The sequence below is a fragment of the Sturnira hondurensis genome, unplaced genomic scaffold (genome assembly GCF_014824575.4).
Source record: "Sturnira hondurensis isolate 20B ecotype Veracruz unplaced genomic scaffold, ASM1482457v3 Scaffold0024498, whole genome shotgun sequence".
Classification (NCBI taxonomy): domain Eukaryota; kingdom Metazoa; phylum Chordata; class Mammalia; order Chiroptera; family Phyllostomidae; genus Sturnira; species Sturnira hondurensis.
This window is the reverse complement of record NW_028097129.1, coordinates 1-104,545: the sequence shown is the minus strand read 5'-3', so window position 1 is coordinate 104,545 and position 104,545 is coordinate 1. Positions and strand designations below refer to the sequence as shown.

The window sequence follows — 104,545 nt, the reverse complement described above, 5'->3', positions numbered from 1 at the left end:
TTTTTTTTTTCTTGACCATTTGCTTGGAAAATTTGTTTCCAGCCTTTCACTTTGAGTCTGTGATGGTCTTTTGTCCTGAGGTGGATCTCTTGTAGGCAGCATATGTGTGGGTCATGCTTTCTTATCCATTCAGCTATTCTATGTCTTTTGATTGGAGCATTTAATCCATTTACATTTAAGGTTATTATTGATAGGTACTTATTCATTGCTATTTTTCTACCAGAGTTCCTCTCTGTCTCTCTCTTTTCCTTCCTTTCCTTAAAGCAGTCCTTTTAGTATTTCTTGTAGAGCTGGTTTGGTGGAGGCATATTCTTTTAGACTTCTTTTTTCATGGAAGCTCTTTTTGCCTTCAATCTTAATTGAGAGCCTTCCAGGGTAAAGTAGCGTTGGTCGTAGGCCTCTGGTTCTCATTACTTGAAATATTTCTTGCCATTGTCTTCTTGCTTGGAGTGTTTCCATTGAGAAGTCAGTAGCTAACCTTATTGGAGCTCCCTTGTATGTTACTTCCCTTTTCTTCCTTGCTGCCTTTAGGATTCTCTCTTTGTCTTGGGATTTTGCCATTTTCATGGTGATGTGTCTTGAAGTGGGCCTCTTTGGGTTCCTCTTGAATGAGACTTTCTGTGATTCCTGGATCTGTGTAACATTTTCTCTCATCAAATTAGGAAAACTTCCCATCATTACTCTTTCAAATAAGTTTTCTATCCCTTGTTCTTCTTCTTCTCCTTTTGGTATTCCTATTATTCGGATATTATTACGTTTCATATTATCTTGCATTTCTCTTAGTCCCTCTTCATTCTTTTTGAGCTCCTTTTCCCTTTCTTGCTCTTTCTGGGAGATTCTTTCTACTGTGTCCTTCAATTCGCTTATCCGATCTTTTGCCTCATCAATCCTGCTTTCCATTCCTTCTACCGTGTTCTATAGTTCCGAAGTTGTATTCTCATTTCCTCTTGTCTTTTGCTTATAGTTTCTATTTCCTTTTTCATGTTGATATAGTTTGCAGAGAGCTCATTGTAGCTCCCCTCTAGTTTCTGGTAGGTCCCCTCTAGTTTCTGGTATCTCATTGTGAGCTATTTGAATTTCCTGATAACTAGTGCTTTGAATTCAATATCTGATAGCTGACTTGCCTCTCTTTCATCTGACATTATTTCTGAGACTTCCACCTTTTCTTTCATTTGGGCATTGTTTCTTTGTCTTCCCATTGCTTATGAGACTCTTCTTGTTAGATTCAGCTTCTTAAATTGATCTGTTCTGACTCCCTAGGTTTATGGTGTGAACTTCTGTGGTGGAATACCTGTGAAATTCAGTGGTGCAGTCTCCTGCAAGTATCTTGATGTTCTCCACTTCCACCTACTCCTTTCTTTGTGTGTGTGGTCAGCTGGAGGGGGAGGCAAAATGGTTTATGACAGCAGGAAAGTTCTTTATCATATTTACAGTCACAGCCAGTATAGAAGAGATAGAAGATCTTTAGGCTCTATATAGTGTTAAGTGTAATCTTCAACCCAATTTGCCACTTTTAAGAAAGGATAGACCAAAGATAATTCTCTTGTTCGGGAGGGAAGGCTTGTGAGTTGTATCTAGAAAGCAGTGAGGTTGCGGGTGGTCATATTTTGAGGTAAGGTGAGAGTAAAAATAGTAAATAAATGTAGTGTGTTAGCAAGTAGAGTTAATCACTACAGTAATAGAATTCAGGAACCTGTAAATTGGGCTAAGACCCGAGAGATGTGTTGTGAAGTATTTACAGTGGTATAGAAAGCAACAAACGTACTACAAACAACAAACACACACAAAAAAGGCAAGAGAAGTGAGGAAAAAGCAATAAGTTTGGGGTGAAAGGAAGAAGGACTAAAACAGGAAAAAAGAAAGGAGAGGAACAGAATACTGAAAGATACAGCAACAATAAAATTAAAAAAATATATAAAATTACTGAAGAAAGTTTTAAAAAAGGGTAAAAAAAACAAAAAGAAACTCCTTCCTTGTTGGTTTCAAATTGTCCAATCCGATTTTTCTGGTTTTGGCAGGACCCCTCTGTGGGCTGGGTTGTAGACCCAGGGGCACTCTCGGCCGCCAGCTAGGCTACCAGACTGGGGTTCGGGTGCCCGCCCACCCGACAGGCTGCCTGAGTCCCATGGGATCTGGTACTGGTCCTTCCCAGTCCTGTGGCTGGGTGAGAAGCAAGTCAAGCTGCCTTCACAGGAGAATACCTCAGTCCACTTTCCAGTAAAAACCTCTCCAGAAAGCCTGCCTCTCAGCCCAGCCCAATCCCCAACCTGACTGGTTAGGACAATCCTCCTCTCAAATTTCCTGGGCCGATAGGCTGGTGGTCTGACGACCACAAAGATCGCAACTGAACATGGCCCCCTGTTTTTGCCACCCTCCCTGCACACCTAGGCAGACAGGTCTCTGCCACCCATCCCCGCCTAGATGGTGAGGGAGGGAGCCAGCTCTTCCAAGGACCCCACAGCAGGCCCAATGCTCCACTGGGTGCTGGGCTCCCCATGAGTCCTCCATGGCACTGGCCACAGACGGAAGCCTCTACACCCCTAATGCAGCGGCAGCAGCGACTGCGAGGTCTTTACGCGCCGGCCAATGGCTGCTGCTGGCCTGACCGCCTCTGTCCTTACTCGCGTCCCTGAGACCCCAAGGACCTTTAGCTGTGTGGTTCGTCACTATCTCTGGTCTCTTATTTTCATAAATGCTGGGGAATTGTTGTTTGGGGAATTGATTGCGCTGTTCTCTAGTAAATCTGCCAGGATTTTCTCCCAGGGGTACGAGAACTGGAGTCGCTCTGTCCTACTCCGCCGCCATTTTCCCACAAATAAGGATTAAAACAAGGGGGCACCCAAGGGTTACTAGGACCCAAACTTGTAAATTCAGTCCATTGAAAAATGTTGCAAATGCAAGGGAACATTAAGGGTAATAGGTCTGGTTACACTTCAATCCTTGAGAGAATTAGCATAGACTTCAGGAAGTTACTTTGAAGATATGCAGCAAGGGCTTCCTGCCTGAATTCAGGGTGAGAGAATTTTAGCAAGAGCAAGTCACAAAGTAGTCTAGGTATAATGCAGGCCTGATTTCCCACAGGACAACTTCTTCACGGGTTTGGTCCTGTGTGCTGACTTGCCCCCACTGGTTTTGCACGTGGATCCTGGGCTATATTTCCACGTCTTGAGAAGTGGTTCCCTACAGTCCACCACATCTAACTTACAGGCCGACCCAAGCAACCCTCCTATGCTGCTCACAGTGGCTTTTCCATATGAAGGGCTAGGCTAGGTGCAGGCTTCAGACTTTCTTCAATCTGCTCAAACAGTAGCTAAGCCCAGCCCCTACACCTCTCATTGAGTGGCCCCATGCTCAGCACTAGCAGCAGCCATCTGTAGATCACTGTATAGCTTGTGCCAAGGGGACCCAGACTGAACACAGGTGGAGGCTGACCTTGCTTTCCACCACCTAGGATAGGCCAGAGCCTGCGCACCCAGTGGACAGTTACAGACTATGTCAGAGTATCACCCAACCACCTCCCTGGTTGCTGGCCAGTGGTCACAGCCAGTCTTACCAGCTGTCTGGACTGGGTAAATCCCTCCCACTTACTTATTGACAGCAATCAAGACTCATCTACAATAGGAGGGAGTACTCAGCCCAAAGAGAGGGAGTACCTCAAGTACACAGCTTGGGTGATAGGAGAGGCTGTGCCACTGGACTCTACAGTACACCTACTACATTCAGCCATGCTACCAAGGCAGGGAGTCATAGTAGCTCTACCTAATACACAGAAACGAACACAGGTAGGATGCCAAAATGAGGAGACAAAAAAATATGGCCCAAGTGAAAGAACAGAACAAAACTCCAGAAAAGAACTAAACAGAATGGAGATAAGTAATCTATCATGCTGAGTTCAAAATGCTGGTTATAAGGCTGCTCAAAGAACTCAGCATAAAAAGGCATAAAAAAGATCCAGGCAGAAATGAAGGATATACTAACTGAAATGAAGAACAATTTATAGGGAATCAAGAATGGAGTGGATGAAGTCAAGAATCAGATCAATGATTTGGAACCTAAGGAAGAAAAAGGTATCTAATTACTATAGCAAGAAGAAAAAAGAACCCCCAAACTGAGGATAGTGTAAGAAACCTTTGGGGCCCTGGCTGGTGTAGCTCAGTGGATTGAACTCGGGCCTGAGAACCAGAGGATCACAGCTCGATTCCCAGTCAGGGCACATGCCTGGGTTGCAGGCCGGTTCCCTGCAGGCCAGCAGGGAACGCACAAAAGGCAACCATACATTGATGTTTCTCTCCCTCTCTCCTTCCCCTCTAAAGATAAATAAATAAATTTAAAAAAAAAGAAACCTTTGGGACAACATGAAATGTTGCAACATTTGCATCATAAGGTGCCAGAAGGAGAAGAGCAAGAGCAAGAAATTGGAAATCTATTTGAAAAAGTAGTAAAAAAAAAAACTTCTCTAATTTGGTGAAGGAAATAGACATACAAGTCCAAGAAGCACACAGAATTCTAAACAAGATGGATGTAAACAGGACCACACCAAGACACATCATAATTAAAATGGCACAGGTTAACAATAGAGAATCCTAAAAGCATCAATGATAAAGCAAATAATTACCTACTAAGGAGTCCCATAAGACTGTCAGCTGATTTCTCAAAATAAACTGCAGGCTAAAAGGGATTGGCAAGCAGTATTGAAAGTATTGAAAAGCAGGGACCTATAAGATACATTACTCTGTTCCACAAAGCTATCATTTAGAATTGAAGGGCAGATTAACTGCTTCCCAGGCAAGATAAAGCTAAAGGAGTTCATCATCATTACGCCATTATTATATGAAATGTTAAAGGGAATTATTTAATACAAATAAGTTGAAAACTATGAATGTTAAAATGAAATTAAATACCTAATGATCAATAATTGAATCTAAAAATCAAACTAAGCAAACAAACAGAATAGAAACAATCATAGATATGGTGAACATTGGGATCATGGGCAGTGGGGATGGGAGTCTGGGGGAATAGGGAAAAAGGTAAAGGGATTAAAAAGTACAAATTGGTAGCTAAGGAATAGGCAGAGGGTTGTTAAGAACTTATATGCATGATCCATGGCATGAACAAAGGAAGGGTGATCACCAGACAGGAGTGGGGGGTGCTGGGTGGAGTAGGGCAAAGGGGGAAAAATTGGGACAACTGTAATAGCAAAATCAATAAATATAATAATTAAAATTTAAAAAAGATGAAGACATAATTGAAGTTGGCAGACGGTTGTGAGGCCATTTTATTGTCCCACTTTCGTAGGTCTGAACGTTTCCATAATTAAAAAGTTAACCACAACAGCAAAAAAAAAAACTAATTCTGGAGACTTTATGGCTGCAGGCCAGACACCTATGCCTCGGGAATGGCTGGTCTTCACACACCCTTTACAGGAGAAATTCTCACGTCCCTTTTCTCCCCTCAGGATTTCTCAGCAGGAAACTCGGTTTCCACCTTTGTAAACCAGACTCCGAAGAGACGCTTTTCCAAAGTGCAGGGGATGTGGATAGCTGTGCACACTCAGGGAACATTCTTTCACCGGAAGACTTCAGCCTGGAGCTGCCATGTGACTCTAGCTCTCCCCACCTCCAGCTCACAGAGCTTGAGGCTGGAGGGCCGGGCCAGTTGGGCCTAGTTTTCCGGTTCCCAGCTAGTCTTCTCCCAGCACTGCCGGCGAGGGGCGGGCAGTGGGGCGGCGGGGCGGGACGGTGGGACGGCCCACCCTTTGTCGTTTCCTCCTTTAGCCTTCCCAAGTACCCGGCTCATCCTCCTCCCGTCCCAGCGGTTTCAGCTTTCGGCTTTCCACCTCTAGTGAGGGGTCCGGTAAGCGCACTACTGCGCTCGCCTTGGGCGGGGGCCCAGGAGGGGTACGAGGAGTGTGCAGCCCAAAGGGGAGCCCCGGGCGCTTGAGGGAGGTCAAGGATAGGGGAAGTGTCGGAGCTGCATCGGGAACGGGTTTGTGCAGGAGATGGAGTAAACGTTGGGTGGGAAGAGCTCCCAGGGGACCCTGGGGCAGGGTGGGGGCACACCCGGGGGTCCCAGGCTTGAGGAGCGTGGATAATAATGTAAACCACGGGAGCGGGGATCCAGTGCCCACAACCCAGGGTTGTGGGAGCTCAGAGTAGGGACACGTGGCTGAGAGGTACTCAATAGATAGGTAAACCGGGCAGATAGGAAGGACCTTGGCGCCTGGGAAAGGAGCCAAATTGGGGCCAGAGCCTGGTTAGGTGAGGCGCTGGATGGGGTACCTAGCACGGGAGGGACACCAGGACCCAAGGCGGGAGCGTTGCCTGCGGGGTGTGGGGGCGGGGTCGTGCTGGAGAGGGGTCCAGCAGCGCGGAGGTGGTGGCAGGTCCTGTTCCGAGGTTTGGTCCCCCACGTTGTACACCTCACTCATCTGGTGTCTGGGCCTACTCGTCCTGCTCCCCATGCAAATTCTCCAGCTTCCTCCCCAGCTGGTCGGAAACATCTCTGGTGCGTCCAGCAATGCATTTTTTAGTGGATCCTCTAGGTGATTCTGAGGCTGCAGTAGTTTAAGTACCACTCATCTAAAACATTGGAGCTTTGGGCGGTTTGAACTAAGGATTGGGACCAGCCAAATGTCCTGTGATGCAAATGAATTATTCCTTGTAATCTTCACAAATCTTATGAAGTAGGTGCTATTATCTCCATTTAACAGGTGAGTCAATGGAAGCACAGAAATTTAGCTTCACCAAGGACACACATCTCCGAAAGGGTGAAACAGAGATTCCAATCCTTGGTGCAGGCTGCAAAGCTCTCCCACTGAACCAGGTAATCTGTAAAGCCCAGAGAACTGAGGCCTCACAGCTGCGTGAGCCACCCCCATATCCCAGAGTTTTGAGGAATGGCTCTGCCTCCCACCAGTCCCAGAGCACTGGGGTGCCCAATTATCTGGGAGCCAAGGCTGGCTTGCTGTGCCCCTAGTATCCTCTCGGGTGAGACAATGTCACAGTCCTTGGTCTGATCCCAACAGATTTACTGTGAGGCATCTAGAGCAGTGATCTTGCAAACTTTATCTGACTGGGAGTTCCCCTGCAGATAGGGAGGAGGAGGGTGGGCGCTGGCTGGTTTTCTTTTGCTACTTTCATGTCCACCTGTGTACCTGTCATTGCTGAGTTCTCCCCTCTGCTTTTCCCGAATCTGTAAATCCTGTTGAAAAAGTTTTACCAGCAGCTGAGTGGAGTAAGCCCACCATCTCATTCCTTGCCTGAAACTGAGATCAGTTGTCAAGGATGACAAGAGAAGGCAAAAAAATGACTTATACTGAAAATAAGGATGGAAAGAGATACACATTTTATTAAATTAAAAATAAAAAACACCATCTAGCCCTGGCTGGTGTGGCTAATTTGGTTGGAGCATCTTCTGGTAAACCAAAAGCTCACAGGTTCGACTCCTGGTCAGGGCACATGCCTGTGTTAGGTGTTGGGGCACCTGTGAGAACAGCCTATCGATGTTTCTCTCACATTGGTCTTTCCCTCCCTCTCTCTTTCCTTTCCTTGTCTCTCTAAAATCAATAAGCATATCCTCAGGTGAGAATAAAAAGAGCCCAGCATTTAGACACAGTGTGTGAGAACACGTGTGTGTTCATGTGTAGTTTGGAAGGATATACAATAAACTGAAAATTAGTAATTTTGGAGCAGTAAAATTGTCAGTGATTTAAACTTCTGTACTTATACCTTTTTGTATTGTCTAAATTATTTTTATGACTGTGTTGCTTTTGTAATAAAAAGCAAGTTATTTTTATTTTGGAAAGTTTTGATTATCCTTCAAGAGTAGAATAGATGAATGAATTGTCATATTTACACAGTAATATATTTTATATAACAAAAAATAAAAATAGGTTCAACAATATGGCTGAATCTCACAAATATAATGTCAAGTGAAAGAAACAAGATGTGTAAAGAAAGTATGGAGTGTGATATTTGTGGTCCAAACTGCAGAGTATGCAAAACACTGCTATATTATTTAGGGGTATAGTCATTGTATTAAGGTATAAATCACATATCATAACATTTATCCTTTAAAAATGTATAATTCGCACTGGCTGGTGTGTCTCAGTGGATTGAGTGCCAGACTGCAGAGCAGAGGGTCGCTGGTTCGATTCCCAGTCAGGAGATGTGCCTGGGTCGCAGGCCAGGTTCCCCAGTGTGGGGAGCACAAGAGGCAACCCTACACTGATGTTTCTCTCTCTGTCTTTCTCCCTCCCTGCCCCTCTAAAAACAAATAAATAAAATCTTTTAAAAAGTGTATAATTCAATATAGCAGAAGATACATGTTCACAAGAAGATTTTCACATGAATATTTATAGTATTATTTATAATGGCCAAAAAGTGAAAACAACCCATATGTCCATTGCTTAATAAATGGATGAACAAAATGTGGTCTATGCATAAAATGAAATATTATTTGCACAATAAGAGGAACGAAGTACTGATTCATAGAACAACATGGTTAAACTTGAAAAACATTATGCCAAGTTGTATCTTAATGTGGTTTTGATTTACATTTTCCTAACAACTGATAGTGAGCATTTCATAATGTGTTCATTGGCCATTGTTTATCTTAGGAGATATATATATTCAATTATTTTGCCAATATTTATTTATTTTAATTTTTCCCAAATATATTTTACTGATTATGTTATTACAGTTGTTCCATTTCCCCCTTTCATTCCCCTCCACCTTGCACACCCTCTCCCTCCCACATTCCCCTCCTTTAGTTCATGTCCATGTGGCTTAAGTTCTTTAGCTTTTGCATTTCCCATACTATTCTTGCCCTCCCCTTGTCTATTTTCTACCTGTCATCTATGCTACTTATTCTCTGTACCTTTCCCCCCTTTCCTCCTCCCACTCCCCTGTTGCTAACCCTCCATGTGATCTCCATCTGTGGTTCTGTTCCTGTTCTAGTTGTTTCCTTAGTTTGTTTTTATTTTAGGTGTGGGTGTTACTAATTATGAATTTGCTGTCATTTCAGTATACATGTTTTTTATCTTCTTTTTCTTAGATAAGTCCCTTTCACATTTCGTAAAATAAGGGCTTGGTGATGATGAACTCCTTCAACTTGATCTTATCTGAGAAGCACTTTATCTTCCCTCCCATTCTAAATGATAGCTTTGCTGCATAGAGCAATCTTGGGTGTAGGTCCTTGTCTTTCATGACTTGGAATACTTTCTAGCCTCTTCTTGCCTGTAAGGTCTCTTTTGAGAAATCAGCTGACAGTCTGATGGGAACTCCTTTGTAGGTTACTCTCTTCTTATCTCTTGCTGCTTCTAGGATTCTCTCCTTCATTTTTGTCTTGGCTAATGTAATTATGATGTGCTTGGTGTATTCCTCTTTAGGTCCAACTTCTTTGGGATTCTCTGAGCTTCCTGGACTTCCTGGAAGTCTATTTTCTTTGCAAGAATGGGGAAGTTCACTTTTATTATTTGTTCAAATAAGTTTTCCACTTGTTGCTCTCCCTCTTTCCCTTCTGGTACCCCTATAATTTGGATGTTGGAATGTTTAAAGATGTCCTGGAAGTTTCTAAGCCTCTCCTCATTTTTTGGAATTCTTGTTTCTTCATTCTTTTTTGTTTGGTTGTTTCTTGCTTCCTCTGGTCCATTTCATTGATTTGAGACCCAGTTTCCTTCCCATCACTATTGGTTCCCTGTGCATTTCCCTTCATTTCACTTAGTGTAGCCTTCATTTGTTCATCTAATTTGTGACTAAAATCAACCAGTTGTGTGAGCATCCTCATCAGCAGTGTTTTGAACTGTAGATCTGGTAGGTTGGCTATCTCTTTGTGGCTTAGAAGTATTGGCTCTGGGGCTTTGAACTGTTTTTCTGCTTGAGCCATAATGTTTTGGTCTGTTCACACCTGTTATGTATGAGGGGAGGAGCCTTAGGTGTTTACCAGGGCGGCACAACCCAACTTGCTGGGTTGTGACACTGCATGCGGGGGCGGGGTCAGAGAGGGAAAAAGAATGGCGCTTTGCTCCACTCTCTGTTGCACCTCAGCCTCTTTCACCACTTCCCCCAAGCAAATTGGGCCTTTCTGATGCTGATTCCCGGGTGGGTGGGCTTGTATGTGTTCTAGAACCCCGTGTGTTTCTCCAACGAAATTTCCTGTGAGGGTGGAAGTCTCTCCCTGCACCTCAACTCCCACAAGTGTTTTCACTCAGTGTTTTGAGGCTTTATTTCCTAGCGGCACTAGGACCCTGGGTTGGGTGATCTATCTCCATCTTCAGTTACTGCATGAGAATGTGGGACTGTGGGAAGTCTGCAAGGTCAGCCAGCCACTTTTCACATGGTGCCCCACTTCTCAATCACCGCCTCACTGGGTCTGCCCATTGCCACCCCACGCCTGGGGTCTGCCAGCCACCACCTGGGTGCCCAGGGTCTGCCCGATGCCTCGTTGAGCGCCCGTTGCCGCCTTGCGCACCCTGGGTGCCTTGCGCTCCAGTGTCACCGCTACCTGTGCTGCGAGCGACCCTTCTCTACTCAGCTGCCCAACTGGGCCCTGCCTACTGGTCAGGATGAATGTGTCTATTTTAACTCCTTGGTTGTCGGACTTCCATACAGTTTAATTTTCTTTGTTTTGGTTGTTACATTGTTTCTGAATTGTTGTCCTTATTTTGTTTGTTCAAGGAGGCACAGTGTGTCTACCTATGCCTCCATCTTGGTTGGAAGTCCTATTTTGCCAATTTTTAAATTGTATTTATTGTTGAGTTGTTATGTGCTTTTTATAGATTCTATATACTAGATCCTTGTCAGATATATGATTGGCAAATAATCTTTCTTATTCTGTGGGTTGTTTTTTCACTTTTTTGATAATGTCCTTTGAAATACAAAACTTTTAAGTTTTGGTTGTTTGTATTTTAGATATATCTAAGAAACTACAACCCAATACAAAAAATTGTGAAAATTTATATTTATATTTTCAAAGAGTTGTATAGTTCTAGCTCTTAGGTTTAGGTCTTTGATCTATTCTGAATTAGTTATTGTATATGGTTTGAGGTAGGGGTCTACATTTTTTTCTTTTGCATGTACATATCTAGTTGTCTGTTTGTTGAAGAGGCTATTCTTTTCCCATTGAATGGTCTTGTATTGTTGCTGAAAATCAATTGACTCTAAGTGCATGGGTTTATGGACTCTCAATTCTATTTTCTTCTTTTGTATTTCTGTTCTTATACCAGAACCATACTGTTTTGATTACTATAGCTTCATACTTACCATATTTTGCTGTGTATAGTGAGCAGTTTTTTGGTCAAATTTTTGAGGGAAAAATAAGGATGCACATTATACATGGGTAGTACTAATTCTGTATCTATATAAATTGTTTTTAATTTTTAATGTATGCTTATGTGTTAAAAGTGTAATTCTAGAAATTAATAATGATAACTCTGCAAAACAATACCCTGGAATATAATAAACGAGTTTGTTTCTAAATATAAATAAATAAATAATTGAATTTAAAAATTACAATGAAGATTTTTTTCCTGAAAGTTTGGGCCAAAAACGTAGGTGCACATTATACACAAGAGTGTATTATACATGGCAAAATATGGTAAGTTTTGAAATAATGAAGTTTTTGTTCTCCAACTTTGTTCTGTTTTTCTAAGATTGTTTAGGATTCTGGATCACTTATATTTCCATATATATATATTTTAGGTTCGCCTTGTCATTTCTCCAAAAAAAAGCCATCAGAATTTTAATAGGGATTGCATTGAATCTGTATATCAATTTCAGGAGTATTGCAATCTTAAGAATATTGTCTTCCAATTTATGAACACAGAGTACCTTTCCATGTATAAGGTTTATAAATTATTCTTTCAACAATATATTTTGTTTTTAGGGTAAAAGTTTTGCAGTATCTTATAATTTTTTATTGAATATTTTGTTCCTTTTAGTGCTTTTGCCGATGCAGTTGTTTTCTTAGCTTAATTTTTTGTATATTGCCAATATATAGACATAAAACTTGAGGGGTTTTGTAATGATCTTTATATCCTACAATCTTGCTGAACTTACTAGCTGCAATAACTGTCTTGTGTGTGCGTATGTATTCCTTAGGGCTTTTTATGTACAAGATCATGTCTGTAAATGTAGTTTTATTTCTTCCTTTCCCATTTGGATACCTTGCCTTTTATTTCATTTTCTTACTGAACTATGCTGGCTAGAACCTCAAGTACAACGTTTAATACAAGTGGCAAAGACAGGTATCCTTGTCTTGTTCCTAATCATAGGGGGAGTACTTTTAATCTTTCACCATTGAGTATGTTAACTGGATTTCTCATAGACGTCTTTCACCAGGTTGAGATACTTTCTCTTCCTAGTTTTTTAGTGTTTATATCATGAAAGAGTATTTGATATTGCCAATGCCTTTTCTAAGTCTATTGAGCTGATCATGTTTTCCCACCCATTATTCTATTAATATGGTGTATTATATTGATTGGTTTTCATGTATTGAACTAACCTTGTATTCCTGGGATAAATTCCAGTCGGTCATGTTGTATAACCTCTTTAATATGTCATTGCATTCAGATGGTTAGTGTTTTGTTGAAGATATTTATATCTAGATTCATAGATGTGTTGGTCTGTATTTTTCTTCCTCAGGTTTTCTTTGTCTGATTTTAGTATCAGGGTAATACTAGCCTCATAGAACAAGTTGGGAAGTGCTCCCTCCTGCTGTACTTTTTTGGGAGAGTTTGTGAAGGATTAGTCTTAAATCTTCAGATTTGGTAGACTTTGCCAGTGAAGCCATCTGATCTTGGGCTTTTCTTCATAAGAATATTTTTATTACTAATTCAAGTTTTTCAATGTTATAGGTCTATTAAAAATTTAAAATTTCTTGAGTTAGTTTTGTTTGTGTGTTTCTAAGAATTTGTCCATTTCATCTAGGTTTTCTAATTTGTTGATGTAGTTATTCATAGTATTTCCTCATAATCATTTTTATATTTGTAAATTTAGAAGTAGTGGACCCTCTTAAGTATTTGAATCTTATCTTTTTATTTCTTTGTCAGTTTAGGTAAAGTTTTGTCAATTTTGCCAATTTTTCCAAAGATCCAACTTTTGGTTTTGTTGATTTTCTCTACTGTTTTCTATTCCCTATTCCACTTATCACTACCACCACTCTTATCTTTATTACTTCCTGCCCTCTAATTTTTTGTTTGTTCTTTGTCATGATTTTGAAAGTGGGAAATTAAGTTGAGCTCTTCTTTTCTAATATTGGCATTTTACAGCTATAGATTTCTTTCTAAGCGCTGAGTTCACAGACCCCAGGAGTTTGGGTATGCTGTGTTTTCATTTTTATTCAACTCAAATATTTTTCTGATTTCTCTTATGATATTTTTCTTTGACCCATTAATTATTTAAGACATATTGATTAAAACATTTGTGGATATCCTACACTTACATTTGTTATTTATTTCTCATTTCAGTCCATTGTAATTAGAGAACATACTTTGTATGATTTAAATCCTTTCAAATTTGAGACTTTTTTTAAAAAGTGACACTTTTATCTTTTAAAAAAGATATTATTTATTTACTTTTAGAGAGGGGAAAAGGGAGAGAAAGAGGGAGAGAAACATCAACGTGTGGTTGCCTCGAGCACACCCTACAGGGGACCTGGTCTGCAACCCAGGCATATTCCCTGGCTGGGACTCGAACCGGTGACCCTTTGGTTCTCAGGCTGTTACACAGTCCAGTAAGCCACACCAGCCAGGGCTTGTTTTTTTTTTTTTTCCCCTCTCTGATATAGGGTCTGTCTTGGAGAATGTTTCATGTACATTTATAAGAATGTATATTCTGCTGTTACTGGGTAGAGTGTTCCATAGATGTCTGTTTGATCTAATTAGCTTAGGGAATTTTTCAAGTCATTCATTTTCTTACAGGTTTTCTTTCTAATTGTTCTATTTATTATTGAAAGTGGGGTATTGAAGTCTGCAGCTATTGTTAGTTGAATTGTCTTTTTCTACCTTCAATTCTGCCAGGTTTTTCTTCATGTATTTTATGGCTATGTTGTTAGGTGTATATATACTTATAATTGCTATGTCTTCTTGGTATGTTGAACCTTTAATCATTTCCATATGTCTTTCTTTTTAATGACAGTTTTGTCCTAGTATCTCTTTTGCCTGATATTAGTAAAGCACTCCAGCTCTTTGGTTATTGTTTTCATGGTATATCTTTTTTTCTTTTTCTGTTTTTCATAGCTCTTAAAATCCTTTTACTTTCAACCCATCCACTTATGTTAATGTAATTACTTATAAGATAGGATTTATAAGTCCCATAATGCCATTTGTTTTCCGCATCTTATGTTTTTTTCTGTTCTTTAACCCCCATTACTGTCTTCTGTTGAATTAGATGTATATTTATCCAATGTATCATTTATCTAGTATATCATTTTTATTCTTTTGTCCTTTTAAATATATATATTCATATATTTATATAAATATATATTCATATAGTTATACAAATATATATTTATAATTCATATATTTATATAAATATATATATGTAATGTTCTTAGTGGTTGCTGTTAGGATTATAATTAGCACCTTAATTAATTCTAACTCAAATTAATACCAACTTAATTTCACTAGTATATAAAACTTTGCTCCTGTTCACCTCTCTATACTTTCCCTTTGTGCTCTTATGGTCATATAAATAGCACCATTATACATTATGTGCCCATTAACAGTTATTTTTATTACTGTGTTATGCTGTTGTTTTTAATTCAAATATGAGAAAAAAGTTAGTAACAAAAATGCATTTATATGGTTTTTATATTTACCTATGTAGTACCTGTATATTGCTCTTTATTTCTTTATGTGGATTTGAAGTACTGTCTAGATCCTTTTATTTCAACCTGAGAGATACCCTTTGCTGTGTTAATGACATATTCTCTCAGTTTTTGTTTGTCCAGGAATCTCTTAATTTCTCCTTCATATTTGAAGTATATTTTTGCTGCTTATAGAACTCTTATTTGACAGTATTGTTCTTTGAGCACTTCGTGTATATCCTCTCATTGCCGTGGCCTCCATGTTTCTCATGAATAAAAGAGCCATTAACCTTAGTTAGGATTCCAGGTATATGATGAGTTATTTTTCCTTGCTTTAAGAATTCTGTCTTTGTCTTTGCCTTTGCCTTCTGACAGTTTGATAATGATGTGTCTTAGTGTGGACCTGTTTAAAATTTATCCTACTTAAAATTTGTTGAGGGCTTGAATGTGTAAATTTTAAAGTCAGATTTGGGAAGCTTTTGCCCATTATGTTTTCAGATATTCTTTTGGACCCGATTACTCTCATCTCCTTTTTTAAGACTCCCATTACATGTATATGGATATGTTGATGGTATCTTACAGGTCTGAGAACTTGTTCATTTTCCTTTTTGTTCTTTTGATTGGATAATCTCTGTTGATTTATTTTTCAGTTAAAAAACTCTTTATTCTCTTTGTGCAGAACAGCTGTTGAGGTCCTCTAGGGAATTTTACATTTTAGCTATTCTATTTTACAAATCCAGAATTTTTATTTGGTTCTTTTAAAAATAAATTTTTATTGATATTCTCTATTTGGTTAAACTTCATTTTCATACTTTAGTTTTTTATAATTGGTTCCTCAAGTTCTTTAAACATTTAAAATAGCTTATTTAAAGTTTTTGCCTAGTTAGTCATTGGGCTTCCTCAGGGATAATTTTTATTACTAGCTTTTTTTCCCAGTATATGGGCCATAATTTAATGTTTCTTTGCATATCTTTTTTTAAAGTTGAAAACTGGACATTTAAAGTTATATAATGTGACAACTGGGCAAATCAAGATTCTCCCATCTTAGGGTTTTTTGTTATTGCTGCTTGTTGTAATTGTTATTTGTTTAGTGACCTTTCGGAACTAATTTTTTAGTCTGTATTCTTCATTGTATGTGGTCACTGAAATCTCTGCTCAGTGGTCAGGTAACAGCTGGTTAGAGATTTCCTTGAATACCATGCTCAGAACCAGTAAGCCTACTAGTCTGCCAAGTGGTTCTGTGTGCATTTTGAGGCACATCTTTTACATTCAGTCAGGTAGTTACAACTATGCCTTAACCTTCACTTTCTCCCTGTTCAGAGCCCACAAATTAGCTAGGGATGAGAGAGCTTAGGGCCTTCTCAGGCATTTCCTGTATATGTGTTCAGTTTAATGTGGGTGGCCTTCTAGATTCCCAGACATATGTAGGAACTTTAAAAAGCCTGTATAGGTATCTCATTCCCTAGCTTTTCCTTTTAGGTTTTTCATTAGTGTTTTTTAAATTTTTTATTATTTATCCTTAGAGGGGAAGGGAAGGAGAGAGGGAGAGAAACATCAATGTATGGTTGCCTCTTGCGCGTCCCCTACTGGGAACTGGCCTGCAACCCAGCCATGTGCCCTGACTGGGAATAGAACGGTTCACAGGCCCGTGCTCAATCCACTGAGCCACACCAGCCAGGGCTTGGGTAATTGTTATTTATCCCAATTATTATTTACTGTTTCAGGAAGCCACAAAGTGCCTATAATTGTTTTCAACAAATATTCCAAATGGAAAAACCTTTTTACACTAAGCGACCTATAAGTCAGGTGAAACTATAGACTGTCTGCAGGTAGATCTGTTGAACAACAGAACAGATCTAATAATGAAAATTATTTTGGAATGAGGCTTTGAAAAAGTTCTCCAGGGGTGTCCAACCATTTGGCATCTCTAGGCCACACTGGAAGAAGAGTTGTCTTGGACCACACATTAGAATATATTATGACACATAATCACAAAAAAATCTCATAATGTTTTAAGTAAATTTATGATTTTATGTTGGGCCTCATTCATAGCCATCCTGGGCTGCTTGCAGCCCATGGCCCACAAGTTGGACACCCCCAGCTTCTGTTCCTTCTGGTTTTTAAGGTGGCTGCAGAGGGAAAGAGCAGAGGATGGGACTAAGGCAAGTTGAAACATTTTGAACATTATAGTGTTGCTGTTCTCGTGTTCGCTTCGGCAGCACATATACTAAAATTGGAACGATACAGAGAAGATTAGCATGGCCCCTGCGCAAGGATGACACGCTGTTCTTCCTGGGACTCAGCATTTTCCCTCAAATAAATCTGTGTTGCTGCAAGTCTTTGATTTCCAGAATTTTGAGAAAGTTTATTCTAAAAATTTTCTGTTGCTTTTTTTAATTGGAAAAATATTTAGTTTATTTTAAGACTCCTATTTTCTAAATAACAAACCAAGTCACAAAAAACCCCCTGACTTTGCTATATAAAAATTGAGAAATCACTCTGTCAAAAATAGCAAATTAACAAAGAAGCAACCAGTGAGATGAGAAAATATCTGTGGCAAATATTACAAACTAGGGGTTCATATCCTGAACATATAAAGGGTTCCTAGAAACATAGAAGGAAAATCTTAAGTTCTTAAAAGCTTGAAGAAAACAACCATAGATATTTTTGTTCATATTTCTTTCAAGCAGATAGTGGAAAAAATAATGAGATATTCCCCTTCACTGGTGATCAAAGAAGTATAAATTGAAATAAGATGTTATTTTGACTAAATACTTAGAAAACATAGAATAAATTAAGTGACAAAAAGGCTTTGCTAGAATAAGAGCATTCATATATAGTGTATATTGGTACAGGTTTTCTGGATCAGTTTGGTCATATATATTGAAAATGTCCAAAAAGTTCACAGCTTTTTAGTTGGTTATTTCCATTACAGAAAATTATACCATAAAAATTATCATGTGAACAAATTTTCAGTCTAATGTTATTTATGATGAATAATCCTAATTCCAATGATAAGAAAATGTTTATATAATCTAGTCAACCACTGAGTAGTCCCCCAACCAGCAAGGCCAGCATCACCAGACACATTGTTAGAAATTCACGTTCCTGGTTCTACCCGACACCATTTTACTCAGGAACTCTGGATGAATCCACCAGTCATGGAATCTTTAAGATAAGTTTGATGCATTCAAAAAGCTTGAGAATCACTGATGTAATGAAGTATTTTACAGACATTCAAAGTGTTTTCAAAAAACATTTAACATCAAAAAATTCTTAAAATGTAATTTTAAGTGAATAAAGCAAGAATAAAAATCATTCCTATTTAATATGATCATGGGAATTATGTATAACATGATTTCCATTTTGTAAATACATATGAGTATTTACTTCTAAAACAAAATCTTCATGTATATGTACTCACATATGTACCCACACATATATATACTAGCAGAAGAAATTGCTATTCTCAATATATCAGAGAAGGGGACTTTGAATTATTTCCTTTTTGCCACTTTTTGTATTTTCCAAATTCTCTTCTATGAAGATAAATTATTTTTATTAGTAGTAAAAGGTCTTGACCACCAACACTTTCACATGTATATGTAATTCTCAAAGCTCCAAGTTTCCTGCAATTTGAAATGTGTACTACCCTTTCATGATGACATTGATTTATTGCAAAGAGAGACGCCCTTCTTCAATAGCAAATGGTGTTTTATTGTCCAAAAACCAGTAAGATGTGGTACTTGGGTTGACCAAGCCACAGGCAGGATGTGGCTGCCAGAACAGAGCCCTCTCTGAGCAAGGAGCCACATCCTCCTCCCATGAGTTCTTTTTTTAGCTGATGGCAACTCCCAGGATTCTGACGTTAACCAAAGTTCACATCTTCTTTGTATTGCTATTTTACACCTATGCTTTATCAGCAATTTTGACAATAATTTTAGTAAGGGTATAGAAATAATGAAACATCAGAAATTGGAAATTTCAAATAACCTGGTTCATTTAGCCAAAAAGCTCTAGTGGGGGGGGGGGGGCGGGGCAGACCAAGAAAAAAGTGATAAACAACAATTTTCTGTTGCTTTTTTGAAGGAGAGAATTTTCATGGGTCCTTATATCACTGGTTTTGCTGGTCCCAGTTCATATATTTGAATGCTCTGTTCTGTATATGTATTTTTCTCAAATGTGTGCATATTAAATTTAAAAGTTTGTAAATTGGGGTTGTAGGAGACCATGTGGAGTAGTCACCAAATGAAGGGCTGTGGACTGACCAGAATAATGCCAGCCTCTGTTAGACAGAAGGGCCTGAGGACTTATAGTTATCAGCCCCACTGAGGGTCAAAAACTCTGTCCTGACATCCCTGTTGCTTTGTGTCTCCAGGTTAAGGCTACGAGGAGCTCAGCTGTGCTTGCATGGATGGGACAAAGACCCGACAGCGGAGGCCAGGGGAGGTAGGGTTGCCATTTACCCTCAACCCAGGAGGACTCCCTGCAGCCTCAGAAGATGAACCTCGGAGTATCCCTGAGAGCCAGAAGGTGGCCACTAAACCACTGAGGACTGAGCTCAGTAGGGAGACTGCTTTAGCCATTGGCTTTCAGGTGACAGTGCCCTTCATGTTTGCTGGCCTGGGACTGTCTGGGGCTGGCATACTTTTGAACTATTTCCAGGTAAGGGGGAACTGAATGTGGATGATGGTGGTGGGGGCACTGTACAATTTCACCCTAAAGTACAGGTGGCAAACACAAGGCCTGCAGGCTGAATCCGGCCCTCCACCTTGTTTTATCCGGCCCAGCACCTTGTTTCTACCTGGCAGCAGCACCGAGCTCCTTGCCCTTATTTAAGGAGTAGTTACAGTCTCCTAAAATTTATACAGTCCTAAAATTTCATTTGGCCCTTTGAAGGCACCGGCAAGGCTGATGTGGCCCCCAGTGAATGAGTTTGACACCCCTGCCCTCAAGAGTGGCAGCTACATGTTGGGTCCAGCTTGAGGAACATGGGGCAGGGCATCCTCTTCTCAGATACGGCTGTTTATAAATTGGTAAAGGTTCTTCTAACTCCTGGTGACAGAGACTAAATATAACCTAGATTAAACTTTGAAAGACAATTTATTAGCTCATACAATGAAAATATCTAAGAGTTTGTAACATATGGCATAATCCGCGTGCTTAAATGATTTCAGGATGCTGGCTCTTTCTTTATCTCTCAGCTCTGGGGAGGGTGGCCCTTTGCAATCTATCCTTTGTATGTGTACTTTTTTTTTTTAAGAGATAGAGCCAAGTGTGATGTCAAATGTCCACTCCTATTCCAGTCACTGTTCTCTGAGGTATGGCATTCTTTGTTTGGCCAGCCTGACTTACATTGTGTTCACTCTCTGAGGTGAGGCAGGTGTCCCTTGGTTTATATCTTACCAGAATCCCATAGAGTGAGGAACTGGGTGTTACCCATCAGACAAAAACGTTATCTGTGTACCATACATATCCTGTTCTCCCTCCATCGAAGCCCCATTCCTTTCTTCAGCATGATCTTCAGAAGTCTTCCCCAGAAAAGCATATTACCCAAGAATACTTTAAGTCATTACTGGCTACATCTTTGCTATGAACAAAGATGGTCTTGAGTAGGACAAGCTGGGAGAAGCAGGGCTGACATGTCCAACAGTCTCCGTGTCTGCCTCACTCACATGGACTCTGCACCACAGGGGTCTCTGTGTCCTGCCCCTCACTGATTTGGAACCAGTCAAGGTTTGAATCCCAGTCTGCCACTTAGTTTTAAGGCTGGTGGTTTAATTTTTTTAAAGGAACACTTAAAAATTAGGACATTTCATGTAAAAATCTGAATTCCTATTTTATCTTGAAAACCTGGCAACTCTTGAAACATTGTACCCACATTCCCTCATAGTCACAGTCAGTGGTTGCTGCCTATTTCAGGTATCTGTGGTCTTTGGTTTACCACAGTTTCTACCATTCCCTCTTGTTATACCATCCCACTTCACTCTGTTACCTGTCTGGCCTTACCCTCAACTGGGGTTCTTAGTGACCCTCCCAATATCCTTGCTCTCCAGTTCCTCAAAACATCACAGCACCAGTGACTGCAAGCTCCACTCCCAGGTTCTACCTGGATCTCATCAGGCCCTAGGATGGCTATCTCTTGGAATTCCTGTCCCAGTCTGACTCATTCCTGTTCTCTGTGTTTGGTCTGTCTGTGACCACAGACCCTCATCCGTCTTCTTCCTGCCAATGGCCTGATGCCCCCTATCCCCAGCCTTCTTTAGTCCATGGTCCATCAGCACTGTTATAACCTCGAGTACATCAACACCTGACTTTCATGTCCCAGGGGTTCTACATCCCAAAGATTTCCTCCCATGGATTTCTTCTTCCCTACCCCACAGCCACCTCCCACCACCCTCACCACCAGCCTCCAGCCTCCTTACCTCCCTCCTTACTCTGGCCTTATTCTCTGCAGTTCATTCTCTATACCAGTGATTTTCAACAAATCTATTTTATTGAGTGTTTCTACCAGTATAACATAATGAGTGTATATCCTTTATATGAACACAGACACATTGGTATGCATACCCACCCACATATATATCACAAATATGTGTATATTTATATATACATTGACATATTTATATGCATATTCATTTATATATATAAATCCCCTATACATATATACATTGGTTTAGAAATTAAACATACAGACACAAGCACATACACACATGGTTTTATGAATTACACATGAGAAGGCAGTGTAATAGTATACTGTATTGCTTAAGAGCCCAAACTCTGGTGCTCAACTAACTGGGTTTCAGTTTGACCTTAGTTACTTAAACCAGTTGCTCTCTATTCCCCAGTTTTCTCTTCTGTAAATTAGAACTTACCCTATAAGGTTGTTAAGAGGGCTATAAAATGCTTGTAACCAGCGCCTCTCATTAGAAAGCACCAAGCGAAGGTTAACTGTTGTTATTCTTGTTTTCATTAATAATCTGTTACATCTAGTGCTGTGCATATTCTCAAAAACTTACACAATAGGATAATAATTAGGTATAAATATTCATTTTAGCATTACTTCTGTGTGCCATTGGATTGTCTGCATCCTACATGGGATCACTGCCTGAGTGCTCTGTCGGGAATCTCCACGATGCAGATTTTTCTGAATTTTAAAATCTCTGTTGATTTCTCTATTGCCAATGGGATAAAACCCATACTCCTAAAATGGACATCTGAGAGTCTTGGGCTTGCATCGGCTGTCTCAGTTAGGATAGTTTTAGCTTCAAGCACCAGAAAACACAACCAATATTGGGTTAAATAAGAAGGGAATATGCCATCTCCCAAGAAGAGATTTTCAGGACAGGGTGATTCCAGGTTGGAAAGTGGTGTCCTCACCAACCAACGATATCTACAATCCAGGATCATTCCGAATTCTTGCCAGATCAGCTTTGTTCTCATGGCCATGTCATGTCCAGAGAGAGATGAGTGGGCCATCTGTTCTGGTTCCTCCTTCTTAGGCATAAGGATACTTCCTTATGAGAGCTCCCAACTTTTTAGTGGCCAGATTTGAGGCACATCCCACTTTGAAACCAAACACAGGCAAAGGGAATGGAATGGCCATAACTGGCTGGGTCTGATTGAGCTGAGCAGAAGAGAGGGTCACCTGTCCCTTGAGGTGGGTTCCTCTGTTCCCTTGGGGTCTGTGAGGAAGGATGAAAAGGTTCACTGATGCCCTACAGGCTCAGTGCTGGCATGGCTGCCATTCTGCGGCTCTACCCAGCCAGTCTGGCTTTCATCACTTGGCCTGTCCCCTCTCTTTCTACTAACTATGATTTCTTTTCTACTAACTATGAGTGTAGAGGCCTCCTGTTATCCTCCCTAACCCATTTCACATAGGCAGTCTTTCATGGTGCCTTTGCTTAAGCACTAGCCCAACATTTCAACTTCATGTGGTGCATCACTTCTGCATCTCATAGAATATTTGCCATTTCCTGTTACCTAATGCATTGATCTGATGCTCTGCTCAGTTTGAGTGTAAAGTGTCAGAGTAGAGGATGCAGTTTTTTATTTATTTATTTTTTTTCTGGAAAAGGTAAAATATTCATGTGATTTAGTGTTCAAAAGGTTCATAAGTATGCGCAGGGAGAAGGCTCTGTAGTCTACCCAGAGACAACCAGTGGGCCTCAGGTGGTTGCCTTTTCTTCTGAAAGTATTTTATGCATGTACGAGCAAGTATCTGTATCTGATCACCTGTCCCTGTGTGCTGTAGTTTTCTAAAGTGATGTCATATACAAACTGAGTGCTATGCTTTTTACACTTTGTAATGCATCTTGGAGATTATTGTAAAAGTATATATTAAAAGCTTCTTTTTTAAATGGTTGTTCAGTATCCCATCGTATAGATATATGAAAATGTATTTAACCATTTTCCTCTGATGTGCTTTTAAGTTTAACAATGTATTTAGTTTGCTTAGGCTGCCATAAAAAAACTACCACGTATTCAGGGGCTTAAACAACAGAAACTTACTTTCTCACAGTTCTGGATTCTAGAAGTCCCACTTGAATGTATCAGCAGGGCTCATTCTTTCTAAGGCTTCTCTTGGTATGTAAATGGCTGTGTTCTCCCTGTATCTTCACATGGTCTTCCAAATCTTTGTCTAAATTTTCTTTTCTTATAAGGACACCGACCATCTTGGATTAAGGCTCACCCTAATAACCAGCAACTTAAATTGGTATTTCTAACATAGTACAGTGAATAACCTTGACATTTTATAAATGAATATGTTAAACTGTTGCAAATAGAAGTGCTGGGTCAAAGGGTGTATGCATTTGTGACTCTGATAAATATCACCAGGTCACCTGTCCTAGGAATGGGACCAGTTATACTCCCTCTAACTCTAGCACCCATTAGCATAGTCTATTTTCAGCCTCCTTGATCTTTAACAATCTGATAGATGGAAAATTGTATTTCATTTTATACTGTATTAGTTTCTATTGCTGTGTAACAAGTTATCTCTAAACTTAGCTACATGAAACAACACTCATGTATTATTTCCTGCTTGCAGTAGGCAAAGATCTGGCTTAGGTGGGTTTTCTGCTTCATGGTCTCTCATGAGGCTGCAAGCCAAAATGTCAGCCATGAGCTTAGTCATTCTCCTGCTCACTCAGTGGTGTGGGCAAAATTCAGCTACTGGACAGATTATTAGACCGAAGGCCTCAGTTCTTCACTGGTTGTTGCCCGAAGGCCACTTTCAGTTCTTTCTCCCGTGGATGTCTCCAACATGGCGGCTTGCTTTGTCAAAGTATATGGTCTGAGAAGGAAATAGAGTTTGCTAACAACACAGAAATCACTCTTTTTTTAAAAATATTTTTTAAGATTTTATTTATTTATATTTAGAGGGGAAAGGAAGGAGAGAGAAAGATCAATGTACGGTTGCCTCTTGTGAGTTCCTGCCGGGAACTGGCCTGCAACCCAGGCATGTGCCCTGACTGGGAATTGAACCGCGATTGTGTGGTTCACAGGCCCGTGCTCAATCCACTGAGCTACACCAGCCAGGGCCAGAAATCACTCTTTTGAAACCTAATCACAGAAGCAACATCTTTGCTTCTTGGCTAGAAGCAAGTCACTGAGCTCAGCCCACACTTGGCGTAAGAGATTACACACAATGTCAGTACATAAAGCAAGGATCACTGGGACATCATTGAGGCCTGCCTACTGTGTCCATTCTAGTGTAATTTGCATTTCTTATGAATGAGTAAGCTTGAATATCTTTGGATATTTCTGTTTTATATTCTTTGCTCCTATGTCTGTGTTGTAGGTATTCTTTTTCTTATTGCTACCTAAGCTCTCCTTATACATTAGGTGCTGGGATCCAGCCTTGATATGTCTCACGGTCCCCAGAGGATGGACTGCACAGATGATGAATGAAGAGTCAGATACCCGATTGGATGCTGGAGAACAGTCAGCCTCTGTGGGTCTGACCAAACTCTCAGAGTTTGATTTAGGCTTTATTTTTATAGGGATCGTTACATAACATTAAAGAAACAGGTGCATGGCATGATCAATTAAGCAGAAAAAAAAAACAATACAGAGGTAACCAGGAAAAAAAATACAAGAATTTCCATAGTTTCAGTTATGTTAAAGGATGTTTTGACTGGGAGAGCCATTAATCAGACAATTAGAAATAGCTGTATGTACAGAGTTTAAATGTCATATTATTTATTAAAGATCTTTGAATTTGGCATGGGGCAAAAGTATACTCTAGACCAAACAGAGGTTATAGGAAATTTATTATAAGGCCTTTGTGATGTCTTACTTAGCTATCTTTCTGTCTAAAATGTTTCTTTATGTAATATGAACTCTGACTCCTTGGTAATTGTTGTTTCTACATGCCTAGTTTGTAATAGTTAACCAGCTTTTCCTGTTTCTTAGCCTGTCTAATTCTAGTTAATATATATTCTTATCCAAGGTAGAGGAAGGGCTGTTACTTGTCAACTTTTAGATATTCAGGGGCTACTTCATTAGGGGGGACTTTGTTCTCTGACTTTTCTTTGGCCAAGAGATTATTTTGTACAACTTCATTGCAATTATGCAGATCAGTGGACCTGAGATACAGGTGTCTAAAAATCCCACCACCTATTAATCGCAGAGACAAACATGCAAGAAGAGATAGACAGGAAGTCCAGCCACAGTTGCCTCTACTGTGCAGATGCATCTCATCCTTCTCAACTGTGTCAAGGGACGGCTGCTGGTCGGCTCCCGACAATTAGGGTAGTTGGCCATTTAATTGTGATATGGGTTGTAAATATGCTTTTCGTCTTTCTACTTTTAACTTTGCGTTTGGTGTTTATATATATTATAGTCAGATTAATCCTCAGCCATTTAAGGTTCTGAGCCTGTGTCCTCTTTAGAAGCAGAAGCTACCTCTTAGTTCTCCGGCCCCTTCATGACACACAGGCCAGCAGATATTATGGAGTTAGGGAATGTGTTCATATGAAGGCAGTATTTGTTCTGAGTCTGCTCTGTTTGTGTCATGTATGTATATCAGAAGTTCAGACTGGCGAGCCACCAGCATTGTGCTGGTCTACATAGTGGTCAGGGTCTAATGAGGGTGGGGTGCAGACAAAATGGAGGGAGGGTCCAATGGATCATATCTCAGCAAAGATACGGAGCAGCCTAGGAAAGCAGGGAGGGCAAGTGGTCTGGCTGAGGGGAGAGGCAAGGGGATAGAGGGTTATATGAGGGAAGAAATTATTGACTGGATTGGGTCATGCAGCTGGTAAGGTGGGCCTCTGGTGATTGCCTTCTCTTCATTCCGTTGGTGAGGGAGGGATTCCTACTCTAGTCTTGTGGGTGTGGTTGAACACATGGCACCCAACACTGGACAGCTGAGATCAACAACAGGTTATTAATCACATATACTCACAGCCTGGGAGAGGATAGTGCCTGTCACACAGGGCCCAAAGGAGGGTGCACTTGGGAGCATATGAACCCACAGGGACTGTAAGAGGTCCTCTGTGGCATCGAAAGGGTGGGGGAGCTCCTGTATTCTGCAGGAGGGTATGACTGGGTTGTTATACCCAGTTGTTAATAACTGGGTTGTTATTCCCTACAGTAAACAGCCTAGTAGGGAACTAGAGCTTCCACTCAGGGAAAGACAGGCACAGTTCCCATGAAAAGAAGTGTTGTGGGCTAGGGGACCCGATTTGTGGGAGCAGAGTGAGAGGGGCCTTGTTCTTAGGCTATTTAGGAACCACCTGTTTTTCCCCAGATGTCACAATAGCATATAATTCTACTAGTTTTAGGCCTTACACCACATTGACCCCTGACGCCTTGATGCCAACTTAGACCTTGGTGGTGACTGGGACTTCTAGGGAGCAGATGAAGTGCCTCCCTAGCAAGTGAAGCAGGCTCTTGACCAAGATGGAGAGGGCCCCATGGTAAACTTATATGGGTCCCCCTCTGTGGCCAATAATTGCAGTTGAAGGACTTGTGGGAGTGGTTGCGCAAGAAGTGTATATCCCCAGGAAGCATGAATTCACATTAATCAATGTCAGATTTATTAATTGGCTCAGGAGGGGTCCACTTGCCACCTTGTAACTTAAATATGTAGATAAAAAAAAAGGAGTTCTATGGAGAGCAATGCCACAGGGCGATTGGACTGTAAATTCCTAACTGGGCAGTCATGGTGGGTAATCATTCCCCAGATAACTTCTTTAGTGGAAGATTTTCAGCCAGCCCTGTCCACTGTTCTCATGCATCTATTATAACACACCTCTGAAATACCAGAATTAATACCCCTTGAAATGGGTATTAATCCTCATGAGTACATATAATTTAAACTATCCTATAATTCAGTCCCCACTGTGCTTTCTCCAGTCTTCCTTATTTCCCCTCCTTAATTTCAAATGCATAAAAGAAGCTACAAAGCTGTTATTCTTGGAAGCATCTTGCTCCCCAGCATATGTTGTCAGTTTGGCCCAAATAAACTCTTACAAAAATTCTCTTCATGTTTGGATGTTTCTTTTTTTAAAATAATTTTTAAAGTTTTTTTAGTGATTTTTGAAAGAGGGAGAGAGAAGAGAGAGCTATCAATTTGTTGTTCCACTTATTTGTGCATTCACTGATTGATTCCTGCATTTGCCCTGACCAGAGATTGAGCTGGAACCATGGTATATTGGATTGATGCTCTAACCAACTAAGCTGCTTGGCCAGGGCTTGGGTGTTTCTTTTGCCGACATTGCTCATTCAGTTGAACCCAAGTTGATCCCCGCATAGCCAAGGAGCCTGGGAAAGGGGTGACTCCCTCTGGCAGTATGGCATCTGGCAAGGAACTGAGGATAGGGAGGCCACCCCCACTTGCTGGTGGGATGTGCCAGAGGGTGGCTTCTTCCCATATTGAGGAGGCCTCGGTAACTGTGCCTCCCAAGGCTCACTGGGCATCTGGGTGCTGATGGTCAAAGACCAGGGTCTGTGAGAACCTCTCTTTTCAGGAGTGACCAGTATGCAGCCAAGAACTGTTGCTCTGTTGATGTATATAGTGCAGGCAAGGAGGGCAGTTTCTTGTAACAGAAGCCTTTAGGCAACTTATTGTAGGTGGTCCAGACACTCCTGGAAGCCTGGGTGGAGATAGCTACAGTCTCTACAGTAACTGTAGAGACTTGCATTTCTTATGAATGAGTAAGAAATTAATTCAATTCAGTAACTGTAGAGACTGTAGCTATCACCAATGTGGTGTAAGTCTCTACTCTTTCTCTCTACAGTGAAAGAGTCTCTGAGGGCACTGGTAGGAGTGCCGGCTGATTTTAATTTGGACAAGATTTTAGTCTAGAACCTTTTGTTGGAGGTGCTCATTCACAGCAGGCTGCTTTGCAAGTGACAGCATTAGTGGCCATAAGTAAAATTTGTAGATCAGGACTGTGTTGCCTCCAGAATCCAAAAAAGGACAAAAAGATGTTGGGCATTGTGGATGCTGAGAAGTCAATATCTCTTTTTTGACAGTATAGAGGCTATAATTGCCCTTGGTTTACCAAATAATTTTTAGGAATTTGACCAAGGTGGAAAATTGCTCCACATGTAGGGTAATGGCCCATTCTTTTCTTGTGAGCTCCATTGTATTTGATGTCTATAATTAGTGCATGCAAGTGAGTCTTCCTGGAGAGGGATGTCTTAAGGGTAATGTCAGACTTGTGTTCCTGGAGAAAGGCACATGCACTTAAGATCTTGCCTGCAAAGTCTGTGTGATGGCAGAGTTGGTGATACTCCATGAGAAGCCTGGAAAGGATGCATTGTGTCCCTTCAGAGCTGAAGATCAACTGGCTGAGAGACTATTGAAATAGGAACTGAGCAGAATGCATTAGCCAAATCTGTAGTAGCAAATACTGGCTGCTGATTGGAATCAGTAATCTCAATAACATTATATATTGGGAATGGACGTCTCAGGGGATGGAACCACAGCCTATGGTAGTGGTCATCCACAATGAAGCATATGATATTCTTTTCAGGTTTAAGAACAGGCCAAATTGGAATTTTAAAAGGAGAAGCAGTGGGGGTAACTTTGCCTTCACTAAGTAGGTCTCGTATGAAAAATTTCAGCCCTTGAAGTCCCTGTGTTAGTTTCACATTGGGCTGTATTAACTATTTTAACTGGGTGGTAGGTAGTGGGGGGGTGGCCAGTGGAGTCCCATTTTTTCAAGCTAACTTTTAAGTCAAACTAGGTGGCAGGTGTGCCATAGAGCACCTGCCAGACACAAACTGTACCTGAAGGCACCTGCCATTGGGATATGGCCCGTTAACAATAGTTCTTGCCTTAGGGGCAAGGATGACACTTTAGGGTGGGAGGAGATGACAGTGCCAAGGAGAGGTGACCACATGTGGAGCAGTGTAGGCACAAGCTGACCAGTAATTAGTGGCTCCATTGCGGGTAATCTTCCTTGTGTCAGGAGCTAGTTAGTCAGCAAAGAATAGTGAAAGCTGAGCAGGTGCCCTGCATCAGGGCTGGGCAGTCCTATTCCTGATGCCAGTTGTTTTGAATGCCTCTTCTTCACTCCATTGGTGAGGGTGTGGGGTTCCAGCCCTAGCATTATGAGATGCCTGAACTCATGACCACAGCACTGGACAAATGAGACCACAGAGTATCAGTCACGTGTATTCACAGCCCAAGGGAGAAGGGCACTGCTTACCACACAGGGCCACATGGGTTGTGTTTGGGAGTAGAGTGAATTGCCAAGAGCTGTGGGAAGCAGGCTTTGTAGTAACAATAGGGTGAGGTGCCCACTGGTTCCTGTGAGTGGGTGAGATTAGCTTGTTTGAATAATCTCATGGGCTGGCAGGAACTAAAATCTACTGCTCAAGGATAATCAGGAATTGTGCCCCATCCCCCTTATAAGAAGCATTGCTTAGCTAGGAAACCCTATTCACCAGAGCAGAGATGGGAAAGGAAGTTGCAGTTAGGCCATGGTTTCACCAGATGTTAGGGCAGCCAATCATCATAACTTTAGGCTTTACACCCTCAACCTATGGAAGGCTGACTGGGTTTCTTTTTCTCTTTGTACCATTCCGTTTATTTCTTTATTCATTTATTCATTCATTCACTCATTCATGTAACATTGTATGTGTGCCATGGGCCAACACTGTGCTGGTCGCTGTGGTAGACTCAAGCACCAGGCCCTGCTCTGATGACCATCAAAGTTGAGAGGGGAGAGACAGACAGTAGATGTACAAGCCAATGTTAGAAAGCCGTGAGGGGTCTGAAGAAAATAAAGCTAGGTTATATGGCCCAGCCTTGGAGACGGAAGCTGGAGAAGCCTTTCTGAGTAGATACTGGAGTAAGGCCTGAGTGACATGAAGGAGCTGCTTGGAGAAACTTCATGAAAGCAGTTTGGACAGGGATGGGAGAAAATGAGTGATTCAGTCCATTTATACTTGTAGGTAGTTTCTGTTAGCCAAATCAGAAGCAGAAAATAAAGAACATTTCCCTTTCTTGTTTTTGAAGATATAATTGGCTTGATTTCTGAGAACCTAACAGGATGGGTAAGAATTCAGGCCTTTGAGATCGACTGTTTGCCCTGGCTGGGGGGCTCATTGGTTGGAGCTTCATCCCATACATCGAAAGGTTATGGGTTCAATTCCCAGTCAGGGCACATACCTAGGTTGTGTGTTTGATCCCTGGTTGGGCCATGTATGGGAGGCAACCAATCTGTGCTTTTTCTCACGTCAATATTTCTGTCTCTCCTTTCCTTTGTCTAAAATCACTTAACATATCCTCAGGTCAGGATTTTAAAAAAAATAAAAAAGAATGACCATTTGGCTCAAAACCAGCCCAGGCTCAAGGTGACCCATGAAAGGAATAGGAGGCCTTTTGAAAGGTATACTCCTGGGAAAATAACCAGTTCCCACTGAAGAATAAGAAGTGAAAGCTAGGAATGGCAATATACATTCCAAGGCTCTTCGCTCTCCCTCTGCAGACCCTCCTCTAACTGTTATGCAGTGACACACCCCCTGAAAATCAAGGGGGGGTTGGAATAGATGAGTGGTTATGATGCCTCAGGCTTGGGGATTGGATTCATTGGTCTATGTGGGGGATGGGCTGCACATTTCAGGAGTTCCCAGGTAGTTCTGTTGGCATTGTGGATTGAAATCCACTGTTGCTGTCTAACCTGTTATGTTGTTGGGCTGTGGGTGGATTAGAGGCCCATGCAAGGGCAGGAACTTGTTACAGGTCACCCAGAAAACCACCTGATGTTTGACCCAGATTATTCCCTCTACCTGATACAGACCTGGAATTTATTTCGATAGTTTAAACTCTTCGAGGTTTTCCACTGTGGTACTGAACTATTTTTAAAATTACATAAACTGTGTTGACATTTTGTTCTTAAGTTGTACAGAAAGTAATTTTTCTCACATAATGACATATTTTATTTGTGGTGACATGGTTATGTTTTTATGGTTATAAAAGCAAATAATCAAAATAGAATATACTGAAAATTGTAAAATAAAGGTCACTTACACTTCTACCACTCAAATATAACCACTTTGAGCATTTTGGTATATGTCCTGCTAAACTTTTTTTACTACTTATATGTCTGTGTGCATGACTGTATCTGTGTGTTTATCTTAATTTCTCATTTGATTTTTTAAATAAAAATGAGGAACATTTTTGCAATGATTTATAACCTGCTTATTAGGACTCTATATGAAATTATGCAAGTAGTTATCTATTTTCATATCTTTTGTACTAATGAGAATGGTTCAGGGTCCCATTGTGTATGATTACATATTGTATTATGATATCTGACCATTTAGAACAATAAGAAAATCACAGAAGTTGCCAAAGTCAGAAGAAGGTAATCACTTTTCGAGCCTCTCTAGCTGTGTGCCATGGGAGTGGTATACTGAGTGTCTCAGGCTAGCTGAGAGGGGTTCTGTTTTAAATCAGTTAGCTCCCTTAAACCAGTGAACTTCTAACTTCCACAACTCTTTTCTCAGAAACTCGCCATTTCTTTCCTTCTCCTACTTGTTTAGACTCTTTTTTTGAACCAATAGACCCAAAGCACTGATGGCAGATAATGGCGGACAGGAGAAAGGTCAGGGGGTAGACAGTGGCGGCTGGCAGTGGAGGCAGTCTTCATTGGGAAGTCAAGAGCTGAAGGTCTTAGTCCTGCCTGTGATATTAACTGGGCAAACGTTTCAGGGCCTAGGGAAGGCAGTGCTTGCCAGTGAACATCCTGGAAATATTTTGGTAATTGATTTAACATGAAATGATTCATTGTTAAAGGAAATTGAGAAGCAGGGACTGCTACACAAAAGAAAGTGAAGATCTGTCATTATTTCATTCATTTGTTCACTCACTGGTCATTAAGTGCTTATGTGTAGTTGACTCTGTGCTATGCTCTCTCATCCTTGTCTTTCCTTCTGAGCACTTTTCACAGGTCATAATTACATTTTCATTTTGTGATTATCCACTACACTGGAAAGCTCTATATATGCCTGTTCCATTAACAAATGCACAGATGCACCGCATCTGTTAGACCAGAATATGGCATATATTAGGCCCCGAGTACTAATTTGTGGAGTAAATTAATGAATTTTCCCTGCTGTGAAGATTGCAGCAATGAGTCAGCCAGAATCCATTCTCAAGAGGAGCACAGGCCAGGAAGGGAGAGTAGATTCATGCTCAGTTCATGCTTGCATTAAGTGAACTTACCTTCAGAGAGGTTCAGAAAAAGTACTTTGGGAATTCTGGTGAAGTAGATGTTACACTGTGCCCGGGAAGGTTGGGAGGCCTCAAAGACAAGATGGCACCTCAGTTGGCCATGAGGCTAGGCAGGAGTTCATCCTAGGCCATGTGTGGAGCCTGCAGAAGGAGCTGCATGAGCACAGGCACAACCCATGCGAGGGTCTGCAGGAAGTGCCTTCTGTGGCGTGTAGTATTATATGACCAGGGACTAGAAAGAGAGAGAGTCTAAATGGGTGCTTTTTTACCCCTTAAATTATAAAAAGCCTTGACTGCCTGGCCACACATCTAAACTTTCTCAGGTAGTAAGTTGACAGCTAATGATATTGGGGCAAATGGCTTGGAGATGTACTGTAGGATGTTAGTATGAAGAGCACGTTTTACTACTGGTAAGCAGATGGGTTAGGAGGTAATAAGGGCATGGTGAAGGTCCTGTCCATGAGTCGGTTAAGAGGGGCAGATGCAGGAGAGATTTGGGGACAGGCAGACTGGATGTAGGATTGAAGTTGTCAGGGGAGGGCCCACGAGTGAGTTTTGAGTTTCTGGCAGAACCATTCATTGAGTCTGGAAACTTAGAGAAAGAGGTTTGGAAGAAATGATCATGAAAGTTGAGTTTGAAGTACTTGTCCCTCTCCATGATGGGGTTAAGTACAGTCTGAAAGCTCAGGATAGAGACGGCTGGGAGTTGTTGGCTTATCTGAGCTGAGTAAAGTCAAGGATGAGGATGAGGTTCCCTAAAATATCCTGGTTATCTACTGCTATGCAACAAACCACACCAAAATTTTGTGACTTATTTGAAGTCAGTCATTCAGTTTGATCACAAATCTGTAGGTCTTTGGGTTGGGCTCAGTGAAAATAGTTGTCTGCTCAATGCAGCACCTGCAAGGGTGGCTTGCTAGGCACTCTACCTAATCCAAGATTGTTCACATGATATGACAGTTACATGTGGCTGTCAACTGGAACCTCAGCAAGGGTTCTGGGCTGGAAGCCCTATAAGCTCTCCATGTGACCACTTGGGCTTCTGCATAATAATGTGGCTGGGTTTCAAGCATAAATGTCTCATGAGGTGTGAAGTGGAAGCTGTCAAATTCTTAAGAAATTTCTTAAGATCTGAGCCCAGAATCAGACTGGCACAGTGTCTCTTCCACTGTGTTTTACTAGTCCAGCCACCCCGGATTGAAGAGGAGGAGACAGAACTTTAACTCTCAATGGAAGGGATGCCAAAGAAATTTAGAGCTCGTTATACCTGGCTCCTGAGAGGGGGCTTAAAAATATCTGTTGAAAGAATGAGTAAATGAATGGTGTGGGGAAAGATGCAGTGAAAGGAGTACCTGGGGCTTGGGGGAAATGGTTGCTGGAGACATTTGGCTAGAGTTGGTGAGGAAAGAGGATAGGAACAAGGAGGTCGCTATCATCTAGACTGGTGAGGGTTGTGAATATTAGGAGAAGGGGGCAGGACTTGGACTTGGGATGGACAGGGCAGCAGCTAAGTGCTTAAGAGGACTGGTTTATGAACAGGAGCAGAGGTTAGGCCTAGACCAGATTCAAAGTGAGGTCCTCAGGTCCATGAGTAAGAATGCATCAAACCCTCAATTGTGGGCTTCTGCTGGCTGTGTCCTTGATGCCTGCTCCAGTCTTCCCTCAGGGCTGGACATTGTGTTCTTGGCACCTATAGAATGCACAGTGGACAAACTCAACAATAGAATTTCTGGAGGTCAGAGGTAGCACCGTAGCCCCCTCTGGGTCAGGTTGGTGTTACCTCTGTAGCAGATGAGAGAGTGTGGTCCCTTTGGAAGCATGTTTACAAATCTCTTGGGCCCATGAGGGAACAGGGCTATAACTCCTTTAAACACAACTTCTTCATGTGGCTGTGACCCTCTGGACTTTGAAGTCGAGCTGACTACAGGTGTATCTTTCTTGGGGACCTGAAGAACCTCAGAGGGCTACAGGCCTGGCCTAAGGAGTAGGTTGTTCATGTAGATGTTTCTCTAGGCCCTTATCTGCCAAGAGTCAAGGCCACCCAGAGCACACTTAGAGAGGTGGCAGGCCTCCATGTGGCCCTTGCCAAGGCCAGACCTCACGTGGCTCTATTTCTGTGTTCACCCTGAGCCAGTGTGGGCCAGAGGGGCTGGATGCTCTCAATGTTATACTGAGAGACAGTGAGCCTTCTTGTGGCCAGCTAGCTGACAGAGGTCCTGGCTGACGTAGCAGCCACTCTGGAGAAAACTTGATCTTCAAAGAGCAGATGGATAGCAGGAGCTGGCTGAGGCCTCGAAAGAGGCTCTGAGTTACAATAGCCTCTTTTCCTCACTTGTTTTCTCTGCCCCTTGGCTGAGGGGCAGTTGGGGAACCTTCCACAGGCACAAGGCCCTTGGCCACTCTATGTTTGTGGACTTCTTAGGAAACGTATCCTGGTGAAGGCGAGGAGGACAGGAAGGAGGGCTCCCTTGCCTTGGACATTTTGTTCCTGGGAATGTGGTCAGTGGCCTGATCATGGTGGTCACCCAACTGACTCTGGAGTTTCACTTTCAAGGCAAGATGCTGCGAGGCTTCAGCTGTGAGCTCACCCGGTCCTCCCACAGAGTCTTCCCTGAGACTGCCTTCACCATCATTTGCCAGATCATCGTGCCCCTTCTGCTCTCGGGGCTGGGCATGATGACTGATGGCCTGGTGATGAACACCATCCAAGTGTGTACTGGGCCTCTGTGGGGCAGTGTGGGGCCCGAGATTGGGGGGCCAGGGTTCCCAGGAGTAGGGCTGCAACCCTGAACTAGGCCTTGAGGCCTGAGAGTATGGGTCCTCCAGAGACCTCAATGTCTGAGATTTACAGAAGCTTCTGATGACTCTCTCCGAAGGTCAGCCTGCATGAGCCATATTAACCACAGGAGCACAAACTGTTTTCTTTCCAGGGAATGCAGACTTACTGGCAGGGCCTGAGGGATTCAAATCCTGGCTGTGCTGTTTGCTCATATCTGAGGGAACTTGTTAGTGTCTCCCTGCCTCAGTTTCCCCATCTGCATAGGAGGCTAATAAATGCACCCACCTTGCAAGATTGTAAAGATGGATGACTGGATGCACCTTGTGTTGTGGCCTGAGGGTGATGGTTACTATTCCTCCTTCCCCCAGAATCTTCATGGGGCTCTTCTGTGGAAGGACAAGGGATAGAGGCCAGGCTGGGGGTCCAGGCCAGTAAGGGGCTGTGGTGGTCTCTACTGAGTAGAGGCATTTGTTGGGAGGCCCTCAAGTGATCGTACACTGGTGTATGCTTCTCCCGGTCTATTTATGTCCTTGGGTTGGCTCAGGTAATGCTGTTTGAATCATTGAGGTTTTGTTCTGTGTACTTAAACATTTCTTTTACAGTTAATGTGTTATTTTAGAAAACTTAAAAAATGTACATAAATGAAGGAGGGTGGGTGCCTATTACATTTGTCAATATCATGCTGTGTATCTATCAAGAACATCTAAACACATAAATTTGTGGTATCATAGTACATAAAGTGCTTTTTAATCTGTAAAATTCAATTTAGTTTTTTAACCTATGGGACATCCCAGATAACATTCCTCCTTCCTCAGTACACACAGCATCTCCTTAATAATGGCCACCCAGTGTAACCCTTTGCATCTCTCTCTGAGTTAGAGAGGGGTGATCAACCCCCAACCTGGTCTCTTGGTCTCTGAATGAGGCTCATGATGTGGCCTCTGCTCACACACCTCAGTGGGTGGGGCACTCACTAGTTCTGGGACTGGGGTAGCTATTGCATACCAGCCAGCTTAACATTAGAATCTTGTGTTCAACTGGGCTTTCAGCCTAGATACCCATCTCTCCTGCCTTTGAGCTTCACTCTTAGAGCTGCTCCAAGAATCTGTCACCCCTACCCTAACACCCTCCTGCAGATACTGGTAAAAGAGATTCTGCCCTGAGTCTCCTCTTTTTGACCTCCACGGCTGCCTCAGGTGGAGCGCAGCTTGGAGCCTCTTCTCCCCATTGTGTGTCCCCCAGTTGCTGTAACTTGGGAGGGTGTCTGTCAGTTGAGAGAGCTTGGCATAAACTGGAAGATATGGTGGGATGTGGGGAGAGAGGATATGGGATTGAGCCTGACCATTGGCAGAAGTGGCACAGTAGGCCAGTCCAGGAGGAAGTGTAGTTGGAGGGCAGAACAACTTTCTGGATTGTGTGTTAAGGCACTATCTGGGACACCAGTGTGAAGAAAAAGGTATGTCTTGGGGAAGGCTTTGTACAAATTCAGTCTTTGAGCCATTCATTTTTAGGAGCCAGCAGCTGGGAGAAAGAGAAATAGCTCTGAAAGTCACAGCCTTTTCCTTCTTCTCACTTTGCAGTCATGGTTCTATGACTCCAGTTTGATGTGAGGTTCAAGGGCATTTGAGTTTCCCTGGCTCCTGAGCCTCTACCACCATTTTTCTGCTCACCACCACTCAGCAATGCAGAAAGCACCCTTGATAACACTACTCCAAAGGGAAGTCCCTCAGCAAGAAATGGGTTCCTGGCTCCTAGCTTCCACTGTACCCAGACCATGCCTGCCCAGAGGAGGCTGCATGCTGGGGCCTGAGGCTTAAGAGTTGATAGCAAGTATGATCTCCTGACTTGGCAGGCACACTTCGTGGGCTGTCCCTGGCACAGTCCTGAGACCAAGGGCACTGGTTGGGTTCTGACTTCACCTCCTCTCAATTTGGGGCCAGAGGTCTCTCCTCCTCTTTTTGTGGTCTTTATTCAGTCTATGGTTGGGCCTAGGGATTGGACTGAGGTCCTGTATATGGCCAGAGTATCAGTTGTTGTTTTTTTTCAAAAAACAGTTTATACAAGAAAGGTATAAATATTTCTCTTTATCATAAAATAAATATTGGAGGTGAAGTTAAGCCCTCTTTGACCACAGCCTTTACTCTCAGTTTGTTCCTGTATTATGAGGTCGTGAATGTTCTTCCAGACCTTTTGGGGTTTATGTATACATGTGTGTACCTGGAGATAGTAAGAGTGGTGTTTTTTTAAAAAAAAAGATTTTATTTAATTATTTTTAGAGAGAGGGGAAGGGAAGGAGAAAGAGAGGGAATGAAACATCAATGTGTGGTTGCCTCTCGTCCCCCACTACTGGGGACTTAGCCCACAACCCAGGCATGTGACCTGACTGGGAATTGAACTGGTGATGCTTTGGTTTGCAGGCCCACACTCAATCCACTGAGCTACACCAGCCAGGGCAGAGTGGTTTTGTTTTTTTTTTAAGATTTTATTTATTTATTTTTAGAGAAGGGGGAAGGGAAGGAGAAGGAAAGGGAGAAACAGTCATGTGTGGTTGCCTCTTTCTTGCGTGCCACCTACTGGGAACCTGCTCTGCAACCTAGGCTGTTCCCTGACTGGGAATTGAACCAGCAGTCCTTTGGTTCACAGGCCAGAGCTCAATCCACTGAGCTACACCAGTCAGGGCAAGTAAGAGTGGCTTTCATTGTGGTTAGAGGGTATATGATCTCTCTTCACTGAATCAGAGACACATCAGCCAGGGTTCTTGCCTTTGAGCAGCTGAGAACCAAATGCTGCAGAGTACGATAGGTGAAGTCACTTGTTCATCTGGTTCCTCCTTCATTCATTCAGCACATTTTGTTAAATGAACTCGGCTAGCTGCTCTTGGGCCCTGAGGGTACAGTGGTGAGCAAAAGCAGACCAGCACCAGCCTTCATGGCATTGGTAGTCTAATAGGCAAGGCAGATGCTCATTAGATTATCCCACAAATGAGTGAGTGAGTGGAGGCAGTGAGCAGACATTTGCCTCTGAAGGAAGAGGGAATAATCCATTCTTCCTAAAGGAGTCAGAGAATCTACTGTTAGCAGGACAGTTGGAGTTGAACCTTGGATAATGTAGCAGTTTCCAGGATGATGTGAGGAATAGTAAACATCCCAGGTGAAGGGATCAGTGTGTGCATAGATATGGACAGATTAGTGTATGTTGTGAAGAGTGTTGTGAAGAGTGAGGAGCATGAGTACCACTGTCATGGAGATGGGGCTCTGGGCAGACAGTGAGGGACAATGTCAGCTCTGCTCAGGAGTTTAAGTTACATACTGAGAGCACAGGGGTTGTTGATTTTGTTGTCATTCTTAGTTTTAATAATAAATATCATGTATTTGTTTTATTGAAGTATAGCACAGAAGTATAGAACATTTCACAACTCATACATATATACAGTTTGATGAACTATCTCAAGATTAATACACCTCAGTAACCACCACCTGGGTCAAGAGCATTCTCAGCCCTCCATGCCTGGCCAAACCTAAACCATTCTTCTGACTTATAATACTGACTTATAATACTGTTCTGAAAGCATGATGCTACCAGGAACATTTTTGCATATGCTTTTTTAGAGGGGAGGTAGGCATATGTTTTTAGGGGGGTGGCTGGGCAAAAGGATTCTACTGGGTTATAAGTCCAGGAGTGGAATTGCCCATGAAAGGTTAGAAGGGGCTGGGTGACATGGTCATATATTTGCAACAGCACTCAACCCTGGCAGTGGGGTCAGAGATGCCCTGGAGGGTGTGGTTCCAGCCATAGGGCAAAGCAGGGAGGCTTTGTGATTCAGAGTCCAAGTGCAAGAATCGTTATTTTTTATTTATTTCAGCTTTGCCAGTGCCCCAGATAGATGTCTTTAAAGTGTTGCTGGGGAAGCTAGTGGTAGAATTTAAGACAGTTGTGAAAATTTGGATGCCAGGATGTCAGGGAACAACAGGTTAATTAAATCCTGGCTGGCAGAGCAAGAAGGATTCTTGGAACTACAGTGGGTGGAGCAGGGCAAAGGAGGCTTGGTGAGGAGGGCCTGTGGGATATCCAGGTTCAGGTAACAGCTGGGTCAGCAGGTGTAACACCCAGAAGGCAGATCTGAGCCAGTCACTAAAAACATTTATGGTCCCTGTAGAGAAGTCTGTAAATGAGACAGCTCCTGCACAAGTTAATTCATTGGATTAATAGTGTCACCAGTATCCAGAGTCCTCCTCTTTTTCCACTTTACATTTCCATGTTTGTTGACTTTGTCCCTTATGGTTGAAGAATGCGTCATGTGTCTAGACATGATTTCTCAAATCTCCTTTGTCATGATTGTGTCCCAGCCCACACCCGACTGACTACTTATAAGAAGGATGGAACCCCCACAAAAGGTTAACCTTTCAGCCTTTTCCTCTTTCAGGCTGCTTGTTGATGGAGAGTGGGGTGGTTGTGGATGGTAACTCAAGCCTTGGAAAGGTGAGGATGTGGAAGGAAAGGAGAAATGAAGATGAAATATGAAGGAAAGTCAGGATTACAACAGGAAGTCTGCCACCTTGGGTTTCCCAAACTCTGGGTTTTACTTTTAGCAGCAAGAAGATTTTGAAGGGGTTGGGGTGCATCCAGGGCTGGGAAAGGGCTGGTCAGGAGCCATGTGTGCCACAGGGCAGTCAGTAGTGTGGTGGCAGCCTGCTCTCCTTGGCCTGGTTCAATGTGTCCTTTAAGAGGGAGTTTCTCAGCTGTGGAATTGGAATCTTGAAAAAGATTGACCCTGTGTTTTCTTGAGATAGGGTGTTAGTTCTGGTTGGATAAGTCCCATAAGGCTATCGTATAACCTGAGGATTGGCCAGAGTTGAAAAGCCTGTGCCCATTTAAAATCAAGGATTATTAGGCTTTGGTGAAATTTCTAATTTTCACTGTAGTGGTAGCTTTCCTATTTGGAAAAAGAAATAAAATCCTTTAAGTTAAATTCAAAAAATTAAAAGGTCAGGTAGAGGACAAGGAGCCCTCAGTGGAAGCCAAGATGAAATGATTACAGAGGCCGGCATAGCACAGGGGATGTGGAGATCTCAGAGGTGTGCCTGTCACACTGGGAGTCTAGTACATGTTTGGGTAGTGGTCGTGGGGTAGAAGGCTCCCTAGCACAGAGGGCGCAGCAGTATGGATGTTAAGAGAGCCAGTGGAGTCACCCGTTTGGAGGTCACTGCTTCCTTTAGGGCAGGGGTATCCAGCCCACAGCCTGCAGGATGGCTATGGATGTAGCCCAACACAAAACTGTAAATTTACTTAAAATATTGTGAGATTTTTTTGTGATTACATGTTGTGATGTGATGTAAAATAAACATATGTACATTCTCGCTATTTGTAGGCATATGTGGCTTCAGTTTTACAGTGATGTGTGGCTCCCATCATCAGATGTTACCTGTGCTCATGGTGATGTTGTGAGGCAGCCATTATCAATAATATTTCCACCTTGCATTGCAACTTTAGGGCATTTAATGTTACTTAGAAGTCAGATAAGCATTCTTATTTGGTTATTAAAGGTACTTTCACACCTCCGCAGCGCCTCACACATCACTCACCATGCTTTACAGTTTGAGCTCTGGTTTGGGCCGAGAGGCCCAAACCACAGCCTTCTCGGCTGCCACTACAGGGCAACTAAATCAAGAGTTTTATATGAAGCAGTAAAAAGTATGTTAAAGTGATTTTCTTTGTCTGTTGTCAACGTATCTTCTGTAGTTACTGGTGGTCCCTGGTGATGGTAGGTAAAAGAGAGGGACTTGTAAAATTAATAGAAGATGATGCAATTGCCACCCAAAACTCACGTTTGATGAAATATCATTTCATAGTACATCAAGAAAACTTATGCACAAAGCTTTAAAAATGGATAATGCCATGGAAATCATCATCAGGACTGTGAATTTCATAAGAGCCAGGGATTGAATATTCCAATTTCAGGAAATCCTTAAAAGTATTGACACTGCCTATGGTGACATCATTTACTTTTTGGAAGTAAGATGGCTAAGTCAAGGCCCAATGTTGAAAAGATTTTATGATTAGTGACATGTTATCAAGTCATTTATGGTATCAAAACCCAAATTTGTGCCAGAACTTTACAACAAAAACTGGCTTCCAGATTTAGCATTTTTAGTGGATTTAACCACTCATCTAAATGAGTTAAAAATGCATCTTCAAGATGAAAACCACGTTATCAATACCATGTTTCAGACCATAACAGCATTCCAAATGAAACAAATTATGGCAAGCTCAAATGAAGGCAAACAACTTTATGCATTTTAACACATTGGCTAAACACAGTCCTGTAACAGTATGCAGCTTTGCTTTTTGATTTGATACAAAAATTTGAAAATGTTTCAATATTTCTGGGAAAATAATCAATATTTTGCTATATTTGTGTCTTGATTTTCAGTTGACATAAATATGTTACCTGCCAATTTTCAAATGGAATGCAGAGAGCTTCAATCTAACATTCACCTTACAGAAAAACGTGATCATGTCTCCTTATTGGACTTTTATAGGTCCTGTCTTCCCAGAGACAAATGTCCCTTGCTTCACAGTCATACCTTATTCATGCCATCACTATCTGGCGGCACCTACATTTGAGAGCAACTATTTTCAAGGATGAAACACATAGGTAAAATTAGAACAGAAATGTCTGATGAGCACCTTGAGAACTCACTGAGAATTATAACTACTTCTGTCAAACCAGATATTAATGCGCCAGTTTTTCAAATACAGTGTCAAACATCCCACAAGTTTTATGTTCCCCTCTTTTATAATAAAAACATTTAAAAAATCAATTGATGGTTTATTACTTAGACATGTACATTTTCTATATTAATGATCACAAACTTGGGACCTGCTCAATGATTTTAAAAGATTATTGAAAGGGCCACTGCAAAGTTGGGGTATTGCTGCAGGGTAATGTGGTAGTCAGAGGCTTGCACAGCATTTAATCATGATAGGTGACAACAAGAACTCCTTCAAAATTTGGTGATGCTGAGTAAGAGAGGGGGCAGGCTTGTGTGGCAGGGAAGGCTGAGAGAGCTGGGGTTTGTTTTTACTTTGGGTTTGGTGGGTACTTGATTTTCATGTAGGCAGGAAAAGAGAGCACATAGGAGCATGCCAATTTGCAGAGGCAGTAGGAGGGTGTTTGGGGTGGCAGCAGAGAGGGCCTTTGCCCATCAGTTGATGGGAGATCATGCTCTGCTGGGTAGAGTGTGGTAGCTGATTGGACAGCTGCCTGGCTGCACTGGGGCCAGAGGCTTCCCAAAGATTGGGACTGTGATCATGGTACACCTCTTTGCCTGGTGACAGCTTTCTTCTGAACTTTTAGGAGAGGGCAGACTTATAAATCCATCAGAGCAGGTAAGGATTCCGAATTTCACAGCTTTGTAGGTAAGTAAAGGGAGTAATCAAGGAGTGAAGACCATAAACAATGGATCTTAAAAGGCCCTGGCCCAGTCCCTTCACCTCCAGGCCTGGTGAAACATTTTGTTGCACTGCTTTACCGATGATGACTCCAAGGCCCAGAGGTGAGTGGATCCTCACACCTTCACACAGCTCTTGTCTTAGGGAATGGGGGACCCCAGGCCTTCTGTCTCCTCATTGACAAAATTGGTTTTTTTCAGGTCTAGCATTCCAATACCAGGAGGACCTTCTAGTATAGGGGTCACAGATATCTGTAGGGGCCAGGGAGCTCCAGTAAGTCAATAGGATCATTACAAATTTATTGGGGGGATAATCTAGTTGTATGTGAAACAGGTTGGAGTAGTTTTCACTTCACAAAGAATTTTTTTCTCTTAGTTTTCTTGAAACCTGCATCCCTTTCATTCCTTCTATTTTTAATTTTTATTTATTTATGTTTGATGGAGACCTGTGTAGAGACACATTCTATCTGTTTTGACAAATGCAGAGCCCCTTGCATGATGCCCCGGGGCAACTTGTACTCAGCCTTGGTGCCTGAGAGCAGGGGTGCAAGCCTGGGGCTGCCTGGAGGCTCTGTTCCTAAGAAAGCAGCACCACTCTTCAGCCCCTGCTCTCCCAGTTCGTGTCAGTCTCCCAACTTTGAAAATTGGTGATTCATTCCTATTTCTACAAACACATTAGCACTCCTGACAAAGCATGTCCACAGGCTAGACTGAGCCTATTCCCCCAATTTTCCCAGGTGCTGAGGACCAGAGAAAGGAATTCTTTTTGAGGCCACTACAGCTGTTCACTGAATAATAGTTTTAAGACAATTTCACAGCTTCATCATTATTTTTGTTTAGTTTAAAGTCATTAAAGAAACTAGTTAGTCTTATTCATTTATTTTACAAGGAGTAAGAAGTAACTTATGGAAAGTTTCTCTCAACAAATGTCCGAAATATGCCAATATGTGTGTGTGGATTGAGCTGCTTATTCTGTCCCCACCAGCACTGGCCAGCATTTGTGGAGATTAAAGACCTGTTGACATTGGTGCCACCCTTAGTGGGCCTGAAGGGGAACCTGGAGATGACACTGGCGTCACGACTCTCCACAGCTGTAAGTGGACATCTGGGCCACTTTCCCCTGGGGGAGGGAAATGTTTGCACCACCAGGTCTCCCTGAGGTAGCTTGTAGGTGGGTGGGTGGGTTGAACTCTCTAAAAAGGCAAGTGTTGAGTTTTGTTCTGTCATGATGCCTGTCATCCTGGTTTTCCGTAGCTAAATCGGACTGCTTGTCTGCCAGGCTCAGCCCCTATGTGCCCTGAGTTTCTCCTTTAACCCCATGTCAGGTAGGGCTCTGTGTCCCTGTGCCCAGTTTACGTGCTGCCATTGCTTAGCCACCTGGACCTTGAGCCCAGGTCCACACATTCACACAGAAGCCTTAATCAGCACTACAGTCTTGATGGAGGATTTCAAAGAGGAGGCAGAGTATTAAATAGTGTTAATGACCTCTGTGAGGTGTTTTGTTCTCCAGAAGGGTTCCTTGAATGTCCTACTAGGGGTATTACCAGAGGTAATTCCAGAGGTAAATACCAGAGGTAAATACCAGAGGTATTCCTGTGGACTCTCTAACTAAAAGGTTCCTGACTTTGCCCCTCTTCTTCTCTCTCCCAACTTTTCCAGGAATTGAAATTATTTTTCTCTCTCTGATGCCCATTTGATATCCAGTATTTGAAAAAGGCCTGTGGCAACAGGAAGTGTGGTGTGTTCAAGAAACTGCAAGAAGAGCCACAGATTTAGCTGGAGTGCCGAGGGTGAGGGGAGGGGGCTGCCTAGAACAGGAAGCTAGAGACATATATGAGGGGTGGTTGGCTGAACAACAGCCCCCCAAAATGTCCATGTCCTGATCACTGGGATCTGTGAATATTACCTTATATGGAAAAGGTTTTTGCAGATGTGATTAAGTTAAGGACCTTGACATAGGAGAACATCCTGGATTATAAGAGTCCTTATATAGGGGAGGCAGAGGGAAGTTTTAGACAGAAGAGAAGAACTGAGAGAAGCAGAGTCCTAGAGAGAAGATCCTCTGCCACTTGGAAGATGGAGAAAGAGCCACAAGCCAAAAAATGTAGCTCTGCGTACCGGTGAAAGAACAGATTTCTCCCCTAAAGCTTCCAGAGGGAGCAAGGCTCTACTGACACCTTGATTTTAGCCCCATAAATTCAGGCCCCGGCCACCGGAACTATAAGAGAATAAATTTCTGTTGTTTTATGCAATAATTTGTCATTGCCATAACACAGAACCTGGCACATGAGACCAGACCATGTTGAGCCCTGTAGGACATCAAAAGGTTTTAAGCAGCAGGTAACATGAAGCAGGCACACAAAAATACACATTTACACACAAAAACACGCATACCCCTGTATACATGTATACACTGGCATGCCCGATTATATTGATCAGTGTCTGGGAGGGAAAATAGTGTTGATTGTTACCTCTGCCATGCTGGCTTTTAAGGTGTTAGGTTTTTATTTCATAGTGCTTAACTGCATTTCTCTGCAGTGATCATATCTTAGTGCTGTAATTCTTTTACCCTCACCTGAGGGTATGTTTTTTAAATTGATTTTAGAGAAAGAGAGAGAAAACTTTGAGGTGGGAGGGAAACATTGATCTCTTGCCTCTTGTATGCTCTCTGATCACAGGTCAAATCTACCACCTAGGTATGTGTCCTGCCTAGGAATCAAACCCACAACCTTTTGGTGTCTGGGACAATGCTTCAACCAACTGAGCCACTGGGCCCAGGCAAAACTCACAAATCTTATATGTACACATGAGTGGCTTTGACAATAAATTAAATAAACATGTACATACATCCCCATGTACTACTAGCCAAATTGAGATATAAAACATTCCCCTCTTCATACAAGTTTCTCTCATTTTGTTTTATAGTCAGTCCAGTCTCTCCCAGCACTTCACCGTGGCAGCCTCTGATCCAGTTCCAATCTCTGTAGATTATTACTTCCCTTAAACTGATTCATAATTTTTTTAAAAAAGAAACTCTTCGTGTAACTTTCAACAGAGGAATATTTTACTGATATTGTTCTGGATGTTTTAGCTAATGTAGTAAGCCACAGAAAGCAAATGAGAGCCTTAAATATTGGAAAGCAGGAGAAAAACTTGTTATTGATATGCTGTATTCTTGGAAAATTCTAAGCAAATTAACTAGAAAACCATTAAAGATAATAAGCTCAGTAAAGTAACCTGGTTTTAAAATATTTGGGTGAAATTTGAAATACACAGTAACATATATATGTATCTATGTACTTTTTTTAAAATAATTTTTTTATTCTTGTTCAAGTACAGCTTTCTGTCTTATATTCTCAACCCTGCCCGCCCCCCGCCCCATGTCCCTGCCTCCCTCCCATTTCTGCTCCCCCACCCTTAGTTATTGTCCTTGTGTCCTTTGTACTTGTTCATGTGAGTCCATTCCCTTTTCCCCTATGATTATCTCCCCTCTCCCCTCTGGACCCTGTTAGCCCGTTCCGTATTTGAGTGTCATTGGTTATATTTTGCTTGCTTGCTTGTTTTGTTGTTTAGATTCCTGTTAACGGTGATCTCATATGGTATCTGTCTTTCACTGCCTGGCTTATTTCCCTCAGCATAATGCTTTCCAGTTCCATCCATGATGTTGCAAAGGGTAGGAGTTCCTTCTTCCTTTCTGCAGCATAGAATTCCATTGTGTAAATGTACCATAGTTTTTTGATCCAGTCATTGACTGATGGGCATCTAGGTTGCTTCCAACTCTTGGCTATTGTGAATTGTACTGCTATGAACATTGGTGTGCATAGGTTCTTTTGGATTGGTGTTTCAGGGTTCTTAGGATATACTCCTAAGAGTGGACTTGCTGGGTCAAAAGGCACATTCATTTTTAATTTCCTTAGAAAATTCCATACTATTTTCCATAGTGGTTGTACCAGTCTGCAATCCCACCAACAGTGAACTAGGATCCCCTTTTGTATCTATGTACTTTTACAGCCACTAAAAATAATTACAAAATACCATTGGAAAAGAGCTATCTTTCAAACTATTAACTGATTTTAAAGCATCTTCAGCATGAAGCCTCAAAAAAAAAGGTACAGGACCTGTGGAAATAAACCTCTAAAAAAGGAAATACAAATACAAAGTTTCTGACTGGGTAAAGTCAGTGTTGTACGTTACCAGTTCTTTGTTTTAGTTTGTAAAGTTTACACAATTATTATTAGCATGCTAAAGGGGGTTTAGGGAAGTTTATATGGAGGAATGAGTGAGAGTACCCAAGAAAATATTGGTAGGAAAAAAAAGAAAGACTACTAATGGTAAAATTTGATTTCCAGATTTTAAAATTTAAAGTTATAATAATTAAAATACTTTGTAACCAGTCTCAATTGGTATTATCATAGAACAAAGCAGAGCCTCTAGAAATAAGCTCATATATATACAAATATAATCTATTATGTGATAATCTGGCATTTTAAACCAGTGAAAAAACTGAGTTATTAATAAGTGATTCTGAGATAATTGGTTTATTCTTTGAAAGTAATTTTTCTTTGTCATACGTAAATATATATTTTTACTGAATAATTTTTTAAAAGATTTTATTTTTAGAGAGAGGAGAAGGGAGGGAGAAAGAAAGAGAGAGAAACATCAATGTGTGGTTGCCTCACACGCACCTTCTACTGGGGACTTGGCTCACAACCCAGTCGTGTGCCCTGACTGGGAATCAAACTGGCGACCCTCACCCTTTGGTTCACAGACCTGCACTCAATCCACTGAGCTACACCAGCCAGGCCAAAAAGACTGAATAATTTAAAGTGAAGTATGTTACCAGAAAAGCACACCACTATTTTTAGAATATGCAGATAAGAAATGCTTTTTAAGTATCAGAACAATGCAAAATCCAGAAAGGAAAGATGATGGCCTGTCTCATTTTAATTGGAAGTCATGTAATAATTTTAGTTTCCTAGGTCTGCCTGTAACAAAGTTCTGCAAACTGAGTGGCTTAACAGAAATGTATTGTTCTAAAGGTTATAAGTTGGAGATCAAGATGTTGGCAGGGTTGGTTTCTTCTTCTGAAGCTAGAAGTGAATGAAAATGTTCTATGTCTCTCTCCTAGCCTCTAGTAGTTTTCTGGCAGTCTTTGGTGTTCCTTGGCTTGGAGACATTTCCCTTATCTCTATCTTTATTTTCACTTGGTTTTCTGCCTCTTTCCTATCTTCAAATTTCTCCCCTTAAGGACAGCAGTCATATTGGATTAGGTACCCACCCTATTCAAGTATGACTTCATCTTAACTAATTACACCTGCAGCAATCCTATTGCCAAATAAACTCGCATACTAAGATACAGGGTTAGGACTTCAACTTATTCTGGGGCTGGGGTGGGGTGGGGTCACAATTTTACCCATTACAAGTTCCTTGCATAAATTTTAAAGGAGAATAACCAAAAGGAAAAAAGTATGTAGTATGTATAAAATAACAGAGTTTGTATCCTCAAGTATCTATATAACTCTTTCATGGTTGTGGCTGCCCTTTAGATAACAGTGATTCTTAGTTGGTTAAGCATTGTTGTATTTTAGATTTCCTTTTACTCTCTCTATTTGTTTTTTTATATTTTATTTATTTATCTTTAGAGGGGAAGGGAAGGAGAGAGGAAGAGAAACATCAATGTATGGTTGCTTCTTGTGCATCCCCTGCTGGGAATTGGCCCCTGCGGGGAACTGGCCTGCAACCCAGGCATGTGCCCTTACTGGGAATCGAACCGCGATTGTCTGGTTCGCAGGTCCGTGCTCAATCCACTGAGCTACACCAGCCAGGGCTCTACTCTCTGTATCTGTGAATGCTGCCACCTGTAGAGCAGGCTACCCCTGTGATTCGAGGTGAGAGTCAGATGTGTTGCCTGGAGATGTGCTCCAGGAACTGGTGTTACAGATCTGGGGGCTCTGTGTCCCTCTAATAGCCACTATAGGCACTGCTCTGCTTTTTTTTTTTTTTTACCCCAACAAACATACACTCTTGCTGCTTGTACTTGGACCCAGGTGGCCAGGCGTCCCACTGTTGGTACAAGAGAAGAGGCAGGCAAGAGAAGAGGCCATCCCTCCTTAAAGCTCCTGCTTTGCTTTCTGAACCAAATACCCTTTCAGTTGCCCTTGTCACCCTTCTGTTTCCATCATCCCCAGGGCCACCTGTACTTTGTGCATTAGGTCTTTCCTGCTTTCATTTTAGGTATGGGTTCTTCTATCAACCTAACTCTCATCTGCCTTCCAGTGATCAGAGATTCCTCTTAATTTGTGTTATACTATAGATAACTCTTGTTTTCTAGCACTGTTTATTTTATTTATTTATTTATTTAAAATATATTTTATTGATTATACCATTACAGTTGTTCTATTCCCCCCCTTCATTCCCCATCCACCCGCACACTCCCTCCCCCACCATTCTCCCCCCCGCTTAGTTTATAACCACGTGTCTCAAGTTCTTTAGATTCTATATTTCCCCCACTATTCTCACCCTCCCCCCTATCTATTTTCTACCTACTGTCTATGCTATTTTCTGTGCCTTCTCCCCTCTTCTCCTCCTCCCACCCCCCCGTTGCTAACTCTCCATGTGTTCTTCATTTCTATGGTTCCACTCCTGATCTAGCTGTCCTATTGGTTTGCTTTTGTTTTAGGTGTGGTTGTTAATAACTGTGAGTTTGCTGTCCTTTCACTGTTAATATTTTTCATTTTCTTTTTCTTATATAAGTCCCTTTAGCATTTCATATAATAAGGGCTTGGTGATGATGAACTCCTTGAACTTGACCTTATCTGAGAAGCACTTTATCTGTCCTTCCATTCTAAATGAAAGTTTTGCTGGATAAAGCAATCTTGGCTGTAGGTCTTTGGATTTCATGACTTGGAATACTTCTTTCCAGCCCCTTCTTGCCTGTAAGGTCTCTTTTGAGAAATCCGCTGACAGTCTGATGGGTACACCTTTGTAGGTGGCTGTCCCCTTATCTCTTGCTGCTTCTAGGACTCTCTCCTTCATTTTAGTCTTGGCTAATATAATTATGATGTGCCTTGGTGTGTTCCTTCTTGGGTCCAACTTCTTTGAGACTCTCTGAGCTTCCTGGATTTCCTGGAAGTCTATTTCCTTTGCCAGTCTGGGGAAGTTCTCCTTTATTATTTGTTCAAATAAGTGTTCCACTCATGGCTGTTTCTTTCCCCCTTCTGGTACCCCTATAATCCAGGTGTTGGGACGTTTAAAGATGTCCTGGAGGTTCCTAAGCCTCTCCTCATTTTTTTGAATTCTCATTTCTCCATTCCTTTCTGGTCGGATGTTTTGTTCTTCCTTCTGGTCCATTCCATTGATTTGAGTCCCAGTTTCCTTTCCATCGCTATTGGTTTCCTGGACATCTTCCTTCATTTCAATTAGTTTAGCCTTCATATGTTCCTCTAATTTGTGACTATAATCAACCAGTTCTGTGAGCATCCTGATAAACAGTGTCTTGAATTGTGCTTCGGAGAGGCTGGCACTTTCTCGGTCAGTTAGAGTTATTGGCTCTGGGACTTTGAGTTCTTCTTGCGTCATCTTTTGGGCTGCTCGTGCCTGTTATGTAGCAGGATCAGTAGGATCAGATCCCTAGGCGTTCACCAGAGCAGGGCAACTCAGTCACTGGGTTGTGACGCTGTATGTGGGGGCGGGGTCAACGAGGAACGATGGCTTCCCGTCTGCCGCCTGCTGCCTCAACCCCCACCAGTGCTGCAGCTGCAACCGTCACCAGGCCCACTCGTTTTGTCCCACTGCACGGGAGTGTGCCACCGCCGTCAGCCCTCGCCCCCAAGGGCCTGCGTGGTCTGTCTCACTGTGCGCGAATGTATGACCGCGGTCAGTCTGCCCCACATCCCTACTGGTTCCGGGCTGCCTGCTCGCCTAGGTCAGGGGATCTGTCCTGCCCGACCCTGCTCCGCTGCTGGCTCCGCTGCTGGCTCCGCTGCTGGCTCCGCCCCTCTTACCGTCCCAGTTGATTGGTTCATCTTTGTTGGACTTCTGTGTAATTCAATTTTCTGGTCTTTGGGTGTGTCTTTGTTCTCCAAACCTTTGTTGTATTCAAACTTGGTTGTGGGAGAAGGCACAGTGTTTCCACCTATGCCTCCATCTTGGCAGAAGTCCTCTTTCTAGAACTCTTTAAAAAAATAAAAACAAAAAACCCTGTCTCATCAATGCTAGAATGAATCCTGTGATACTGTATTGGAGACAGAGATAACAATATGAACTCATGTTTATTTTAATATGTATGTAGATAGATACAAAAATAAATATGGGTGTTTATGCGTACATACATGGGTTAGTGGTACATATATACATTTCCTTGCTCCATCCACCAAGAGGACCTAGAAGCAATTACTAGCCCAGTAGCACCTAGCACACCTGGTGCCCAGACCTTGTTTTCTGGGCATCCTTGAGAAAAAGGCTGGGGCAGAGAAAATGTGAAATGAATCTGGAATATCTGATAGTACCATGTAATAAGGCAGTGCTAAAATGAAGGTGAGGCATGTCAGAAAGAAGTAGGAACCAAACTGAAAGAGCTCACGTTGCCCATAGCTGGAACAATTTTAGCACCAAAATAAATAGTACTGAATTATGACCTCAAGAATAAAATAACTATACATGAGCCCATATGTGTCATATAAATAAATAGTTAATAAATGGGGGAGAAAGTATAGCTCTTAGAGAAAAAAATTAAATTAATAAATGTTGAAAGAAAGGCAGAAATATAAAATCACCATTAGAATACCACAGTTGCAAGCAAATATCATTGTTGCAAGCAAAATCTGCTGATGAAGTAGTAGGTAGCACTTTTAGGAGAAATAGGATCTTTGCATAGCCTCTAAGTATATCCCCAAATATTTGTGAATGCTGTGGTAGTTTTAGCACATTTTCTCAAACCTTTGAAATGCAGTCCTCTAGGAGGTAAAGTTCAGTTCCCCTTTCCCTGAGTATGGACTGGACTTAATGACTCCTAATTAATAGAATATGGGAAGGGAAAATAGTTAAGTTCACAGTGGAGAATCCTGGCAGATAGCTTCCCCAGTGAACAAGGTTAACATCACTTGTGATCAGCCATGTTGGTGTCATGTACCCCTGGATACTAAAGAGAAGATCACTTCGCCTCTGCACTCTTTTGCCTCAGAACCCATAATCTCGGTTTAATCATGAGCAAACACCTGACAAACCCAAGTGAAGAGCACTCTGCAAAATATTTGACCAGTGTTCTTCAAAGGGGTTGGGGTCATGAAAGACAACAAAAGGTGAGGAACTTTCACAGATTGAAGGAGACCAAGAAGACAGTGATAATTAAATTCAGTGGGCCATCCTGATTTATTTCCTGAAACAGAAAAAGACGTTAGTGAAAAACTGGGGAAGTCCAGATACATTCTGTTGTTTAGTCAATAGTGTCATACCAATCAGTGTTAATGTCTTAGTAGTTAATGATTGCCCCGTGGTTATATAAGATGTTAACATCAGGAGAAGCTGGAGGAAAGCTATAGGGGAAACTGTTAACTTTGGAACAAGTTAAAAGAGTGTCTTTCCCTACTCCAATTTGGGTAAGGAGAAGAATAGCAAAACTTTGTTCCCTCATTCCTCCATCTTAACCCAATAAATATACATATATTTTGTTATTAGAAAAAATACACAAAGCAGTGACTAACGTTTTTTGCTGCTCCTGAAGATATAACTTACTGGGTAAGTCGGGATCCTGGTGGGAAAGAGGTGGCACACAAATTGGATTTGAACAGAGTTTAGTGAGTTCATGCACCAAATTGTGGGCAAGGGAATGACAAACCAAAAAGGGACAATGAAACACCCCAGGACTGGCAACAATAGAAAGTAATCACTCAAGGTCTAAAGGGGTAGGAGGTGGGGATTTTTTCCCCAGAACTGGGGATACCTGAGCCTGTAGCTGTAGGAGAGGGCCGTCTGGCTGGAGCTGCAGGTCTGGGTGGGGGAACACAGCCACTAGCCAGTGAGAAGGGTAGAGAGATACACCCCCCCCCCAACCTCACTCTTCTGGCCCTCCAGTATCTTTCCATGGCTCCCCATTGGCCAGAACCACGCAGAAATAATACCACAAGGGAACTGGTACATGTAGCCATACAGGTCAGTCTTCTAGGCACAACCCAGAACCAGAGAGGTGCCTGGAGAATATCCATCACACTATGGATATTCAGTGAATCAGTGAAAGCAGACTGTTTGATGCACAGTGAGAAAAATTTTAGAAAATCTAGAACTGAGAAAGGATTCCATAGGATTTCTCATAGAAACCGATGCTTAGGAGATAAAAGAGATTTAAAATGTGTAAGTATATGTAATCAAATACACATTTAGGAAGGGCTTTCTCTAACCTCTTCTGTTGACATGGGTGTGGATTGATGTCTGTAAAAGATGCTCCAACCTCCCACAAAATTTCTCTTTGTAGTCTTAGCAAAAAGCCACCAAGCCTGTGCTTATTTAGACTGGTGCTGCTCCTCAGGCTCTTACCCTGATATTTCTAGGACCACCATTTAGGGTTAAGATATGTCCCTCTATCTTGATGGAGACCTGCCTCCAGGTCTCCTGGAGGATTCCTACCTGTGGTTTATCCTGATGGCCTTGTGGGCTTGCTGCAACCTCACCATCCCGTTCTGCTCCCTCCCCTCCTTTGCCACTCGGGTTAGTCCTTCACAGTCCTGGAAAGTGGGTCCTCTAATGGTCTTTAACTCCACACCAAATTCCACCACCATCCTGGATGATTTCAGCATTCACATGTATAATTCATTCAAAACACAAGCCTCTCAATTTGGGGACAGCTTTAGCTCCCCTGACCTTCACTTGCATTCCACACAGCTGCCCATTCCTATCTCCTGGCCTAGAAATGCTTCTAGATGCTCCAAAATCCTAGTTCCTTAACATGCTACCTCTTCCCAGTTTCTTTCCCTCTGGCACTCTTCTTTCCTCCTCTCTGTGAGATATCCAAGCTTCCTTAACCTTCTACTCCCTGTTCTGCAACATACCTCTGGACACCAGCAGATACCTTCACACAGAAAAACGGCTGTTGCATGGGTCATACAGGTTATAGAATTGTACATTTTAAACATTTTATAGAGATGGAAATAAAATGTCTTGAGAAAGGAATACTTTTCAGATTCATACTCAGGGGTCTTAAGCCGGCAACAAGTCCTTTATCTGATAAGAGCAGCACCAGCCTTGGAATTGGTTGATTGACAGGAAACACTGAGTCCCAGGAGTACACAGTGCAGGCTTGTAGCAGAGAAGAGGGATGAACCTGCTGGCCTCGTGTTTTGGGTGCATTTTGGAGTCTGCAGCTATATTCTGCTCTACTTTGTGTCTTTGTTCCTTGAAGTGGGTATTTGTCTGTGGGAAGAGGTGACTCAGTCTCCGTCTCCGAGATATATCCCAGACATTTGTCATACTGAAGACAAAAAGCATGCCCCCCTTATTTGTGCAAAGAAATGTGATTATATTTTTTCCAGTGGTGTTTAGGAACTTAACTCATTACAAAGGAACTAGGAAATATATTTGTTTTGAAACTTTTTCTTATCTACGTATTGAATTTTGCTGGCAATGCTATGATATTTGGAGCTGACTACCATTTCTAAAGGAGAAAATTGTATTTCTGATCCTGTTTTTTTTTAATCCTAAGAGAAGAGAGACTTAAATGCATATCTGAAACAGGATCATTTGCAGATATAAAGTTGGGGTGGTTGGTTGTCCTTTGAAATGTGACTCACTGGAGTGGAAAGAAGAGACCTGCAGGTGTTTGGGAGAACGTGGCGAAAGGTCTGGCTCAGGGCACAGGCCAGGTTCACAGAGACATCCCTCCCTTTTGGTCTGTGGGTGAACTTGGCAGTAAGGTGGCCCTGAAATTGTGGGTGACATGCTTGTTTGCATGTGTGCATGTATATATGTGTGTGCATTTCACACTTGGGAATTGGGGAGTCATGGCTCATGGCACCATCTGATTCTTAAAGATATCTTTACCTCTTTACTCTTGAGTCACTCTTTGGAAAGCTGATCAGAATAATTTGTTTTGATTACAGTGAAATGGTATTTGCTGATTACTCTTCCGATGGACTGCCTTTTCTAATAAGGACTGACTTAGTTTTGGACCTAACCATGCTTACCCTTTGCCCCTTTCTTTCCATGCTAGGTCAATACTGGGCAAATTGATGACCTCCAGAAGCAACATAGAGTCATCAGCAGTAACCTCGCCCTCATTCAGGTGACTTTTCCTTTTGTCTGATTGATGGATCCCTTCCCCGCTTTTGAATCTGCAGCCAGGCCCACTCCAGGTAGCAAGCGTGAGGGCAAAGTGAGCCCTTATCCCTGTGCTCTGGACTGAATTTTGGCAATAAGAGTCACTCATTCAGTCCCTCCATGCCCACCAGAACACGAGTAGCTGGAGGTTTCTTGAGAGATTCACCTATACTTGTCTACTTCTCTTTCTTGTAGCCTGGGGTGCTAACTGCCTTCTCTTCCTGCTCTACACAAACTGTGCTTGCCAGGGTTGCTGCCATTCCCTTTGATTGCCTTGTGCATGTGATTCTACTTATTTTTTCTGGAGCATCTGTACATCATTCCTACCTGAAAATTCCTCCTTGGCCCCACTGCTGCCTCTCTACCTATTCCTTCTCAGCCTTTACAAGACCTTCTCCTTTGTCCCTTATATACTTCCTGCTTTCAAACATATGCATCCCTCTAGTAGACCCTAGTTGGGTTAGGTGTTCATCTTGTTCATTCAGGAAGCCTGACTCTGAGAGCCTTAGAAGAGAGTGGCTTGTGACTCCTTTCAGAACCTCCTGGGCTTCTCTGGCTGGGGGCAGCCTGTGCCTGCACAAACAACCTAGACTCTGAGATCAGACAGGCCTGGAGTCAAGGCCATTATGTAGTAACTGGTGACATGAGCAGGGCACACAGACTCAATTAGCCATATTTCCGTGTTCATCAGATTAGGAGGATACTGACTTTACCCCTCACCTCGGCTGCTGCTGTCTGTAGCTCTCTAGTGGATATCTCTATCTGCCTGTCTCAAAAGAGCCCTGAAACAATGTAGCCAGATCTGGCTTGTCACCTTCCCTCCTCACACTCAACTGTTCTGAAGTCCCTTAATCAGTCTAGTTTCATGGTTGAAAGCTCACTCTAAGTGTCATCTGGGGACCTTCAGAATCACTTCCACTTACCTGTAAGGTAGGTTATTATGAACTGTGGATCATGGGAGAGGTATGGTGTCTAGCTTGCACACACTAATCAATCACGCTAGCTATGCCTACTGAATATTCTTACCATTTAATCAGTTTAAATCTGAGTCACCTTCAGCTTCTCTGCCCTTTGTCCTTTCAGCCAGTAAATGAGCATCCTACCTCTGAGCTATGCTGGAATCCAGCCCTGCCCTCCTTGCCATAGCCTCTTGGTCCCTTGGCTGAGTGCAGACCTCTTCACTGCTTTAACTGCTTCAGACTTCTTGAGCTTCAGCTCACCTCTGCTTAGCCACCTGAGCAACCTTTTCTAAAATGTAATGCCGATAAGTCCTCTTCTTTTTTAAGCCCTTTTTTTGGTTTCCCAGTCCAAGTGAAACTGGCCTAAAAGGCATTCATGGTCTGGTCCTACCTTCCCCATCAGCTTCATGTCTTGCATATGTGGTTATTTGTCCTTGGAGTGTCCTTTTTTTTTTTGTTCACCTGGCAGGGAAGCCCTTTAAAGACTCCAGTCAGGTCTCAGTTCCAACCTGACACCACGTACAGCTCCTTAGTGCTTTGCATGTATTGCTGGGGCTGTCTTTGTTGTGATTCTGTGTTTAGATGTCTGCCTTCTCCACTTCAGGTCATTTGCATGGGCCTGGACCACCAGTAATATACTATAAGGTATATGGGTAATTTACAGCCAAATTAAGCCTGCAGCTGAAGAAGTTGGGAAATTAAATGAGACACTCATGGCGTTTCTAACAGTGGGTCTGAGCACAGGCAGGTAGTAAATACCTCAGCTACAATTCACTGGTTTTTCTTTTTTATTTTACACCAAATCCTTGTTTGTATATAAGTACATTTCCACATGATTGATTCTTAACAAACATTTATTAAGTCCTGCTCTGGGCCAGCTTTGCACATGGTCCTAATATAAGTGTGCATATAATTTTGTCCCCTCTATTTTTAAAAAGCTGAACATCGAAACAAATTGTGTAGTAAGTTTCACAATCAAACTTTTTAATAACTTCGGCATACTCCATCATGTAAATAGAACCAAGAGTGTTATTTAAAATTGTTAATGTCTAGTAGGGCCTAGAAATTTCCCAGTAAGATTGAAGGGCAGTCATTGAGAGCTGGCCTGGCAGGTCAGTGCAAAGCTCAGCCCTGTCCCACTTCATTTAGCTAGTGGCCTGTCGGTGCACCTGCAGTTGTTTTGAAGCTGCTACTTGATAAATTATACTGCAACAAAAATGTTCTCTTTTTGCACACATTTCTTAAGAGAACTTTTGACAGGTTCACAAGTTATGAACAATTGAAGGCTCCACATTTTTCCCAAAAGCATCACAAAATATTTGATTTCTTAGTACTAAATTATAGGACTAGTATTAATATTTGAAGTATTGGTTTCTCTATAAGCTTACCAGTATTGAAAGTATTTTTCTAAGCCATAGACAATAGATGATGACTTTTCTGTGTTTTTAAAAATAAAAATATTATATTATATATATAATTCTGTAATGTGTACTATTCTCTTAATGATTTCATGAACGAAAATTACTTAAAAAGGCAAATAGTAAACACTTGGGCAAAGCAATTCTAAATATCATTATCATTATGTGTCTTTGTTCACATTTGCAGTTGTTTCCCTGGGAAATGCTAGATTACAAGGTGTATGGGTAATTTACATGTACGTTTTCCTCCAAAATTCCTGTACCAATTTTATAACCATCAATGTATATAAGAGACCACTTTTCCATATATTTGTCAATGTGTATTTTGTTATCAACCTTTACAATTTTAATTTTACCTAATCTGATGAGTCAAAATAGCATATCCTATCTAATCATAGACTCATTCATTCATTTATTTGGTGAGCACAGATGAGGGCTAAAATCCAGGTTCTCTTCTCAGAGCTGAGGACCCCAGCAGAAAATAAGACACTACTTAACTTTCAATAGATGAAAGCTAACAGTGGTTACAAATAAATTAAGATGCCTTCAGATTGTGATTTCATTTAAAATTCCCTGACTACTAGGGAGGCTGACCATCTTTTTGCATGTTTCTTGGCCATTTGTGTTTTCTTTTCTGTGAGTTCCCTGTCCGCCTCCCTTGTGCATCTTTCTATCAGGTTATGTTATTGTTGTTGTCTACTTATAAAATGGACTTAATTATTCTGATACTAATCCTTTATTGTATGTGTTGGATATATTTTCTCCAAGTCTACCTCTGTCTTTGAATTTTGTGTTATTTTGTGTTAAGTCATACTTGGGCTTCAAGTTTATCTATAGTTTATTGATTTTAAATGATGTATTTTTAGTAGTAGTAATTTTAAATCTGAAATATATTTTCTATATTTTCTCTTATTTTACACTTTAGATTTATATATTTTTTCTTTAATCTTCACCCGAGGATATGTTTATTGATTTCAGAGAGATATAGAGACATCGATGAGAGAGGCAAACATCAATTGGTTGCCTCCTGTTTGTGCCCAACTGGGGACTGAACCCTCAACCTTTCGGTGTATTGGGATGAAGCTCCAACCAATCGAGCCACCTGGCCAGGGCACACTTTAAATTTTTATGTTTAGTTATGCATGTTTGTGAATGATATAAGACAGGAATTTTAAAAAATATTTTCCAAACAGATACTCAGTTTCTCTTACTCTGAAATGCCTTTTATCATATTAAATTTTCATATATTCATGATTCTATTTCTGAACTCCATTCTGTCATATTGATCTATTTTTCTGCCAATATACCCTATTTTAATTACTAGCTTTAAAACACATATTGATAATAAATATGCTGAAACTCTCTTTTGGATCTTATTTCTCAAAACTGTTTTGGTTATTTTCACACATCTATTTTTGTGAAATTTGAAATGTGTTAAGTTTCATGCAAAAAATTGTTAGGACTTTGTTTGGAATTATATATGTGATCTTGGAGGGCACTTTTCATCTTTAAAGGACTAACTCGCCCCATCTATATATATCGTAGAATTCTTAGTTTATTCAACCTTCTTTAATAACACAACCTGTTTCTGCCAAGATGTTTTCGACTACTGAGAGCAGATGCCAATATTAATACTTAGATATGGGCATCCTTGGTACTGTCCTGAGTGGATACAGAGATGTGTCCCCACCTGGATGTATCCCATCTGGATGAGATGGGAACTGCATCTGGGGACAGGAGAGAATGCAGAGAACAGGGCACTAGCATGCAAGGCGAGTGCCAAGGGAGGAAAGGAAAGGGAGAGTTATGGAAAGTGTGCACAAAGGCCTCTGAGCTGTAGCTGAAGACCAGGGAGCATCTCTCTGAGGACAGATCCACAGTTGTGCTGCTGGAAGTTGACACAGACACCAGCCCGCAGTGTGCACGGTATTATGGATGAGATGAGACAAATTCACACAGACTACTGGGTCCTGTGGAGAAAAACGGATGGCGCAGCCACTTTCTCAAGAGGAGAGCACCTTGACCCTTGCCTTGACAGGCTTTTATTGGCTTTCTAATAGCATATATCAAAGAAGGTTTTCATTCATTATGCTTAGATTTGCTTTAGGTAATTACTTTTTACAGATAGCAACAGAAAGGATGTTACTGATTAGTTCTCACAGGTTAACAAGGAAAAAATGTTGCAAACACAAGGGAACAATGAGAGTAATTGGACTAGTTACACTTCAGTCATTGGGAGAATTAGCACAGACTTCAGGAAGTTACTTTAAAGATATGCAGTAATGGGTGGGTGGGCTGGGAAGGGAGTAAAAGACAAAAAACTGTACTTTAACAACAATTAAAATAAAATGTAAAAAAAAAAGATATGCAGTAAGCATTTTCTGCCTTAACTCAGGGTGAAGGAGTTTTAGCAAGAGCAAGTCACAAAGCAGCCTAGGTATAATGCAGGCCTGGTTTCCCATGGGAAAGCCAATCTCTGGGTTTGGCTCCTGTGTGCCACCACACGCCTATGGGCTTTCCCGTAGGGCTGAGCTACAATTGCCATTGCCAGGCAGATCGGTTCCCTACAGAAGGTCACAACCACTTGCCCAGAGCAGTGAAGGAGGAGCTGTGGGTCAGAGCCTGGTGGCCTTGACCAAGGGCTGAGAGCGAGATGAAGAGCTAGATTCTCTGATTGAAGATGACATGGAACAGAAGCGTGGAAAGTAGTAGCTTTCATGGAAATTGGGTTGAAGGAAGGTGTTTGTTTCCCCTGACCTCTCAAGGTCAGAGAGGAGGCATGGTAAAGGGCAGGGAGGGCAGTGATGGTCAGAGGTACCCTTCCTCATGTTTCTGATTTCTGCCTGACAGGTGCAGGCCACCGTCGTGGGGTTCCTGGCTGCTATGTCTGCCCTGCTGCTGGGAGCTGTGTCTAGGGGGAAATTAGACTTTGCCACGATCAAATTGCTGTGTGCCAGCAGCGTCAGCACTGCCTTTCTTGCAGCCTTTGTACTTGGTGAGCTGTGCCCCCACCCAGTCCCCTTCCTCCTCCTACATGGCTGCATATTCCACTTCTCAGAGCTCCACTGTCAGATCTTTGTGCTTTTGATTCTGAAAGATGGAGCACTAATGGTGGAGTCTTGGTGTCCTGCATGGGAATGAGGATGAGCCTGCCAGGTCATGACCCACCTGATGGGCAGGTAGAGAGGACAGTTATCCCCTGCTTGGTTAGGGTGTATGTGCCAAGGGGAGCTGCTAACTTCATTTTTATTCCCTCTGCTTATTTAAAGAACTGGCCTGTGCTCTGCAAACATAGTCATCTATTCATTCATTCATTCATTCATTCGGTCCTTAACCATTTCTCGAGCATAGCTTACATATGGGCCAGTGGTGGGCTCTTCAGTCTGCACTCGTTGTGGAGAGCCGGGCTTGGTCTTTAGCTTAAATTTCATCTCCTCAGAGAGGCATTTCCTATCTACCCTTTCACAAGTACTGTTCTCCGCTCTCCCCTTCCCCACTGCCACCATGCTTTACTGCACCATGCCAGATTCCTTTTAGAACACTTGGGAAACTCTGCATTTATCTTGTGTCTTTGTTCATTTTCTATCTCACCTGCTTGCTACAATGTCAGCTCCTCCAAGCTGGAGGCCCCATCTCCTGTTTTCCATCTGCTGCTCCTATTACACTGCCTGCCACACAGGCAGATGCTTCCTATGTGTTGACAGAAGGTGGAAAAACAAAGGCATTGGCAGACATAATCCTTCCTCAGAGCTCACGTATGTCAGTAGAGAACCAGTTGGCTATGCAGTTATGATAGAATGTCACCCATTCATTATTACTCAGTATTTACTGAGTGCTGCAGGCCAGGCACTGTTACGGTGCTGGGGATGCACTTGTGAGCAAAATGCACAGAGATCCTGTGATGTCTGTATTCCAGTTCAGAGTGAGACATCAGTACGGGAGCATATAGATAACTCTAGTTGAGTGTCAGTTCCTCTTTCTTTCTGAGGCTTTCTCTGATTAGCTCTCTGGAGTAGCCCTGTTCACAGTCATGCTTTATTTTTAAGTATCTTATTCATTTATTTTAAATGCTTGTTCGCTTTCTTGTGTACTGTCTGTTTTTCCATCCAAGAAGCGTGTAAGTGTGAGTACAGAGCCCAGTGGTTTCTTAAAACAGATCCAGGCATATAACCAGCTCTCAAATGTGTGCTGCATGAACAGACTTTATTCTGATTCTATTGTGGATTGTGTGTCTGTGTATATTGCAACATGTGCTAGTGCAATAAGGAGCAAGTGATGACTTTATGAATTGGATTTGTATTTACACTTCTGTCCTGCCCTCTGACTGCCCACAAAACACCTTTGAACTCAGCTCTCTGTAAGTTAATGCAGCTCTCTGTATGTTAATTCAGACAGCTGCTGACTAATGGGCTGACATTCCTGTACCAGGCACATGATTGGGAGGGAGAGGGAGAGGTAAGAGTACAGAAGCCTAGGAGCAGATTCACAAGCTGTGCTTTCCAGGTGTGATGTTTGCAGCTGGTCACATGTCTATGCATGCACATGGGGTGGCACAATTACTCATTCTGGTCAAAGGAAGGACAGGGTGAATATACCAAACCTTCTGAAGAAATAGAGCCCAGAAGATACTTGGCATGAAGTCTTCTCTGAAGACAACACAATCAAATGATTCAGAAGGCCAGCCCTATTCCTGTGGGGCCTTATACAAAATGCCATAGCTCTCCAGTTTACAGAGGAGGAAACTGAGGCCTAGAGATGGGGTAAAGCTCAGCTGCATGGACATAATTGGGGTCATCCAAGGATGTATGGATGGTCAGAAACATGGCCAGTGTCTCACAGTATGACCATGACATGGCTGTGCCATGGATTCAGGTGGTGGTTTTCAATAAGTGCTCTCCATTGGGTGGTGCCCCTATATATAGTCCCAGTGGGATTGTCACAAGACCACCACCTTAGCCATGCAAATTCAGATTCACTTAGAATTTGTATTTTGAAAGAGGTTAAAGTAGCTATGACCTGGTCACAAAATAGGGCACTAATTGTGGCTGGTCGTGGCAGTTTTAAATAAAACAACATTAAGTCCATAATTCTAATTATTTTTAGAGTTACAGAATACTGGGTGAAGTGTTAAAACACCAATATCCAAGATACAAAGTGTCTTTTAAAACCCACATGGGATGCTGTTGGATTAAGTCCCAAGCAGCAGATGGTGACTAGAAGTCCACATATGACTGTTGCCTCAGAACAGAGTCAGAACAGAAAGCAGGACCTGGAGAAGTGGCAGCTCCAGAAAGGTACCTCTCAGGCCTCTAGCTGGGGAGCAGATCTTAAGTGTTGTACCCTAAAATCTATCAGCCCTGCAATCAGAGGCCACACGCTGGCTCCACCCAGTGGTGGCCCTGCGGAGCTCCTCAGTTGGGCCTTTTCCCCAGAGACATGGACCCAGCCACACGCCTTTAGCTTGGGGACACCAGCAGTCATGCTGGGAGTCATGCTGGGCTCCCCAGCACTGCACTATAGTCTGCATGTGCTCCTTCTCCTTCCTTCCCTCTCTTCTGCCATGGGGGCTGCCCTGCATTGCCACCCCTCCCATCTTCCTTCATAGGCTTTGACCCTAACAAACCCTTCACACAGCTAATTCCACCCTGGCAGCTGCTTCTCCATGGACTCCAACAGACATGCAAGGCCATGCTCAGTCCCTGGGGCTCCTACTGCTCAGAAGAGTTTTGGAGCATTTCCCTGATGCATGGGGGTCAGGGGGCAGGGGCTATGAACTTCATGTCTGTAATTCCAAGTGGCTTGGAAGCCAGGAACCACAATGGGTTTGAGTGTGCCATCAAAACTTTCAGGCTGCTCCTTAGCATCATGCCAGAAAGTCACAAAGCAGAGTCCAACACTCTCCCAGCATTTTCAGGTGGTCTGGCTTAAGTCTAGGCTTGTGCTGATAGAGGGGAGTTCATGAGCAGCACCCTGGCCAGCTTGCCATTGTCTGCCACTTCTCAATTGTTTGACTGGTCTTCCTTGGAGTCATTTGATTCCCCAGGCTTTGAGTCTCCTCTCTCCTCTGCAGGAGTGCTGATGGTCTGTGTAGTGATTGGTGCTCGAAAGCTCGGGATCAACCCAGACAATATCGCCACACCCATTGCAGCCAGCCTGGGAGACCTTATCACGTTGTCCATTCTGGCTTTCGTTAGCAACTTCTTCTATAAACACAAAGGTAGGGGGGCCCCCAAGGAGGAGGGGCCCATCAGCAAGGCTGAGTGGGAATGTTTGCACCCAGCCTGCACTATTCAAATCAGGCACCACAGGAAGGAACCTATGGGGTCTGTTATGAAGTCAGAGATCCTTCTTTTACAGAGGCAAAGTCATTGAACAAGTCAAGGCATTCTCCAGCAAGTGCCTCAAGCTCTCCCAGTCATATTAGATAGGATGCAGTGCTCACATCAGCAGGCATATAGGTTGTCCATTTCCTCCTTAGGACCAGGATGTGCGAGGAGGCCAGGGATATCCTGAGGCTGGTCTGGTCACTTCAGCACAGTCTTGCAGGTACTCAGAATTTACTTTGCAAATCAAACATGACTAACCTGCACCTCCTTGTGAAACGCAGTTCACACTGTACACGTGGGAACTGCCCAAGAAGTAGCTCTCAAAGAAGAATGTCTCAGTTACAGGCAGCAGCAGTAGCATTTGCTCTTCTTGTAGTCATGAGGCAGGAGAAGCCAGGGCTCCTCAGCCACGTGCTTAGCATTTAAGGGAGCAGTTTACACATCTTGTAGCAACAGGCCTTCACCAGAGGTCTCTCCAGGTCTGCCATGGAAACACAGAGTTTGCTCATGCCTGTGACACTGTGGCCAGGCAACACCACCCTTGCCTAGAAGGTTATGTCCTTTTGAAATTCAACAGCTGACGACTTTTCTGAGTGTCACATTGTTTACTTTCCACCTGGAAAGTAAACAGTCTCTCCAAGATGACTGTACACAACTGTTTACAGCTAGTAAGCATGGATTCTGAGCGTAGTCAGGACCCAGATGCTTTGGTGCAAGTAGCATATAAATAAATGGGGTGTATGGTGATGAAGACAATGGGGAGTGCTGGGGCATGCAGTGACAGTTAGTGGGAGGAAATGCCCCAGACAAAGGAGCAAGCTGCAGCACAGCTTCAGTTAATCATTGTCCTGTGGGAACATGGACCCAAGGATTTGAGATATCACCCTGTTTTTACATACTGGCAACTGAAGCAGGGCAACAAAACACTTCTGACTTAGAGGGTTCAGGTACCAGGACCCTTTCTGTCTCAGCTCTGGGACTGGCTTCTTGCCATCCTGGGAATTAATTGCCTACCACCAACAATATTTAATGATCTGGGAGATTCTCAAAGTTTATGTCAATGACAATGAAGAGTTAATAATAATATTACCTAATTTTATTTTTAAGCCAAACTGAATTTAAAATAAGATTTGTGTATGAGGTAGTCATATTTTTGTGTGTTTTTGTTTCTTTTTTAGAAAAAGATCCTCTTCATATTTTTTTTTTTTAAAATTGTATTTATTTTTAGAGGGAGGGGTAGGGAGGAGGAGAGAGAGAAACAACAATGTGTGGTTGCCTCTTGCATGCCCCCTACTGGGAACCTGGCATACAACCCAGGCATGTGCCCTGACTGGGAATTGAACCAGTGACCCTTTGGTTCACAGGCCAGCACTCAATACACTGAGCCACACCAGCCAGGGCAGATTAGTCATGTTTGATTTGAAAAATAAATATGAGTCACAGATATCCCCAAACCCTTTCTTTCCACCCCTGCTACACTCCTACTGAAATAGTGTATTTTAACCCACAACTTATTAGATGTTGAATTATTGTTGGATCGTTCATCTCTCCAATTACACTGTGAATTTATCTTGGGTGCACTGGATGGGTGTGGGAGTCATGGCCTAGCATATTGTCAGATAAATCTTCACTGACAAGGTGTGAGCCATCAACTGTCACATCTGCCACTGTAGTCTGGAAGACAAGCCACATGCAGAGCAATGGAAGTATTCACCAGGCTCGGAGAATATGAGGTGGAACCTCTGCTGATGCTTCTGGGGAGTTCTAGAAGAATTAGACTAGGTGTGAAAATGTCCTGAAAGTTGGCATTCCTATAGGCTGCTGTCTCCCATAGTGTTTGATACTTGCTTCGGGCCTACTGGGGTGGGAGGAGGCAGAAGAGGGTATTTAGGAAAATAGCATAACCAGAAGTGAAAGTAAAGGTGTCAGGAATTGAAGACAGAGAGGAGCTTTTCCAGTTGCTTAACAGGATGGAGAAAATACTTTGGAAGGTATGGTAGGACAGTTCACCCTAAACTGATGAGGACAGAAGGGTCTCCTCAGACCTCTAGAGCCTTTAGTTCCCAGCCTACTTCTCATCTCTATAACCCAGGCCTCAGCCCACAAGGCCATGTTGTGTGCTCTGGCCCTGGCCACATGGCTGCATGCATCCCCTTTTTTCTTCTTCTTCTTCCCAGACAGTCAGTTTCTGACTCCAATGGTTTGCATTGGCTTCATGGCCCTGACCCCGGTGTGGGTCCTCATTGCAAAGCAGAATCCACCCATCATGAAGATCCTAAAGTTTGGGTGGTTCCCAATCATCCTAGCAATGGTGATCAGCAGGTGAGTGTGAATTGGGGTCTCTGCCCTTTCTCCGCTTCCCCATGCCATTCCCTGGCTGTGTTCAAGAGAGTGGTGTGAGGGCCAAGGAACCCCTGGAGGAAGGTGAGGCTCACTTCCCCGTGGCCTTGGTTGGAGTGAACTGCAGATGTGGGCTCCTTCCCTAATTCCCAGTGCTGGTTGTCATACCTCTTTACCCTTCATCTCTATTTTTCTGACCAAGAACCCTAAACTTGTTTGTTCTGGGAGGCAGTCTTATTTACAGTTGCCAGAGCACCAGAGAGCCAGGAAGAGCTGAATATGGAAACATCAGATAAGTGTACCAGTGCCATGGCTCCTGCCCTGTCTTGGTGCTGTGGGATATTGGTCTTCATTTCCCTGCTGCCACAGCTGTCACTGGCCTGGCCCCCTGGCTAGGCTGCAGGGATTCCCTCACTTGTCCTGAAGACAGTGACTGTGTGAACACCATTTCACAGCTGGATGCTGGTGGGACCTAAAGGGGCTGAAGGATTAGTTTTCGTGTAGCCTTGGGCCTTTAGCTGAGCCCAGGTCTTCTACCCTCCAGCCTTGTTCTCAAGGGCCCTTCCCACTAGCAGACCCTGATGGGAGCCACCCTGGTCCTTTCTGGTGTGCTTTTCTAACTTTGACTCTCAGATAGGAGAAACTATAGTCTAGGTATCTTTGTGTCTAGGTTCCTTACACAAATTGATTTCACTTCTTTAAGGCTCTATGGGTGGGGCAGCCTGTGCCAAACTACAGGGACTGGTGGGAGTAAGGTCTTGCTGCAGCATCTTCCAAGAACAAGGAGATGATACTCATGCAGGTGTGTTTTCTGCTAAGGAGCAACTCAGTTGCTGTTCAGAGGTTCTCATAAGACAGAGCCAGCCAGCTAAGAGGCCTCAGAAAGGAGTTTGTTGCATTTAGTGGACATTATCTGAAGGGCCTTATAGAACAGGTAAGACTAGACTAGAGATAAAAATGCATGTGTGGGGTGCAGAGGACACTGGAGAGACCAGACTGGCTATAACAGGGATTTTGCATAGGGGTAAGGAAAGTGTTTGCTAAGATGAAAAGATAACCTGATTAGGCAGTTTATTTAGATAATATTTACAAGGCCACTTACAAGTCTAAACTCTAATCATTTGACTGCCATTTGTTCTCTTCCCAGTTTCGGAGGGCTCATCTTGAACAAAACCATTTCTAAAGAGCAGTACAAAGGAATGGCCATATTTACTCCCATCATATGTGGTAGGTATTGGTAGTCCCCATCACCTCAGGTCCTTGAACTGTGTTGGCCCCCTGGGCCCAGGTGGTGGGACCTGAGTGGCAGTGATGTCAGAGGTCTGGTCCCAGGCTCTCAGAGGCAGAGTTAGAAAACCGGGTGCTCAGAGACTACTGAGGCTGATTTTCCTCAGGTAGAAGGAGACCCCGTGAGAGAAGCCATGCCCATTGTTCCACCAGATCCCATGCTGCTCCTCATAGGGGCCACTGAGCTTTCCCACAGAGCTTGAATGCACACAGAATTTAACCCAGGGTTCTCTGGCACCAGCAGAATGAATGTGGCTTTCAGAACTAGAGTGTTGACCTCTCATGGTCTCTCTTTTATCTTTAGTTTAGATTCATTGGTGACATTTAAAACTCAGACATTTACACAAAAATATGTATTTCTATCTTTTCGAAAAGCAAATCTATAACAATACTGGGTTTACATTGGGGGTAGGGCAGGAATCAGCTACCACTGAGACAGGACTTATGCTGTTCAATTTGCCTCAGTTTCCTCCATTTCCTGTTGTATTCCATGTAACTCTTCACTGATTCGTTTTCTAGACTTAGATCCTGTGAGCATTTGTGTGAGAATCCCCCTTTTAATCAAAGCTTGGTATGAATCTGGTTTCTGGAAAGGCTCTGTAAATGGGACCAGTGGCCAGGGGAGGAACCAAACATGGTAACTGATTGCACAGTTTGCATGGTGCCCAGGCTCTGGCGTTCTGGGTCTTCATAAAAAGGCTTCAGAGGTTCTTGGGCCAGCCTCCCTCTCTCCACTTCAATGGGAACTCAGGCTTGTGTTCCTTGCATGTCAGTAGGCCACCCAATAGGCCTGTACCTTGACAGAGCCCATAGGGCCCATTCCCAGCACAAGGGCTGGCCACTCAGTGAGGACAGCAACAGCTAGGTCAGGTACAGATGGCCATAAGCTTGGAAAGATATCCTTGGATGGCATCAACTCAAATACCTATAGGGGTCAAGCAAGCAATTTGAATGAGTTAATTAGGTAAGACAAGAGCTAGGCAGTAAGGGCATGTGTTTCTAGGGTGAAGGGAGTAGTGCCTGTTTATCTCTGGCCCCTTGTTACCTGGTAGGCACTAAGGTCTAGGGTTGTTTGAGCTGAGTTTTCAGGAAAAGCTGGAAATCTGTATTAAAGATCTATTTTGTAAGTGCTGCCAATTAATTTGAGTTACTTTTTAAATCATTTGTGGGCAAGGCAAAATAGATCTGTAACCATCCTCTGCCCACAGACCTTTTTTGCATCTTCTGGAAGCTGAAGGCAGTTGGTCTTTGCCCCCGGAGATTCCTGGGATACATCTGGCCCAGTGAGAGATTGTTCTCCACAGAGCTGAAGAAATAGAATTGGGCCAACCCAACTCAGTCTCAAAAGGAGATGGTTGCTATCAGTGGTCCTTGTTCTCTGCCAACCCCAACGTCTGTCCCTGCACGGAGCTCATCATGGCACTGGACACATCATCAGCTCCCTGTGGAAGCCAGGAGCCTCAGCAATAAGCCCCAGCTCTGTCACCATATGATCACCTCTCCTCCCTTGCTGATCTTGCCCACTGTTCCCTTTCCTTCCTACCTTGAGGTGAAAATCCCTTTCCCCCCCTCATATATTCCAGTCTGTAGTCTGGTTCCTGTCACTTCCTCCAACTTTGAGTACCTTATCAAGATGTTCTCTCATAGACCAAGTCATCTGCTCTCCTCCCTCTCTTGCCCTCCCTTTTTTCCTGAATTTCCTACCTTCCCACCATTCATTCTCCCTCTACCCAAAAATGTGTACTGAGGATCTACTTTGCCCCACTTTCTTTACCCAAAGAGCTGTCAAGATGATGCATTTACTACCTGACACCAAACAAGATCTGTGATTAAGTGAGAAGGAGTGTAAGGAGATCAAGTGCTGAATCAGTCAAGGAAGAATTCTTGGAGGAAGTAAACTTAAAATAAGGGATAGAATTCAAAGACTGGCATAAAGGAGGGAAAACAAGATTCTTTTTCTCCTCACAGGTGTTGGTGGCAATCTGGTAGCCATTCAGACCAGCCGGATATCCACCTATCTGCACATGTGGAGCACACCTGGGGTCCTACCCTTCTGGATGAAAAAAATCTGGCCTAACCCATGCTCCACTTTCTGTACTTCAGGTAGGTCTGATATCCTTCAGAGGCCATTTGGCCATTTCTTTGAACAAGTGAAAATTAATGTCATTGAAATGTGGTGTTTATAACAATGATGTCTAAGACCATTGCTGACCTCAACACAGATCATCTTCAAAGACACAGCCCATTCTCCCAGACACCTGACTCCCCCCCTCTGCCTGTAGTTGATTGATTCATTCAGTCAAATATTTATCAAATGTCTATTGGGTACTAGGTGTCAGGTTACAATGGTGACAGAGAAAGTTGCTTCTTGACCTTCATGTATGTATGTGTGTGTGTGTGTGTGTGTGTGTGTATGATCTAGAAGAATAGGTGAACACACCAAAAATTAAAACATAATTACAAAAAGAATGATAGGAAATATATTCGGGGTTAGAAAGCTCCTCTGTGAGGATGAGCATGGGTTGGTTGGGGATGAGGCATGCTGAAACAGGAGGAGTATTTGAGGCAGAGGGGACAGCCTGAGCAGAGGCCGAAAGGCAGGATGGAGCTTATTAGCAAGTTTGAAGAACTCAAAGGCCAGTGAGACCTGAGCATAAGGAGCAAGGGAGAGGATGAAGGGAACTGAGGCCAGAAAGATAGAGAGGAGTTAATCACCTTGGGCCTTGTAGCTTGAGAAAGGTGACTGGAATTTATTCTAAGAACCATTGGAAATCACTGGAGGTGTTTCATCTTTTTCTTGCTTTTAAAAAATGGATCTTTCTCCAATTACATTTTCTTTTACCATTTCCTTTCTGTTTCAAGAACTGCATTTAGTCATTCTTTTGGGGTAGGTCTGCTGGTACATTCCTGAAGGATACTTTCATGGGATATAACTTTGAGGGTTAATAGTTAAACACTTGAAAAATATGCCACTCTTCTGACCTTGTTTTCTGATGAGAAATTGCCATCATTTGAATTGCTTATTATATACATGAGGTATCATTTATTTCACTGTTGCTTATTTTCTTTATAGTCTTAGTGTTATGATGTGCATTGGTCTGGATTTCTTTGGGGTTACCCTACTTGGTACCTGGATACATAGTATGTTTTGCCAAATTTGGGAAATTTTAAGCCATTATTTCTTTAAATACTTTTACAGTCCCACTCTTTTTTTGTTTCCTTCTGGTGTTCTGATGAGGCCAATGTTTTATCTTTTGTGATAGTCCTACAGTCTCTGAGGTCCTCTTTATTTTTTCCCAGTACATATAACTCTCTGTTATTTAGATTGGCTAATTTCTATAGTTTTTTTCATCACATTTATTCATTCTTTCCTCTGTCCTCTCCATTCTGCTATTGATGCTTTCATTGAGTTCTTTGGATTTTTTGGCTATTGTATTTTTTTAACACAGTTCTCAAATTTCCATATGGTTCTTTTTTATCTCTTCTGAGATTTTTCTATTTTTACCATGTGTTTCATGTGTGTTTGTAATTGCTATCACCCCGATAAACCTAGTAACATTTGTCACCATACATGGTACAATATTAAAATGACATTTTAAAAATGGATTCAGTAAAATCACTTCCGCATAAGTCTGCCATTTGTGTCATCTTAGTGTTAGTGTCTGTTCTCATTTACTTGAGATATTTCTTGCTGTAACGAGTGATTTTACATTGAATCACAGACATTTGGAGTATTATGTTATAAGACTCTGGATCTTATGTGACACTCGGGGAAAAGGATTGCACTGCTTTTCCTTCCTGCCAGGCAGGAGTGAAAGTCCAGGTTCCCTGGCCTTCTCCAGTGATGCCCTAAGGAAGAAGGAGCACCTCCTTATCCTAGCAGTGTAAGAGTCCATGTTCCTCTGACAGCACTTTTGCTTGGAGGTAGAGGGTTGCCTTATTATTGCTCCCACGTGGCCTTCACTGATATGGTGAGTGTGTGGCAGAGGGTCTTCATTACCACTAGGCAGAGTACCACTTATTTTCTATTACTCTGCCTTCTCTTATATGACTTCATTCAAAAGGTGTGAATACTAACATTCCATCTGGATTAGGGCAGAGAGAAGTCCAGGCTACTCACTTGGCCTTTGCTGATAAAGGTGGGGCTGCTGTGGTATTTGGCTAGAATAAAGTGGTTATTGTCTAAGAATTTCTGTTTTGCTAGGCTGCCCCTTTTCTGGGCCTTGTGCTATAGAAAGCAAACTTCTGTTGAGTCTTTTTGGTCAGTACCCATTGGTAACTAAATTCTCTGGCATACAGTCTCAGGTATAGGAGGCCCCCCCACAAAACCTAATTTGGGGAACAATACCATGTTGTTCCCTGGACCCTGAGGTTCCTAGGCAGCTTGCCTTTTTTTCCACCTTTCAGAATCTTCTTATGTTTGTTTTTTTAATATATTTTTTTGATTATGCCATTACAGTTGTCCTATTCCCCCCTTTCATTCCCCTCCACCCTGCACACCCCTCCCCCACCAGTCCCCCCCTTTCATTTATGTCCATGTGTCACAAGTTCTTTAGATTCTATATTTCCCCTACTATTCTTGCCCTCCCCCCTCTCTATTTTCTACCTACCATCTATTCTACTTATTCTGTACCTTCTCCCCCCTTCTTCTCCTCCCACTTCTGTGTTGCTAACCCTCAATGTGATGTCCATTTCTATGGTTCTGCTCCTGATCTAGCTGTCCTCTTAGTTTGCTTTTGTTTTAGGTGTGGTTGTTAATAACTGACTTTGCTGTCCTTTCACTGTTACTATTTTTATCTTCTTTTTCTTAGATAAGTGCCTTTAGCATTTCATATAATAAGGGCTTGGTGATGATGAACTCCTTGAACTTGACCTTATCTGAAAAGCACTTTATCTGCCCTTCCATTATAAATGAAAGCTTTGCTGGATAAAGCAATCTTGGCTGCAGGTCTTTGGATTTCATGACTTGGAATACTTCTTTCCAGCCCCTTCTTTCCTGTAAGATCTCTTATGAGAAATCAGCTGACAGTCTGATGGGTACTCCTTTGTAGGTGGCTGTCCCCTTACCTCTAGCTGCTTCTAGAATTCTCTCCTTCATTTTAATCTTGGCTAATGTAATTCTGATGTGCCTTGGTGTGTTCCTTCTTGGGTCCAACTTCTTTGGGACTCTCTGAGCTTCCTGGATTTCCTGGAAGTCTATTTCCTTTGCCAGACTGGGGAAGTTCTCCTTCATTATTTGTTCAAATAAGTTTTCCACTTATGGCTGTTCCTCTTCCCCTTCTGGTGCCCCTATAATTTAGATGTTGGAACGTTTAAAGATGTCCTGGAGGTTCCTAAGCCTCTCCTCATTTTTTTGAATTCTTGTTTCTTCATTCTTTTCTGTTTAGTCATTTTGTTCTTCCTTCTGATCCACTCCATTGATTTGAGTCCCAGTTTCCTTTCCATCACTATTGGTTTCCTGTGCATTTCCTTTCATTTCAATTAGTTTAGCCTTCATCTGTTCCTCTAATTTGTGACTAAAATCAACCTGTTCTGTGAGCACCCTGATCACCAGTATTTTGAACTGTGCATCTGAAAGGTTAGCTATCTCTTGCTCGCTTAGATTTATTGGCTCTGGGGCTTTGAGCTGTTCTTGAATGGTAATGTTTTGGCCTGTTCGCACCTGTTACAACAAGGAGCGGAGCCTTAGGTGTTCACTAGGGCGGGGCAACCCAGGTTGCTGGGTTGTGATGCTGTATGTGAGGGCGGGGTCAGAGAGGGTCAATGGCGCTTGTTCTGCTCTCAGATTTTTGTCCCCTCTGCCTCTTCCCACACCAAATTGGGCCCTTCTAGTGCTGGTTCCCAGGTGTATGGGCTTGTGTACCCTCTAGGACTCTGTGGGTCTCTTCAACAAACTTTCTGTCAGCCTGGTAGCTTCTCCCAGCACCTCAGCCCCAAAAGTCTTTCCAACTGGTGCTTTCAGGCTCTAATTCCCTTCGCTGGGGCCCTAGCCTGAGTGGTCTGTCTCACTGCTTGCTCATTTGCTTGGTTTATCTGCGTGTGAATGTGTGACCACGGTCAGCCTGCTGCCTTGCACCCTCACTGGGTCCGCCTGTTGCCACCCCATGCCTGGGATCTGCCAGCCACAGTTTCCTGCCTGACCCTGCTCTGCCACTGACTCCTCCCCTCTTACCAGTCTGGCTGAATGGTTAGTTGTTGGACTTCCATACAGTTCAATTTTCTGGGTTTTGGCTTCATTTTTGTTACTAAAACTTTGTTGTCTTTAAACTTGGTTGTGCGAGGAAGCACAGTGTTTCCACCTACATCTCCACCTTGGCCGGAAGTCTTAATTTTATTTTTTATTTCACTGATTATGCCTTTACAGTTGTCCCATTCCCCCCCCCCCCGCTTCATTCCCCTCCATGCTGCATACCCTTTCCCCCACATTCCCCTCTTTAGTTCATGTCCATGTTTCATAAGTTCTTTAGCTTCTACATTTCCCATACTCCTCTTGCCCTCTCACTGTCTATTTTCCCCCATTGTCTATGCTACTTATTCTCTTTATCCGCACAGTGTTTCCTCCTATGCCTCCATCTTGGCCGGAAGTCTTGTGTTTGTTTTTATGTTATATAAAAACAAACATTATATCATTTTATAGTTATATAAACATTTTATATTATATAAAAACAAACATAAGAAGATTCTGAAAGCAGGGTTTTTAGTTGTATTTAGTGAGAAGAACAGGAATAAGTGTGTCTGTTTCATCTTGTCTAGGATGGAAGTCACTATTATAATTTGACTTCCATTTGTATATAGAAAAAGTATGTACTTTCTTTTCTGGGGGGAGAGGAATAATTTTTAATTTTTTTTTTCTTTACAAATACACTAGAGAATTGTTCAGTGCTTCCAGTATTGGTTGCAATCCTGGGCCACGAATCTGCACACTCCTTTGCAACTTGTCCTGTGATGGCAGAACCTTTCATTTCACCTGTATTGTTTATTGTAGCCTCTGTATTATCTTCAAAGTAAAGAAACACACAGTCTTTTCTCCAGTATGACTTTTGTTGTCAAATCACTACTGCTGGTCATAGTCATAGTCAAATTACTATGACTTTTGTTGTCAAATTACTACAAATTATTACCTTCTTTCTGAGCTCCGGTTTGCCTTTTTTGATGGTGGCCATCACCATGTCACCCATACCAGCAGCAGGAGGTCTGTTTAATCATCCCTTGATCTCCTTCACAGAGGTGATATACAGATATTTGGCTCCTGGGTTGTCAGCATAGTCGATCACTGTTCCTACCGGAAGATAGTGATCCAGAAGACAGGGAAATCCAGAATTTTGCAACAGAGGGCCTACCACATCCTCTCTTCGACATCTTGATTGCTGGAAAGAGATAGAAAGCTACTTTCTCTATTATTTAGATACTTGTCTCAGTTCAGGCTGCTATAACAGAAACATAAAACAATAAACAGAAATTTATTTTTTTATAGTTCTGGTGGCTGAAAGTCCATGCTCAAGGCACTAGCAAACCCATGTCTGTTGACGGTCTGCTTCCTGGTTTATAGACAGCTGTCATCTCACTGCGTCCTTATGTGGTTGAAAGGGTGAGAAAGCTTTCTTGGGTCTCTCTTATAAGGGCATGAATCCTGTTCATGAAGATTCTACCATCAGGACCTAATTACTTTACAAAGGCCCCACCTCCAAATATCATCACATTGTGAGTTAGGTTACAACATGGATTTGGGGTGGAAACTGTCTGTAGAATCACCTAAATACTTGCTGAATTCTTTTTTTTTACATTTTTTAAATTTAATTATTGTTCAAGTACAGTTTTCTGTCTTTTACTCCCATCCCAGCCCACCCCGCCCAGTGCTCCCCACCTCCCTCCCATTTCCACCCCTGTTAGTTTTTGTCCATGTGTCCTTTATACTTGTTCATGTGAATCCTTCCCCTTTTCCCCTGAAATTCCCTCCTATCTCTTCTCTGGTCCCTGTCTGCCTGTTCTCTATTTCAGTGTGTTTGGTTATATTTTTTTATGTGGCTGTGTATAAATTTTCTTGGTTTTTATGTCAGCTGGTAATAATAGTTATTTTGCTTACTCTTTAAGTTTTTTGCAACTTGTCTAATTTTTCTACACCTTGTCTAATTTGTCATCCTAAATAGATTTTGGTGCTCTTGTGTGTTTCCATTCTTTCTCTATATATTATTTTATAGTAGACTTTTCAGCTTCTAAGCTACATATGATTTTTTTTCCTTTTCCTTATGAGGTTGATAATATACATTATATTAACTCATAAGCAAATGAAGACTTACTTTTCATTGAAACTCTTCATGTTTGAAAAACCCATCATATTCACGTGTTATAGTTTTAAAGAGATGGGCAGGGTAAATCACATTTCTTTCAGAGTCTCAAACTCAAAGTGCTAGATCCTGAAGAGAACGATGATCACTCCCACCCACCAATGTGCCAAAGGCCCCATGAGTGCACCACCCTCCCCAGCACGATCACTTAATTCCATGTGCTGAGCTTTTGTTCTTCGACATTCTCAGGGTCTTCCCACCTTAAGCCCCATGCACATTCTCTTTCTTCTGACTATAATATTTTCGCCCCAGAGTCAGAATTTAGCTTAAATGTCATCCCCTTGAGAGAGCATCTCCTTGAGGGAGCTACCTGCAGTAGCTCATTCCCACTAATAGACACTTTATTTTCTATCACATTACCCTGGCTTATTTTATTCCTAGTACTTGTCCCAATTTGAAATGACCTTTCTTGTTTGTTTCTGCTGCTCAATTCCAGTTTTTCTCTCTTCTCTTAAAGTGTCAGCTCCATTAGGGGAGGGATGGGATTATATTCCCATCTACAGAAACATACCTGCAACATAGTCCACCAGGGCTGTGGAAACTACACTTTGGCACATTCAGGAAATAGTGGAATGAATGTGGATGCCTTAAAAAACTGTCACATTTGTAAGTGGCCTCTGCTGTCAGGTAAGTCACGCAACCTCCTTGGTTTATTTATTCCAGAAATCAATTCCATGTCAGCTCGAGTTCTGATCTTTCTGGTGATTCCGGGCCATCTGATTTTCTTCTATGTTATCTACCTGGTGGAAGGCCATTCAGTCCCAAACAGCAAGATCTTTGTGGCATTCTATCTGCTAGCAGGCCTGATCCAGGTAAGGACAGCTGTTGCAGCAGCAAAGCAGCATTCAGTGGTTAGGCAGCTAGCAAGCTTTGTTGTTCCCTGTCCTGAGAGAGATGCTAAGGAGGTGGAGTTGGGTGTTCCTGGGCATGCAGGGCACAGTCCCCATCCGGTTAACTTATTCAAGGCCAAGGGCATGATCCAGACCTAGAGGCCACTTCACACTCCATACTGGATACTCCATACTGCACACTCCACATAGCATACTCCATGTTGCACACTGCATAGGCCACCATCCACACAGTACACTCATTATTCCACCCTTCACAAAGCACAGTTCTTATTTCATACAGCTCACTCCTCACCAGAGGATCAGAGGAGCCATCCTGAAAATGCAGAATGTTACCATGAAGCAAGATCCTGCTGATGAACTGGCCCATGTGCATCACTCAGCACAGATAGGAGGTGGGCAGGGACCACATCCCTGCTGGGGTGTTTCTAAAAGGCATGTGTGGACTTTAGTCAGTGATGGATGGTGATAAGGACATGAAAGATTAAGCTGGTGCCTACTGGTACCTGCCTCAAAGGTTAAGGACACAGCAAACTCTGCCAAGCTGGTTGATTTTCCGGTGTGCCTGGGGCCTCTGCAGGGATTACTGTGGGCATGGTTGGGTAATTGTAAGGGACTAGCATTTTCAAATCCTTGAGTTGTAGCATTTGTAGTCCAGCATGCCTCTGACCCTGAAGAATAGGCTAGGACAGTCTGAGAAACTGTTCTGAGCAGCAGCAGAAAGGGGCTGGGGTCAGCCTACAACAAGAGAGTGAGAAGCCCTGAGACCTGACCAGGGCTGTGTGAACTACCCCATAGCACCTTCAGGAAAGGCCACCCATCCAAAACTACCCATGCAAGGGTCTCCAGAAAACCCAAGCAAGTCTGAGCAACTTTTGTGTCTAAGGTTCCAGGGATATTGAGTGGAGCTGATGCATCAGAGAAGATGAAGGCTAATGAGTAGCAGCAGGTCTGGCTGGCTCTTCAGCATGCTAGGAGCAGGGCCCAACTATAGGGAGGGAGGCTAGGCAAGTATGGAAGAGAGTGAACTTCTTTGGCCCCTGTGTGAGCTCACAGCTGGGTGTCAGACCCCAAGGGAAGCTTGGGGAAGGGAAACTACCTGGGGTTGATATGTCCACATTGGTGTCTGCCCTTAAAATCTGATAGTGTTTCTTAGTGACACTTGACTTTCTGACTTGGTCTTTATCTTTTGTGTCTGCCTGCTCTTATGACAGGTGACAATCCTGCTGTACCTGGCAGAAGTGATGGCTCGGCTGATGTGGCACCAGGCCCTGGATCCTGACAACCACTGTATCCCCTACCTCACAGGGCTAGGGGACCTCCTAGGGACTGTCCTCCTAGCACTCTGCTTTCTTATCAGCTGGTTATTGCAGAGTGAAGCAGAACTGGATAGAATTTCAGGATCAGCACCTGGACCTTCCTAATGAGACCAGGCAGTTCCAGTTAGTCAATAAAATTTTTTCTTACACCAGTGGGGTACAGAATGCAGTTCCTCCTTGGCTGAGTCCTTAGGTCTCCCTGCCTTTAAAGTAACCCTATGTCAGTCAGCTAAGGAGACTGACCCATACACTTTGGCCCTGGCATTGGAAACTGAGTCCATGATGGAGCCTAAAATTAGAAGCACTCTTTGCTTGTGAATGTGACTCCATGTATCTAAGTGCTGGACAAGCTTGTGAATGAGTGCACATAAGTGTAGAGAGCAGGGTACTGGGGCCTAAAGATCCTGAAGGAAGAGGCATGTCCAGTGCACTTTGGGGGATGTGTGGCCCTGTTTCATGCAGTGCAGCCCACTGGGGTAGGGCAGGAAAAAGATCCACATGTGCCCAAGCTTCAGGAATCCCTGAACCTTGGCTTAACTGCTATCTTTACCAGGTTCAGCTCCATGGGCCATTTTTGGTGTGCCCTGCAAAGGTGTGCAGCCCTTCCTAGAATGGGGCTGTTATTCCTGTCACTGCTTTTTTTTCACCTCTTGCTCTTTTCTTTCTTTTTATTTTTTTCTCTAAGAAAAACCTCTATTTAGATTTTAGTGATCAGAAAAGTATAAAATAAAGCATTGAATATATTACATTTGGCATTTTGTGTTTGTAAAAATATTAATGTAGCCACGAGACTTGGATCTATATGTAATAGAAACCCCTGGCATTTCTCTAGTGCAATGTTTGTAATAACTGTAGTCTCCAAGCCTAGAAGAATCAACATTACCAGAGAACTTGTTAGTAATGCAGATTATAAATCTTCCCTTTCCCCAGACCCAGCAATGTTTAACCAGCTGTTCAGGTGGTTCTGATATACTCTTTTATTTGAGAACCACATCTCCAGAACTCTGTCTAAAAAAAAAAATAAATTTATGCCCAGCTGGTGTAGCTCAGTGGATTGAGTGCTGGCCTGCGAACCAAAGGGTCACTGGTTTGATTTCCAGTCAGGGTACATGCTTGGGTATCAGGCCAGGTCCCCAGTAGGGAGCATGCCAGAGGCAAACACACATTGATGTTTCTCTCCCTGTCTTTGTCCCTCCCTTCCCTTCTCTCTAAAAACAAATAAAATCCTTAAAAAAGTATATATATATATATATATATATATATATATATACACACATACACACACACATACATATTCGTGAATTGTTTTTTATAAGCTCATTGTAACAATTTTAGCCATAATTTAACTGAACTAATATATTTCTTTAATTTAGTAACATATTTTGTTGATTATGCTATTACACTGGTCCCATTTCCCCCTTCACTCCCCTCCACCCTGCACACCCTCTCCCACCCACATAACCCCCTTTAGTTCATGTCCATGTGTCATACTTATATGTTCTTTAGCTTTTACATTTTCTATACTATTCTTGCCCTCCCCTTGTCTATTTTCTACCTATCATCTATGCTACTTATTCTCTGTACCTATTCCCCCTCTCTCCTCCTTTCACTCCCCTGTTGCTAACCCACCACATGATCTCCATTTCTGTGGTTCTGTTCCAGTTCTAGCTGTTTATGTAGTTGGTTTGTTTTTGTTTTACATGTGGTTGTAAATAATTATAAGTTTGCTTTCATTTTACTATTCATGTTTTTATCTTCTTTTTTTTTAAAAAAATATTTATTTTAATTGTTGTTCAAGTACAGTTTTCTGTCTTTTACTCCCATCCCAACTACCCCTCCCCGGGCTCCCCATTTCCCTCCCATTTTCACATCCCTTAGTTTTTGTCCATGTGCCCTTTATACTTGTTCCTGTAAACCCTTCTTCCCCTTTTCCCCTAAAATTCCCTCCCCTCTTGCCTCTGGTCTCTATCAGCCTGTTCTCTACTTCAGTGTCTTTGGTTATATTTTGATTGCTTGCTTGTTTTGTTATTTAGGTTCCTGTAAAAGGTGAGATCATATGGTATTTGTCTTTCACCACCTGGCTTATTTTGCTCAGCATAATGCTTTCCAGTACCATCCATGATGTTGCAAAGGGTAATAATTCCTTCTTCCTTTCTGCAGCACAGAATTCTATTGTGTAAATGTACCATAGTTTTTTGATCCAGTCATTGACTGATGGGCATCTAGGTTGCTTCCAACTCTTGGCTCTCGTGAATTGTGCTGCTATGAACATTGGGGTGCAAAGGTTCTTTTGGATTGGTGTTTCAGGGTTCTTAGGATATACTCCTAAGAGAGAAATTGCTGGATCAAAAGGCAGATCCATTTCCAGTTTTCTGAGAAAATTCCATACTGTTTTCCATAATGGTTGTGCCAGTCTGCAATCCCACCAACAGTGAACTAGGGTCCCCCTTTTCCCACAACGTCTCCAACATTTCTCTGTGGCTTTGTTTAAGATGGCCATTCTGACTGGTGTAAAGTGGTATCTGATTGTGGTTTTAATTTGTATCTCCCTGATAGCTAGCGATATTGAGCATCTTTTCATATGTCTCTTGATCCTCTATATGTCCTCCCTGGAGAAGTGTCTGTTCAAGTCCTTTGCCTATTTTTTAATTGGGTTGCTTGTCTTAGAATGGAGTCGTGTAAGTTCTTTCTGTATTTTGGAGATTAAACCTTTGTCTGAGGTATCATTGGCAAATAAGTTTTCCCAAACAGTTGCTTCTCTTTTTATTTTAATACTGTTTTCCTAGCCATGCAGAAGCTTTTAATTTTGATGAGATCCCATTTGTTTATTCTTTCCTTTATGTCCCTTGCTCTAGGGGATGTATCAGTAAAAATGTTGCTATGTGAAATATCTGAGATTTTCCTGCCTATGTTCTCCTGTAGGATTTTAATGGTGTCATGGCTTATATTTAAGTCTTTTATCCACCTTGACTTTATTTCGGTGTATGATGTAAGTCAATGTTCAAGTTTCATTTTTTTGCATGTAGCTGTCCAGTTCTCCCAACACCATTTGTTGAAGAGGCTATCTTTACTCCATTTTATGTTACTGCCACTTTTGTTGAATATTAATTGACTGCAGAGATTTGGGTTTATTTCTGGGCTGTCTGTTCTGTCCCACTGGTATATGAGCCTGTTTTTATGCCAGTATCAGGCTGTTTTGTTTACAGTGGCCTTGTAATACAGTTTGATATCAGGTATTGTGATCCCTCCTACTTTGTTCTTCTTTCTCAGAATTGCAGCTGCTATTCAGGGCCTTTTATAGTTCCAAATAAATTTTTGAAGTGTTTGTTCTCTGTCTGTGAAATATGCCATTGGTACTTTTATAGGTATTGCATTGAACCTGTAAATAGCTTCTGATAGTATGGATATTTTGATTTTGTTAATTCTTCCAATTCATGAACACAGTATATGTTTTCATTTGTTTGTGTCTTCCCTGATATCTTTCTTCAATGGTTTGTAGTTTTCTGCATACAGGTCTTTTACTTCCTTGGTTAGGTTTATCCCTAGATATTTTATTTTTGGTTTTGCTATATCAAATGGGATTTTTTCTTGATTTCTGCTTATCCTGATTCATTTTTAGTATACAAAAATGCCTTTGATTTCTGGATATTGACTTTGTAACCTGCTGTTTTGCCAAATTCATTTATTAGTCCAAGCGATTTTTTGGTAGAGGCTATAGGATTTTCCAGATACACCATCATGTCATCTGCGAAAAATGCTAGCTTGTTTCCTCCTTTCCAATTTGGATGCCTTTCATTTCCTTTTCTTGTCTGATTGCTGAGACTAAAACTTCCAATACTATATTGAGTAGAAGTGGTGAAGGTGGTCAATTTTGTGTTTTTCCTGATCTTAGTGGAAAAGATTTTAGTTTTGGCCCATTGAGTATGATGTTGGCTGTAGGCCTCTCATATATGGCTATTATTATATTGAGGAGTGCTCCCTTTATTCCCACTGTTCTGAGTGCCTTTATCATAAATGGGTGTTGTACATTATCAAAAGCTTTTCCCGCATCGATGGATATGATTATTTGGTTTTCATTGTGCCTTTGTTTATGTGATATATTGCATTTACTGATTTGCAAATATTGAACCATCCTTGCATCCCTGGAATTAATCCCCCTTGGTCATGGTGTATGATCTTTTTGATGTACTGTTCGATGCGATTTGTGAATATTTTATTGAGGATTTTAGCCTCTATGTTCATCAGCGATATTGGCCTGAAGTTTTTTTCCCCTTTGTTGTGTCTCTATCTGGTTTTGGAATTAGGATGATGCTGGCTTCATAAAAAGAGTTTGGGGGTTAGGAGAGAAAATGGCGGTGGAGTAGGATGGAGCGACTCTAGTTCTCATACCTCTGGGAGAACATCCGGGCACATTTACTGAAGAACAGTGCAGTCAACTCCCCAACCAAGAATTCCCCAGCATTTATGAAAATAAGAGACCAGAGATAGTGACAAACCAGACAGCTACAGGTCGTTGGGGGTCTCAGGGACTCAAGTAAGGACGGAGGCAGCCAGGCCAGTGGCAGCCATTGGCTGGTGCGTAAAGACCTCCGAGCTGTGGCTGCTGCAGGGATCAGAGCCCAGAGGCTTCCTTCCTTCTGTCCCCAGCGACAGGGGTGTCTGCCACAGAGAACTCAGCAGGAGCCGGGCAACCCTGAGTAAAGTCAAGGGCAGCAGCAGTGTTGGCGGCGGTGGTGGCGGTGATGGCGGGACAGCAGACATTGGCCAGCACATAAAGACCTCGGAGTCGCAGCTGCCACAGCAGTCAAGGCCCAGAGGCTTTCACCTGCACCCAGCGACAGGGGCGTCTGCCACAGATGTCTCTTTGGGACTCCGGCACCTGTGAGTAAAGACAAAAGCAGCAGTGGCAGGGCCGGCTGCCCTCGGGAGCCAGGCACCCCTGAGTAAAGTGAAAAGCAGCTGCAGCGGGACCAGCAGCCACTGGCCAGTGCGTAAAGACCTCAAAGCTGCTGCTGCCGCAGCTTCCAGGGCCCAGAGGCTTCTGTCTCTGGCCAGCATCGGGGCATCTGTCACAGAGGATTCCTGGGGAGCCCAGCACCTGTGAGCAGAGACAAAAGCAGCAGCGGCAGGGCCTGCTGCCCTCGGCCAGCTGCGCTCAGCCAGCCCAAAACGCCTCGGAGCTGCCGCTGCTGCTGCGTTAGTGGTGTAGAAGCTTCCGTCTGTGGCAAGTGCCACGGAGGACTCATAGGGAGCCCAGCACCCAGTGGAGCATTGGGCCGGCTGCGAGGTCCCTGGGAGAGCTGGCTCCCTCCCTCACCATCTAGGCGGGGATGGGTGGCAGAGACCTGTCTGCCTAGGTGTGCAGGGAGGGTGGCGAGGAAAGGGGGCCATGTTCAGTTGCCATCGCTGTGGCCGCCACCCCACCAGCCTGCCAGCCCAGGAAATTTGAGAGGAGCATTGTCCTAACCAGTCAGGTTGGGAATTGAACTGGGCTGAGAGACATGCTTTCTGGAGAAGTTTTTACTGGAAAGTGGACTGAGGTGTTCTCCTGTGAAGGCAGCTTGACTTGCTTCTCACCCAGCCACAGGACTGGGAAGGACCAGTACCAGATCCCGTGGGACCCAGGCAGCCTGTCGGGTGGGTAGGCATCCACACCCCAGACTGGAAGCCTGGCTGGCGGGCGGGAGTGCGCCTGGGCCTACAACCCAGCCCACAGAGGGGTCCTGCCGAAAGCAGAAAAACTGGATTGGACAGTTTGAAACCAACAAGGAAGAGTCTCAAAAGCAATGGGAAGACAAAAAAAATAATGCCCAAATGAAAGAAAAGTTGGAAGTCTCAGAAATAATGTCAGATGAAAGAGAGGCAAGTCAGCTATCAGATATTGAATTCAAAGTACTAGTTATCAGGAAATTCAAATAGCTCACAATGAGATACCAGAAACTAGAGGGGACCTACCAGAAACTAGAGGGGAGCTACAATGAGCTCTCCGCAAACTATATCAACATGAAAAAGGAAATAGAAACTATCAGCCAAAGTCAACAGGAAATGAAGAATACAATTTTGGAACTGAAGAACACAGTAGAAGGAATGAAAAGCAAGATTGATGAGGCAGAAGATTGGATCAGTGAGTTGGAGGACACAGTAGAAAAAATCTCCCAGAAAGAGCAAGAAATGGAAAAGGGACTCAAAAAGAATGAAGAGGGACAAAGAGAAATGCAAGATAATATGAAATGTAATAACATCCGAAAAATATGAATACCAGAAGAAGAAGAACAACAAAGGATAGAAAACCTATTTGAAAGAGTAATGATGGAAAATTTTCCTAATTTGATGAGAGAAAAAGTTACACGAATCCAGGAGTCACAAAGTGTCCCATTCAAGAAGAACCCAAAGAGGCCCACTTCAAGACACATCATCATTAAAATGGCAAACTTCCAAGACAAAGAAAGAATCCTAAAGGCAGCAAGGGAGAAAAAGGAAGTAACATACAAGGGAGCCCCAATGAGGTTACCTACTGACTTCTCAATGGAAACACTCCAAGCAAGAAAAGAATTGGAAAAAAATATTTCAAGTAATGAGAACCAGAGGCCTACGACCAACGCTACTTTACCCTGGAAGGCTCTCAATTAAGATTGAAGGCAAAAAGAGCTTCCATGAAAAAAGAAGTCTAAAAGAATATGCCTCCACCAAACCAGCTCTACAAGAAATACTAAAAGGACTGCTTTAAGGAAAGGAAGGAAAAGAGAGAGACAGAGAGGAACTCTGGTAGAAAAATAGCAATGAATAAGTACCTTTCAATAATAACCTTAAATGTAAATGGATTAAATGCTCCAATCAAAAGACATAGAATAGCTGAATGGATAAGAAAGCATGACCCACACATATGCTGCCTACAAGAGATCCACCTCAGGACAAAAGACCATCACAGACTCAAAGTGAAAGGCTGGAAACAAATTTTCCAAGCAAATGGTCAAGAAAAAAAAGCCAGGGCAGAAATTCTAATATCAGACGAAATAGACTTCAAAAACAGGGCCATAAAGAGAGACCCAGAAGGTCACTTCATAATACTCAAGGGAAGAATCCACCAAGAAGACATTAACATCATAAATATATATGCACCCAATATAGGAGCACCCAAATATATAAGAAAAATCCTAGAAGACTTCAAGAAAGACATTGACAGTAACACAATTATAGTAGGGAACTTTAACACTCCACTGTCAAAAATGGACAGATCTTCCAAGAAAAATATCAACAAAGATATAGCTACACTAAACAACACCCTAGATGAAATGGACTTGACTGATATATATAGAGCACTTCATCCCAAAGAAGCTAAATACACATTCTTTTCAAATGCACATGGAACATTTTCAAAGATAGACCACATGATAGGTCACAAAATAAGCCTGAACAAATACAAGAAAACTGAAATCATAGCAACCATTTTCTCTGACCACAAGGGACTGAACTTACAAACCAACCCCAAAGAATAAAACCCAAAACACACAAAATCGTGGAGACTGAATGGTATGCTATTAAATAACGAATGGGTCAAGATTGAAAGTATGCAAGAAATCAAAAAGTTTCTGGAAACAAATGAAGATGAACTCACAACAACCCCAAACTTATGGGACACAGCAAAGGCAGTCCTGAGAGGGAAGTTCATAACAATACAGGCCTACCTAAAAAAAATAGAAACATTTGAAACAAACAACGTAAACTGACGCCTGCAAAAACTCGAACTACAACAAAAAAGACAGCCCAGAGCAAGTACAAGGAAGGAAATAACAAAGATCAGAGCAGAATTAAATGACATAGAGACTAAAAGCACAATTCTAAGGATCAATGAATCCAAGACTTGGTTTTTTGAAAAGATAAACAAAATAGACAAGCCTTTAAGTAGGCTCATTAAGAAAGGAAGAGAAAGGACCCAAATAAACACAATCAGAAATGAAAGAGGAGAGATTACAAATGATACCACAGAAATAGAAGGGATTGTAAGGAATTACTATGAAGAACTGTATGCCAAGAAATTTGAAAACCTAGGTGAAATGGACACATTTCTAGAAAAATATAATCTTCCTAAACTCAATGAAGAAGAAACAGAAAGGTGAACATACCAATAACAGCAAATGAAATTGAAGCAGTAATCAAAAAAATCCCATCACACAAAAGCCCTGGACCAGATGGTTTCACAGGAGAATTCTAGAAAGCATTTAAGGAAGAGCTAACCCCTATTCTTCATAGACTATTCCAAAAAATCCAAAACAATGGGAAACTCCCCAACTCTTTTTATGAAGCCAGCATCATCCTAATTCCAAAATCAGATAGAGACACAACAAAGAAAGAAAACTTTAGGTCAACATCGCTGATGAACATAGATGCTAAAATCCTCAACAAAATATTGGCAAATCGCATCCAACAATACATCAAAAAGATCATACACCACTACCAAGTGGGATTCATCCCAGAGATGCAAGGATGGTACAATATCCGCAAATCAGTAAATGTAATACACCACATAAACAAAAGCAAGGACAAAAACCACATGGTCATATGAATAGATGTGGAAAATCTTTTGATAATGTACAACACCCATTTATGATAAAGGTACTCAGCAAAGTGGGAACAGAGGGAGCATTCCTCAATATAATAAAGGCCATATATGAAAGACCTACAGCCTACATCATACTCAATGGGCAAAAACTAAAAGCTTTTCTACTAAGATCGGGAACAAGACAAGGTTGTCCACTTTCACCACTTCTATTCAATATAGTATTGGAACTTTTAGCCTCCGTGATCAGACAAGAAAAATGAAATAAAAGGAATTCAAACTGGAAAGGAGGAAACAAAACTGTCATTGTTTGCAGATGACATGATAGTGTACGTGGAAAATCCTATATACTCTACCAAAAAGCTACTCTAAATAATAAATGAATTTGGCAAAACAGCAGGATACAAAGTCAATATCCAGAAATCCAAGGCATTTTTATATACTAAAAATGAATCAGCAGAAGCAGAAATCAAGAAAAAAAATCCCATTTGATATAGCAAATCCAAAAATAAAATATCTGGGAATAAATCTAACCAAGGAGGTAAAAGACCTGTATGCTGAAAGCTACGCGACACTGAAGAAAGAAATCAAGGAAGACACAAATAAATGGAAACATACACCGTGTTCATGGATTGGAAGAATTAACATCATCAAAATGTCCATACTACCCAAAGCAATTTACAGATTCAATGCAATACCTTTTAAATTACCAATGGCCTATTTCACAGACAGAGAACAAACACTTCAAAAATTTATATGGGATCATAAAAGACCCCGAATAGCACCTGCAATGTTAAGAAAGAAGAACAAAGTAGGAGGGATCACAATGCCTGATATCAAACTGTATTACAAGGCCACTGTAATCAAAACACCCTGGTACTGGCATAAAAACAGGCACATAGACCAATGGAACAGAATAGAGAACCCAGAAATAAACCCAACTCTCTACAGTCAATTAATATTTGACAAAGGGGGCAGTAAAATAAAATAGGGTAAAAATAGCCTCTTGAACAAATGGTGTTGGGAAAACTGGACAGCTACATGCAAAAAAATGAAACTCGAGCACCAACTTACATCATACTCCAAAATAAAGTCAAGGTGGATAAAAGATTTAAATATAAGCCGTGACACCATTAAAGTCCTAGAGGAGAACATTGGCAGGAAAATATCAGATATTTCATGCAGCAATATTTTTACTGATATGTCCCCTGGAGGAAGGAATATAAAGGAAAGAACAAACAAATGGAATCTCATCAAAATAAAAAGCTTCTGTGCAGCTAAAGAAAACAGCATTCAAATAAAAAGACAACCAACTGTATGGGAAAACTTATTTGCCAATGATACCTCAGACAAAGGTGTAATCTCCAAAATATACAAAGAACTCACAGGACTTCACTCTAAGAAGACAACTAACCTAATTAAAAAATGGGGAAAGGACTTGAACAGACATTTCTGCAAGGACATACAGAGGATCCAGAGATACATGAGGAGATGCTCAATATCGCTTGCTGTCAGAGAGATGCAAATTAAAATCACAATGAGATACCACTTTACACCAGTGAGAATGGCTATCATAAACAAAGCAATAAACAACAAATGTTGGAGAGGGTGTGGGGAAAAGGAGACTCTGGTATACTGTTGGTGGGACTGCAGACTGGTACAACGATTATGGAAAACAGTATGGAATTTTCTCAGAAAACTAAAATTGGATCTGCCTTTTGATCCAGCAATTCCACTGCTAGGATTGTATCCTAAGAACCCTAAAACACCAATCCGAAAGAACCTATGCACCACAATGTTCTTTGCAGCACAATTTACAATAGCCAAGAGTCAGAAACAACCTAGGTGCCCATCAGTAAATGAATGGATCAAAAAACTATGGTACATATACACAATGGAATTTTATGCTGCAGGAAGAAAGAGGGAGCTCCTACCTTTTGCAACATCATGAATGGAACCGGAAAGCATTATGTTGAGTGAAATAAGCCAGGCGTTGAAGGACAAATACCATATGATCTCACCTTTACCAGGAAGCTACACAACAAAACAAACAAGCAGGCAAAATATAACCAAAGACACTGTAATAGAAAACAGGCTGACAGTGACCAGAGGGGAGAGGGGAGGGAATTTCAGGGGAAATATTGGAGGGATTTATAGGAACATATAAAAAGGATACATGGACAACAACTGAGAAGGGTGGAAATGGTAGGGAGTGGGAGCACGGAGGTGGGATGGGATGGGAGTAATAGACAGAAAACTGTAATTGAAAAATAATTAAATTAAAAAATTGGGGGAAAAATAAATAAAGAGTTTGGGAGTTTTCCATCATTTTGGATTTTTTGCAATGTTCTGTGAAGAATAGGGGTTAGCTCTTCCTTAAATGCCTTTTTAGAATTCTCCTGTGAAACCATCTGGTGCAGGGCTTTTGTAAGACGGGAGTTTTTTAATTACTGCTTCGATATTGTCATCTGTTATTGGTCTATTCAGGTTTTCTGCTTCTTTTTCATTGAGTTTTGGAAGATTATATTTTCCTAGAAATTTGTCCATTTCACCTAGGTTTTCAAATTTCTTGGCATACTGTTCTTCATAGTACTTTCTTACAATCCTTTGTATTTCTGTTGTGTCATTTGTAATCTCATTGTGTTTATGTGTCCTCTCTCTTATTTTCTTGATGAGCCTGCTTTAAGACTTATTGATTTTGTTTATCCTTTCAAAGAACTAGCTCCTGGATTAATTGATCCTTAGATTTGTGCTTTTAGTCTCTATGTCATTTAATTCTGCTCTGATCTTGGTCATTTTCTTTCTTCTCTTTGCTCTGGACTCTCTTTCCTGTTGTTCCTTGAATTCTTGTAGGCATAGGGTTAGGGTGTTTGTTTGAAATGTTTCTATCTTCTTTAGGTAGGCCTGTATTGTTATGAACTTCCCTCTCAGGACTGCCTTTGCTGTGTCCCATAAGTTTTGGGTTGTCGTGAGTTCATTTTCATTTGTTTCCCAAAACTTTGATTTCTTTCCTAATTTCATTCTTGACCGATTAAGTGTTTAATAGCATGCTATTCAATCTGCATGATTTTGAGAGTTCTGGTTTTTTTACCCCCTTGGGGTTGGTTTCTCATTTCATTCCTTTGTGGTTGGAGAAAATGGTTGATATGATTTCAGTTTTCTTGTATTTGTTCAGGCTTATTTTGTGACCTTCATGTGGTCTATCTTTGAAAATGTTCCATGTGCATTTGAAAAGAATGTCTATTTAGCTTCTTTGGGATGAAGGTTTCTATATATATCAGTTAAGTGCATTTCATCTAGGGTGTTGTTCAATGCCACAATATCTTTGTTGATATTTTGTTTGGAAGATCTGTGCATTGTTGACAGTGGGGTGTGGAAATCCCCTAGTATAACTGTGTTGTTGTCAATATCTTTCTTGAAGTCCTCTAAGATTTTCTTTATATATTTGGGTGCTCCTGTGTTGGGTGCATATATATTTACAATGTTTATGTGTTCCTGGTGTATTCTTCCCTAGAGTATTATGAAGTGACCTTCTGGATCTCTATCTATGGCCCTTTTTTTGAAGCCTATTTTGTATGATATGAGAATTGGTACCCTGGCTTTTTTTTCCTATCCCTTTACTTGGGAAATTTCTCTTTAGCCCTTCACTTTTAGTTTGTGTTGGTGTTTTGTCCTGAGGTGGGTCTCTTGTAGGCAGCATATGTGTGGGTCATGCTTTCTTATCCATTCAGCTATTCTATGTCTTTTGATTGGAGCATTTAATCCATTTACATTTAAGGTTATTATTGATAGGTACTCATTCATTGCCATTTTTGTACCACCGTTCCTCTCTGTCTCTCTCTTTTCCTTCCTTTCCTTAAAGCAGTCCTTTTAGTATTTCTTCTAGAGCTGGTTTGGTGGAGGCATATTCTTTTAGACTTCTTTTGTCTTGGAAGCTCTTTATTTGGCCTTCTATCTTGATTGAGAGCCTTGCTGGATAAAGTAGCATTGGTTGCAGGCCTCTGTTTCTCATTACTTGGAATATTTCTTGCCAATCTCTTCTTGCTTGGAGCGTTTCTATTGAGAAGTCAGTAGCCTACCTTATTGAGACCCCCTTGTATATTACTTCCTTTTTCTCCTTTGCTGCCTTTAGGATTCTCTCTTCGTCTTGGAATATTGCCATTTTAATGATGTTGTAATTTGAAGTGTTCCTCTTTGGGTTCCTCCTTATTGGGACTCTGTGTTTTTTGGATTTGTGTGACTTTTTCTCTCATGAAATTAGGGAAATTTTCCTAATTTTATTATGACTTTTTAAAATAGGTTTTCTATCCCTCACTCTTCTTCTTCTCTGTCGGGTATCTCTATTATTCGGATATTGTTACATTTCATATTGTCTTGCATTTCTCTTAATCCCTGTTTATTCTTTCTGAGTCTCTTTTCCTTTTCTTGCTTTTTCTGTTTGTTTTTTTTTTTACTTTGTCCTCCAACTTGCTGATTTGATCTTCTGCTTCCTCCCACTGTGTTCTTCAGATCAGAAATTATATTCTTCATTTCCTCTTGGCTCTTGTTGTTAGTTTCTATTTCATTTTTCATATTGATAAATTTTACAGTTAGTTTATCATAGTTCCCCTGTAGTTTCTGGGAAAATATGTAATGCTTCTTGAACTTGTGTGTCATCCTTGTGCAGGGGCCATGCTAATCTTTTCTGTATTATTCCAGTTTTAGTATATGCACTGCTGAAGCAAGGACTATCTTTTTTTCTTAGATAAGTTTCTTTAGCATTTCATATAATATGAGCTTGAAATGATGATGAACTCCTTTAACTTGACTTTATCTTTGAAGCACTTTATCTACCCTTCCACTCTAAATGAAAGCTTTGCTGGATAAAGCAATCTTGAATGTAGGTCCTTGCCTTTCATGAATTGGAATACTTTTCTCCAGCCCCTTCTTGCCTGCAAGGTCTCTTTTGAGAAATCAGCTGATAGTCTGATGGGCACTCCTTTGTAGGTTACTGCCTCCTTATCTTGTGCTGCTTCTAGTATTCTCTCCTTCATTTTTTTCTTGGGTAATGTAATTATGATGTGCCTTGTGTTTCTCCCTGGGTCCTTCTTCTTTGGGACTCTCTGAGCTTCCCAGACTTCCTTGGAAGTCTATTTCCTTTGCTAAATTGGGGAAGTTCTTTATTATTTGTTCAACTAACTTTTCCATTTGTTTCTCTTCCTCTTCTTCTTATGGTACCCCTATAATTCAGATGTTTGAACATTTAAAGAATATTCCTATGGTAAAAAAGCATTCAACAAATATTGACCAAGAACCTTTTTTATCAGTCAGTGTCCCAGAAGGAAAGAGATGGCAGCTGAGTAATTGGGCAGGGTGTAAGGAAGAGACATTCAAGAGATTCTTGGGAAAGATGATTGGTGACCTACTACCACCACATATTCACTTGAACTGGAGACTGGTTAAGATTTAGTGCCTGGAAGATGGAGGCATAGGTAGAGACACCGTGCCTCCTCACGCAACCAAAATAAGGACAACAAAAATTTAGAAACAAAAAACAACTAGTACTGATAGAAAATTGAACTATATGGAAGTCCATCAACCAAGGATTTAAAATAGACACATTCATCCAGACGGGTAGGAGGGGTGTAGTCGGGCAGCTGGGCAGAGTGGGCTTGTGGCAAAAATTTGTAGCTGGCAGACCAAGCCAGGAGGTGGATTGTGGAGAGATGTAGCGCACAAGGTGGCTGTCAGACCAGGTGGTCCCACATTCACACACAGATAAATCAGGCAAAACTGGGGAGTGAGACAGACCACATAACCCAGGGTCCCAGTGCAGGGATATAAAACCTCAAAACACCAATTCAAAACATCTGTCGGGGTTGAGGTGCTGGGAGGAACTCCCAGCTTCACAGGAGAGTTCGTTGGAGAGACCCAAAGGGTTCTGGAATGTACACAAACCCACCCACATGGGAATCAGCAGGAAAAGGGCCTAGTTTCCTTGGGGGAAGTGTAGGAAGTAACTGAAATCCAGCAGAGAGCAGAGCGAGCGCTATTGTTTCCTCTTAAACCCCTGTCCCTCAAACAGGGTGCCAATGCAGTGATATGGTTGCCCCACCCTTGTGAATACCTAAGGCTCCAACCCTCACTACGTAATAGGCGCATCAAGACAAAAAACATGTCCCAAATGAAAGAACAGATCAAAGCTCCAAAACAGATACAACTAAGCAATGAAGAGATAGCCAATCTATCAGATGCACAGTTCAAAGTGCTTGTGATCAAGATGCTCACAGAATTGGTTGACTTTGGTCATAAACTAGATGAACAAATGAAGGCTACGCTAAGTGAAATAAAGGAAAATGCATAGGGAACCAATAGTGATGGAAAGGAAACTGGTACTCAAATCAATGGAGTGGACCAGAAGGAAGAAAGAAACAACTAAACAGAAGAGAATGAAGAAACAAGAATTCAAAAAAATGAGGAGAGGCTTAGGAATTGCCAGGACATCTTTAAATGTTCCAACATCCGAATTATAGGGGTATCAGAAGGGGAAGAGGAAGAGCAAGTGGAAAACTTATTTGAGCAAATAGTAAAGAACTTCCTCAATCTGGCAAAGGAAATAGACTTCCAGAAAGTCCAGGAAGCTCAGAGAGTCCTATAGAAGTTGGATCCAAGGAGGAACACACCAAGGCACATCATAATTACATTAGCCAAGATTAAAATGAAGGAGAGAATCCTAGAAGCAGCAAGAGATAAGGGGACAGTTACCTACAAAGGAGTTCCCCTCAGATGTCAGCTGATTTCTCAAAAGAGACCTTACATGCAAGAAGGAGCTGAAAAGAAGTATCCGAAGTCATGAAAGGGAAGGGCCTACATCCAAGATTGCTCTATCCAGCAAAACTTTCATTTAGAATAGAAGGGCAGATGAAGCGCTTCTCAGATAAGGTCAAGATCAAGGAATTCATCATCATCCAGCCCTTATTATATGAAATGTTAAAGGGACTTATATAAGAAAAAGAAGATAAAAAACATGTATAGTAAAATGACAGCAAGTTCAGAATTATTAACAGCCAACCATAAAACAAAAACAAACTAAGCAAACAACTAGAACAGGAAGAGAACCATAGAAATGGAGATCACATGGAGGGTTAGCAACAGGGGATTGTGAGGAGGAGAAGTGGGGAGAAGGTACAGAGAATAAGTAGCATAGATGGTAGGTATAAAATAGACAGGGGGAGGGTAAGAATAATATGGGAAATATAAAAGCTAAAGAACTTATAAGTATGACACATAGACATGCACTAAATGAGGGGTTATGTGGGTGGGAGACTGTGTGCGGGGTGGAGGGGACTGAACAGAGAAAATGGGACAACTGTAATAGCATAATCAATAAAATATATTTAAAAAAGAGTTGGTACCTGAAAGGAGATGTCTAATCAAGAAACAGAACTACTACCAGCTTGCGGCTGGGCTTGTGGGCATGGGAATAAACCTTATTCAATGTGTACCTTTTTACCTCCTACCAGTGTATTCCAACAGACAAATCCAACCAAAAGTCAGGTGATTAGGGGCATCATTTATGGATGATTCATAGATATCTCAGACTCCTGGGACACATAATCAGGTGAGGGTGGAGAATGGATCGGGAGGGACAAGTGGAGAATATTCAGCACACCTATGATGGGAAGCCCCAACCTAGATACAGGGAATGCACTTGTGGGCAAAGAATTCATCTTTGCTGTATCAAGGATCCACTGGGGAGAGAGTTATTCAGCATCATACCAATAAGTAGCAAAGATGTAGCCCCAATAAGTTCTGCAAAAGAAGCACATAGTGCTGTAAAAGCATGTAAAAATGAGAGCTAATATCAATTAACCACTCACTATGTCATTTTCTGAGCATTTTACATGTGTAAACTCATTAATAGCCGCACAGCAATTTGACACAATAGATACCCTTATCCTTTTTTTAAATTCGGAAACTCGGGTATTATTGAAAAAGTGAAATGCTCAGCCTCTCTGATTCCATCTTGTTTAAGCTTGCTTTATTCCCATGGCCTTACATGCTAATCACAAGAATTCTTCTTACATCTTGAGTTTTACAAAAACAGCCCCTTTCCAGAACTTCCTCTCCTGAGGCGATAAGGGGAGTATGTACAAAAATAATGGTTGTTTATCAAAGATTGGCAGGAATCTTGTGACTGGACTTACAACAACTGGAGACAACAGACTAAAAATAAGTTTCATAATCTTCCTCAGACCCCTGCTGGCACTCAGATGTCTTAGGTCATCAATCAATCTCAACACCACCACCCCTGCCACTTTCTCATTCCCATGATATAAAAGAAGGATGAATTTTGTACTTTGTTTTTTTAAAGAATATTTTATTGATTATTATATTACAATTATTCCAATTTTATTTCTTCCCTTAATTCTCTTCCTCACTGCACTGCCCTCCTCACCCTCCAGCATTCCCCCTGCCACAGTTCATGTCCATGGGTTGTATATATAAGTTCTTTGGCTTCCCCATTTCCTATACTATTCTTAACCTCCCCCTGTCTATTTTGTACCTACCTATTATGCTTCTTATTCCTGTACCTTTTTTTCCCCATGTTCCCTGCTCCCTCTTTCTGCTGATAACTCTCCATGTGATGTCTATTTCTGGATTCTGTTCCTGTTCTAGTTGTTTGCTTAGTTTTAGTTTTTGTTTTTTAGGTTCAATTGTTGATAGTTTTGAGTATGTTGTCATTTTATGGTTCATAGTTTTGATCATAAGTGCCTTTTAACATTTTGATCGAATGTTAGAAGGGACTTATCTTTTTTTCTCTTAGATAAGTTCCTTTAACACTTGGTGGTGATGAACTCTTTTAACTTAACCTTATCTGGGAAGCACTTATCTGCCCTGATAATGTTTCTGGATAGAGTAATCTTGGATACAGTTCTTTGCATTTCATGATTTTGAATACTTCTTTGCAGTCCCTTCTTTCTGGTAGGGTTTCTTTTGAGAAATCAACTGATAGTCTTATGGAAACTCCTTTGTAGGTCACTGTTTCCTTTTCTGTTGCTGCTTTTAAGAATCTCTCCTTATCTTTAATCTTGCATAATGGAATTATGATGTGCCATAGTGTATGCTTTCTTGGGTCCAACTTCTTTGAGACTCTCTGAGCTTCCTGGACTTGTTGGAAGTTTATTTCCTTTGCCAGATTGGGGAAGTTCTCCTTTATTATTTGTTCAAATAACCTTTCCACTTGTTGCTCTTCCTCTTCTCCTTCTGGCACCCCTATGATTCAGATGTTGGAAGGTTTAAAGTTGTCCTAGAGGTTCCTAAGCCACTCCTCATTTTTCTTTTTACGTTTTTGTTTCTTCATTCTGTTCTGGTTGGATGCTTATTTCTTCCTTTTGTTCCAAATCATTGATTTGAGCTCCAGTTTCCTTCCCTTCCCTGTTGGTTTGCTGTGTATTTTTCTTTATTTCACTTTGTGTAGTCTTCATTTCTTTCTTCATTTTGTGTCCGAGCTTAATCAGTTCTGTGAGCATCCTGATCACCAGTGTTTTGAACTCTGTATCAGACAGGTGGTCTATCTCCTTGTTGCTTAGTTCTTTTTCTGGAGTTTTGATCTGTTCTTTCACTTGGGCCATAGTTCTTTGTCTTGACACACCTGTTAGTTGGTAAGGGGTGGTGCCTTAGGTATTCACCAGGGTGGAGCAACCCTGGTTCCTGCATTGTGGCTGTCTGTAAGGGAGGGGTCAGAAAGGGAAAATGTTGCTTGCTTTGCTGTCATCCCACTTTCTGTCACTTCCCTCCCTTTCCACAAGCAAATTGTGCCCTTTCAGGTGCTGATTCACAGGTGAGTGGGTTTGTGCATGTTTTAGGATCCTATAGGTCTCTCCAACAGACTCTCATGTGAGTCTGGGAGTTTCTCCCACCACCAGAACCACCACAGAGTTTTTTTACAGCCTGGGGTTTTGAGTCTTCAGTTTCCTGCACTGAAACCCTTGGTTTTTCAGTCTGCTATGCTCCTCTGTTGTTCCCTCAGGCTTGTCTGCTCATGAATGTGGGGTTGCCCATGCAGTCCGCCAGCTGCTGCCTTGTCGCTCATCCTCTCTGTGCAGCTGCCATTGTCCACCCCTCTTACTGTCTGGATAAGTATTTCATTAACTCCTTGAAAAAGGGTGTTCAAGTCCTTGGTTGTTGGACTTTTATGTTTTCCTGGAAACATTTCCTGGAAGCAAATGTTTTCCTGGAAGTTCTGGTTGTACTTCGTTTTTAAATTGGTTGTTAACCTTCTTTTGGTTGTGCAAGGAAGTGAAGCATTTCTGCCTACACCTCCATCATGGCTGGAACCCCCTGTACTTCTTAAGATCATTCTTTAGCATACTAGTCCACTTGTATCTCAGCTTGCTGACTTTACAAGTAAAGTTGCTTTCCTTGCCCCAGTACCTTGTCACTTAACTCATTGGCTGTTGTGCAGCAAGCCACATAAGCTTGGACTCAGTTACATGATTAGGTATCTCCACCTTTCTATGGTTCTATGTCCGTTGAGAGTGATTGAGTCAGGATTTGAATTTGGAATCAGACTCAGACCCAACTTATACAAGTAGTACAGAGGTTTGACTAAGACAAAAGTTCAGGAAGATCTTTTTCATCAGGCAGTATCATTTAAGCTGAGATCCACAGGTGAGTAGGAGTTAATCAGGCAATAAGCAAAGAGATTTGGAGGTGAAGGTGAGTGGAAGATAGAACATTAAGGAAAATAGGTCTTTTAATAGGAAAAGGAAAGCAGAGGAGAAGGCCCAGGAAGCCTGAGTTCCTATAAGATTTAATGACCAATTAGAGGAGAATGATCTTATAATGCAGAGGCAGAGGGGAGACATCAAGAAAAGTAAGAAAAAATTAAAACTATAATGTTCTTTCCCCAATGGGGGAAGAATGTTTTGGAGGAATAAAATGGTCATCAGTGTATAATGTACTCAGATCCAAGGAGTTCGAGGATTTAAAGACAAGAGATCCTTGATGAGAACTGTCAAACTCAAAAGAGTCTGAAGGCTTTAGATAGAAATACATAATACAGATTTATTCATTCAAGGGCCTTAGAGTTTGTAAACTGGGAATACCCTCACTCATGGCTGAGACATCTGTGAGACTGAGGTCAACACTGGAGATGAATCCAGCTCTTTGGCTAAGGGCATCATCAAGTATATACCGTCCTGCTAGTATGAGGTTAATTTCTGCGATCAATTTGTCTGCTAGGCTCTGGTCATTTGGGGGAATGATTTTTTTCTGTAAGGATTAGTTAATCTTCAAGATTGAACACAGTTTACACATTGAAATCATCACAGATGAGTCTATGTGCAGGTTTGAGATCACCATCAGAGGTGAACCCAACTGTGGAAATGAGATTATCATTGAGAATGATCTCTAAAGCAGAGCTGAGGTCAGCATTTGGGGTGACATTTTCTATAAAGTAAGATCAACATAGGTGATAAAGTCAGCTGTGGGACTGAGTGTCTGTGACCCACTGTGGGTTCTTGGTCTTAAGCAGGGAAGCATTCAAATGTAAGCCAGCATAGAGTTTAAGTAAAAGTGAGTTTATTACTGAAGCAGTGAGACATAATAGGATACTGCATAGACAGAGCAGACCCCTTTTAGCAGAATTTGCTTCCTTTATTGAGGTTCATTTAATTGTGGGGTAGGGTATTCAATAAGGGGAAGGAATATGTGAAGTTCTCATTCAGGTGTAGACATACCTGACAGTCTGGGACTGGAAGTGGATTTGAATTACGGACAAAGTCATGGTAAAGTTCAAATTTAATATCCAAGTCAGGTTTGAGTTCCAGTTCAAAGTCTGGACCCTCAGAACACCTGCATCACCCTGGAGTTTTGAATCTTAAATTTGTCCACATTCTGCCTCCGTTGATTTGTCAATTACAATTTGGGTTTATCTACCCTGTTAATGGTCCCATCTGAAGTTTCTGCTCAAGTATTACTCTCCAATAAGTTGTAATTCTTTGTATCCACCTGTCTGTCTCTCCAGTATTGGAGGCAGTAATTTGTACTGTGACCTCAATTATCTGATGGATCTAAGAAGAAACAGTTGTTGATTTTCAGTTCGTTTATTTTTTCTTATTATATAGGTAGATGGCAGTGATGACTTCCAAGATTCTTACATGCCATTGGAAAAAACTCATCCTTAGTTTCAATGTTAAAATTGTCTCAAATTTGGCCAGTGGTAGGCCATTTAATCTGTCTCCTGTTTCCTATTTACCTGCCCATTCTTTTTGTATTTCCTTACTTTCTAGCAAAAAAAAAAAAAAAAAAATGGCTCAGGCTAAATTTTTACTCTCCCCCACTCGCCAATCTCAATCATGTACTCCCCTACCTCAATCAACCATTTTTTTTTCAAAGAAACCTGGTTTCTGTTACTGGAAAATAAGACTTAGAAACCAACATTTAGATGGTGATGTGCTCACTGTTACTAGTCCCTTGAATAGACAGAACTAGGAAATCGACACACACACTTTGAATTTATGCCAGTAACTATAATACCAATTTAACACTCTGGAATTTATTTTTTCCTTCCCCCTTAAGTTTAGTTTTTTCTTCCTTTTTATGTCATTTTTTAATTTTCAGTTACAGCTGACATAAGTTATTTGTGTCAGCTATACACCCCGGTGATTGGTGATTAGACATTATATAACTTAATAAATGTTCATCCTCATAAATCTCATACCCATCTGACACCATACATAGTTACTGGTTATATTCCCTATGCTGTATTTTACATCCCCATGACTATTCTGTAACAACTAATTTGTACTTCTTTTTTTTTATTTTTTATTTAATTCTTGTTCAAGTACAGTTTTCTGTCTTGTATTCCCAGCCCTGCCCCACCCCCAGTGCTCCGCACCTCCCTCCCATTTCCACCCCCCACCTTAGTTATTGTCCATGTGTCCTTTATACTTGTTCATTTGAGTCCTTCCCCTTTTCCCCTGTGAAATTTGTATTTCTTAATCGCTTCACTCTTTTTACCCATTCCCCATCTGGCAACACTCAGTGTTCTCTGTATCTAATTCTGTTTCTGTTCTGTTTGTGCATTTATTTTTTTCAATTGTGGATATTCAATTGTGGATAGATAAGTGTGGATAGATATCGTGGATATTTCAATTGTGGATATTCAATTGTGGATAGTTAAGTATTTATTGTCATTTTATTGTTCATATTTTTTATCTTCTTTTCAAAGAAAACCCTTTAACATTTTAACATAATACTGGTTTGGTGGTGATAAACTCCTTTAGCTTTTTTTTGTCTTGGAAGCTCTTTATCTGTTCTTTGATTCTAAATGACAGTTTTGTTGCATAGAGTTATGTTGGTTGTAGGTGCTTGTTTTTCATCACTTTGAACGTTTGTTGCCACTTCCTTCTGGCCTGCAAAAATTCTGTCAAGAAATCAGCTGACAATCTTGTGAGAGTTCCCTTGTAAGTAACTAACTGCTTTTCTCTGGCTGCTTTTAAGATTTCCTCTTTGTCTTTAATTGGTGGTATTTAAATTATGATCTTGTTGGGAACTCTATGCACTTCCTGGGTTTGTATGTCTATTTCCTTCTCCAAACTAGGGAGGTTTTCTGACATTTTTTAGAAAAATAGGTTTCCAGTTCCTTGCTCTTTCTTTTCTCTTTCTGGCACGCTCATGATGCGAATGTTGGTATTCTTGAAGTTGTACCAGAGGCTTTTTAAAAAAGATTATTTATTTATTTATTTATCTATCCATTTATTTATTTTTAGACAGAGGGAAAGGGAAGAAGAGAGGGAGAGAAACATCAATGTGTGGTTGCCTCTTGCATGGCCCCCACTGGGGACCTGGCCTGCAACCCAGGCACGTGCCCTGACTGGGAATCAAACCAGCAACTCTTTGGTTTGCAGACTGGTGCTCAATCCACTGAGCCACACCAATTAGGGCGCTAGAGGCTTTTTACACCATCTTCATTTTCTTAGGTTATTTTTTCTTTTTGCTGTTCTGAGTGGGTGTTTTTTGCTTCCTTATATTCCAAATTGCTAATTTAATTCTTGACTTCATCTACTCCACAGTTGATTCCCTATACATTATTCTTCATCTCAGTTAGTGTATTCTTCATTTCTAACTGGTTCTTTTTTATGCTTTGAGATTCTCACTAAGTTCACTAAGCATCCTTGTAACCAGTGTTTTGATCTCTGTATCTAGTAAGTTGCTTGTACCCATTTTGTTTAGTTCTCTTTCTGGAGTTTTGTTCTGTTCTTTCCTTTGGGTGGTGTTTTTTTTGTTTGTTTGTTTGTTTGTTTTTTGTTTGTTTCCTGGGGCAGCCTCCCCAGGCTTGGTAGAATGATCTAATGTAGAAGGTGTTCTATAGGGTCCAGTGGCACAATCTCTCATTACCCAATCTGGGTACTCTATGTGTGCCCTACCTGTGTAGGTTGTGTATGCACTCCTCTTATACTTGAGTCCTGATTGCTTTTGTCACACCAATGGGACAGATTTACTGAGGCAGATCAGCTACAAAGACTGCCTTTGACCACTGACCTCTGACCACCATGGAGGCCCATTTTGCAGAGCAGGACTTACTTCATCAGGGCTCTTGTTCATGCTGAGTTCACCCCTTGAGTGTGTCTCTTGTAGAGGTAGTTGAATGGTGCTGATGTGATGTGAAGCTGTCCAAGGGTGTGCTGACTCTGGGGCTTCCCTGCCAGTTCAGGCCAAGGTCAGCTACTGCCCCTGTTCTTCCCAAGGCCAACTGACATGAGCTACAGAGTGATCTGCAGATGCCTGCTACTTGTATTGGGTTTGGAGGTGCCCAAATACAAGGGTATGAGCCTTAGGCTATGAGCTAAGGCCAGGTACTGCTAATGCCAGGCATGGGGCCACTTATTGTGAGGTATGGGGCTTGCTGAGGACAGATGCTGCTTGTTTGACAGAATTTAGAAAAACTTGAAGTATGAACCAAGGCATGCCATTTGTATGGAAAAGTTACTGCAAACAGCTTGGGTGGGCCTGAAAGTTGAGTAGGATGGGGCCTCAGAAAATCACCAGGGTGGGGCAAACAGTGTGAGCCAGGTGGATGGAGATTCAGATATGGTGTCCACCTGTTGGAGAAAGCTGCCCCACAAGCTCTTACCCTGATTCCAAGTAATTCAGTTCCTCTGTATGTCTCCAGTGCCTTTCAAGCTGCTGCCCCACACTTGTGGTCAGAGCAAGTGAGTCTAAGTCTGCATGGTCCCTTTAACAGGAACTGCCAGAGACTCCAACAACTTTCATCTTCCTTAGCCTCATTCCCCACTGGTTTTTACAGCCAGAAGTTATGGAGACTTCCTGGCTCTGGAACACTGGTCTGAGGCTGGGACCCGTTGCTCCTTAGTGGGGGCTTCTGTGCTGAGAAATCCCTATAGATTTTTATCCAACACACATTGGTGTGGTACCAGCTCATTCAGCAACTTCACCCATCCTATCACTCTCAATGTGGTTTCCTCTTTAATTCCATGATTATAGGACTTCCATTCAGCTTGATTTCAGGTGGTTCTGAATGATGTTTTTTCTGTAGTTTGTTGTAATTTTGTGTGGTTTTGGGAGAAGATGAATATTGTGTTTACCTCTGCTGCCATCTTGACTAGAAGTAGCCACCCCCTAATATTTCTTCAACTCCTTTTCCATTACTGTGATACCTAGACTCCACAACTTCAAAACCTTTAAGCACGTATTTAGTCATACTTTACATACAGAAATTTCAGAATTGCTACACCTATACCACTGAAAAAAATTAAATGGTTAACTAGACTTAAGTAGACTTAAAAATTCTATGCAATTACTGTTGTCTTATGCCTGAATATATTTAGTACAAGTACTGTGTTGAAAAATTACTTTAATTGATTGTTTTTGTTTATTTATTTTGTGTGATTATGATATTTATTATTTGAAATACAATTAGCTTCACTTATTACTTTGTTTTTAATTTGAAAGGTTTTTTATCCTTGATTTAAATTCATTTTTAATATATTGTACTAAAAGTTTCAAATCCAAACTATACATATAGTATAATCAGAAGTGTCATTCTCCTATCAGTTTCACTTTATCCCCTCCTCCTCCTGTATTCAGCTATTTTAATAGTTACTGATTAACCTTCCTTTGATTAGTTTTTAAAGCCAACAGGTGACTGTTTCTGGCTCCACATCATTCTTACTTGTAAGACACTCTTTTAAAAGGGATAACCATGAGGGAAATCTCCCTTTTAACTCTTGTAGTCAACTGATTAAGGGCCTTAAGTACATCTGTAAGATTCCTTCATCTTTGCTATGTAACAGTACCTTAAGAGAATGACATCCCACCATATTCAAAGGTCTCAGCCACACTGACACTACAAATGAGGAGTGTTTCTGGATACACCTCACATGGATCCAGAGCACACATCAGCTGAATCATACTTGGAGCACTTGCAGGACATCTATTTTGTTAAAGAAAATATTAAAGACACTTGTTAATGATTATAAGGATGACTTTATTTAAGGGTGTACTATCGCAATAGGGACCACTGAAATGGGATCTTGGTGTAGGAGGAAAGAGATTGGGGTCAACCATAGATACAACAAGGACAGGTGGGAATTTGTAGCCATAGATTTGGGGATGAGGGGTGGGGACTGGTGGACTGGAAAATGCTAAGAGAAAACATAAGGAGAAAGGAGGTATTCTGGCTAAATCCACCTAACAAGATTCTTGCTGAAAGCAGGAGAGAGCTATCAGACATCACTTGAGGGAATGATCAGGAATGAGGAATCTGATCAGATATTGAAAGTGAAGGAGTTTGGATAAATTTACTTTAGGAGGATTCTTGCTGCAATTGGTAGTGCAGAGAGGAACAGGAAGCCCAGATACCAGGCATAGTTGAGAAAGAGTCCAGAAGAGCTTAGTAGAATTTATTGAAGGAGAGACTTTTTGTCAGTTTCCATCTCTCACAAAAAAGGATTTTTAACTTAAACCTTTATTTAATTTGTTGAAAAGGAAACTCGGCTTTCAGTGCAAGTGGCCCTCACAATTCTATGATTTTTCTTTTCTTTAGAGGAGAAGAGAAGGAGAGAGGAAGAGAAACATCAATGTATGGTTGCTTCTCATGCATCCCCTTCTGGGAACTGGCCCCTGCCAGGAACTGGCCTGAAACCCAGGCAGGCATGCGCCCTGACTGGGAATCAAACTGCAATCATCTGGTTCACAGGCCCACGCTCAATCCGCTGAGCTACACCAGCCAGGGCTTGATTTTTCTTTTCTTTAAGAAAATGTATTTGTACCTCTAGAGCAGAAATAGAGAAATGGTATGTTTGTACAAACCATACTTTTATGAAAATGGATCCTTGCCCTAGCCAATGTGGTTTGTTTGATTGGAGTATTGTCCCATAAACTGAAATGTCATGTGTTTGATGCTCACTCAGGGCACACACCTAGGCTTTGGGTTTGGTCCCTGATCAGGGAACGTATGAGAAGCAATACATTGATGTTCCTCCCCCTCTTTCTAAAATCAATAAGCTTGTCTGCAGGTGAGGATTTTAAAAAATGGCTCCTCATACCACATTTTTTTATTTTTTGTGTAGCCTTATATTTTTATTTTTTATTTTTAACTATATTTTATTATGCTTAGTAAAGTTGTGCCACTTTTTTCTTTATCCCCCTGTGCCCTGCACTCCCCAACCCGCATTCACACCCCCTTAGTTCATGTCCATGTGTCGTATATATAAGTCCTTTGAATTAACATTTCCTATACTGTTCTTAACCTCACCTTGTCTATTTTGTACCTATGCTTCTTATTCCCTGTACCTTTTCCATCATACTTCCCTCTTACCCTCCTTCTCTCCACTGATAACCCTCTATGTGATCTCCATTTCTGTGATTCTGTTCCTGTTCAGTTGTTTGATTAGCTTGTTTTTGTTTCTGTTTTTGTTTTTAGGCTTAATTGTTGATTGTTGTGACTTTGTTGTTATTTTACAAAATGAATCAGAGCAGCCCCAACTGGTGTACTCATAGGCCATGACATCAGCCTCTACTGACCTGAAAACATGATCCACCAGCTACTGGCCATGGCTCCTGACCCTAAAGTGGATGTTAGATGCCAATTGTGATTG

General features: G+C 41.8%; 1 protein-coding gene, 2 non-coding genes and 1 pseudogene across 7 annotated transcripts; 2 read left to right on the top strand and 2 right to left on the bottom strand.

Moving 5' to 3' along the window:
- The first annotated feature begins 5,773 nt into the window (after nt 1-5,773).
- Nucleotides 5,774-78,890, top strand: SLC41A3 (solute carrier family 41 member 3). Of its 5 annotated transcripts, none has more exons than XM_037038565.1 (11): nt 5,774-5,853; nt 19,184-19,401; nt 43,719-43,826; nt 54,933-55,004; nt 60,267-60,411; nt 63,487-63,633; nt 65,920-66,064; nt 67,230-67,309; nt 69,338-69,472; nt 76,378-76,526; nt 77,777-78,890. In XM_037038565.1, exons 2-11 carry the CDS (start codon nt 19,216-19,218, stop codon nt 77,984-77,986), a joined length of 1,377 nt encoding a protein of 458 aa, XP_036894460.1. In that variant the 5' UTR covers nt 5,774-5,853; nt 19,184-19,215; the 3' UTR covers nt 77,987-78,890. The 5 variants fall into 5 exon arrangements, with proteins under 5 accessions (XP_036894460.1, XP_036894459.1, XP_036894462.1 ...); XM_037038564.1 differs by having other exon boundaries at nt 19,184-19,470; XM_037038567.1 differs by lacking the exon at nt 43,719-43,826 and having other exon boundaries at nt 19,184-19,470.
- LOC118981746 (U6 spliceosomal RNA) lies at nt 17,009-17,115 on the top strand. The gene has a single exon (XR_005065409.1). It is a non-coding gene; the product is annotated as a U6 spliceosomal RNA (small nuclear RNA).
- On the bottom strand, nt 74,098-74,728 carry LOC118981743 (60S ribosomal protein L23-like; annotated as a pseudogene).
- Nucleotides 78,891-91,059: 12,169 nt separating the features above from the next.
- Nucleotides 91,060-91,166, bottom strand: LOC118981745 (U6 spliceosomal RNA). Its single transcript, XR_005065408.1, has one exon. It is a non-coding gene; the product is annotated as a U6 spliceosomal RNA (small nuclear RNA).
- Between the last annotated feature and the right edge of the window lie 13,379 nt (nt 91,167-104,545).

What these genes read in the sequence shown, in the direction of transcription:
- SLC41A3 (XM_037038564.1), top strand. Translation starts at nt 19,216, where the DNA reads ATGGATGGGACAAAGACCCGACAGCGGAGGCCAGGGGAGGTAGGGTTG. An exon ending in TACTTTTGAACTATTTCCAG is followed by an intron (nt 19,471 to 43,718) that starts GTAAGGGGGAAC and finishes TGTCCCCACCAG; the next exon opens with CACTGGCCAGCATTTGTGGA. An exon ending in TCTTGCAGCCTTTGTACTTG is followed by an intron (nt 60,412 to 63,486) that starts GTGAGCTGTGCC and finishes TCTCCTCTGCAG; the next exon opens with GAGTGCTGATGGTCTGTGTA.